The sequence below is a fragment of the Carcharhinus amblyrhynchos genome, chromosome 14, assembly GCF_965287045.1.
Source record: "Carcharhinus amblyrhynchos chromosome 14, sCarAmb.v2.hapA, whole genome shotgun sequence".
Classification (NCBI taxonomy): domain Eukaryota; kingdom Metazoa; phylum Chordata; class Chondrichthyes; order Carcharhiniformes; family Carcharhinidae; genus Carcharhinus; species Carcharhinus amblyrhynchos.
Window position 1 is genome coordinate 38671984 of NC_137337.1, and position 127353 is coordinate 38799336.

Here is a 127353-nt window from a genome sequence, read left to right on the forward strand (position 1 = left end):
CTCACCCATACAGTTATCCAGTCAGGTAGTCACACCCACCTGCCCTTTGCCTTCTCCCTGTTCACTGTCAAAGGTCCTAAACACCAATTTCAGGTGACCTGCACCTCCTTCAATCTTGTCTATTGCATTCGCTGCTCTCAAGGTGGTCTACTCTACATCGAAGAGATTAAACACAGACTGGGTGACCATTTTGCTGAACATCTTCGGTCTTTCCGTAAGCAGGAACCAGACCTTCCTGTCCTTGCCACTTCAACACACCACCCTACACTCCTGTCCACATATCCCTCCTTAGCCTGTTGCAATGTTCTAGTGAACCCTAACACAAATGGGAGGAACAGCACCTCATAAGAAGAACATAAGAAATAGGAGCAGGAGTAGGCCATCTGGCCCTTCGAGCCTGCCCCGCCATTCAATAAGATCATGGCTGATCTGTCGTGGCTCAGTTCCACATTCCCGCCCTCTCCCCATAACCCTTAATCCCCTCTCTTATCAAAAACCCATCAACCCGCTTCTTAAAAATATTTAGTGTGGTAGCCTCCACCACTTCAACGGGCAGAGAATTCCAGAGATTGACCACCCTTTGAGTGACTGAGTGGGAAGAGTCTCTCCACCTCTATCCTATCCATCCCATTCATCATCTTATACGTCTCAATGAGATCTCCCCTCATTCTTCTAAACTCTAACGAGTACAAGCCTAGTTTATTCAGCCTCTCCTCATAGCTCAAGCCCCTCAACTCTGGCATCAGCCTAGTAAACCTCCTCTGCACTCCCTCCAAGGCCAAAATATCCTTGCGTAAGTACGGCGCCCAAAACTGCACACAGTACTCCAGCTGCGGCCTCACCAATGCCCTATACAGCCGCAGCAAGACCTCCCTACTTTTATATTCAATCCCCCTCGCTATGAAGGCCAGCATCCCATTCGCCTTCCTGACCACCTGCTGCATCTGCAAGCTGGGTTTTTGCGACTCATGCACAAGGACCCCGAGGTCCCTCTGCACCGTCATCTGCTGCAGTTTTTCTCCACGTAAGTAATAATCCTTCCTACCATTATTCCTACCAAAGTGGGCCACCTCGCACTTGCCAACATTAAATTCCATTTGCCAGTTCCTGGCCCATTCGCCCAGCCTATCTAGATCCTTCTGCAGACTCTCCACACCCTCCGCACAATTTGCCTTTCCACCAATCTTGGTGTCATCAGCAAATTTCGACACCATACACTCGCTTCCCTCCTCCAGATCATCTATATAAATGGTAAATAGCTGAGGCCCCAGCACCGACCCCTGAGGCACTCCACTAGTCACCAACCGCCAATCCGAATAGCACCCATTGACCCCCACTCTCTGCCTCCTATTTGACAACCAGTCCTCTATCCACGCTAACACCCTACCCCAACTCCATGTCCCCTGACCTTCTGCAATAACCTCTTGTGAGGTACCTTGTCAAACGCCTTCTGAAAATCAAGAAAGACCACATCCACCGGCTCTCCTCTATCCACCGCCCTAGACACATCCTCATAGAGCTCAAGTAAATTTGTCAGACACGACTGCCCCTTAACGAAACCGTGCTGCGTCTGCTCTATCAAGCAATTCCCCTCAAGATGCCTCGCTATTTCCTCCTTGATGACGGATTCTAACATTTTACCTACAACAGACGTTTAACTAACTGGCCTATAATTCCCCGCCTTTTGCCTGGCACCCTTCTTAAACAACGGCATAACATTAGCCGCTTTCCAATCTTCCAGCACTTCCCCGGAATCCAGCGACGTCTGGAAAATAACCAACAAGGCATCCACTATCACCTCCGCCATTTCTTTCAGGACCCTTGGATGCATTCCATCCGGTCCTGGGGACCTGTCCACAATCAGCCCCTCCAGTCTGTCGAGCACCACCTCTCTAGTAACAGTAATGTCATCAAGACCCTCCAGTCCTACCACCTTTCCATCTCTAACACCCGGCAAATTATTCACGTCCTCCTCCGTGAAGACCGAAACAAAAAAGTTATTCAAGACCTCAGCCATTTCCCCATCCCCTACCACTAAGTCCCCCTTCTCATCCTCTAAGGGTCCAACGTTCACCCTAAATTAGGTTCTTTACAGCCTTCTAGACTGAACATTGAGTTTAACAACTTCAGAGCATGAACCCTCCCCTCCATTCCCACCCTATTTCCATTTATTTTATTTTATTTCATTTCATCTCATTCTCCATTTTATCGCTCTTCTTTCCAGCTTCCCCCCGCCCACTTCCACTTCTTCAGGCCAACTGCCACATTCCTCAGGCAATCCTTTACTAAGCTTTACTGTTGCTTTGCCTTTAGAACATTCTGATCACTTAATGGACACTTTGAACACCTTCTCAGCCTTCTGCATGCTCATTTACATTCCCTTTGTCCAATTCCACCACTCCTCCCTACCCTCATGATATAAATCTCTGCTGACTCTCTTTCCTCTTGGCTCTGATGAAGGTTCATCTAGACTCAAAACATTGGCTTTATTCTCTCTCCACAGCTGCTGTCAGACCTGCTGAGATTTTCCAGCATTTTTCCGTTTTTGTTTCAGATTCCAGCATCCACAGTATTTTGTGTTTATCAATTATTAGGAGTCTGTGGAGGTGAAGGTGGAGTTAAGCCCACCCACTGCCTCTTTGGTACAGGGGTGATGGTCATCTTCTTGAAGCAGATAGGGACCATAGATTGGTGCAGGAAAGGTTAAAGATGTTTGCGAATAGCCCCGCCAGCTGGTCTGTGCAGGACCAGTGTTTATCCAGGTACCCTATCCCGGCCAGTTGCTTTCCCTAGGTTGCCTTTCAAGAAGGCTGCTGTCTGTCTGTGGTAGTGATGTTGAATATGGGTTTGGCAGAGGCTTCCGGGTTGGAGGGTGTGCTGTCACTGACGTTTTGCTCAAAACGGGTGTTGAGCTCATCGGGGAGGGGTGCATTGATGCCGGTGATTCTACATGCCTTCATTTTGAAGCCTGTTATGTCTTGTAGACCTTGCCATATTGTGTGGCTAGCCTGGGAACCCAGCTTGGTCCGGTACTGTTTTGGCATCTTTGATGGATCTCCGTACATCATATCTTGTATAGGTCAGGATCGCCCAACTTGAATACATCAGACCTGGACTTCAACAAGCAGTGAATATCCCTGTTCGTCCATGGTTTCTCATCTTCTACACACTTACTAATGAAGTCAGTTACTATAGTGGAGTATTCGTTCAGGTTGGTCACTGAGCTTTTAGATATTGATCAGTCCACTGACTATATGGTCTCGTAGGAGATCATCTGATTCCTCAGGCCAACATTGCATGATTTGTTTTAATAGATTCTCCCATTTCAGATACTTATGGGAGATTTTCCTTCTCTCCCATACTGGGCTGCGAGCAAGCAGCGCTTGTCTAATTGAGATCCATGATGTGGAGGTGCCGGCATTGGACTGGGATGGACACAGTAAGAAGTCTCACAACAACAGGTTAAAGTCCAACAGGTTTATTTGGAATTATGAGCTTTTCGAGCGCTGCTCCTTCCTCAGGTGAGTGGAATAAGGCTCCACTAACTGGTTAAGTATCCCAATGTTTGGCATTTTCACTCTTTCATGTTTGCTGTTAAAGTGAGCTGACCACTTTTTACAAAACAGTAAAAGTCAAAAATTGGCAACAAGGTATGTTTTCCAGCAAGTTCAACGATAAAGACCAGTTTTATACAAAACTGGTGATGAAGACAATTTTGCAGTGAAAATAGTCAGAAGAAACAATTCAGACCTGGACCTCAAATCAAGGATTGATGTTCAGGAGGTCACTCCATCGACTGAAGTGTGGTAAATCTGATCATTGGATATGGGTTTTTAGCTTTTGTTAAGGATGTACATTGATTTTAAAATTGATAAGAAATCCGGACTGTTCCTTAATTTTTTTTACCCAACGGTGACCTTGGGAGCATTCAGAGAGTTGGAGGCAGGAAAAAAATTAATTTATGTTCATGCATCAACGATAACACTAATTGATTAAAAGAATCAACGGGCTCAAAATCTCCCAGAGGACAAGTGTGAAAATAAGGCTGTGTAAAAACAAGTTAGCTTACCGGAGTTGGGGAGTCTTTTTCGGCTGTGTGCCTTTGGACATGGCAAACTGCAGCATCGGGTCTTTGAACTCATTGACAGAGAGAGAAAAAACATACTTTTGGAATGCAACTGTTCAAAAAGAAAAGTGAATAATATTATTGTAACCAAGATTAATCAGAATTAAAGCTGAAATCTCCTGGTTTTTACACAGACTGATATTTGCAAGTGAAGGATAATATCATGGTGCAAGTTGAAACAAATGGTCAACCTGAAAAATTGTCATTCCATGTGTTATAATGTGAGATTGACTCCTTTTTGAGAAATAACACTGAATCCCCCAAAGAGGAATACTTCATCTCGTAAGTGTGTGGGAAGGTGTGAATGGTTCTTCAGTAATGTTTAGTAGTTAACTAACAGAAATACCTGACACTCATTTTCAAATGAATACATAACAATTTATTTAACAAACATGGAAATTTAGCTAAACAAGTAACATACTGAATAAAATAAGATCTAATGGAATGCTGTTCAAATAAATACAATATTCATTCATTAATCAAAAATACTCTCAAAAATACAACCAGATTTGTGGCTTTCAGAATCTTTTGGAGTTCCTCTGTTGATTCCTCTGTAAGTTTTTTCTGATTTGGTACCTTTTGCTACTTAGATGATACATTTGTTCAAGAGAAAGCTGAAACTGGCAGAGTCGATAGCCTGCCCCTGCCTCTGCCCCTGTATGCTTGGGAGGGGGCAGTTCTCCTGTTATTCTCCTGTTTTACCCTCTGCGCTCTCTTTTTATACCTGTAATGACCTATCAATTTTCCTACAATAGAATTGGTCTGATGTTGTCAACACGATCAAATTCAAATTTTCTAGGTTCCTGGTAGCTGAGAGCCTGCTTTAAATTGATTGGGCTAAATTGAAAAAAACAGGTTGCCTTGTTGAGACTACTGCTTGATTTTTTGACACATGTTTCAGCTTGGACTCTGTATGCACTTTGCATTTTAAATCTCCAAGCACTGGAGCAAAACACTAGCTTTTAAAGGGGCACCACAATTTTTTTTTACACCTTTACCAACATCAAATTCCAACTTCAATTTTGCAACACATGTTGTGAAAGGATATTTTCCTGTACCTTTCGAAAGTTTGTGGTTAAACAAAACCAAACAAAATTGGCAAGCAATTAACCAATTGGTTGATGAAAACACAATACTTGAAACACTTAGAAATATACAAGAAGGTATTTGAAAGCATGACGTGTAGCAACCCAAATTGCTTAAAGGCAAGAACTAAGCTTTGCACAGTCAAGGAAATGGAACTTGAACATTTAATCAAAGACGTACTGAAAAAGTCGATAATCACAAGCAACTGGGCAATTCCAATCATTCCTGTCATTAAACTAGATGGTTCTATAAGAATTTGCAGTAACTTCAAAATGATGACCAGTGCTGTGTGTTGACCAGTATCCCTTACCATTAATTAAGACCTATTCATTAGATTGTTGGGGGTTAGTAGCTCAGTAAGGTAGACTTGTCCCAAACATATTTCCTAATGAAGTTGACAACACTGCTAATGATTGTTAGTTACAAACGATTGTTCTGGTATGAATGCCTGCTGTTCGGGATAACATTGACGCCAGCCTTATTCCAAAAATCAATGGATCAAAACCAAAGTGGCCTTAATGGCGTCCAGTAATATTTGGATGACATTTTAATCATGGGAAAAGATGAACAGGAACATTTACAGAATTTAGAAGAAACGTATGTTGGGTCTAGAGAAGCACAATCTTCCTGTGAAGAAAGAAAAATATGAATTTTTCAAGTCAACAATAAGGTTTCTAGGTCATGTAATTGATAAAGATGAGCTCCAGAAGAAACCTAAGAAGATAACTGTGATTTCATATGTGCCTAGACCAGAGAATGTATCACAACTGAAATCTTGTTTAGCACTCATCAAGTACAATGGAAAATTTATTCTGAATCTTGCCAGCGTACTAACACCACTCCATATATTATTATGTATGAACCAACAATGGATTTGGACAAAAAATTGACAAAAGGTATATAACGAAGTCAAAAATATGAGACTAAAATCAGAAGTCTCAGTCCATTTGTGTGGGGATAGGACCTGCGGTTGGATTGTTGTCGCAGACTCGATGGGCCAAATAGCCTCCTTCAGCACTGTAGGGTTTCTATGGTTTATATGATTCTATGATTTCAATCCTAATTTACAAATACAAATTGCATGTGATGCATCGCCTTATGCGGTGAGTGCCTCTCATATGTCAAATGACATCATGGTACAATGTTGATGAAATAGAAGTGGGGACAGCATGCCAAACACATGGAAGTAAAGAGTCAGTTTCTTGTTTTAGTACCCTATGATATAAGAGTTGAAGGCCATTAATGACACAGGATGCATCTAGCTTGTGTACTTTGTTAATACATTATATTTGTGTGTGTGAATATTGTGAATGTGTTTGTATGTGCATGTGGTAGTGTCTGTGTGTGTGTTATGTAGATATATATACGTGTGTGTTTTGTACGTCAATATTGTGAATACGTATGTGTAAATATATATAAAGTTGATCTATATGTATTTGTGTCTCTACATGTGTGCCCACATGCAAATGGAGAAATATGTGGTAAAATAAAATAATGTTTTTTGCATTTTCATAGCAACTTTCAGCACCATATGATATTTGAAAGCATCTCACAGACAATAGTTCTACAGTAGTTGCTGCAGCATAGTAGACACATGTATAAGCTATCACATTGTGGGGTGTTTATCACCAATTGATTCAGCTGAACAAAAATGGGTGTGTCATGGAATTGTTTATCACATTGAAGTGTGCCGTGTTACTGAAAAGGTTGGGAGCCACTGCCCCAGGATCTTAAAAGAAATGGTTGATGTGTTGGATTTAATTTTCCAAACTTTCCTAGATTCAGGGAATGTTCCATTAGATTGCAAAACAGCCATTGTAACTCCTTCATTCAAAAAGAGAGACAGAGAGCAAGAAACTATGAGCCAGTTAGTTTAACATTTAGCATAGGAAAAATGTTAGAAGCTATTATTAAATATGTTATAGCATGGCATTGAATAAATTCAAGGTAAATCAGGGAGAGTCAACATAGCCTTGTGAAAGGGAAATCAGGTTTAACCAATTTATTAGAGTTCTTTGAAGAAATGGCATTGCTGTGGATAAACAGGAACAGGTCGATGTGCTGTACTTAGATTTCCAGAAGGCATTTAGTAAGGTTCAACATCAAAGGTTACTTCAGAAAACAAAAGCTCACGATAGGCATGCATATTGGCATAAATATAAGATTGACTTGCTATCAGACAGCAAAAAGTTGACATTAGTGGGTCTTTTCCAGGCTTGGCAAAATGTGACGAGTGGTGTGCACTAGGAATCAGTGATAAGACCTCAACTATTGGCAATCTGAACAAATGTCTTTACTGAAGTGACTGAAACTTTGGTTGCTAAATTTGCTGATTACAAAGATTGGTAGGAAAATAAATTGTGAAGAGGACATAAGGAGGATACAAAGATGTGGAGATAGGTGAAGTAAGTGAGCAAGGAGCTGGCAAATGAAGTGTTATGGGGAAAGGATGTTTCCTCCTGTGGGAGAATCTAGAATGAGCCGTAACTGTTTAAAAATAAGGTGTCATCCATTTAAGGCAGTGATGAGGAGGAATCTTTTTATCCCAGAGATTGTGAGACTTTAGAACACTCTTCCTAGAAGGGCAATCTCTATTCTGCACCTCTCAGCATTTAGGTAATATACTTCTTTATTTTTCCTGCCAGGATGTCTATTTGTAGCAAGACCTGGATAACATTAAGGCTTGGCTGATAAGTGGTGAGTAACATTCGCATCACTCAAGTGCCAGGCAATGATTATCTATCTCTAACAAGAGAGAATCTAACACCATCCCGTAATATTCAATGGTATCACCATCGCTGAGTCCCCCACTATTAACGTTCTGGGAGTTACCATTGACCTAAGCTGGACCAGGCAAATAAATACTGTGGCCAGTGAGAACGTTGAAATAGTCAAGTCTTGAGACAAAGAAGACACAAAGATTTCAGCAGCACGTGATCTGAGGCAGGATCGGAAATGTGCGATGCCATAAAGATGGAAGTACATACATTTGGTATTGAGGATATGTGGCCGGAAACTCATCTCAGGATCAAATAGGATGACAAGGTGTGGTTAATCTGGTTCAACCTCAGACAATAGCCAGGGAGAGTGATGGAATCGATGGGTAGGGAACAGAGTTTGTGGTGGGGGCTGAAGACAATGACTCTGACCTTATCAGTATTTGGTTGGAGGAAATTTGGTACTGTGTGTCATAAAAACAGCATGACAAATTAGGAGAAGATCAAGGACAGTGGTGATGAGGTACGGGGAGCACCGTGGTACAGTGGTTAGCACTGCTGCCTCACAGCACCAGGGCCTGGATTCAATTCTGGCCTGGGATGACTGTCTGGGTGGAGTTTGCACGTTCTCCCCCATCTGCGTAAGTTTCCTCCTGGTGCTCTGGTTTCCTCCTGCTGTCCAAAGATGTGCAGGTGGATTGGCCATGCTGAATTGCCCTTTAGTGTCAGGGGGATTAGCGGGGTAAATATGTGGGTAACAGGAATAGGGCCTGGGTGGGATTGTTGTCATTACTGACTTGATGGGCCGAATGGCCTCTGTATTCTAGGGATTCTGTTCTACGATTCTATATGTCTTCCGAGCAAGGTCAGGAAAATATACATTACTGTAAAAGTGTCATTCACTGAATGTTAGCCCATCTATAAAAAGAAACCCATGACCAAATCACTGCGGAATTAACAAATGGATGGATAAAATGCCGCTTTATGTTCAGCATCTAGCAACAGCTGAGGAAGTGATCATAATGATACTCAACTATTTTAATCTACAAAAGCATTAATGTTTTCTCAATTACAAACATAGAAGCATTTACATTAATGCACCAAGACAATACAATAACAAAGATGGCCAGATGACTTGTGAAGGGACTGGCAGCGGCGGGGTTAGGGGGGTGGTGTTTGGGGGCGAGGCTGTGAAATGTTTAAGGAAGCTTTGACTTACTTTTGATATTCGGCAACTTCAGTGCTTTATCAAGTATACACCGTTCCAAGAATAAAACTAAAGTACCCCTTTCAAGTCTTAGTTTGGTAAATTTCATTTAGCCATCATTTTTCAGCTTCCTCTTTTCAGCCTGTGAACAAGGTATTATGTCAACAAAGGGAATTTTAAAGTGACACAACCTACCAGAATTGTTCCCTTTATTCAAAGGAAAAATGACTACGCCATTTCTTAATGTGATTTCAGAAAGACTATGTATGAAGTAACCATCCTGCATGTCACAGGAATTTCCACGCATTACCACATCAAACACCAGTAGCATTACAGGGATAACCATGCTGTATTTATTCTTCAGTTTGGAATCTTAACACACAAATGAAACTCAGATACCCAAGCTTTCCACAATGAATTACTCAATTGCAACAGTTGTGCAACTTTATCCTCCTCTGTGGAGGAGTACTTGGCTCTGATTGGCACTGAAATTGGCATGTTAGAGGCAAGAATTCTACAGTTACCACTTGTCAAAACTCCAGCACACACACCAGAGAAAAACAATGTAGATAGCTCCTTCATTTCTCAATTAATTTAAATAATCTGGGTACATACACCTTGAAGATAAAATACTTGAATCCTGAGGATTTAATTAATAGTGTAAAAATGGAATGGAAGCTTCCCTCTTTGCAGTTTTACGCTCCCACCTACTGTTTCCAACATTACCTATTTCATGTCATTGCCAGAAATGGGTATGTGGCTTCATATCCTATCACCCAAGTCATTAATAAATGCAGTGAATAATTCACTTCCATGAGCTTAAACATCAGCAAAATCTTTTGTGAGAGATATAATAAATTGCCTCTGGAAGTCTATATAAGTACCATCCATAAACATGTCCCTCGTAACTACTTCAGCCACTTCTTCAAAAATGTGGAAGCAGACTCCATATACCAAGACCCAGCTTTATTTTGAAATTGTTTCATCAATGCAAGGGCATAGCTTTAAGTCTCGATATCATGTATTTCGTTGTATTTCCTCACTAGTTTTCTTGTTTTTTTGTACCTATTGCGGAAGAAATTATGAAGAAATGTAAAAAGACAATGACATCATTGGGTGCAAAATTTCCCACCCGTTGCGCCATCTGAATTCCCAGATTTCTCCCCCTCATCAGTGAGAGGTCTCACCAACAAGAATCACTCATAGTCCTCACCAATGGGAACCAGACGTGATAGCCATGCTGGGGAAGGTGGGGGGGTGGGGAGAAATAGAGGCCTTTGAAGCCCCTAGGTGGTCAGGGACATGGCTGAGCAGTGCCCATGGGGCTATGCCAGCCTAGCAGTGTCCACTGTGCACTCTGGCACTGACCACCAGGCACCATAACAGTGCCAGGGACAGGTCCAAGGGAATGGGGCCAGGTTGGGCCTGGTGCAATGACTTGGGAGGGGACGTAAGAGCAGAGCTCCACAAGGCGGTTGGGGGGTGGTGGTGGTTGGGGGGGGGGGGGGGGGGGGGGCAGTGGTGGTGTGTGGTGGTGGTGAGAGCTCTGCAAGAGGATGATTATGAGCGGGTGGGGATCTTTACAGATCAAGGACAATCGGCGGGGAGGGGGGAACTGACACAGGGAGAAATTGGAAGGGGGCAGGGTGAGGTTTGGAGGGACTGGCACAAGGAGAGATTGGCAGGAGCAGGGGAGGGAGGGACCAGCACATGGAGTGATCGACAGTAGTGGGGTAGGCAGGGACTGGCACAAGGAGTGATTGGCAGGGGGGAGGGGGCGCAATATGTGTGGGGGTGTGTGGGAGGTGTGGGTGGTAGGAGATCTCTCAGTGTACTGGGAGATCATGGAGTCTGCGCCATGGTGCCCCTAAGCGCTTTGCACCATTGTTTACCAGTGCAAGATGCACTTCAGCAACTTGGCAAGGCTCCATCCAATGGCACCTTCACCATCTAGAAAAAATTCTAGTCCCCTCAATTTGTACATGTTTAATGTGAGAAGAATGATGCTGAAGCACACAATATAAATATCAAAAGCTCTCTGATGTCATGAGCAGCCTAATTAACATAATGTGTTCACATTATTAACATAACTGTAATCCCATAGTATATAAAAACACCATGGTAAGTAGGGAAGTGAGCTGAATAATTCTTTCAATTTAAACACTAGCCCTAAATAAAATTAACTACATGAAAGCTGCCAGTTTCATTCAAAGAGAAACTCACTATTATGGGAAGGCACTTACCAAGCCAAGCCTTGCCTGAGATTCCAGTCACAAACTACATTATTGATTGTTAGGGATACTTTTTCCAGCCCCTTTAGGACAGGTCTTGGGAGGGGTGGAGGGTGTTGGGGTGGCAGGCACGATATTGTGTAGGTTGATCAGTATGTTGTTTAGCAGCTCAGTTAATCTGGTAATTTTACTTATTTAAAATAACTTTAGTGCCAGAAGTCAATGACTGACCATGACATATACAGCAGATAAATACACAGAGTGCCTTTGCAATCTCCATCCAGACTTGCTTAGTCAAGAAAGGCAATGTCCCTCCTCCCATCCTTGGGGAAGAGGACATTCTGCCTTTCCCAAGTAACATGAAGAACATGCAAGGAGTCATCCTTTCCCAGGCCTCCTATATGCCTGGTTTTGTCAGTGGCAGGGCTGAACAGAGCTTAATAGCTACTTAGAGCTCAATGGGTCCATACAGCAGCAGCTATATGCAGGGTGCTGGCAGCCCTTAAATCAAAATCATGACAGGATCACAGAATAGTGGATAGGGAGAAACTGCTCTAATTGGTTGAAGGATCGAGAAATAGTTTAAGTTAAATGGCAAGATAAGCAACGGTAAGATGAGAAAAAAACTTTAGACACCAAGAGGTTAGGATTTGGAATGCACTGCCTGTGAATGCATTGGAGGCAGGTTCAATTGAAGCACTGAAATGAGGTGTGGATCATTACATGAAGCAAAAAGATTTGCAGGGCTACAGGGAGAAGGCAGCATAGCAGTAATGGTGTATTGCTCTTGCAGAGAGCACCTTTTATATTCTTTCATAGGCTGCAGTTGCAAGTGTGGGTGAGCTACCGTTATGAAACACTGCATTCCATGTGGTGCAGATACATCCACAGTGTTGTTAATAAGGGATTTTGATCCAACACCAGTAAAGGAACAGCGATATAGTTCCAAGTCAGTATGGTACGTGGCTTGAAGGGTAACTTGCCAAGTGGTGGTGTTCCTTTATATCTGCTGTCCTTGTCCTTCCAGCTGGTTGAGGCTGTGTGTTTAGGTGCTGTCAATGATACACACAGCTGCTACTGCATGCTGGCTGTGGAGGAAACGTTTAAGGTGGTGAATGGGGCACTAATCAAGCAGGCTGCTTTGTACTGCAAGGCATCAAGCTTTGAGTGTTGTTGGAGCTGCATACATCCAGGTAAGTGACACAAACATGATGGGTGAATGCCTCCTTTGGTGCTGTAGCCATTCCATGATTGTATCCTATAAATATGGAGCCACTTCCAGCAGCATCAGCTGACGTATTCCAGAATGCATCTTTTGTTGGCAATTCAGTAGCACGAGTTGTTATTGAGAGAATAAAGTTATACTGTATCTACCAAAATCTTTCTGTATCATAGGAATGATTTTATTACAGCTCTGGTTGATTTCCTGCTTGGCTGTCCATGAGAATTCTTTCATGTGCTTGGCTGTTTAGACAGCTCGATGCTATCGTGCAGCTCTACACTGGAATACCTATTAAAATGGTGTTATGATCCACTACACAAAGACAGCGATAAAGTCTGTCAGTGAGATTTTCTTCAAGATCAGTGGTGAGCACTATTGCTTAACGGTGGACCACAAAATCCAGGCTACTGGAATTACTGATACCTGAGAAAGACGCACATAGCATGATAAAAATAAAGTGGAGAACAAAATTAGAATGAAAGGGTGAACAAACATGTGCAAACATATACTTCCCAGAACCAACAACAAAGTTCCAGGTTTTAAAGGATTTGCAAGGAATATTCCCAAATAGTAACTCACAATGTCTTTAAATAGGAAGAAATAAGGTCCAGGAAATAGAAGTCATCAAACAACATAGAAATTGGAAGTTACTTTGATTTCACTATATATCAATAAAACAAAATGCATTCTTATATAAAATAGAGCAGTTGAGTGCAAGTTATTTTTAAGCAGATTAAACTTTCCACCAGTAATACAAGATAGAGGCCAAATTGGGCCATCGGCCACAAAAGACAAAAAGAAACTGAGGCCCAAACTACAGGTACACGCTTTCAATGGAAAACACACAGGAAACCATCTTGGTAAAAGGGATGGTGAGTGCCAGCAACATGCAAAGCTGCACATTGATAATGCAAATCAGTGTATAATCCCAATTTGATCCAATTTCCATTTTTGAACTCTATACTCCAGAGTAGAATGTTAGATGGAAATAAGGACTCCCTTAATTCTATTTAAAGGGGTCTTAAACTATATGTAGATCAGTTGCTGGATTTTCTTTTCTGGCTGCTGTTGAAATTGTTTGCATTTTTGCAGTTTTTTTGTACTTGGTTAAAGTTTGAATGGTCCAAAAGCAATGACCCTGAACTACCCTTTTAGCCATTTAAATCATATGCTTCTACAACATAGGTGGGCTGGTCAGAATTCCTCTAGGAACTGAATATGACTAAGAGAATAAAAACAGTTCACGTAGGACAAGCCAAGCTGCTAAAAGAGGGAGGAAGAGAATAAAGGCATTTCCACATTCACCCGAGAATTTTCCAAGGATAAATTTTCTGACCTCAACTTTAGCGAGAAACAATGCAAGAAATGTCTTGGTTTTGCAAAAGAAGTTACGACTTAAATTTATAAACTGCAGCAGCCACAATAGTAGCCTCAAAGTATGGCAGGGACAGCATTGCCCAATGCTGTAATATGTTTTTTTTGTGCAAGCTGGGATTTGTCGGTGCAAGGCTTGCATGGTACTGAATGTGCAATTGCAAGGTAAAATACATGAATTGAGAGGTTGAGTAGTGCTAAGATTTTTGTTAGGTTGGTAATGGCAAGTTTTGTAAGTGGACGAGGAAGTGATTCTCTGGCCTCCTCTCAATGGGATTTCCCACTGACTACACCCCATACCACTGGGAAACCCATGTTAAGGGTGTGCCATTGGCAGGAACAGAAGATCCTGCCAGTGTGAACAGCTGGAGAATTCTGGCCAAGGTGGAATATGACATTTGAAGATAGAATCCATACAAAATTATTTTTCAACCTCCTTCCTAACACTGCTTGCAGCTACAGTCCTGACATTAAGCGCTACCACCAGTTCTGCACAGCCTCCTATATCTGGAGAGCCTCTGGTTGTCAAACAACACTCACTTTAGACACTGGGTGCCACTTCTACTCTCCACATCTTCATCAACATATCTGTTAACTAAAGGGGTGTTTACTTGCAAGTCTAATCAAATAGGAATCTTTTTAGGGGAATGTTCTGGAAGACAGATTTTAAAGTGTACAAATGCACTTTTGTGTATTTAAGTACTCTTTTATTTAAATGTTTTAATTTTATATTTAAAATCTCCAAAAGAATTACTGGAATTTGAGGCTTCTGTCTTTGGGATTTGGTTTGCATGGCACTTACCACCTACCGGATCATAACAAAAGGCTCTAACAATATTCTGGCAATAGTATTGAAGATAAGTGCGCCAGAGTTTGCTACACCCTTAACTACCCTGTTACAACATTGCCATCTACTTGGCAATGGCGAAAATTATACAGGTCTCTCAGTACACAAAATGCAGGACTAACCCATCAGTCTACTCTCATTCAGTAAAGTGATGGAAGGAGTCATCAACAGTGCTATCAAGTAAGTGGCACTTGCTTAGCAATAATCTGCTCACTGACACTCAGTTTGGATTATGTCAGGGTCACTCAGCTCTTGACCTCATTACAGCCTTGGGTCAAACATAGGCAAAAGAGCTCAACTCCAGAGATGATGTGAAAGCAACTGCCTGTGACATCAAGGTAGCACTGGGCCGAATGTGGCAGCACAAGGAGTCCATGGGAATTAGAAGAACTCTCTGCTGGTCTGCTAGTTGGAGTTGTACCTAACGTAAAGGAAGGTGCCTGAGTTGTTGAAGGTCAATCATCTCAGTTTCAGGACATCACTTCAAGAGTTCCTCAGAGTAGTTTCCTACACCCAGCCATCTTCAGCTGTTTCATCAAATGACTTTTCTTCCATCATAAGGTTAGAAGTGGGGATGTTCGCTGATAATTGCACAACGTTCAACACCATTTGCGACTCCTCAGATACAGAAGCAGCCCATGTCCATATGCAGCAAGAGTGGACAATATCCAGGCTCAGGTTGACAAATGATGCAACACTGATGCCACACAAGTGATAGATATTGACCATCTCCAACAAGACAGAATCTATTCAATTACATCATCATCACTAAATCTCTCACTATCAACATCCTGGGCATTAAAATTAACCAGAAACTGAACTGGACTAGCCATATAAATACCGTAGTTACAAGAATAGGTCAGAGACTCAGAATCCTGCGGCACCCATGATTTACAAGGCATAAATCGGGAGTGTGATGGAATACTCTCCACTTGTCTGGATGAGTGCAGCTCCAACAGCATTCAAGAAGTTTTATACCATCCAGGACAAAGCAGCCTGCTTAATTGGCACTACGTCCACAAATACTCACTCCCCTCGCCACCAATGAATAATAGCAACATCTACAAGATGTACTGCAGGAGCTCCTTAGGCAGCACACTCCAAATCCACAAGCACTACTATCTAGGACAATGGCAGCTGACACATGGGAATACTACCACCTAGAAGTTTCAACCCCAGCCACTCACTATCCTGACTTGGAAATATATCACCATTCCTTCACTTTCACTTGAGTCAAAAATCCTGAAACTCCCTTCTTAATAGCACTGTGGGTGTCCTACACAACATGAACTACAGTGCTTCATGAAGGCGGTTAACCACCATCGCTTCAAGGACAATTAGGAATGGGTAAGTAAATGCTGGACTAGCCAGCAACACCCACATGAACAAAAGAAGTAACATTGTGTTTTAGTACTTAATTAATCAGAAATGAACAACAACAATATTTATTCTTGTGACAAAGATCTAAGTTATGTCCATTCTGTTTGAACTGAATGTGGATAATGAACAAATGTCCTATCCTTGCCCAAAGCAAAAGAATACTAATCGATTGATTTGGTATAACAAGTACAGAAAGACTCCCTGGAAAATGTTGTCAAAATTTAGCATTTAAATTCCAATTATTACTCGCACACACATTTTCTTGCAACTGCTCAGTTTTTCTCCTAAAATTTTTTTTTAAGAAACAAAAATAGGATGTTGTTATTAAAAATATTAAGAAATTCATGTTAAGAGGTATTTCATAATGCCAGGAATGTGATGGTCTAGTTTTGCTGCAATACTAAGTGATGACTGGTGTGATTAAGCTATGGAAATATGTGCCCTTTGTGCTCAATGCTATCCAAAAACCCTGTATAAAAGTTGCATTCACTCAACATCTCACTGTAACTGCATTGTCAAAGCTCAGATTTTTATCTCAATTTTTTAACCTGCAAATAGGGCACCAACTATTCTGACTGAAATGTCAAGGAAGCTATGCGTACACAGCTTAAATGTTTCATCGTACCATGTAATTTAGTATGTTGAGACATAATCATGTTTTTGATTCTTCCAGCTCACCCATTTTATCCAGAATATCATATTCACATCAACTACTTTGTCACATTTAATTAAATCTAAATTGCTTTTACCTTTACAGGAAATGAAGTATCAATTTTGCATGCTAGAGAAAACCATGAGGCAAAAGGAAAAAGATCGAGAAACTAAAAGGTAGTTTCATGACAAACTGAAGCTTCGCCATTTTCCCTTTTCAATCTGACGCATGGTGCATTTTAACACATGGCACCACTCCACACAATCCATTTTAAATCCACGAGAAACACAAATACTCAAAATAAATCAAGTTTAATTCCCGTCGCACATAAAAATTCAAGTATAGAAAAAAGATTACTTGCGCTGTACAAAATCCAACTTCTTCGAGTAAGTAATACATTAAAATGCAATTGCAAAAACATGGAGACCTAAGAAGATTTTGAGTTGCATTTCTTTGCATGAAGTTAGTAATATTAATACGTTGAAGTGATATGCAACAACGTCAGTCCTTTTTGAAGGCAAAGGCAGCCAACTTGCAAGTTGTGGATACATGTTCTTGCTTCTGTTTTTTGGCTAGGCTCTCAGGTTCTTCAGAATTTTCCTTTTGGTTTTCTGTACCATTTTCACACAGCTCCTCCACACGCTTGCGTTTTTGAACATCTTCTGCATTGGGGATACTGTTGATGCTTCCACTGCTTTTAGCTCTCTCTGTCCAGGCCTAAAAAATAAAATAGCCAAAAGAATAACGTAAAGCTGCTCTGCTGGGGTGGGTCACACCACTGGACCACCACTCAATTCTATACTGGAACTCACTCAGAAGTCACTGAAAGATGAACAACTTCTTTTGAAATGTAATTTCATGCATGTAACCAATTGGAGCAAACATGCCTTGGGGTTAACACTCTACTTATTCCTTCCTGAGTTATACTAGAAATAGAACACAATATTCACAGATCTCCCCAAAGGGCAGAAAAGAATATGCCGAGAGATGAAATATTGCAAACGCGACTACAAATTGCTTATGACCAGAAAAAGAAATGTACGCAAAACTGAGTATGGTAGCTTAGTGTTCATGGTTCTGAACTAAAATTCGTGGCTTTAAATCTCACTGTGCCAAGTTGCAAAAAAGTTCACAAAAAGAAATCTGCTAATAAATGGTTTAGCACCACAAAATGGTATGTTCTATTTCTGCACACTGGACCAGATAGAAAGATTAGGAATAAATGCATGGCTAAAACACCAGCATAGCATGTAGTGACTTAGATTTCCAGGATACTGGGACCAACTTTCAGTCAGAGAAAGCTCCATAGATAGGACAGGGCATCACCTGAATGGGCAAGGCACTTGTGGCTCATGCGGAATTAGTAAATCAGACGTGGGTGAAAATTTAAATTAGTTGGGAGGTGTGTGGGGGTGGCAAGAACATAAGAAATAGGAGCAGGAGTAGGCCATCTGGCCCCTCGAGCCTGCCCCGCCATTCAATAAGATCATGGCTGATCTGTCGTGACTCAGTTCCACATTCCCGCCCCCTCCCCATAACCCTTAATCCCCTCTCTTATCAAAAACCCATCAACCCTCTTCTTAAAAATATTTAGCGAGGTAGCCTCCACCACTTCAACAGGCAGAGAATTCCAGAGATTCACCACCCTTTGAGTGAAGAAGTTCCTCCTCAACTCCGTTCTAAACCGCCCCCACTTTATCTTGAGGCTGTGCCCCCTAGTCCTACTGTCCTTTCTGAGTGGGAAGAGTCTCTCCACCTCTATCCTATCCATCCCATTCATCATCTTATACGTCTCAATGAGATCTCCCCTCATTCTTCTAAACTCTAACGAGTACAAGCCTAGTTTATTCAGCCTCTCCTCATAGCTCAACCCCGGCACCAGCCTAGTAAACCTCCTCTGCACTCCCTCCAAGGCCAAAATATCCTTGCCTAAGTACGGCGCCCAAAACTGCACACAGTACTCCAGCTGTGGCCTCACCAATGCCCTATACAGCCGCAGCAAGACCTCCCTACTTTTATATTCAATCCCCCTCGGTATGAAGGCCAGCATCCCATTCGCCTTCCTGACCACCTGCTGCACCTGCAAGCTGGGTTTTTGCGACTCATGCACAAGGATCCCGAGGTCCCTCTGCACCGCCGCCTGCTGCAGTTTTTCTCCACATAAGTAATAATCCTTCCTACCATTATTCCTACCAAAGTGGACCACCTCGCACTTGCCAACATTAAATTCCATTTGCCAGTTCCTGGCCCATTCGCCCAGCCTATCTAGATCCTTCTGCAGACTCTCCACACCCTCCGCACAATTTGCCTTTCCCCCAATCTTGGTGTCATCAGCAAATTTCGACACCATACACTCAGTTCCCTCCTCCAGATCATCTATATAAATGGTAAATAGCTGAGGCCCCAGCACCGACCCCTGAGGCACTCCACTAGTCACCAACCGCCAATCCGAATAGCACCCATTGACCCCCACTCTCTGCCTCCTATTTGACAACCAGTCTTCTATCCACGCTAACACCCTACCCCCAACTCCATGTCCCCTGACCTTCTGCAATAACCTCTTGTGAGGTACCTTGTCAAACGCCTTCTGAAAATCATGAAAGACCACATCCACCGGCTCTCCTCTATCCACCGCCCTAGACACACCCTCATAGAACTCAAGTAGAACTCAAGGGGGGCAGCCACACCAAGTTAAAAATATTAAGGACTAGCAGGAAAAAAAAATGCAGAAAATGGAAACTAATATTTAGATAGGTATTCTGTATTCAAATAGCAAAAGAATTAGAACAAGTTGGCCTTGTCAGTGACGCCTACATCCCATGCATGAATAAAAAATTAAAAGTACTTTGTATGATATTAAATCAGCGCGTAATATTCAAAGGCAAAGGCATGATTACTCAGTGTAACTCAGTAACCATGGTTAACAAATGAGGTTCAAAACAAAACAGAATCAAGCTACAAGTATGTTAGTATAAGAAAAAGTTTAAGCTGTAAAAAACAATAGAGATACAAAGAAAGTACTGAAGTGCAAACAAGTGGAGAAGACTTGTAAGAGATGTTAAAGCTAACATATCAAAAGAAAAAGGATGCTGGTCCATTAAAAACAGATAATAAAGAAAATGGTAAAGTTAAATTAATATTTTGTACTTGTTTCACACAAAGGAAGAATAATATATGCTACCAGAACAAGGGGACATATAAATAAGTCAAGGAAGGAATGTTGGATTTAATATAAATTTAACAAATGGTAATGGAAAAAATAATGCAATTTTTTGTTTCATTGACCGGTTGCAAGCACAGCCCATTAGCCATCATTTGTTGCTTATCCCTAATTGCCCAAGAAGGTGGTGGTGAGCCACCTTCTTGAACCACTGCACTGCATGTGGTGCAAGCACATTTACAATGCAGTTCGGAAGGGAGTTCCAGGTTTTTGACCCAGTGACAGTTAAGGGAACTACAGCGAACACATGTCCAAAACCAGGTGGTTTCCATCCAAAGTATTAAAATCTATAGACGAGGTAAATCGCTGAAACACTGGTCATGATTTTCTGAAGATTATGTATTTATTTATTTATTGTGGTTAGCATTGCTGCCTCACAGCACCAGGGAACTGGTTCGATTTCCGGCTTGGGTCACTGTCTGCGTGGAGTCTGCACGTTCTACCCGTGTTTGTGTGGGTTTCCTCTGGGTGCTCCGGTTTCCTCCCACAGTCCGAAAAACGTGCTGGTTAGGTGCATTGGCCATGCTAAATTTCCCCTCAGTGTACCCAAAAAGATGCCAGAGTGTGGTGACTAGGGAATTTTCACAGTAACTTTTTTGAAGTCTTAATGTAAGCCTACTTGTGACACTACTAAATAAATAAATTTAAAGAGAAACTTCTAAAGAGCTGCCCTAGCACCTATAATTTAAAACGTAAAATTTAAAATCAGCAGTTTCTCCACGCTGTTTCTTCACAGAAATATTTTGAGTCAGGCTTAGTGCTGCTCAGAAGGAAATCTCTTTAGGTTTGAGCTTAATTTTAGAATTTTTACCTAGTTTTAAACTCTTAGATTCTTTCACAAATTGCTTTTCCCCCCAACCCAGATAACTGATTTCCAATCATTGAAAATAAAGCAGTTGCACTGAAATTGACATTACTCCATTTTCAGAAGAGAAAAATAAAATCAAAGATGAAACGACCAGTTGGTTGATCAATCCAAATCTTTTACTCATCTTCCAAACGTAACTCCTACTCTGCAGTTTTAAGAGTTTGTCTCAAAATTCAGTTCAAGCTCAAAGCACAAAGCACTGCTGCAAAAAGCCCTTGTGTGACTTTTCACTCTTCAGTGTTTTTTCTCCAATTACACGAGCCCAAACAGATGTGTTTCTGCATCCGCCAATCCTGTTTAAATGACATGTCATCAGCTCACAAAGAAACAAAATCAATACTACTAAATTTACATAGGTATGATTCCTCAGGAACATCCACTTCAAATCCATTCAGTTACATTTTGTCTTGTAGTCTGTGAGCAGTGCAATCAACATCAAGAAATACTGCTACCAACACTGTTTCCAATCTGATTGCTGCTAGATTTCCCAGTGTCGATGAAAACAAACAACAACATGATGCATGCAAACCTTTACAGAACTACAGTATCAATTTAACCTATTCCGATCTATAGGTTTAGCCTTGAATGTGGCTTGTTAGGCATTAATTTTACTACACAGATTTACTGAGACTCAAAGTATCTATTCATGTTTTGAAACAGGCATTTGTAAAATATTCATGAGCTCATTGACACCATGTCCAACCAGTGCAATGCAGCAATCAAGATTAACTGGATAGTGAACTTTATAGCTAAAACAACAGACTATGGTGAAGGAATGACTATGAATTATTTACCCAAGAAAATCCATTTTCTTTGAAATGAAGGGAAATAAATTGTACTAGTAATCTTAATTATTTGGAGTTATCAAACATTTTCAAACCATCAAGACAAGACAAAAACTGGTGGATGGAAAATAATAAATATTAAAAATGCCAAAAACTAAATTTCGGGATGGAATTTGATTTTCATACCTTTCTTTCCTCGGACGACAGAATGCGGAATCTGTTCATGCCTTCCTTAATTATTTCTTCTTCCGTTAAATCTGAATTTTCAGCAACAATAGCTTCTCGGCTTTCTTCTAACCAGAGCTGGAAACCTGTCTTTGGCCTTTTTACAAAGAAAACATGCTGTCACTGTATTTTAAAAAATTCAAGCCACTAAATTATTGAGAATTACAATGCAGCACTGATCTTGGAAACAATAACATAAACGTCAAAGCAGAATCTGTGTGGTAACTATCCGGTAAGAGTGCACCTTGAAAAGACAATTTTCCAACAAACAAATCATTATTTTTTTCATATAGAAAGTTTGCCATGGTTTTTGACACAAGTTGTTAGGATTTCTTGGCAGCATAAACGTTATCTAAAGTGCACATCCTTTGTATTTAACGTTAAAAACACTCACTTGTTGTTGTCTGTATTTTTGCTGTCAGGGATGAGTGATTGTGTAGGCCTAGCCTCAATTGCTTTTTCTCCCACTGTTTTGCTGCTGGATTTAGGGATGGTTGACTGGAACAGTGTAGCCTGAGTCTTTGGAAAAAAGGAAACAAGTTGCCAAACTAGATAGAGAGTCCTTAAGTTGGCAAAAAAATGATGATTAATTTGTCATACATATCATCGGTTTTGAATTAACTGCAGATATGTGCAGGACTGTCTCAATCTGTACACAAATTAATTACAGAAATCATGAAATCTAATGCAATTATCACCACATGGGAGATTTAAAAGTTCAAGTTTTTATTTTTACATCTTGCTATACAGTGCGAGAGCTGCAAACACTTCAAAACACTTTTTAAAAACGAGCTTGCAACTACATTGCTTTGAGAGTAGATAATTACAAAGTCATCCTTCAGTGTTCGGAAAAAATAATTTGGTCATACCTACATCAGAAAGGTCGCACACGGTCACAACTTGTTTTTTTTTAAAAAAGCTTCCTCAATTTTTGCATGTATGTGTTAAGAATTTCCATTTAATATTTGATTGATAGATATTTGCTATAAATAACATGTTTCACATTTGAAGAGAGGTCATGAGTATAAGGACACTATCCAGCTACCTAGACAAGTCTGTCAGATTCAGTAATGCCATCACGCAAAGTTACACACTCATTTTCCAAAGAGATGCTCAACAGTGACGAAGGTTTGATAGGTGCTGGCAACTCCTAAAGCAGAGTCACATGGGACAATAGTAGGAGCATGTCAACCACTATTTTGGCTGACAGCGACCAATATAGCACAGAGCAGAGGTCAACCTGGGACTTTCTGGCTCAGTCCCGCAATGGACGTTGCACTTAACCGAGACAACAATCCTGCATTCTTTAAAAAAAAAACACGCAATTCCCAATTCTATTAAAACAAATTCTGAAACAAGTTAGTACCTGTTTGGCCTTTGGTTTTGTGACCAGAGGTTTGAGGACCAGTGATTTCTCATTACTTGCAGACTGGCTATTGTTATTTGACGATTTCTTACCAGTTTTCGTCATGCTATCGAGAATATTGGTGTTACGAGCTTGACCTCCAGCCAATGCAGGAGATATTCCACCAGATGTTACCTGAGAAGGGGGAAATATCAAAGATTTAGGTTAAGTAAATAAAATTAGAAGGAAAAGAAGTTAAAAATAAATGCTTCGTTAATGTTTGCAAAAGTAGAATACTCTGGATGGTGGAAATTTAAACTAAAAGCAGAAAATACTGATAATGCTTAGCAGATTTGGCAGCTTTTGTGAAGACAGAAACAGAGTAAATGTTTGTGGTCTGTGACCTTTCATTGGAACTGAGGAAAGAACAGAGACCTGAAACATTTAACTGTTTCTCTCTCCATGGGTGGTGCCAGACCTGGTTTTAATGTTTGGCTAATGTAAATGAAAGCATAATGCAAATTTTGCATGATGTAAAACCCAAGATCCCAGTATTAGACCACACAGTTTGACTCCTAGTTTTAAAAAAATGTTCTTGTTGACTGTGCATTACTATTTTAATCACTTTTGCAGAAAACTGTATTAAAAACACTGACTCCCAAAAAAAATTCTAGGTGCCAAGTCTGCGTAAAAACTGGAGTAACTCCAGCTTTTTTTTTAAAGTTGCATTTTCAAAATGAATCTCCCACACTTCGAGCACTACAGAGTGCCTCAGGGTGATTCACGCTGAAAACCTGGTGGCGGGACCTATTCCCACCGGAGAGGCCAGCAGCATAGCACTGAGTGGGCCACTGTACATGCATCGATCTGTCATAGCAGTAGACCCACACTGCCAGTCTCCTGACTGTAACGCTATCCCCCCCAATCCCTCTGAGCCAGCCCCAATATCTGCCCTACCTCCTGGCAATCCCGGACTCAACCGCTCCCCAACCCCAATAGCCAGCTCTGATCAGTCCCTTCCCTCTCTCTGCCACTGATCCCAACTGCAGAGTAGCAGCAGGACACCCTCACCCCCACTGATCTCCCCCGAGTAGGCCCCGTGCCCTCAGCACTGCCAATGCCTGGTGGGCAATGCCAAGGTTTGCTTGGACATTGCCACTTTGCCCTTGGACAGTGCCACAGGACCACGCTGGCAAGGGCCAGGGGACACCCCTCCCTTCATCCCCCACCTTCCGGGGGGCTTCCACGGCCACCCTTCACTCCAGCAGGGTTGGGCCACCAGTTTCCTGTTAGTGGGGGACTGTTGTAAACCCCACTGGAGTGAACCATTCCTGGCAGAGGTTGGGGAGAGGGTGGGGAGAAGAGGCTCGTGGACCTGGAGACTTCAGTAATGATAGAGAAAATCCACACAGACATGGGGTAATGAGATAATGAGAAAACCCACACAGACACAGGGAGAACGTGAAAACTCCAGACAGTGACCCAAGTCGGGATCGAACCGGGTCATTGGCCCTGTGAGGCAGCAGCGCTAACCACTGAGCCATCATGTTTGGTAGCTTACAGTTTAGTCCCCGATTGATGCCTTCTGGCTGTTACTACAATAATACAAATGTCTGAGGCTTTTTATAGTTACTTTAAATTTCAAATGTCAGGGAGAGTGGGTGGCAGTTGCTGATGGGCCTTTTGCTGGCTTCAAGTCGTCTGCATAAATTAGTTGTTTCTAGACATGGGTGCACGAGTAGAATCCCCCTTGGAATACAGCAAAACGTGGAGAATGAGCAGGTGCCACGAAGAGTGGGACAAGTTGCTGGAAGAAGGGAAATGAAGGGGAAAGGTTCTCAGTAGGAAGGCACGTCCAACCAGGGTGGTCATGGAGCAGTCCTTCTATCTGAAATTTGGTGAGAGACAAAATATGAGATGTTTGTGCTTCACTAATGATATTCTGAACTTCAATCTCAGAGCAAGACAAGGACTGCATTACCAGTGGCTGTAAAGGTGGCTGTGGCAACTATCCTTTATGTGCGGGGTTCTTTCCAGGGTGGATTTAGAGATATCCACAATATCTTGCAGTTTGTTGTCCACTATTGCATGAGGGAAATCACTGACCATTTAATGAGAATTAATATTTAATTATTTCTTGCCAGTGAAGCGAGCACACAACTTCTCTAGGACTGCTGGATTCCCCAGTAACTGCATATATACTGATTTGATGCACATCAACTCTGTCCTAATCTAGAACCAAAAGGATTGCACTCTCTCAACATCCGGATGTGTGTAACCATAGGCAGCGGGTTGTTGTGCAAGTGGCATTTGAGATACCATAGCAAGGTGCAAGTTTAGGTCAGGCAGGGGACAAAAGAGTCTTGAAGTACAAATACACCAATCACAAAGTTGTTCCACAAATTAGCAACGCCACAAAAAAACCCCAAGCACTTGGTTTTATTTCTAGAAGGATAGAAATGAAAAGCAGGGGAGTTGGCTGTTCCAGTTAAACTGGTTGGACTTTAACCTGGTGTTATGAGACTTCTTACTGTGTTTACCCCAGTGCAACGCTGGCATCACCACATCATCACTTCCTAACTATGTCATTCATCTTTCCTAAGATCTTAAAACTAAAGAATGCTATTAACATACCAGTAAGCCTCCTCCTTCCCCTCTTATTTACAATTCCCTAAAACCCAAGCAACACTACTCTCTGATTCACCCAGTGTTATATTCCTACTTGTTTCAGCCTTGATCCCTTATGTAGGTTTCTCAATGCAAATAACAGAAAGGAAAACATGCACAATCAGTAAGTAACAGTACCTGAAATCCATCCATTTTCATTTTTGTTTTCATACCTTACATCTTTTAAAAACACAACAACTGTCAATGTTGTTTGCTATTTTTGTTCTAGTTTTCTTTTGGGAAGAACCTACCTGAAAAGCATCTTTATCTTCTGGAAAGGCAGATTGCAGTTATGTGACTACAGCCATAAATTATATCAAAATTCTCACATGGATACCAACTGTTTTCTAATAAAGCCTTTGCTTGTATTCAATTATTGGTATTATTAGAGATTATATTAAATAATTGCAAAATCTTTAAGTATAGCATGCATGACCATTTCTTACCTTAAAGGGATTGGGACGTGCGAGCATGCCATTTGTAAGAGTTACTGTTGACAGGAGAGGTATAAAGTTATAAAACCAGAACTTGCATCATGAATAAAAATACTAGTTTCCAATTTCATTAATAAAAAAATTAAACATTGTTCCATGCACCAACAATTGGATGATGTGACTTAGGCACTGACAGCATTTAAAAGGAAGCAACCCTTGATTAAGCATCAAGTTTCAGTTTGCAATGAATGGTCCATTAATCTAATTTGCACGGTTAGCCAACCAATCAGTTGATCCAACACAAATGCGTACGATACAAAGTACGTGTGAACTCATTATGCTAAACGATAGGATTGAAACCTATGGCTTTTGATTGAAACTTACTGACACTAAAGTCAATATACTTTTTAATCACACTTTTAAACATACAAAGTAACTTGTAAAATGGAAGGAACTTCAATTACACCAATGAAAAACTATTCTCATTCATAATTTACATGAAACATAGTTTTGCATGACATACCTGATTTTGGAATGATTTTTTCTGTGGAAACAGGATCTTTATTAAACGGATTTAACCCTGCCAGTACAGAAGGACAACGAGTTAGTTGTATTCAATAAATACTCAACACTAAGCAACTGTTTTCAGCAGATATTGGGTTTCTTCCAAGCACAAATTGCCAGCACAAATAAACTGAGAGATTACTTTTGGAAATCGCAGGAAATCATGTGTCAGTACCTACTTGTACAAACATTTTCATTTATTTATTTACTTCAAGATTCGGAATCCAAAGACCAAATGGATCAGATTATGCATAAAGGAAGAAAAAGTGATGGAATGGGAGACATGTGGCTGCAAAAATAAGAGCATAATTTATTTTATTTAAAAGCCGTTGTGGGAAGAGCTTCACATGAGAGCAGCTATTCAGAAATTTAATAAAACCTAGGGCAGGATTTTTGGGATGGCAGAGTCTGCCCCACAGCGATCTCATGCTCCAATAAGCATTAACTAGCTGAGAGTGGGACATCTGTCTCTCACTCAGGAAGAAGTGCTTTGCATTCTAGTCCTTGCAGAAGCTACTGTGGACAGGGCTGGGACTTTGTGCAGTTCCCAGAGTCTAAGTCTGGGATTCCACAAATAATTAAGTTTGGGGGTCTCAGAGCGGGGGAGGGGAGTGGGGGGAGCGGGGGAGGGGAGTGGGGGGGAGAAAACAGGGGATGGGGTGGAGGTCCTGGGGGTGGGGGGGATCCAATTTTAAAAAAGAGAGAGGGGTGCTCCTCCTCCCACATTTCTCTTCTTGCCCAAGGTATGAACCTGAGTACTTTAAGGATTCCCCATAGTTCAGTACTCCTTCTGCCAGCTTAAAATTCACGGCTAGGCCGGAATCAGCCCTTAGTCAATAATCAACCACTTAAAAGGACTCACTTTGGGTAAGGGTGATTGAGCCAGCTGGCCGAGTATTTTGCTTTATATTATGGCTGAGGCCCCACCTGTCCTAGCTTAGGATTTCAGAGCGGCTGGGGCAGGCAGAAGCCCACCTGAGGAATGTTGCGTTCAACCCTCAAGTACCAACCGAATGGCGTGGGAGGGTAAAATTCTGCCACTGTAGGCTAAACATGGAACAAAGAAATCTAAGAATCTGAACACCTAATTGGTCTCACTTCTCCTTGCATATGGTGCTTCCTCAGGATCCATATCGTTGTCACCATCTTCCTCTGCACAATTCTGAACACCTTCCTCACTGCATTCTTTCTTTTTAACACAATTTTGGGCTGGGAGTTGCACATGTGGCGAATTCCATTCGGCCACTGATCTTCCGTAGCTGTACAAGATAGATGTATTTTAATAACTAGCAAAACCGCTTTTATATGCGAAACAATTCAGCATGAAATGTAGAATAAAATACACGCAGTGATTGAATTCTCTGGCTAATTGCAACTGTTCCATTTATTTGACTGTAATTCTCTCCCTAACAGCATTGTGGGTTAATATGGACCGCAGTGTTTCAAGAAGGCAGCTCACCACCACTTTCTCAAGGGCAACTAGGTATGGGCAATAAATGCTGATGTGGAGATGCCGGCGTTGGAGTGGGGTAAACATAGTAAGAAGTCTCACAACACCAGGTTAAAGTTCAACAGAATTATTTGATAGTAAACCCACAAGCTTTCAGGGTTTGCCCCTTAGTCAGGTGACTCCACTCAGGTTCGTCAGGTGAGTGGAGTCACCTGACTAAGGGGCAAACCCCGAAAGCTTGTGGGTTTACTATCAAATAAACTTGTTGGACTTTAACCTGGTGTTGTGAGACTTCTTACAATAAATGCTGGCCAGCCAGCGATGCCCATGTCCCACAAATGAATTTAAAAAGTTAGCTGGAATCAATAAATCAAAGAAATTTACTGGATTTATGATTGAACCAAAATTCAAACAGCCTAAAATCCAAATTGCCAATTTCATTCTAGAATTTTCCATTTGACTCCTGCTCATGCTTCACAAGAGATTTAAATCACCACTCATGGGATCCTGAAGTGAGATATCAAAATAAAACAGATTTGGGATTTCAAGTTAAGTACTAAGTATCTAACACAAAAAATAAATGGTGAAACAGCAAAACAACACTAAGACATGTTTTGAATGACAAAAAAAATATGGAAACCAAGAAATATGTAACTCGAGCAGCAATGTACAACATCTGATAACAAATTTTGGTGAGATGTTTCAAAAGTCTCATTGATGGTACGATTAAGCTAGAATAACACTGAAGTGTTCACACTGCGTAAAATCACAACTATGATCTCACGATTTGAAATAATCCGGATTCGACCACAGTCCGCCCTGAAGCACACCAGGAATAATCTCGTGTTTTGTACGTGTGTAGTTTTTACTATCATGCTAAATTTAGCTTTGCAAATAATTTATGTGATCTTACGCAAAATATGGCTTCAACAGATAGAACTAGTGAAATCAGGCCAATATGTTTTCCTGTAGCTCATGATTTGAGGGAATCTGGACAAATTAGCAGTGGTTCTTGAGAATCACAGGCATCACTCTCTGTGGAAACATCTGGTTATATTGTTCGACGAGCACCACTCCATCTCAACGGTGGGGCAAAGCAAAGGGACAGGCTTCCAAAAATTAGTACGGAAAGTTAGTATGGGAATTGAAGTCGTTGTTACAAAACTCAACTAATCAGTGAACGCAGAAGTCAGCTCCAAGGTCTGACAGACTTGGACCTCCCCCACACACACACACACAGGCTGGGAGCAGGCTGCAAACGCGTGGTTCAACATCTTTACATTCTTCTATAGTAAGGCAGGCCCAGCTTACCTGTGCTTATAGGTAAAAGGAGGAGTATATGAAAACCCAGGCCAGCTGATTGGGTACAGAGTATCAGAATCAAGAAGTCTACCAGAGAGAGGGACAAAAAAAAACAGGTCCTGGTTAAGAAAAAGAGAGAGGAGTTGAGAAATAGGCTCCAATTAGAAAAAGGGCAGTTGTGAGCAGATTTTAAATGATATGTGCATGGGAGAAAACGTGAAGACCTAAGAAGACAACATAAGATTGGTGATTCTGTGCTGTGAGACTTCAGGGCACGTTCTGCTTGGTGTGGTGATGTCAAAGAGCTGAAATCGTGCTTGTAAGTTGAGTGTACTCAAGGGAACAGAATTTCAGAAGGCAAGACTGAAATCTCCCATTGTTGATGCTGTCCAAGTTGACTTTTGGAGAGAACTCCAAGGTGAGATCTTCAAAGGTGAAGATTGGAAATCCTTTGATTTTGATTTGATTTATTGTCATACGTATTAGTATACAGTGAAAGTATTGTTTTTTGCGCACTATACAGACAAAGCATGCCGTTCATAGAGAAAGAAAGGAGAGGATGTAGAACGTAGTGTTACAGTCATAGCTAGGAAGTAGAGAAAGATCAACTTAGTGCAAGGTAGGTCCATTCAAGAATCTGATAACAGAAGGGAAGAAGTTGTTCTTAAGTTGGTTGGTACACGTCCTCAGACTTTTGTATCTTTCTCCTGACATAAGGTAGTGGGCAAGGGCCTTAATTATGTTGGCTGCTTTTCCGAGACAACTGGAAGTGTAGACAGCATCAATGGATGGGAGGCTGGTTTGAGTGATGGACTGGACTTTGTTCATAATACTTTGTAGTTTCTTGCAATCTTGGATATAGAAAGTGCCATACCAAAGTGTGATACAACCAGAAAGAATGCTTTCTATGGTGCATCTGTAAAAGTTGGTGAGAGTCATAGTGGACATACCAAATTTCCTTAGTCTTCCGAAAAAGTAGAGGTGTTGGTCGGCTTTCTTAACTATAGCGTTGGCATGGGAGGCCGGGACAGGTCATTGGTGATCTGGACGCCTAAATACCTGAAGCTCTCGGCCATTTCTACTTTGTCCCCATTGATGTAGACAGGGGCATATCCTCCACAATGCCATTTGAAGTCGATGACTATCTCCTTCATTTTGTTGACATACAGGGAAGAGATTATTGTCGTCGCACCAGTTCACCAGATTCCCTATCCCTTACCTGTATTCCGTCTTGTCATTGTTTGAGACCCGACCCACTAAGGTGGTGTCATTAGCAAACTTGAAAGTTGAGTTGGAGTTGAGATTCAAGGTACAGCTTGGTATGGCTCAAGTGCTTGTGAGAGAGAAGGAGTTTCAGTGGTTGACTTAACAGTGTGACTAATGGCAGGGTGGATTATTGAGAAATCCAGAGCTTCTGTTTTGGTCGAACCTGTCACTTATTGTGCCTTGTCCGACGAGTTTGCCTGTTAATTCGCATATCCCTCATACTTGCCCTGAACGTGAGTGTATTAGATATTGTAAATTGTTTTGTCTTTCTGACCTTGCCTAGTAAAGTTTACTTTTGTTTGTTTACAACCTGTGGAATCTTGTGGCTTCTTTACAATGCAAGTGCTTTAAATCTCAAACTTCCTCTAACGTTACAAAACATTACTGGTCGCTCACTAGCTCTCAGCAACAACTTGGGGATCGGGTCAAGGATTAATCATAACACCATGCTGTTGGTGTCACTCTACACCACTCTCATCATCTAGCCGACTAAGCTAATCAATACATTGCAATAACAAATTATTAAAAGCAGCAATACCCAGCCTTTGGTTCAGCTTGAAAGTCATCATCTTCGTCTTGCATGGCCAACAATGCCGTAGCTTTCTCCTGTGCTATGTTGCTAAGGTGCTGGGCAAGAGTTAGACGTTTTGAACGTGAAGCATACTTGATAGCCAGATTTAAGACATTCTGGGTCATAAATTCTGAGAGTTCTTCACAGCGGAATTCACGCTCTACCTTACAAGATAGCTAAACAATAAATAGAGTGTTAGTTTCTTTTCCTTCTTCTTCAAAGAAAGTATAATGCTACTGCTCATTTTATAAATCATTATTTAAAAATCAATTCCAAAATATAGAAAAGGTATATTATAACAGTGCACACTATATGACAAAAACAGGTGCAGGAATACTTTGGAGGGAAAAAGCAAAATGCTGTGGATGGTGGGAATCTGAATTAAAGATGAAAATCCCAAAAGTACTCAGCAGGTCTGGAAATATTTTTGAAAGAAAATTTTGATCATTTCCCGTTTTTATTTCAGGAAGTTTTGGGATTCATCTGTGTGCTGTGGTCAAAACATCAGCGCTGACAAACAGAACTCTTCTTTTTGCATATCTACTTTAAGCACTGCCAAGGCAGTTTTCTGAAAAGAGACATGTTAAAACATAAGAACATATGTTGAGATTTTTCATCTTGGACTTATCAGGAAAAATGCAAGAATGCCAAATTTCGAACAATCATAAAAATATACACTAAAGGACAAAAGGATGATAATTGGCTGAGGTGTTGTAATGGAGTAAGTAGTGGGGATCTATACACTCCCCAAGCTCTTGGCTAATTCAAAATGACACAAGGCTTGAATGTCTTCCTTTTGTTTGCGGAGAATGTGTCCTTGCATATGAAAGTATGTCATTTCTAGCAAGCTTAAATGAGGCACATTATGAGCTCGACTGATTATCTTACATTAGGTGATAGTTTAGCAATTAACACACTCAGGGTTGTTCAGCAAGGGCTGCTCAATTGTAGAATTATATCTTATAACAGATGTTTTACTTTGGGTTTTTCCAAGTGTGAGCTGGTTGAGTATGGTGTGCATTCTGCCTATTACAAACAACTGAAGGAACATGCTGTTCTGTCACCCCACACACACACACACACACACACACACACACACACACACACACAATCAACTAACATCATGTATTAATTTCAGTGCCTGTGCAATGCCAGGCAGATAGGGCAGAAGTCCCAAAGTTTGGCTGATCGAATAAAATAACATGCCCCTTCGGTTGTACATTTAAAATTGCATCTACAATTCATCACACAAAATCTCCTTCTTTGTGTGATGTCAACAAAGCTTCCTCATCACAATCAGGAAAGGGAGGATGCGTATATTTGTAAAAACAGCTGTTGAAGATTACATAGAATTTACTCACAGCAAACATCTTCATTAGCAGTTCCTGCTGTTCCTTTAGTGCTTGGTGTTTTGCAGTTTCATCAAATTCATAGCTATTTTCTGCCAGATAGTCAAAATGATTATGAAATAAAACAGATCGCCAGTACTGTTCCTGGGGAGACGGGAAAGAATTTAAAATCACTCATGATATATTTCCAATTAAGTTCCAATACAGGCTTTCTAAATACTGGAAAACATTTCAGGTTGACCTATTTATAGCAACATTGTGAAACTCACAAACAGGTTTATATATAATGAAATCCATCCATAACAGCTACCCATGAGATTAATCACTGCTTAGAGATCCAAGTCACACATTAAGTGCCTGCAGATTCCCACAGTAACATCACATGCAAGAAACTACAATATCGCACCATCTGGCATCTTTCAAAGATTAGAAACAACAGTGTGAGCATGGAAGAGTATTATTTAACTCTGGAATAAGATAGTCTTTAAGAAGCTCTGTAGCAATAATTTTCATCCTTCATCACTTGGATAGTACGCTGGGAGAGTTGGTCATCCACCACTGTCTGATTTTAATTGCTGATAATTTCTTCACTCTGCCAGTTTTCCACCTCCCTAATGCTGATCCTCCAGATTCTCACAAGTCATCTAAGTGGTTTCAATGTTTTCAACATTACAGTCTTTACGAGCCTCTTATTTTGCAAATAGGACAGTGTTTTGAACATATCCACAAGAACCTCAGTGTCATTGGTCATAATTTTTAAAGATTGGTTAATAAATGAATTGGAAGTTAAATTTTTAAAATATTACATCCATGGTTCTGCATACAATTTTAAGCACATCCAATATTATGAAGGACCTCACTTAGAAAATATAAACTCTGAAAAACAGTTAATATTTAGATACAGTCACCAATTTTCCTTGACATTCTGGTTTTCAAAAGAAACCAAATCAACTGTTAACTGAACTTAAAAATTTGGATCAGTTCAAAAGGGAACAGCCACACACCAATTGGCTCACAAAAATAATTCTTTACCATGATTTCTTACAGTTTGAGTAACTAGTAACTTGTGGAGTGCCACAAGGAGCAGTGCTGGGGCCACATTTATTTACAATATACATTAATAACATGGATGAGGGAAGTAAAGTTTATTTATTAGTGTCACAAGCAGGTTTACATTAACACTGCAATGAAGTTACTGTGAAACTGTACTATTGTCAAGTTTGCAAATGACACAGAAATAGAAGGGAAGGCAAGTGCAGAGGATGACACAAAGACTGCGCAACAGGACAGAAACAGGTTAAATGAGTAGGCAAAAACATTGTAGTTTGAATATAATGTAGGAAAATGTGAAGTGACATACATTGGTAGGAAGAATAGAGGAGCTGCTGAATTTTATTTAAACAAAGAAACACTGCAGGAAGTGCAGCACAGAGGAATTTGGGGGTCCTCATGCATAAATCACAAAAAGCTAACATGCAAAGTTCAGCAGGTAAAAGTGAAGGCAAATGAAATATTAGCCTTTATTTCAAAAGGAAATGGAGCGTAAAAATAGGGAAGCCTTGCTAAAACTATACAAGGCATTGGTTAGACCATGCCTGGCATACAATGAATAGTTTTGGTTCCCTAATCTAAGGAAAGATATACTTGCATTGGAGGCAGTCCAGGGGAGGTTCACTAGGTTGATTCTGGGCATGGAGGGATTTTCTTACAAGGAGAGGTGAAGTAGGTTGGGCCAGTACACACTGCAGTTTAGAAGAATGACAGGCAACCTTATTGAGTCATACAGGATTCTCATCGGGCTTGACAGTGTAGATGCTGTGAGGTTGTTTCCCCCCTCATGGGAGAATCTAAAACCAGAGGGAATAATCTCAGATTTAAGCCAATTTAAGACAGAATTGAGGAGGAATTTCTCCCCTCAGAGAATAGTGAATCTGTGGATTTTTTTTATCCCAGAAGACTGGGTTGTTATTATGTTCAAGGCCAAGACTGACAGATTTTTAATCAGTGAGGAAATCAAGCGTTACGGGATAAAATAGGAAAGTGGAATTAAGGATTATCATATCAGATCAGTCACGATCTCACTGAATGGCCAAGCAGACACGATGAACTGAATGGCCTACTTCTGTTCTTACATTTTATGGTCTTGAGTATTAACTTATTACTTAATTTATCTTTTACTAAATCTGTTTTGAAATTAAGAAATAAGCTACAAAGCTTCAGATTTTGAAAACAAGATTGAAGTACTGTCACATAAAAGATAAACAATATTTAGACACTGTTTTAAGATGCTGTACCACAGTACCAAAAAAGATGCTACTTGTCACATACCTCCATTTGTCCTTTTTCTGAACTAGTCTGGCAATAAGGTAGCTTCAGTGGTAGGATTGTTACAGTCGGGCGTGGAAGTGTAGGCGGAAACCTAGATCCTTTACAGGGAATACATCTGTTAACAATAAAATGTCATTTTAGTTCTCAGTGAGATGCTTTAATCATGTCTGTCAGTCTTACATACCTATCCCATAAGCAGAACAAGATCTTCTTTTATTGCAATGTCCAACCTGCTCTAACTGAAACTATAAAAAATGTTGTCATGGGAGTACATAGGCTCATCTATTAAGTGCACGTTAGCAGGAAAATAATTTGAAAGTATTCCATGCAAATTATACAAAAGCTCACAGGTGTAAATGTTTGGTTTACATCCTTAAAAGGTGCAGGTGTTTTTGAGCCATGAAGCAGGTTCATAGTGGGTTCTTTATTAAGCTGAAAAATCCAGAGACGGCAGGAAGTTGGACAGCAAATACAGAGTAGCCTGAAGGAATTAAAAAGGTCCACTGACTGTATTAATTTATACCAAATCAACTCAGGCAGTACTAAGATTATGGATTGGATCACAAAAAGTATTCATTCAGACAATCATAAGAATGGCTAGTAATGCAATGGAAGCATTTATATTGATTATTCAAAGGTTGTAATAGTTTAAATGATTCCATTTCACACACTAGGTTAGGGTAACATAATGTATGTTGCACAGAAGGAGCTGTACCTTTCATCTAGCCCATGCTGTTCTCCCCAGCTTTCTTTCAGAAATTAGCAGCTTTCATTAGTGGAAGCTCAAATTAGTGGAAGGTACAAAATATGAAGGAAATTCAGTTACGCTTTCAAAAAAAAAGTGAACAGATTTCACTTGTGGAAAAGCACCCAGTTATTTCCTTCAAGGTGAACATTGCCACATATGCCACGCAGCCTATGTGATGATGCAACTTAAGCATTATCATACTAAGTAGAATTCCTAGATTGTCAAGTAAACACATTTGGCTACCATATGTACAAGTATCCCAATACTAACTTTGTCATATTAATAATGCATCCTAGTAGGCAAAGATCCATCTGAAAAGTGAAACAAGCTTAAAGAACATATAAATCATTTTTGCACTTTCAAGTTACCTTTGTGCTAGCTTAAAAGAAATTAAACAATTTCTAAAGTTCATGATGTAAAAATAATACAGACTAAGAGTTTCATTTACAACATGGTTCAAAATAGTGCAGTCTAAGAGAGTAACTTGCTCTGGGCAGCTTTCCATGTCTATTGAACAGTAAAAGTGCACACCATACATCCGCTAATTGGCATACTTCTTTTTACCTGAGCTGCTGAGGGTTTTCATGAATACCAACCACCCAGTAATAATCAGATTTGCCCTTGCAATGGTCCCTGGTGTTGGCAATTGGAATCCATGTGTTTCCTACAGATCTATTCAGCATTTGCACTATCCCCGCTGAATCTGCAAATGCTGGGGTGCCTACCAAAACAAAAGGATTAAACATCAGACCAAGTTCCAATTGATTTGCATATTTAGTGTGAGTAGCATTGTTTTGGGATTGTTACGCATTTAAAGACAATTCACAAATACTATTTCAAAAAGACATTCACTATAATACAAATTCAATCAAGTTGTACTGGTTGAGATGTTTAAGATATTTCAACTTCAGATTCAGATCTTCTGCCAAAACATTTATTATGCTTTGAAGAAAAGAAATAAGCATACTTGCTGCAGCAAAACAAGGGCCCAATACAACAATGGAACAAACTTTTATCCAACAAAAAACAATGGCTAAATGTTTATGTTGTCTTTTAAAGAATCAAACAGAAGTGATTTAACTGCCAAAAGTAACAGGATTTTGTTTGAAATATGAAATTAAAAGCAAAAATATGATAAATGCACCACAGGTTGATATACACCCAAGAAAGATAGGCTTGGACTTGAAGAATAGCCCTTCAGCAGTTTATATGAAAGACTTATTCATTCCATCCATTAACTCTGTCTACACTTCCTGCTGCCTCGGCAAAGCAGCCAGCATAATTAAGGACCCTGTGCACCCAGATATTCTCTCTTCCACCTTCTTCCTTCAGGAAAAAGATACAGAAGTCTGAGGTCACGTACCAACTGACTCAGGAACAGCTTCTTCCCTGCTGCTGTCAGACTTTTGAATGGACCCACCTTGCATTAAGCTGATCTTTCTCTACACCCTAGCTATTACTGTAACACCACATTCTGCACTCTCTTATTTCCTTCTCTATGAACAGTGTGTTTTGTTTGTATAGCGTGCAAGAAACAATACTTTTCACTGTATGCTAATACATATGACAATAATAAATCAAATCAAAAACGTAGGGGTAATTCTCACAGCAGGGAGGCATCAGTGGAGGCCATGTAGTGGGCTTTCTGCTGGGTGCAACAGCCTTCGCATGTCTCCACCCACTGGATTTCTGGCATCATCAGCTCCAGCCCAGAAATCAGTGCAGAGCTGAATAAATTAAGTTATTATTTATGTATAATTAGTGGGCTTGGAACTGAAGTCTCTAGGCCAGCTAGCGTCACCTCCCCCCATCCTTGGCTAGAAATGCTTCACTCCAGTGGGTTTTACAACAGCTCTCCACTAGCAGGGAGCTGGCGGTCTGACGTCACTAGAGTAAAGGGGGTCCATCCAGGAGATCAGGATAAGTGGGGGTGCCCCCTGGGCATTGCCAGCCTGATCCATGGCACATCCCAAGGGACAAAGTGGCATGCCCAAGGCCCCTTTGACACTGCCCACCAGGCATCAGGCAGTGCTAAGGTGCGGGGACTACGGGGAGGGGGGGGTGGGTTTTGTCTGTGATTGATGGGGAATCTTGCTGCCATTCTGCACTTTGGATCAATGACCGGGGTGGGGAACCAGACACACCCGGGAGGCCACTGATTGGTGTGTTTGCACGCGAGATTCATTTTGAAAATCCCACTGAAAAAAGCTGTGGGACTTACTCCAGTTTTTATGCAAATTTGGCACTTAGATTTTTTTTGGGAAAAGTCCACCTACAATCTTTCTTTTTCCATTAAATATTGGTTAACCTGAGGACTTCTGTTCCATTCTCTCTCGATTAGTGAAACATATTACGTTGATCAATGCATTCTGAACATATTTGTGCATATATGGTAAATATGTTCAGGGTATGCCATCACTTTTCCAGGTTAAGAATTGTATTTTCCTTCCTTCATAGTTTCCATGTTAGGTCCTACAGTAATCGGAAATTTAAGGGTAGATATTAAAATCACCTTCAGCAGAGAAGCCCTGCCACATCAGGTAAGATTTCTTGTTAAGAGGAAGGGGCACTCCTTGCAGAGTCTGCCGCTTTCTTTTCCCTAATTCCATTAGTTGTACTCCCAAACATTGATCTCCATCAAACCCTGTGCCTGCAAAGAGAAAGCAAACATTATCTAAGATAGCCAATGACAAAGGGCCATTTTTATTACTCCTTCTGAAAGTAAAACAAATTAATTTATACAGAGTCTCTTAGTTGGGATGTAGCTAGTTTCCATATCAACTTTCCAAGATGGAAAATTGCAGGATAAAAACCAGTGTAAGTCACCAACCTCCAATAATCAACAACGTCTGAGTCATTAACTTATTCCTGACAAAAAAACAGTTTCAAAACGTTAGAATTTTCAAAGAAGGGGTAAAAATGTATTTGGCTAATTGGACAGAAGTAATTAGTTGGTTTGGGAGATCTTAGATGCATTTGTTGGTTATTAAAAATAAATCCAAGGCTTTTGTCCTGGGTCACGGAAAACAATGAATCACTAAAACCGCAAGGATTTTACAAGTCCACTGGGTGGCAGTTCTCACTGACACATGGAAGGAACAGAATTGCAGCATATTTTTGTTAATTCGACAACCTACATTTACTGTATATTGTACTTTTAATGAAGAAAAATGCCCCGGGATGCTTTACAGAAGTGTTCATTTAAAAAAAAACTGATGTCAGGCTAAAGAGGTGAGCACAAACTCAGAACTTAAAGGAGGAGGAATTAAAAAAAAGATGAGTGGATTCTGCCACCAATAGAAGGGCAAAGGGGAGACGGATGTACCAGAGGTTGAAATCAGAGGTTGGGCATGTGTAGGGTTGTGAATCTGCAGGAGATTATAGGTGTTCTGAAAAAAATTATTTCATGGGATGTGGGTGTCACTGGCAAGGCAAGATTTCCCTTTTGTAAAACCATGTTGAGACTCTGACTGCTGAAAGCACGTGCCAAGCAGAATTCCTGCTAACTTTATAAAGGAACGAGTGCACTATAGCTAAATCTGCTACTGTGACATTAGTGTATCTTTAACAAAGGTTTTTTTTAAACCATGTCCACCGCAGTTGAAAAACAAACCTTTTCAGTTTGTTCTTCTCATTGTTGCTGAACTGCCAACAGACGTCCCTTTATTGCTACTTAAATAGGATTTGTTTATTTTTACTTTGTGATTTTATGACTGCATTGTTGGGAGAAAGAATTGATTGGCAGGTCAGGTGATAGGAGCTTTTTCACCTTCTGTTTGGAGCTGCAAGTTTGGGTTTTAGTTTTAGAAGGTGCATCAAGCTGAAGTCTCTCTTTGGTTCTGGAAATTCTACTGGTTAGCTGAAAGCAAGGTCTTGCCTTTCTGAAGAGGGCAAATCGGCTGCTGGTGACATGCCTAGAGTCTCTGGCGTTTTGGCAAGCTGTTCTGACTTCATACTGTTCTGAGTCTATCCAGAGAACTGCAGACTTAATCCAGAGGTCTCAAGCCCAATATCAAGTGAGCATTAGTCTTTGCTGTGTTGAACTTGTGAAAAGGGTCTTTTGTCTATGGAATTGGTTTGATTGGAACACACTCAATAGATTTGTTGAGGGTTACACATTGTAGCCGTTCTGTTTCTTGATTGTAACTAATAAAAGTTCTTGCTAATTTTCTTACTAATCACGTTAACTATACTCTTAAATAAACTTTGTTTGATAAAAGCTCCCTAGTGGGTCATTTGAATCATATCTGAAGAAGTGAAACATTTCATCTTTATCCTAGTCAAATTCAAGATGCAGAATTTATAATTCAGACGGGCTCCATAAGCTACTTTGGAGTTTCTAATCTGAACTATAACTGCTACCATACATATTGTTTTCAAAAATAACATTCCTCAGGGTACAAGAGGGCTTTGGCTCTTTAAATTACTGTAGCGCTGTGGATTACAAGACAACTATGGATGAAAAAGCCTGTTTCCTGAAATGATTCAAGTTTTAATAGGCTCGATTTAAGTTTTTTTTCCAGATTTTTCTCTTCCATGTCATTACTGTGTTATGATGTTAAAATAATATTACATCTCAGCCCTGATAATAAAGGAAACGGAGGTAGGATTTCTGGAACTCCTGGGGAGGTGGTGGGACTCATACAAATCACAAGGTTGATGGAATACTCCTACCCAGCCTGGTGCATTAACAATGCTATAAAGGCACTTATCTTATCAATCCAGGACTTCACCACCCTTCACAGTGACACAGTTGTTAGTACTGCTACCTCACAGCGCCAGGGACACAGGTCAGATTCTGCACTTGGGTGACTGTGTGGAGTTTGCACGTTCTACCCGTGTCTGTGTGGATTTCCTCCGGGTGCTCCAGTTTCCTCCCACAGTCCAAAAAACATGCTGGTTAGGTGCATTGGCCATGCTAAATTCTCCCTCCGTGTTACCCAAACAGGCATCAAAGTTTGGTGACTGGGGGATTTTCACAGTAACTTAATTGAAGCGTTAATGTAATTCTACTTATGACTAATAAATAGACTTTAACTTAAAAAAAAGCTGCCAGGTTTCTCTGAGGCCTAGGAAAACCAGGCTGCAGAATTAAAAATAAATTTTATATTTAAATGGAGGCAGGCAGACGCTTAACAACATTTTTAGCACTAACCCACACCCTGAGGGCAGGTTGGTTGCACCCCCGACACCTTCCCCACCCGCCAACTTTAATACCGATGTTGGTAGGTTTCCCTCCTTTTAACTCCACCCAGCCAGCCTTCAGGATAAATTAGTCCCATTTTTTCTAAGCCTGAATGGCCCAAATTTTCCCTGTCTTCTCTGATAAGCATCAGCATGGAAGGTTCTCTGCACCCCCTCTAGCACTGTAATGTCTCTATTGTATTCCAGTGATCAGAGGTGGATATAGTATTCACCTGTGGAAGGATATGCTGACCTTGGAGGTGGTCCAGAGGACGTTCACAAGAATGATCCCAGGAATTAAGGGTTTGTCATATGAGGAGCGGTTGAGGAGTTTGGGGTGAACACTCGGAGTTTAGAAGGATGAGGAGGGATCTAATTAAAAAACTTACAGAATAGTGAGAGGACTGGATAGAATGGACGTGGAGAGGATGTTTCCATTAGCGAAAGAGACTAGAATTTGAGGGCACAACCTCAGAGTGAAGGTACGGGTGCTTTAAAACTGAGATGAGGAGGAATTTCTTCAGCCAAAAGGTGGTGAATCTATGGCCAATCCACCTAACCTGCACATCTTTGGACTGTGGGAAGAAACCGGAGCACCCGGAGGAAACCCACACAGACACGGGGAGAATGTGCAAACTCCACACAGACAGTGCCGGGTATCGAATCCGGGTCCCTTGCGCTGTGAAGCACAGTGCTAATCATTACACCATTGTGCCACCCAAAGAAGTCAGCAAAAGCTTGAATGAACATGGTGCAGATGTTGCATCTCAGATACTGCAATGATAGAAGAACAGGAAATCTCAGAATAAAAGGTGTATGTCATTGATCAACAGCCTTTCCCCAAAAAGGTTGTGAATATCAACCATCATGATTATATTATGTTATACAAGTGGCTGAATGCCCAAATTCAAATTTATATTATATAAATGAACGAAGGAAAAGAGCTTGAAGGGGCTTGGCAAGAGATGATAACTATGAAAGGAAATAATTGCTCACCCGGAGAATTAATGCTTGCCCAAAATGGTTGAACCAAATGGCCTGGGTACGTTTTATAAATTTATGGAGTGGCTCACTACAATACCTTAAAATGACACCACATTAATGGCAGCCAAGTTGGATGAGAATCTAAATCATAAAACTTCCTATGGCTTGGCACAAAATTGGAATTCAAAGTAAAGATGACTGTGTGGAAAGCTGAAACATGAATACAATTTGAAACTGTAACAAGACAAAGGCATGTTGTTGCTTTATTTTACATTTTGCTGCACAATACCAGACTGAAGACTGCTTTCTGTTGATGAGGTTGGCCAGAACCAGAAGTGATCCACTCCTCAGCAACAATCTCTGTATGGCCAGCAACAAAAAAGTGCAATGATTAATAAAGAATTTTAAATGAATTACCTCGGTGATAAGAAATCAATAGCTGTTCGCCGTGTCCTGACATAGAAACGACAGGCCCCATTAGACTGAAGAGCTCCTTCTGTATACCACCGATGCTAAAGATACGAACAACCTGAGCATTTGTCGAAACAGCAGCCCAGCCCTGACCGAGGCAAATGGCTTCAATGCTTTCATTATTTGGCATATCCACCATCCATTCCTTGTTTGTGTCCCTGGAGTTGAAGTGAATACACTGGAGTGTGCTGATAGACAGATAGAAAAGCAAAAGGTGTCTGAATATGTACAATAACTTTGTGAAAAGTACATTACTGACAATTTCTTGCGTGCTGGGCTTGAAAGGTGATTCCGGGATTTGGCTTGGATGAGTTGAACTAGTCAGAATGAACACATCATTTAGGCTCCCCCAATAGTTCAGCAGGTTAAGATAATGAGTGATTCAAGCCAGGTTCAGTTCCTGGACTCTGCCAAATTTACAGATCTTCCACTGCACAGAAGTAACTTGCCAGTTCAGTTCAGTTAGGAGCATTTTTCCTTTTATACAATGTTCTGTTTTCAAGATCAGCTTTTAAGAAAATAAAATACTGACTGATACTGAAGAAAATTTTCATTGTCACAGGTACAGTTTTTTTTTCAATAAGACAAGTGAACATTAAGGAAACCATAACACTACTTGAACAGCAAATTGCTACATGGTAGCCCTGTCTGCCTAAAGCACAGTAAAAAGTCTGACAACACCAGGTTTTAGTCCAACCTATTTATAAATAGGTTGGACTAAAACCTGGTGTTGTCAGACTTTTTACTGTGTTTACGCCAGTCCAACGCCGGCATACCCACATCATGCCTAAAGCACAGCACATCAAAGAAATAATTTTGCATATCCAGAGAAAAAAGGACAATATGAATGAAAATTGTGAACAAGACATCAGGGCTTAGTTCCCCTCACTATAAGGAAGGGACAACTGTCCAGGGTTTCACCTCCTACTCAACATCCAACAAGCTCTGTTGCCAAAGACCAATAATAGATAGTGTCAGGTCACAATTGAGTTCATCAATGATACCTGCTCCTGTTGAACAGCTTGCTTACACTTCCTGACTTGCTACACACATTAAGTGAAGTACATGGGATAGGGGGTAATGTATTGGCATGGATCGAGAATTGGTTGACAGACAGAAAACAGAGTGGATATAAATGGGTCTTTTTCCAAATGGCAGGCAGCGACTGTGGAGTACCTCAGGGATCAGTGCTCAGGCACCAGTTGCTCACAATATATATGAGAGAACCAAATGTAACATTTCCAAGTTTGCTGGTGATGCAAAACTGGGTGGAATTATGAGTTGTGAGGAGCTTGCAAGGGGGCTGCTCCAAGGTCACTTAGACAAGTTGGGGCAGTGGGCAAACATATGGCAGATGCAGTACAACATGGTTAAATGTTAAGTGTGAAATGTTAAGTGTGTTTTTCACACTTTAGTGTGAAAAACAGACAGAAAATGTATTATTTAAATGGTGCAAATTGGGAAGCGTAGATGTACGAAAGAATCTGGGGATACTTGTACAATAGTCAATGGAAGTAGAAAGGCAGATGCAGCAAGCTATTAGGAAGGCAAATTATATGTTGGCCTTCATTGCAAGAAGATTTGAGTTCAGAAGTGGGCGGCACAGTAGCACAGCGGTTAGCACTGCTGCTTCACAGCTCCAGGGACCTGGGTTCAATTCCTGGCTTGGGTCACTGTCTGTGTGGAGTTTGCACATTCTCCCTGTGTCTGCGTGGGTTTCCTCCAGGTGCTCCGGTTTTCTCCCACAGTCCAAAGATGTGTGGGTTAGGTTAATTGGCCATGCTAAGTTGCCCCTTAGTGTCCCAGGATGCATAGGTTATAGGGGTTAGTGGGTAAAATATGTAGGAATATGGTGATAGGGCCTGGGTGGGATTGTGGTCGGCGTAGACTCAATGGGCCGAATGACTTCTTTCTGCACTGTAGGGTTTCTATGATTTCTAAGTAGGAACGTCTTACTGCAGTTACATGGGGTGTTGGTGAGACCACATCTGGGGTAGTGTGTGCAGTTTTGGTCTCTCTACTTAAGAAAATATATACTTGCTATACAGGTAGTGCAGCAGAGGCTCCATTATATGATACTTGGGTGGCAGGACTGTACTATGAGGATAGACTGGTTCGACTGGGTCTGTATTCACCAGAGCTTAGAAAGATGGGAGGAGATCTGACTGAAACATATAAAATTCTAACAGTGCTGGACAGGCTGGATGCAGGGAGAATGTGTTCCCTGGTTGGGAAATCTTGATGTGGAGATGCCGGCGTTGGAGTGGGGTAAACATAGTAAGAAGTCTAACAACACCAGGTTAAAGTCCAACAGGTTTATTTGGCAGCAAACACCATTAGCTTTCAGAGCACTGCTCCTTCATCAGGTGCCACTCAGTTCAAGGGCAATGAGAGATGGGTAACAAATGCTGGCCTAGCCAGCAACACTCACGTCTCATGAATGAATTTAAAGAAAGGACAGGTTTAATCAAGTCCAGCCAAATATTTTGTGCCAAAAAGGTCTTGCCTGCTCAGCAATTAATGGCCAGTTTGCACCTCACTCAGAAGAATGTCTTTAGGTTTTCCAGAACCCAGTAGCACACTGCAAATTTCAGTAAGAGCCAAGTTTTCAGCAGTATTTTGTTCCTAGTGTCAAACATAAGCACAGGCATTATTCTGCACTGTAAACTTTGTTGACTATGCATGCAAATAAAATAGTCTTGACTTGTCTTTATCTCCCACAGATGCTGACTGACGTGCTGTATATTTCCGGTATTTTCTATTTTTATTCCAGCTATGTGAAAAGGGCGGGTGAGTGGAAACCACTGCTGCACTACTCTTGCAAAGAGCTGGCATAACCTCAAAGGGCTGAATGGCCTCCTTCAGTGCTGTAATCATTTTACAATTCCAACTTCCTCCAGCCGTATATGTCCAAATTGTTCATTCAGCAAAACTGGCATACTTTTACACACAGCCTGATCCTGTTTCCAAATTCCAATATTTTCTCAAATGATCCATGATGCACAAAAGTCATAACCAGGATTGGCAGCTTGTCAGACCTACCCTGAAAGGTGTATGTATTAAGTGAAAGAAGCTCATTGGCCAGAGTCAGCCCACAGACTACATGCTGGATGGTATCAATAAAATGATAAGTTTTTTTCAATGAATATTATTTGGCAAACACATGGGAGTGTAGGAATTAGGAACAGGAATAGGCAATTCAGCCCTTTGAGTCCACTTTGCCATTTAACATGATCATGGCTCATCTTATCTTGGTTTCAACTCCACTTTCCTACCTGTTGCCCAAAGCCCTTCATCCCACTTTTCATGAAAAGCATGTCTATCTCTTTCTTGAATCTGTTAATTGATTCTGCCTCCACTGCATCCTGGGGCAGTGAGTTCCACAGATTCACAACCCTCTGAGAGAAGTAGTTTCTCCTCATCTCAGTTTTGAACCGATCTCCTCTCATTCTACACCTAGTACCACTGACAATAAATACTTCATCCACATGCATAGCGTGTCACAAGCCAAATCGTAAATATTTAAAAAGATCTGCCTCCTTTGTATTTTTACCTGGGCAGCTCATCGGTTTTTGTACATGCTAGTAACACTGCTTCCTGGGATAAGTCGGCCATGGTGTGATTCAGAACATTACTCAAATGTATTGCATGATGTACTGAGGTATCATGGAATTCTACATCAATGGCATTATCTTGTTCATCACTGTAACAGCGAATGATACCTGTGGAATTCCACACCTAAAACATAAACCAGATACAATTGGTCAACAAGGAAAGAATATTATGGCCTAGAAGTAACAACAATGCTTAAAGTAAACAATAAGATGAAAAATACAGTATCCAGAGAAAATTACCGATACACAAGCTGTATAGGCAATGTAGGTTCTAAACTACCACAATATTACATTTTAGTTGTGTCAGAGCTTTAAAGCTGACTGCAACAATTTCTTAACACAAGATATATTAGCTCTAAAATCTCCTTGGGTGTATGAAACACAAGCCAAAAACCTCTAGCCCTCAGCCACAGCTAGTATTCTCCGGTGCTGCTGAGTGCCAAATTCTCCATTCTCGTGGCCAGGGGGGTGGGAAGGAATGAGATCAGAGAAACCTGCCCATAATCTCTTTCACCCAAACCATGGGCCTTTGATCTTATTGAAAGGAATCATCATACATTACAAAATGTGGTATTATATACATGACATTAAAATTGGTGCCTAGAAAGTTAAAGTTATACGGTCATCCCATTAGACACAACTATTGGCCAACATTAAGAAAGTGGGAGAACTTGTGGAGTAATCAGCATTATTCCCTCAATCAAAAACAAGTTAACTATTCCTAAATTTTATTGCTTCTTCTGGGGTCTTGCTATTCAGTAAATAGCTGCCTCCATAATCACCACACTTTAAAGTATTTCAATGAAATATTTGAGCCAAGTGTCAACTTTTTCCTGTTTGAAATCATGACTCTTGAAAAACTTTAAGAAAACGCGATGTTTCATTCTTATGTATTTCATCTCTAAGGCAGGGACATGAAGAGACAAAAAGCAATGCTGGCTGAGCTTACCATGAACCGATGCAGGAGGTGAGAGGGTGTGGAACAAGGCTGAAAAGGCTTTTGCTGTGGTGTTGGCACAGGTCCAGAGTATGCTGCAAAAACTGGTGCAGCTCGTACATTATCAGTTTGGTCATTGTCATCATCATCATCTTCGTTATCTAATTTATCCAAATGGACGGGAGATCCAATATCTGAAACAAATTTACAGAAACTTCAAAATCGTTATTTGAGTATCACGTTTTGCTCTCTGAACCCAGTTATAAAATTAACATAAATACTACCTTTTAATAATACGGCTTCAAATGAATGATCATTTCCATCATCCACCAATGGCTGTCTTATTGGCAATGGAAGTGACAGATTTGTGCCTTTTGTTAACAAGTCACTGTCCTCTTCAAATAAATTGTCAAATGTTTGTGCTTATTCAGGTGAGTGATATTTGTGCTAGGATTGCATTTTCCCTTATGACATTTCATCAAGGCTATAACCAACTGTCAATTCTATTCAACTATAAATGTTGCATTCACTGCCTCAGAATCCCTACAGTGCAGAAGGAGGCCATTCGGCCCAGTGACTAACAAAGGGCATTTTACCCAGGCCCACACATTAAAAAATATAAAATATGCTCCTGCAACAACGTCAGTGTTCATTATGGCATTCAACAGGAATACAGTCTGTATTATGGCAAAAATGGTCTAAACAAGCTGCATTTTTGTTGAAAAGTAACATCTGATTTTTTAACTATAAAACTGACCAAAATTTTTTAAAATAAACAGCATTTCATCTTGACCACTTCTAACTTTCACACTTGACAAAACTGAAAATAAAAATAGGCAGAACTAACAGAGACAGGTGAAAATTTATAGAACAGCAAGATTTACATTTTCACGTAGATTCAAAAATCATGCTTACTCCATACCGTGTGAATTATCATCTTCAATGGCTCGATTATGTCTAGAACGGTTGACTATACCCATTACATTGTCATCTTCTCCATCATCATCATCCACCACTGGCGATGGAGGTGACAGATTTATGCCTTTTGTTAACAAGTCACCATCCTCTTCATCAAACAAATCGTCAAACGTGTTAGCAGCTGAATGGGAAGGCAATTCCTAAAGAAAAACACTTTATGAAGATACAGCAACTAGATTTAACAAAACTAATTTCAAGTCAATGCAAATTTTATGTAACTTTTCTTCAAAAGACAACTGAATTTATAAATATCAGTACAGTGCGTGTAATTTTGCTATAAACTGTGGAACAAACACTTCTGTGATGGGGGAGATTTATTGAATATATCATATAATGATAAATAAATTACACCCAAAAATTTTATTACTAGTGGCCATTTTGCAGTGGCTTCCTGCAAACTGTATTAGAAAAAGTGAACTATGCCAGCTACATTTCAAATGGGGTTACAATCCCTGTCATACCCTATGTTTAGTGCTCACCTTGCTACCAGCATTTGCCAAAACACCTTCAAGGAGCCCCAGATTTCCTTCAGCATCTGTATATACTATATTTCCTTCTGAAGGGTGCCATGCCATTGCACAGATTCGAAAAGCCTTCTCATGCCGGAACCTAAAAAAACACATACCCAAGTATTATAGTGCACATTTAACACTGAACCACCATTTTATAGGTTACACTGCACAAAAGGTAGCTTTGTCTCTGAAATGACTATGAGAAGGGACGCACATAAGGAATTGGGGCCGCCTTTCTTCCCCTCCCACCACACAGAATAGGAACCACCCCCATCCTCCTTTCCTGCCAAAGTCCTCTGTGCACAACCAGGAGGCAATGCACAGTAGCTTTGTCCCTCACCCTCCAGGGCTTTATGTACCTTAGCACCCCTGATGTGGTCATCACAACTGGTTTTCGATTTTGGAAAAGGTAGTGATTCGCGCCAGTGCAATGTCAATGCCACTGGGGGGTAATACATTGTGGGCAGATGCTACAGTGTCAAACCCTTTAATTATATGAAAATTTATTTAAAACAATGGAAATCAGACTCATGCCCTTGCTAGGCGTGAATCTGATTACATCATGAGCAGGGGAGTGCGGAAGATCTGAACTGAGATTTTGCCAGCACAAATCCCATTTTTGGCTGCTCGTAGGGTTTAACAGCCTTTACAGGATTTGCACTTACAGCTAATGGGTGCACTAGATCTCATCTCCTAACTGTACAGCATTAACATTTTAAATACACAAGTATATAGAGAAGTATATTGCTCAGTTCTCAATTGCTGAGCTGTTAAACTAGCAAAGTTTTTCAGCGCCTTGTTGATTTTCAATTAACTCAATTTTGGAAGCTGTGGCACAACTCTTTGCAAAACCAAACAGAATCAAGAAGCAAGTTTACATTTCCACTCCATATATACCCAATGGATAATATGAGGTGTTTTTCCAAAGACGACGAGGGAACAAACCAGCAGTTTTGCATATCCCCTGGATGCAAACTGAAGAAAAAAAGGTTAAAGGCCCACTGTCTCATTGGTGAACAATCTGTACCATGAACTAAGAATTAGAGTCAGATACATCCAAAATGTGAATTTAAATTCTTATAATTCAATTCCAGCCTTTTTAGATACTTATTTTTTAGCCTTCAGTTACAATTATTAACTTCACTCAGCAAAATCCACAGCAGACAAGTACATTGTTGCCCAGCTACAGCATGATGGAATGTATATCCTAAGTATGAGGTAACACTAATAAACTTAAACTTGATTCAATTGATGACCCCCCCTACCATTCTTGAAAGAAACAGTTTGTAGATAATAGGCTTAAACCCACATCTTTTCTCTGTTGTTTAATAGATTTAACCACCAAGAAACTTCGCAAGTTTTGCTGCAACCATTCTTAAGATGCCTCAGCAATTGGATTTGTTGTTATTAAACTCTTAAGACAATCATCCCAAATGCTATTAACAAAATTTGAAGACACTAAAAAGTAGACCTAGAATGTCTATGTCAGAATTACACCATTTTTAAAAAAATTATGAAATATCACACTTCTGCTTTAAGCAAAATATAACAAAATTATTTCCCAAAGTCCAAAGCAACATAGCAATGGTTCATTAGCTTTCATCAATTAATTCCATCAATTAATATATTTCAATCCAAAGTACAAACAAATAACATTTCTAAACAGATCATCCCTTTTCTTAGTATATGTATATTGGACAAATTATTCTTAAAGAAGTTTTAATGTTTACTGGAGAGTTTTTAATTCTTCATGGCAAATAAGGCAGACTCAAGAAGGAAGGTTGAAGTTTTGACCGTAGTGTATCCTGGACACAGTTCAGTGAGACATTGCATCATAAACACTTTCAAACAACAAAGAAATTTCACAAATTAATGCAATATTATACCTTCCAACACATTTTCTGGTCTGTACATTCCATACCACCATCAATCCATCAATGCTTCCAGCAGCCACATAACCACCACAAGGAGACCATGATGCAACATTTAATGACTGAGGAAAAGGAGAATATTCTCTAAGTTTAGTATTTCAAACAATACATGAATATCTTCTTCCCCACCCCACCCCTACATTTGATTAGCAAATGTGTCCCCTTCAAAATGAGCAGGATTTCTAAAAACAGTTGGCAGGGAAATGCACAAAAAAAATTACCTATTTTCTCAAGTAATTTTTTATGGAAATATTTCTATGATCTTCAAAATACTAGTTCTGTTCTACATAGTACGAGTTTATGAGAGAGCTATTCTCAATGATTCCTGCTTCATGAAATGCTATCCCTAATGCATATTCATGCACTTTTTCTTTTTATTAATTTTCAGTTAAGTTGTTCTCAACTGTAATGTAAAACTTACCGTCACAATGCTATCATCTGAAAGATTATCAGTATTTTCCCAAGTGTCTCTTTCAAAGAGTTTCACAACCTTCTCGACTGGAACAGCCAGGAACTATGTGCACATACCAAAACAAAAAGACAATTAGACTTAAGAAAATTGTGATGGACAAACAGCTTGCATATCACATTTTTATAATACATATTTTTTAACATTTATTAGTGTCACAAATAGGCTTACATTAACACTGCAATGAAGTTAGTGAAAATCCCCTAGTTGCCACACTCCAGTGCTTATTTGAGTACGCTGAGACAGAATTTAGCGTGGCCAATGCACCTAACCAGCACGTCTTTCAGGCTGCGGAAGGAAACCAGAGCACCCGGAGGAAATCCACGCAGACGTGGGAAGAACTTGCAGACTCCACACAGTGACCCAGCTGGGAATCGAACCCAGGTCCCTGGCACTGTGGGGCAGCAGGAGCTAACCACTGCTCACTGGAGTTTATCTGTATCACTGTATTTCCTGAGAATCACTCAGTTCCATCTTTCATCATCAGGTATGATAGCTAGAAGCTGATGTGACTCCACGCTGGCAGGCAACATACTCCATATCTCTCATGTCCAGAACAAGCCAAGTGAATACAGTGGCTGCAGGAATAGGTCAGAGGCTGAGAAGTCTGTACCAAGTAGCTCACTTCCTGACTCTCTGAAACCTAGCCATCTTGTCCAAGGCACAGGTCAGAAGGGAGTGTAATGGGATACTCTCCATCTGCCTGAGCCAGTGCAGCTCCAACAACATTCAAGGAATTTGACACCATTGAAAACAAAGCAGCATGTTTGATTAATACCCTATTCACCACTGTAAGGATTCATTCCCACCTTCACCAGTGCACCGTGACTCCAAAAACCTCTATTGCCTAGAAGAACAAGAGGGGCAGGTGCATGAGAACACCAACACCTACAAGAACCCCTTCAATTCACACACCTTTCCTTAGAAACAAATCACCACTCTATCATCACTGCGGTAGTCCTAGAACTGCCCATTAGCACTGTAACACCTGTACCATAATAGGAGAGCACTAAATAAAACTGACGTACCATCCTCTTTCAAGTGATATCAGGGATGGGCAATAAATGCCGGCCTTGCCAGCAAAACCCAAATCTAATGAAAGAATAAATTAAACATTGGTTATGAAACGACTAACGTGAAGACCTAAGGATCAGCAGGCACGAGGAGCTGCACCAGAAGAGTGAGGTAGCAAAATCCATCACAAGTTAACCATGCTATGGTATCATCATTCTGATCACATAATGGATGTAATCAATATCCAGTTGAACAGAAGCTCTACGAGCAGGTGGTGTGAAGCAGAAAAAGTTATTTGATGGACAATTGCCTACTGCATGGTGCGATAACCTACACAAAACAATGGCGTACGTTGTTTCTCGAAATGTCCAACTTCGGTGTATTGTGCTAAACTTGCCTGTAATGACTATTAAATCTAGGGGTGGCACAGTGGTTAGCACTGCTGCCTCTCAGCACCAGGGATCTGAGTTTGATTCCCGGCTTGGGTTATTGTCTGTGCAGAGTCTGCACGTTTCCCATGGGTTTGCGTGGGTTTCTTCGGGTGCTCCAGTTTTCTCCCACAGTCCAAAACATGTGCTGGCTGGATACATTAGCGGTGTTGAATTATTTTTCAGTGTACCAAACAGGCGGCAGTGTGTGGTGACTAAGGGACTTTCACAGTAGCTGTGCAGTGTAATGTGAGCCTGCTTGTGATACTAATAAAAAAAGATTGACAGACTTTGATAGAGATATGTTTTTATGAGATTGCTTCACCTCCAGGATGCAACTTGATAGGTTTGTGTTGATTCCCTCGATCAAAAGCAAATTGATGCTTCTCAGAACTTAAGACTTTTACTATTCCTACCCTATTGCTTACAGCGTTGGTTAGGAATTTGAAATGAATCCCACCCATACTTGCCACTCAATTAGCTAGCCAATGCAGGAACAGTCTACTTTCCAACAATTAAAGAGCAAATCTTTCACTTTCCTTGAAGTACAAACACTTTACAACTATAACTGTTTTTCATTATTGACACTTTGCAGATTTGCACAAACTAGAATCATGTCTCGTTCATCTCTTACCAGCTGACTCACTGCAACTGCAATAGCAACAGTGGCCTATGAGCAGGTGACTGCACACGTAACTGTGCAACTTTGCTGATCAAAAGAAACAAAGGACTCCAAAACTCCGTTTAATTAAAACAAACTTGTTTTATAAACCAGGCATTTTCTATCAACAAACCAGATGGCAACAAAAATAATTCTGTTGCTGTTATATTTCATTTCATGTTTGACATTTAACCTTTGATCTATTTAACAGGCGATACTAGGAGTAAATCTCTAACCAATATATCCAATCCTTTATTTAGTCCCTGTGGTAAAATCTATCTTATGGCTTTTCTGAAAACAAAACCCTTTTTGTAAGGTGCTGGTTTCACATTTACCTTTCCAATCCTTGGTTGCCACTCGAGTCTACAGATCGATGTTGCTCGGCTCACCTCATTGAATTTAGTTAGCAATGGCCAACTTACTACCAGTGTCTACAAAATAGAAAAATAGCTCTTCAAATACAATAATTATCACACTTATTGATGCACTTTGAATATATATCTTGTTTTAAAGCAGATTTAAGCAATTCTGTAATACTGAAGATTCTTTTCATAAATGGGACCAGAATGGAGGCTTTAATGCCTATTCAGCTTCTCCACTTCAATTTAAGATTAAAATCTTATGAATTTTGCACAAACCACTTTCTAGTACAATCTTATAAAGGCTGCGCTTTGCAAAGTTGTATGCTGATGGAAGATCAAGTTTTGCAGCTGCCATCTTTACAGGCAGCAATGTGCAACAGGGTGCATGCATGGCTGCCTTTTTACAGGGTGCAATGTGCACCAGGGTGTATGCACAACTGCCATCTTTACAAGGAGCAATGTGCACAGGGCTTATTTGCATTCATAACTGTCCCTGGCAACAAGAGAAGAGAATGTTGTGAACTTTTGTTCTGGACAGTGATGGATTTTAGAAACCCATTTTATGAGAAATTAGAAGGGTAGGATTTTGATTTATTATTGTCACATGTATTAGTATACAGTGAAAAGTATAGTTTCTTGTGCGCTATACATAGCATACCGTACATGGGGAAGGAAAGGAGAGTGCAGAATGTACTGTTACAGTCATAGCTAGGGTTAGTGCGAGGTAGGTCCATTCTAAAATCTGTTGGCAGCAGGGAAGAAGCTGTTTTTGAGTTGGGTGGTACGTTATCTCCGACTTTTGTCTTTTTCCTGATGGAAGATGGTGAAAGAGAGTACGTCCGGGGTGTGTGGGGTCCTTGATTATGCTGGCTGCTTTCCCGAGGCAGCGGAAAGTGTAGACAGTGTCAATGGATGGGATATTGATTTTAGTGATGGACTGGACTTCGTCACAACCCTTTGTGGTTTACTGCAGTCTTGGGCAGAGTAGGAGCCAAAACCAGCTGTGATACAACTAGAAAGAATGCTTTCTACGGTACATCTGCAAACATTGGTGAGAGTTGTAGCAGACATGCCAAATTTCCTTAGTCTCTTGAGAAAGTAGAGGCATTGGTCAACTTTCTTAACGGAAGCATCCACACGAAGGGGCCAGGACAGGTTGTTGGTGATCTGGACATCTAAAATCGTGAAGCTCTCAACCTCTTCTACTTTGGCGCCATTGATATAGACAGTGGCATGCCGTCCACTACGCTTCCTGAAGTTGATGACTATCTGCTTCATTTTGTTGACAATGAGGATGAGATTATTGTTGTCGCACCAGCTAACCAGATTCTCTATCTCTTTGCTGTACTGTGTTGCGTCATTGTTTGAGATCAGACCCTCAACAGTGGTGTCATCAGCAAACTTGAAAATCGAGTTGGAAGGGAACTTGGCCAGTCAAAAGTGTACAAGGAGTATAGTAAGGGGCTGAGGACACAACCTCGCAGAGCATCAGTATTGAGAATGATGGTAGAGGTGGTGTTGTGAGTTAGCAATTCTAGGATCCAGTTGCAAAAGGAAGGAGCAAAGCCCCAGGCCACAAAGTTTGGAGATAAGTCTTGGAGGAATAACGGTGTTAAAGGCTGAGTTGTGGTTTATGAATAGCAGTCTGACATAGGTGTCTCTAAATGTTCCAGAGTTGACTGTAGGGCCAGGGAGATGTTGTCTGCTATGGACCTCTTGTAGCAATAGGCAAACTGTAGATGATTCAGGCAGTCTGGGAGGCAGGAATTGATTTGTGTCATGACTAACCTTTCAAAGCACTTCAGAATGATGGATGTCAGAGCCAGCGGATGAAAGTCATTAAGGCACGCTGCCTGGCTTTTCTTTGGTATTGGGTTAATGGATGATGCAGATGGGAAAATAAAATTTGCAGTGTTGGTCAGTGTTTTTGAACTGTCTCACTATCCCAGTAACGTAAGTGGTTTGTAGAATGTTGCAAGTGCTAGACTATATTGCCTCTCCTCATTCTTACCCCTTCTGCCATTCCGAGTTCCAGGCTGCAGCCTCAAGCAGTGTCATCACTGGAGTTCTGCACATGCATGCATCAGGGTACATGAGCAAACAGACATCAGCGGCCATCTTTCCACAGCGTTGGCAGGAGAAACATTGTCTGACAAATGCTTATTTTAATGTAACCAAACTGATACTGCAGCACACAACTACATGACTTCAAGCATAAAAAACTTGCCCAACCTACCTGATCAGCAATTTTCCAGACACATACTGACCCGTCACAACTGGAGGAAGCCTATAAAATCCAATGCAATTGTTATGTACTGAACAACTTAAATACTAAACTATAAAAGAAACTTGCACATATTAAGACAAAAACCCTGCTGCAGTCATTTAGAAGATCAAAACACTGTTGTGAACTTTTAATAGGAAGGTTCCAGGCAAAATGGAAAACCACAATGGTAATGTGAAAAGGCACTCAGGAAAGGAGAGACGCAGCAGTAAACTATAGGCCAGTTCTAACATTGGAAAAAATGCTAGAATCCATTATTAAGGAAGTAGAAGTAGGGCATTTAGAAAATCCTAATACAATCAAGCAGTGTTGACATTGTTTGATGAAAGGGAAATAGTATTTTGACAAAATTATCAGACTTTTTTAAAGGATGTAACAACAAAGGCAGCTATCCATCTTGTAAGACAATGATTTGTGGAGTAGTGGTCAACTCTGTGTTAAGTACTGCCTCAGGAGCCACACGCTGACATGGCAGTCTCTGCCACTTTTGCTGCACAGGAAGACAGTGGGCTGATTTAACAGTTTCTGTTTTCCTCGGCCCTCATCTCAGCCAGCTGAGCTTTTTGTTCCTGATTGCCTCTTCCAATGCCCTTCCAAACAGTCACCCTCAAGACGTCAGCAACCGTCCTTTCAGTATCAGTGTCAACATCATGACATTTCATACCCCACACGTGAATGGCTTTGTCGTGGAGAAAAAGACACCCTGATGATTGAGAAAGTGGCCTGTTCAAGTACTGAAGGTCTTTGGGTATATAGATGTCATCCATCTGCTCTGCGAGATCAAGTCAGCTCAGCTCAGTATACAGTCATTGACTTTGCAATGACTGTATACTGATGGAATTAGAATATTCCAGACCTCCAAGTTGGTGACATTATCCTGTCTAGAGATGCCCAGGAAATGTTTGAGACAGCAAAGATGGAAACTACTCGCCCTTTTCTCCTGTCGAGCAAATGCCATCCATATCTAACCAATGCAGAGGGATACAGTGAAGATGTTGATTTGGTAGAATCAGACTTTGGTTTTCAGACAAGTTGCTATTTCACTCTTACTCAAGTATGTGCAGATTACGTGGATTGGCCATGCTAAATTGCTCCTTGGTGTCAGAGCAACAGCTGGGGTAAACATATGGGGTTATGGGGATTGTGGCAGGCGCGGACTTGATGGGCCGAATGGTCTCCTTCTGCACTGTAGGATTCTATGTTACTCAGCTTAGACTTACAGCTACAGTTTGAGGATTATGTTGGTTTCAATATCAAGTCACAGATTGCAGGTAATTGTGGAGCCTAGATGTGTGAAACTATCAACAATCTCCAGTATCACATCTGTCATTAATCTTTGGAATTATCTTTTCCATAGACTAGTGGTGACTGGGTCATTGAATATATGCATGGTGGAGTTAGATGGGGTGGCATGTAGGAAAGTGAAAAGTCAAGATCAGATCAGCCATTTTCTAGTTAATGGCACAGCAGGTTCGAAGGGCCAAATGGCCTACTCATGCTACTATTTTTGATGCTCTTAATATGAAACCAAAACTCTAGATCTATTTTAGCAGCACTCAATTAGTCATACTTTAAAATTCATACCACTAAATATATTTTATAGTCTACTAACTGCAGATCCCTATACAGATTTAGCAGGGATTAAGTTGTATTAATAGTTTATTACCAGAAATAAATCCTTTGGATCAAAAGCCACACTGAGGACAGGTCCTTCATGACCCCGAATTGTTTTCTGTTGACTATTGTCCTTTGTATCAATGATCTTCACCATAAAGTCACTGCAAGGGACACTTACACAGTTATTCCACTTTATACAAAACCTGACACAGTATTTAATCCCAGATTAAGAAAAATAGTTAATCATCTTCATTATTAGATCACAATGAATATTATAACTTTAAGACAGTGGGTTCAAAATCAATAGTAATCATTGATCTCGCACCTACATTTTTCTCCTTTCCCCTCTTCCAAAAGATGCAGTCATCTTAAAAATGATGAAGAATTATTTACAAAAACTACCTTAAGCTTGCCATATGTAACATTATGACCACAGATGTTTTTTTGCTGAGCAAGCCAGATCTTGAAGGCAAATTTGTCTCACCAATCATAAACCTCATTTTGAAAATGAGAAAGACCGAACCAAAAAGCTCTTTGAAATTCAACTGCCGAAAAGCCAAATCCATACTTATTTTCTATTGCAAATTTTAGATGCAATTTATTTGCTTGCAAATCCAACCTCACCATAACCTCATTACAAATGCATGAACCAAAGGTCTTTAACCTTATATCTTCCAACCATCTGTAGTGACCTTCCTCTTAAGCGGACATGGAAACACATACACAACACAACTTTCTTTCCAAAATACGATCAGAACAGCAAAATATTTTTAAAAACCCATCATTACAGTAATCATTTTGAATATTGTGCTATTCTCCAGTCTTCTATTACCTGGAACCAGCAGCAACACTAGTTGCAGTACTGTTGAAGACAACATGGTTTGCTTCAGCAGTGAAGCGGGTTAAAATTCCATCTGGTGTACCCTCAGGGAAGGAATGGACTTGAACAGTATTGTTGGAAACTGCAGTAACAAGCATTCCATTCTAAAGTCAGAAACAAAAATATTCTTCAATTATTAATCATCTTAAATCATAAATGATAGTTCATTCTTTAAATAAGGATTCCTTCCTCTGAAGGTGCAGTTGGAATGTTAAAGTCCACATTGGTTAAAGCATTCATGTTAAAAGAGATTCATGTTGGAGATGGAATCTTTTTCTTCCCTAAGCCTATTAGGCTAAAAGCACTTGATACGTTTGAGGTTTCTACTTTTGCAGTTTGTTGTGTCAATGGAATGTAACTAATGCAATAATTTAACCACAATAGAAGCGATTGGCTGCTAGTTGTTTTAAAGATGAAATGAGGCACAAATCATAAATATTTTAAGCAAAAACAAACTGGAATTAGGTAAAGAATCTACATTGAATTGTACAAGATGTACAAATGCAAAATTCCAGAATAAATATAAATCTAAAATTGTAATGTGAAAAATGTTCAAAGTACTTAACACTCATACAAAGGGGAAAAATTCCAACTATTTTTATGACTGCTTTAGTCTAATCACTTGAACTTTAAACTTTCAAATGCTATTATCCTACAAATCTTTCTGCAATGCTTGCTGTTATTCAGCTGTAAGTTAGCAGGTGGCTATTTTTGATGAATTAAAATTTCACGTTCTCTAATTTCAAAATATTGACTTGACCAACTTATGTATTTATGTACTGTTATATTCAGTAGTTAAATTCAGATTTAATAATGCTGATAATTGTCACTCACCGCCAATGTAAGTGGCTGCCCATTATAATGAATAGTAAGTAATTACCATGACCTGCAATGCTACATACCTATCAACTCAACTCAGGTCATGTACAGTTTATAATTGCTGGAATTATTTGAAAAGGCTCTTGTAAAGGGCAAACCCATTACGTACCCGGAGAGCCAGCGCATGAATTTTTTCACCCACGTTGATCGATTTGGGATCATCATCATCTAGATTTTCCCATATTCTAATATCTCCATCACTGCCACCAGTTACGATAAATCTGGAATTTCAAGAAGATGAATGTAATAAGTCCTTGAAAATATTTGTTAGTCTGGAAGCACCTTTGCCTTTAAGTCAGAAGGTCATGGGTTCAAGCTCCATACAAAGGTGAACAAATAATTCAACACTGAGGTGAGTGAGAAGTGCTGTCTTAAAAGATGAGATTTCAAGCCCAGGACACTAAGGTGGATGCCCATGGCACTATTGAAAGAACATAAGAAATAGGAGCAGGAGTAGGCCATCTAGCCCCTCGAGCCTGCCCCGCCATTCAATAAGATCATGGCTGATCTGTCATGTCTCAGTTCCACATTCCCGCCCTCTCCCCATAACCCTTAATCCCCTCGCCTATCAAAAACCTATCAACCCACGTCTTAAAAATATTTAGCGAGGCAGCCTCCACCACTTCAACAGGCAGAGAATTCCAGAGATTCACCACCCTTTGAGTGAAGAAGTTCCTCCTCAACTCTGTTCTAAACCACCCCCCCTTTATCTTGAGGCTGTGCCCTCTAGTCCTACTGTCCTTTCTGAGCAGGAAGAGGCTCTCCACCTCTATCCTATCCATCCCATTCATCATCTTATATGTCTCAATGAGATCTCCCCTCATTCTTCTAAACTCCAACGAGTGCAAGCCTAGTTTATTCAGCCTCTCCTCATAGTTCAACCCCCTCAACTCCGCTATCAGCCTAGTAAACCTCCTCTACACTCCCTCCAAGGCCAAAATATCCTTGCGTAAGTGCGGCGACCAAAACTGCACGCAGTACTCCAGCTGTGACCTCACCAGTGCCCTGTACAGCTGCAGCAAGACCTCCCTACTTTTATATTCAATCCCCCTCTTTATGAAGGCCAGCATCCCATTTGCCTTCCTGACCACCTGCTGCACCTGCAAGCTGGGTTTTTGCGACTCATGCAAAAGGACCCTGAGGTCCCTCTGCACCGTCGTCTGCTGCAGTTTTTCGCCATGTAAGTAATAGTCCTTCCCACCATTATTCCTACCAAAGTGGGCAACCTCACATTTGCCAACATTAAATTCCATTTGCCAGTTCCTGGCCCATTCGCCCAGCCTATCTAGATCCTTCTGCAGACTCTCCACACCCTCCGCACAATTTGCCGTTCCCCCAATCTTGGTGTCATCAGCAAATTTTGACACCATACACTCGGTTCGCTCCTCCAGATCATCTATATAAATGGTAAATAGCCGAGGTCCCAGCACCGACCCCGGGGCACTCCACTAGTCACCAACCGCCAATCCGAATAGCACCCATTGACTCCCACTCTCTGCCTCCTATTTGACAGCCAATCCTCTATCCACGCTAACACCCTACCCCCAACTCCATGCCCCCTGACCTTCTGTAATAACCTCTTGTGAGGCACCTTGTCAAACGCCTTCTGAAAATCAAGAAACACCACATCCACCAGCTCTCCTCTATCCACCGCCCTCGACACATCCTCATAGAACTCCAATAAATTCGTCAGACACGACTTCCCCTTAACGTCTGCTCTATCAAACAATTCTCCTCAAGATGCCTTGCTATTTTCTCCTTGATCACGGATTCTAACATTTTACCGACAACAGACGTTAAACTAACCGGCCTATAATTCCCTGCCTTTTGCCTGCCACCCTTCTTAAACAACGGCGTAACATTAGCCGTTTGCCAATCTTCCGGCACTTCCCCGGAATCCAGCGACGTTTGGAAAATAACCACCAAGGCATCCACTATCACCTCTGCCATTTCTTTCAGAACCCTTGGATGCATTCCATCCGGTCCTGGGGACTTGTCCACAATCAGTCCCTCCAGTCTGTCAAGCACCGCCTCTCTAGTAACAATAATGTCATTCAGGCCCTCCACTCCTACCATCTTTCAATCGCTAACGCCCGGCAAATTATTCACGTCCTCCTCCGTGAAGACAGAAACAAAAAAGTTATTCAAGGCCTCAGCCATTTCCCCATCCCCTACCACTAAGTCCCCCCTCTCATCCTCTAAGGGTCCAATGTTCACCCTAGCCAGCCTCTTCCTTTTTATATATTTATAAAAACTCTTGCTATCCTTTTTTATATTAAGCACTAGCCCAGCTTCATAGTTTATCCTACCCTTCTTTATCAACTTCTTTGTCATACTTTGTTGACATTTAAACCTCTCCCAATCCTCTTCTCGCCCACTACTCTTAGCTACTCTAAGCGCATCCGCTTTTAACACTTTCCTTTACCTCCTTCGTTATCCACAGCTGATTATCTCTCCTCCTACGATTCTTTTTAACCATCGGAATAAATTTCTGCTGAGCACCAAGAAAGATCTCCTTAAAGATCCTCCACTGTTCCTCAGCAGACCTACCTTCCAACGTGCTCCCCCAATCAACATTCGCCAATTCCTCTCTCATCCTACCGTACTCCCCTCTGTTCAAACAAAGGACACAGAAAGAATATCTGTAGAGTTTCCCAGTTATCCTTAGGGTTGACATCATCAACAGGATAAATTGACAGGCATTCATCTCACTGCTGAATGTAGACAGTTTTCTGTTCTGAATCTCAATAACTAGATTTAAAGCAAATACATTTATTGTAGGGCATTTTGTTATAATCCCTGTGATGAAACCATAAGCTTAAATAACGAACTTTTGCTGAATGACCCTCAAGGAAGGAATTACCGCAAGAGTTCACTTTTTAGCAACTTTCATTTTAACAAATCAGAACCAATATAAATTAAATGCAAATTTACAGGCAAATGATGCTAAAAATAATAGATCATTTTCACACTAAACTAAACAAATATATGGTTTACACAAGCAATGGCACATACACACTCCTCAGGGACACATGGCACCACGTGCAGTTCCAAAGTTTTCCAAAGCTGCCTCTCTCACATGACCAAGCAATCGATTCAGCCCCCCAGTCGTGTTCATCGCCAGCCTTATTCCATCGGACATCCCTGTAGAAGGTCATCCCCCAAATGGCACACTCCTGCAGAACCTTAGTTAGGTTCACAGCAATCTTGATGGCACCAATTCCCCAGAGACTCCTTTACCCAATTAGTTTAATAAACCCGGTCGAACTGTCTTGTTGGCTCTGGCAAACTTGAAGAAACCACGGTAAATGTGTCTTCTCTGTTGTTCGCTCTGCTGCAGCTCTCCTGTGTGTCTGATCATAAGGCTTTCGTGTTGGTAATGCTTTCAGGTCATGGATTACAGGACCATTTGGACCAGTGTTTCTTATTATTCATGAAAATTAAAATTTATACAGATTTTTAACATCAATTACAGGTTCCACAGACATTTTAAAGAAATTACAAATTCTTACTCTGCTGCTTCTGGTTCAAAAGTCATCATATCTTACAGTCAGAAGAGCAGACTTTCAACCAATCTTTCTGGGTTGGTTTCAAAGTTCAGACCAAATGCTGAAGAAAGTGTTTGAACTTAATGTGACACTTGGGTCTTTACTTTCGATTGACACCTACTTTAGGTTGTTACAACTGAACAAAATCTTAAGATAAAACAAATTAAGACCATTATATCAATGTCACATGTTATCTTGATTAACTGTAATGCAATCAGATTGTTATTGTCTGTCATCCCATTAGTCTATTTTTGCATTAATTCCAACCATTGTGCCGCAATTGATTACTCTACAGTTTTTATGCACTTAGAAGGTCCAAAGATATCCAAAATTCCCTCCCACACTGCCAGATTTCTCTCCCTTGAATAATGCAATCCTTGAATAATGTTATTGTAAAGAAGTGCACCTATCAACTTAAAACAAGAAATGGGACCACACCTACCTTAAGAATTTCAAAAGTCAATATTAGGACTTAAATTCAATCAAGAAGCGTGCATTACCATTTTCACTAAAAAGGCTGGTTACAATAAATAGATGAATGAATGGCACAAGTAGACATAAGTGCATTTAATCTGCTAGCCATTACTGATACATGATTCCAGGATGACTAAAGTTGGGAAGAAAATATCCCAAGGCTCTTGATTTTTTGAAAAGATAGGCAAATGGAAACAGAAGTCGGATGACCCTAATATAAAGGATGACTTAATGACAATAGAGACAAAGGATCTTAGCTCAGAAAAGTAGGATATATAATCAGTTAGGGTAGAATATCATATTGTCAATCCAAAACCAAGTCTTGAGTTTAAACAAAGCCAATTACAGAGATATAAAGGATAATTTGGCTCTCAATTGAGAAATGAGATCAGAAGATATGATGATAATAACCTTTTAAAGAAATAATTCAGAATTCCCTTGAGGAATAAAATCTCTCCTAAAAAAGTGGTACATCAGGGCTAACCAGAGAAATTCTAGAAAGTATTTGATTAAAAGACAAAGCTTACAATGTTTCCAAAACAAGTAGTAAGCTAGAATATTGGGAGGGCTTTAAAGATGGGCAAAGTCAACAGGGTTTTATGAAACACAAATCATACTTGATAAATCTATTAACTTTATGACAATGTAAATAGCAGGATAAATAAAGTGGATTTGGTATATTTGGATTTTCATAAGGTGTTTGCTAAGGACTACATCAGGTTGTTAAATAACATTAGGACTCAGGGATTGGGCTTAAAAATTAGCATAGATTGAACATTGGTTAATGGACAGAAAATGAATTATTTCCCAAAGGGCAGGGTGTAACTAGTGGAATATCACAAGAATCAATGCTTTGACTTCAGCCGTTTACAATTCAAGTTAATGACTTGTAATGTTTCCAAGTTTTCTGACAATTCAAAACCAGGTAGGCAAGTAAGCTATGAGGAGGACAAGAAGAGGCAAGAGGTGGATATAAACTGGTTAAGTGATTGAGCTAGAATGTGGCAGATAAGTGTCCACTTTCATAGGAAAAATGGAAAAGCAGATTTTTATTTTCAAAAGATAAAACTAATAAACGTTAGCATGCAGAGGGACTTGGAAGCAAGGAGCTCTTGCTTCAATGAGACAATGTTTTGGTGAGACCACAGTTGGAACACTGTGCACATTTTTGGTCTCTTCACCTTAATAAAAGATACACTTCCTTTCGAAGGACGCAACAAAGGTTCACCAGACTTATTCTTAAAATGAGAGCACCCATCCTATGAGAGTTTAAGTAGATTGAGAATGAAAGGTGATCTCATTGAAGCATATAAAATACTTCAGAGGACATGATAGGAGAAGTGTTAAGAGACTGTTTCCCAGGTTACAGAATCCAAAACTAAGTCATATTCTCAATAACGGCCAGTCTTTCAGAACTGAAATGAAGGAAAATTTCTTCACTCAAAGGATTGTGAACCTTTGGAATTCTCCACCGGAGAGATCAGTGGGTGCTCCGTCAAAAATCAACATATCTCATAGAATCAAGGGATTTGGGGATTGGATGCAAAGATGGAACGGCAGAAGCTTAGCCAGGATCATGGTAAATGGTGCGGCATGTTCCAGGGACTATATGGTCTACTCATGCTTCTATGTCTAAGGCTTTTGTATTCAATTGAGATACTTGGGAGAAGATAGAAAGCAAAGATATTCCAAGTTATTGTTTCAAACAGCGTGGTTGAGAAATAGCCTCAAATGAGGTCAATTGCTCACCCTGAGTCACAAATAATGTACAATACACATAAAGCATTCATAATTGGTGTTTGCTGATTTTTTTTAAAAAAATGAACAAAAGGCTGAGCACAATTAAGCCAGCCTACAACAAGGTACATTACCTTCCATTTTCATCAAAACAAACGCCTGTGTATCCATCCGGGTGAGCATAGCGCATTGGCTTTCGCTCAGCAGGCATCTTGGTTGCTTTATCCTGATAAAAGAAAAACAATATTCAAAAGAAAGTAAAAGAAAGGGAAAGCTTGTAAATTCTGCCACTTTCCATACCAGCATTTCTGTTCTTTCCCCATCAGCTGAGGACTCCCTCACCACTGTGGTCAACCGAGCCCTCAACCACTCTCCTTTTAATCATTTCTTCTAATCTCACACCTCCTTCCCCTCTCGGAACAATAGAGTTTCCTTGTCCCCAGCTACCACCCTACAAGATTCCAAATGCAACAGGTTACAGTGTACAGAAATGAGATAGAGAATCTGATGTGGCAACAATAATCTCTCCCTCAATGTCGACAAAACGAAGAAGATTGTCATCAACTTCCGGAAGCATAAAGGAGAACGTGCCCCTGTCTACATCGTGGAGGCAAAGTAGAAAGGGTCAAGAGCTTCAAGTTTTTAGGTATCCAGATCACCAACAACCTGTCCTGGTCCCCTCATGCCAACACTATAGATAAGAAAGCCCATCAATGCCTCTACTTTCTCAGAAATTTGGCATGTCAGCTATGACTTTCACCAACCTTTACAGATGCACCATAGAAAGCATTCTTTCTAGTTGTATCACAGTTTGGTATCGTTCCTGCTCTGCCCAAGACCGCAAGGAACTATAAAATATCATGAATGTAGCCCAAACCATCATGCAAACTAGCCTCCCATCCATTGACTCTGTCTACACTTCCCACTGCCTCAGCAAAGCAGCCAGCGTAATTAAGGACCTCAACCACCCCAGACATTCTCTTTTTCACCTTCTTCCTTCAGGGAAAAGATACAAAAGTCTGAGGTCACATACCAAACGACTCAAGAACAGCTTCTTCCTCGCTACTGTCAGACTTTTGAATGGACTTACCTTGCATTAAATTGATCTTTCTCTACACCCTAGCTATGACTGTAACACTATATTCTGCACTCTCTCGTTTCCTTCTCAATGGACGATATGTTTTGTCCGTATAGCATGCAAGAAACAATACTTTTCACTGTATACCAATACATGTGACAATAATAAGTCAAATCAAATCCAGCAATATGATGCCACCAGATATGTATTCCCGTTTCCCTTCAGCATGTGAGAGACTGTTCCCTGCATGACCACCTGGCCCTCAGCTTAAGCACCCCTAACAACTCTTCCTCTTTTCAGTGTACCTTCCCAAGCAAGTGCAGGAATCACAACACATCTCCAATTACCTTCTTCCTTCCCCCTGTCTGAGGCTCCAAACAGCAATTAATTTGTATTTCTTTCAATTTGGTACACTGCATTCACTGCTCAGAATGCAGTCTCCTATTGACTGGGAAAATCAAACACAGACTAGGTGACCACTTTGCAGAACACTACTGTTCAGTCAGCGTGACCCCAAGAAAGACCACCAATGCCTCTAACTTATCACGACTCAGAGGTTTACAGCATGGAAACAGCCCCTTCGGCCCACCTTGTCTATACCGCCCAGTTTTTACCACTAAGCTAGTCCCAATTGCCCATGTTTGGCCCATATCCCTCTATACCAATCTTACCCATGTAACTGTCTAAATGCTTTTTAAAAGACAAAATTGTACCCACCTCTACCACTGCCAGCTCGTTCCAGACACTCACCATCCTTGGAGTGAAAAAATTGTCCCTTTTGTATCTCTCCTCTCTCACCATAAACCTATGTCCTCTGGTTTCAGACTCTCCTACTTTTGGGAAAAGACGTTGACTATCTACCTTATCTATGCCCCTCCTTATTTTACAGACCTCTATAAGATCACTCCTAAGCCTCCAACGCTCCACGGAAAAAAGTCCCAGCCTATCCAACCTCTCCTTATAACTCTCATCATCAAGTCCCAGTAAATCTTTTCTGCACTCTTTCTAATTTAATAATATCTGTTCCAGGGTACGGTGACCAGAACTGTAGACAGTATTCCAAGTGCGGCCTTACCAATGTCTTGTACAACTTCAACAAGACTGTATTCAATGTTCTGAGCAATAAAACCAAGAATGCCAAATGCCTTCTTTACCATCCTGTCCACCTGTGACTCCACTTTCAAACAGCGATGAACCTGTACTCCTAGATCTCTTTGTTCTCTAACTCTCACCAACGCCCCACCATTAACTGAGTAAGTCCTGCTCCAATTCGATCTACCAAAATGCATCATCTCATATTCTTCTAAATTAAACTCAATCTGCCATTCAACAGTCCACTGGCCCAACTGATCAAGATCCAGTTGCAATCCTAGGTAACCTTCTTCACTGTCCACTATGCCACCAATCTGGATATCATTTACAAACTTACTAACCATGCCCCATAAATTCTCATCCAACTCATTAATATAAATGACAAATAACAGTGGACCCAGCGCCAATCCCTGAGGCACACCGCTGGTTACAGGCCTCCAATTTGAAAAACAATGCTCTACAACCACCCTCTGTTTTTTGCCGTCAAGCCAATCTTATATCCAAGTGACTCCCTCACCCCAGGTCCCATGAGATTTAACCTTATGCAGCAGCCTACCATGCAGTACCTTATCAAAGGCCTTGCTAAAGTCCACTAGACAAAATTGACTGCAATGCCCTCATCTATCTTCTTGGTTACTCCTTCAAGAAAACTCAATCAAATTCGTGAGATGTGATTTTCTACTCTCAAAGCAATGCTGACTGTCCCTAATCAGTTCTTGCCTCTCAGGATATCTTCTAACAACTTATCCACTACAGAAGTTAGGCTCATCAGTCTGTAGTTCCCAGGCTTTACCCTGCAGTCCTACTTAATCAAAGGCACAACGGTCGTTACCCTCCAATCTTCAGCCACCTCACTTGAGGCTGTGGATGATTCAAATACCTGCTAGGGGACCAGCAATTTCCTCCCTAGCCTCCCACAATGTCCTGGGATACATTTCATCAGGTCTCAGGGATTTATTTGATGCACTTTAAGATTTCCAGCACCTCCTTCTCAATAATATTTATTTTTCAAGACATCACTATTTATTTTCCCAAATTCCTTAACATCCACGCCTTTCTCAAAGTAAATACCAATGAGAACTATTCATTTAGGATCTCACCCATCTCTTGTGGATCTGCACATAGATGACCCTGTTGATCCTTAAGAGGCCCTACTCTCTCCCTAGTTACTCTTTTGCCCTTTATGTATTTGTAGAAACTCTTTGAATTCTCCTTTGCCTTATCTGTCCAAAGCAATCTCATGTCCCCTTTTCGCCCTCCTAATTTCTCTTAATTCCACTCCAACATCCTCTACACCCTTCAAGAGATCCACTTGATCCCATCTGCCTATGCATGTCATATGCCTCCTTCCTCTTGATACCTTGAGTCATCCAGGGTTTGCTACTTCTACCAGCCTTGCCCTTCACTCTAAGAGGAATGTGCTTACCCCGAACTCTGGTTAACACTTACTAGACATCCCTTTGCCTGTCAACAGACTCCCACAATCAACTTTTGAAATTTCCTGTCTAATCCCAAAGTTGGCCTTGCCCCAATTTAGAATTTTAACTTTTGCACTAGACCTATCATTCTCCATTGCTATCTTAAAACTAATGGAATTATGGTCACTGGTCCCAAAGCACTAATGTTTCTATCACTTGTCTTTCCTTATTTCCCAAGAGGAGGTCAAGTTTTGCCATCTCCCTAGTCAGGCCATTCACCTACTGAATGACAAATTCCTTCTGAATGCACTCAACAAATTTCTCTCCATCCAAGCCCCTAATACTATGGCTGTCCCAGTCAATGTTAGGAAAGTTAAAGCCCCCTATTATTTTTCACGGCGCTATCGGCAATCTCCTTATATATTTGCTCCTCAATTTCCCACTGACTATTTGGGGTGTAATACAATCCTATTAAAGTGGTCTCTTCATGCTTATTTATGAATTCTACCCATCTAGCCTCAGTGGGCAAACTCTTGGATATATCCCCTCTCAGTACTGCTCTGATGTTCTCCTTCATCAAAAACGCAACTTTCCCTCCTATCTTATCTCCTGTTCTATCTTTCCTATAGCATTTGTACCTTGGAACATTGAGCTGTCTGTGCTGCCTCTCCCTTAGCCATGTTTCAGTAATAGCTTTAATATCCCAGTCCTATGTACTCATCCATGCCAAGTTCATCTGCCTTGTCCATTAGGCCTCTTGCACTGAAGTAAGTGCAGTTTAATCTAGACTTCCCTCACTCTCTGCCCTTTCTCAGACCATCTCTCCTGTCATTTTTTGTACAGTCTCCGTGTGATATATTTCTCATAGCCTTACTGGACCTATTCATTGAGTTCTCCTTTCATTGAGTTCTGTACTCTGTGCTGTGGTGTGGCCCTTTTTGATTTTTGTGTTTGTTTTTTCCGCCTTCCACTTTTCCTCTTACTATCTTTTGTTTCTGTCCCCACTTACCTCTGATTGCCCGCATCGGTTCCCATACCCCTGTCACGTTATTTTAAACCCTCCTCAACAGCACTAGCAAACACTCCTCCCAGAACATTGGTTCCAGTCCTGCCCAGGTGCAGACCGTCCAATTTGTGCTGGTCCCAACTCCCCCAGAAGTGGTTCTAATGTCCCAGGAATTTGAATCCCTCCCTCACGCGCCATCTCTCAAACCACGTATTCCGCCATCTCTCAAGCCACATTATATTCATCTTAGCTATCCTGACATTTCTAGCATGTGGCACTGGTAGCAATCCTGAGATTACGACCTTTGAGGCTGAGGAGGTGAAGGAAAGGAGGCTATGGGCAGCAGGTGGCACAGTGGTTAGCACTACTGCCTCAGTGCCAACTACCTAGGTTCAATTCCTACCTTGGGTCACTGTGCAGAGTCTGCACGTTGTCCCCATGTCTGCGAGAGTTTCCTCCGTGTGCTCCAGTTTTCTCCCATGGTCGTGCTGATTAGGTGCATTGGCCTTCTTAAATTTTCCCTCAGTGTACCCAAATAGATACACTGTGGGAATGTGGTGACTAGAGGATTTTCACAGTAACTTCATTGCAGCATTAATGTGAGCCTATTTGTGACATTAATAAATAAACTTATATGATAAATAAATTTAGAATTTGGCACTCTCACCAATTTTTAGAAATGCATCACAGAGAGCGTTCTTTTCGGATGTATGACAGCTTGGTATGGCTCAGGGACCAAGGCCATAAGAAACTATAAAGGATAGTGAACATTACCCAGTCCATCATGCAAATGAGCCTCCCATCCACTGAATCCATCTGAACTTTCTGCTGCCTCGGAAAAGCAGCCAACTTAAATCAAGGACCCTATGCATTCCAGACATACTCGCTTCCATCGGGAAAAGAGATACAAAAGTCTGAGAACATGCACCAATCGACTCAAGAACAACTTCTTCCACATTGATGATGCTGCTATTTCCATTTATTTCTCCTCTAGACCCAAGCCTATTCTTTACTTGTTCCGTTACCATCTGCTTTTGCCTCCCTACCGTCTTTTAATTCCTCCTGCCCACTATTCAATTGGGCCTTTCCTTCTGGTCCCTCCCCCCCTTGCCCAATTACGTACTTGCTTAATATGTTACATTCTGCAATATCCACTTCAATGCACTGGACATACTGTCCGTGTGGCCAAAAGGTATCACCCTCAGTTCTCTCAATTGGTCAACATTCCAGGAGAGGACAAAGAGACTTCAAAGATAACTCTGAAGTTCTTCTTGAAGCATAGCAGCATTGAGATTCATGATTGGAGGAGCTGGCTGCCAATCATCCCTACAGCGCAGAAGAGGCCATTTGGCCCATCGAGCCTGCACCGACAGCAATGCCACCAGGCCGTATCCCTGTAACCCCAAATATTTACATACTTTCCTGCCAACCCCCTTCCTCTTTGCTGGTGATGTAATCAGGTTCATGCCCAGCAAAAGCATGAGCCTGATTTCCATAGTCTTAAATAAATTTTAATATAATTAAAGAGTCGGACACCGTAGAATCTGCCCACAATGTATCCTCCCGGTTTTGGCCAATGCTGGTAGCAAGGTGAGCATTAAACATAGGGTATGACAGGGATTGTAACCCTTTTTGAAATGTTGCAGTTGGCATAGTTCACTCTTTCTTGTACAGTTTGCAGCAAGCCACGGCAAAGTGGTCGCTAATAACGTTAATGAGTCTAAAATACTTAACATTATATGATGTTATCCCCCATCCCAGAAGTGTTTGTTCCACAGTTTATAGCAAAATTACACTCACTGTACTGATGTTTATAAATTCAGTTGTCCTTTGAAGAAAAGTTACACAAAATTTGCATTTGGCACAAAATTCGTTCTGTTGCATCTGGTTATTGCATCTTCATAAAGTGTTTGTCTTTAGGAATTGGCTTCCCATTCAGCTACTAGCAAGTTTGACAATTTATTTGACAAATTGGATGGTGAATTGTTGACCAAAGGCATAAATCTGTCACCTTCATCACCAGTGGTGGATGATGATGATGGAGAAGATGACAGTCTAATGGGTAGAACATAGAACATAGAACACTACAGCACAAACAGGCCCTTCGGCCCACGAGTTGCGCCGATCACATCAACACCTACCAACCTACAGACCTATCTATAACCCTCAATCTCATTAAACCCCATATACTCATCCAGAAGTCTTTTAAAAGACCCCAGCGAGTTCGCCTCCACCACCACTGACGGCAGCCGATTCCATTCACTCACCACCCTCTGAGTGAAAAACTTACCCCTAACATCACTTCTGAACTTCCCTCCCTGCACCTTAAATCTGTGTCCTCTCGTAGCAACCATTTCAACCCGGGGAAATAGCCTCTGAGAGTCCACCCTATCTATTCCTCTCAACATTTTGTAAACTTCTATCAGGTCGCCTCTCAACCTTCGTCTCTCCAGGGAAAAGAGTCCCAGCTCCCTCAACCTAACTTCATAAGGCATGCCTCCCAGTCCAGGCAACATCCTTGTAAATCTCCTCTGTACCCTCTCAATAGCTTCTACATCTTTCCTATAGTGAGGCGACCAGAACTGCGCACAATACTCTAAATGAGGCCTGACAAGGGTCTTATAAAGTTGCAGCATTACCTCCCGACTCCTAAACTCAATCCCTCGATTAATGAAGGCCAGTACACCATACGCCTTCTTGACCACCTCCTCCACCTGCGAGGCCGACTTAAGAGTCCTGTGGACCCGGACCCCAAGATCCTTCTGCTCATTAACACTACTCAGACTTCTGCCAAAATGGACAACTACACATTTATCCGCGTTGAAGTCCATCTGCCACTTCTCCGCCCAGTCCTGCATCCTATCTATGTCCTGCTGCAACTTTTGCCATCCTTCCAGACCATCCACAACACCACCGACCTTAGTGTCATCAGCGAACTTACTTACCCATCCCTCCACTTCCTCATCCAGGTCATTTATGAAAATGACAAACAACAAGGGTCCCAGAACAGATCCTTGAGGCACTCCGCTGGTGACTGACCTCCATTCAGAAAAAGCCCCATCCACAACCACTCTCTGCCTTCTGCAGGCAAGCCAGTTCTGAATCCACAAGGCCAAAGGCCCTTGGATCCCATGCCCTCTCACCTTCTCAAGAAGTCTTGCATGGGGGACCTTAGCAAACGCCTTGCTGAAGTCCATGTACACTACGTCCACGGCACTTCCTTCGTCAATGTGTTCAGTCACATTATCGAAGAACTCAACTAGGCTTGTAAGGCACGACCTGCCCTTGACAAATCCATGCTGACTATTCCTGATCATGTCAAACCTCTCCAAATGTTTGTAAATCTTGTCCCTCAGAAGCCTCTCCATCAGCTTACCAACCACTGAGGTCAGACTCACCGGTCAGTAATTTCCCGGGCTATCTCTGTTCCCTTTCTTGAAAATAGGAACTACATCCGCAATCCTCCAATCCTCCGGAACCTCTCCCGTCTCCATTGACAACGCAAAGATCATCGCCAGGGGCTCTGCAATCTCTTCCCTCGCCTCCCACAGTATCCTGGGGTACATCCCATCTGGTCCAGGCGACTTATCTACCTTGATAGAATTCAAAAGTTCCAACACATCCTCCTCCTTAATATTCACATACTCAATCTTTTCCATCTGCTGCAAATCCATAACAAAATCTCCCAGATCAGCTTCCACTGTGAACACTGAGGCGAAGTACTCGTTAAGCACCTCTGCCATTTCTTCTGGTTCCACACAAACCTTTCCCCCCTCACCTTTTATAGGTCCTATCCCTTCTCTTCTTATCCTTTTACCTTTCACATATTTATAGAAGGCCTTGGGATTCTCCTTAATCTTACCCGCCAAGGTCTTCTCATGACCCCTTCTGGCTCTCCTAATTTCCCTTTTAAGTTCCTTCCTACAGTCCTTATACTCCTCAAGATCTTTAACCTCTCCTAATTCCCTGAACCTCTTGTACACCTTCCTTTTCCTCCTGACTAGGTTCAACACAGCCTTTGTGCACCACGGTTCCCGCGACCTACCAAAACCCCCTTGTCTCATCGGAACGTTGTCATTCAGAGCTCCAGACACACATTCCTTGAATATCTGCCACCTTCCTTCGGTACTTTTCCCTAAGAATGCCTCCTTCCAGTTTATTTGTCCAACTATTCTAGACATAATTGAGCCATTGAAGATGATATTTCACATGATATGGAGTAAGCATGATTTTTGAATCGACATGAAAATCTAAATGTTGAAAAATCTAAATTTTCATCTGCCAGCACTAATTTTGCCTATTTTTATTTTCACTTTTGTCACTTGTGTGAAAGTAAGCAAGAGGTCAAGTTGATATGCTACTTGTTCTATTTAAAGAAATTTTGCTCAATTTTATTTTATTTTTTAAATCAGATGTTATTTTTCAGCAAAAGTCCAGCTTGATTAGACCAATTTTGTCATATAATAGACTATATTCCTCGAACTCCAGTGAACATTGACGTTGTTGAAGGAGAACATTTTATATGTGTTTTATATTTGGACCTGTGTAAATGCTCTTTAAGACAGAATAACAGTAGAAGTAAAAGTAAATCCTGCTTCTGGACCCCACTGTATGGAATCCCTACAGTGCAAAAGAGGCTATTCGGTTCATCAAGTATGCACGGACTCTGCAGCAGAGTATTTTACCCCTTGTTCCCATCATATCCATGTAACTGTACACATTTGCCATAGCTAAGCCATCTAATCTAAACATCCAAGGTGCAATTTAGCACAGCTAATATACCTAAGCTGCTCATCTTTGGACTGTGGGAGGAAACCGGAACACCTAGAGAAAACCCACGCAGACATGGGGATAATGTGCAAACTCCACACAGACCCAAGGCTAGAATTGAAATCGGGTCCATAGAGCTGTGAAGCAGCAATGCTAACCACTGTGCCACATCATGGAACACCTTGCCACATTTGCCCAAATATCTGCAGGTCAAAAATCAGCATGTTCTGTCACATGAAGACCCATGGCAGAAACTCATGACCCTGAGTAGATGTTATCTTCAAATTATGGGCAGCCGATAGGAATATTACTAACTTTTTCCAGTTCAAAGAAAAGATCACTGATGTGAAATGTTAACTCAGTTTCTCTGGTATTTCACCTGATGACGTTATTGATCTGCAAGCTAGCTGGCAATTGTATAGTTTCTTCAGTGACTGCTGTAACTCAGTGGGTACCAGTGCTTCTAAACCAGGTCAAAGAATCAAACGCATTTATGCTGACAGTCCAGTGCTGTACTGAAGGAGTGGTGCACTGTCAGTGGTGTGTCGTTCTGATGGGGTATTAAACCAAAGCCAATCTGTTCTCTCAGGTAGATTTGATGGCACTATTGCAAGAAGAACAGGGAAATTCTCCTCTCCTGACTTGGCTAATTCTTTTCCCTCAAATCAACAGCACAAAAACAGATTACCCGATCAGTATCACATTGATGTTATGCAACGCTTCTGACCTAAACGTGATGCTTTTGCTGAGAAGTGTTTTGGGACATCCTGGGGTAACAAAATGCACTGTGCAAAAACAAGTCTGCTTGCTTTCTTTTCTGAAGTATCTTCCCACAATAGCTCTGTCAAACACTATCATTCCACATCCAACTTTCCTGAATTGTTTTTGCCTCAGACTTATATCCAGCTCTCTTTCAACTTTACGCAAATCCTTTAAGGTCAGGTTTCCATGTTCCAACAGGCCTTAACCAAAGTCACAAATGACACAGAGCTTACTGCTACCTCCTTTTCACAATCCATAAACAGCCCCATCATTGCAACGTGTTCTTTCCCCTGCATCCCTGAACTGATATCTTCCAACCTTGACCTAATCTTTTCTTCTCCTTTCCAGAATCTTCTCGCCCACATCCATGACAGTTCAGAACCTCTGCCTGTCAATTCAAAAGTTTCCAACGTCTTGGCCTCAACTATTTCTGCACCATAGATGTCTCATCACAGGATGGTATGTGGAATCTCCATTTCTCCCTTGAATGGAAGTCCAACCAGTTTCCATCAACTACCACTCTCCTCCATCTGACGGAATGTGTTTGCTGATTGAAAAGTTTCTCCTTTAACTCATCTCATTTCTTTAAACAAGAACATCCTTGCTCCCCAGCAACAAATTTCCCAGACAAGGGTTTTTGTGGTAATTGTCCAGGCAATTTCAGGGGGCAATTAAGAGTCCACCAAATTGCAATATGTCTGAAGTCACCTAGAGGTCAGGTTAAGAAAGAAAAGCAGATTTCCTTCACCAAAGGTCATCAGTGAACTAAGTGGGTTTTTACAGCAATAGTAGGTATAATTGGTTATTAAATGGATCAGTGGTTCAATGACAATATCACAAAGGCACCATCTGCACTTTACATTTTACACAATAAGACATATTGGCTGTATGGCTGTACCCACTGAAAAAATATTTTACATTAAAATGTTACTACCAGATCTGAACACATATATACTGTCCTCACCTGGTAGAGAGATGTAAGTAAAGATGGTTCAATACTGCGTGCAATTAACTGAGCATGTGTCAGTCTTACTCAGTGCCATACACAACAACGAATCCCCACTGCAAATCCCTTCAACCAAAGTGGAACTGCATTTTTGAACAGAACAAAACAAGTCAATACACTGCCACAGAATGATGTTTGAGAGGCCGCCTCATCATCATCATCGGTCCATCATTCAAACAGCCTATCATTTTAAAATCTACCAGCTTTCAACCTATACCTGTGACCTCTTGTTCGAGATTGCCCCATAAGATGAAACACTTGGTCTACATTTACTTTATCAATCCCTTTCAAGATAGTTATATATTTTAATCAGATCCCCTCTCATCCTTCTAAGCTCCAGCTATTATAAGCTTAAACTGTTTAATCTCTCCTCATACGTCAACTCTTTCATCCCTGAAATCAATGTGGTGAACCTCCTCTGTAGTCTACCCCCAATCTCCTGTGATGTCACTTTCTGGATCAGCCTTTTGTAGCACTCATCAAATGTCTTCTGGAAGTCCAGATATACCACATCCACAGGTTCCTCACTATCCACCTTGTTGGTTATGTCCTCAAAGGATTCGAGCAAGTTTGTCAAGCATGACTTACCCTTGATAAAACCATGCTGACAATGGTGGATTGAGCTTTGTCTTTCCAAATGCTCAGTCATCTCCTCAAATGATTGATTCCTGCAACTTCCCAACTAGAGATCAAGCTAACCGGCCTATAGTTTCCGACTTTTTGCTTCCTTCCCTTTTTGAATAGGGGCATCACATTAGCATGTTTCCATTTCACTGACACCTTACCAGAATCCAAGGAATTTTGAAATATCACAACCAATGCATCCATTTTCTCTGCTGCCACCTCCTTTAATACCCTCGGGTGCAGGCCATCAGGTCCCAGAGATTTATCTGCCTTTAATCCTCTTAGTTTATTCAATATCTTCTCCCTGGTGATAGTTATTGCACTAAGCTCCTCTGCATTAACAGTTTTTGGAAACTCTTAATTATTCTCAACCATGAAGACAGAGGCAAAATATTGATTTAGTGCCTCCGCCAGCTGCGTTACCCATTAATACCTCACCAATATCATCCCCTAAAGGATCAACATTTACTTTAACTTCTGTCCTTCTTTATATACTTATAGAAGTTTTTAGCATCTGTATTTATGTTTTCTACTAGTTTCCTTTCATAGTTCATCTTAGATTTTTTGATTCTATTTAATAGCCTTTTGTTGAACCTTAAAGTTCTCCCAATCCTCCAACTTACCAGTAGCTTTTGCAGTTTGATATGCGCTAGTTTTTGTCTTTATGTCCTCTTTGACTGCCTTGTCTAGCCATGGAAGGATTTTTATTCCTTTTATAATTTCTTTTCCTCTGAGGAATATAGTTCAATTGAAAGGTATTCAATAACTCCCTGAACATCTGCCATTGTTCCTCAACTGTCCTGCCCTTAATTATTTCTGCTGAGTTTGCTTCGGTCAACTCTTTCCCAACACTAAAACTCTAGAATGGCCCTCGGGTCTTCTCTCACATAATCTGAATCTGAAATTCTAGCATGCTGTGATCACTCTTTTCAAGAGGATCTTTAATAACAAGACTATTTATTAACCCTTCCTTGTTACCGAATACTAAATCTGTTTCCTGGTTGGTTCCATAACATATTGCTCTAAGAAACAATCCCTCATACACTATGAAATCTTCCTTGAAGCTACCTTTGCCAATTTGACTGATCCAGTCAATATGCATGTTAAAAGAACCCATGATTACTGCTCATTACCTCTTCTCACAAGCCCTCATAATTTATACTACGCCCCACTTTGGAAGAATTGTTGGGGGGCCTGTAAGTTACTCCTACCAAGAGGTCTTTTTCCTTTGTTTTTTTATTTCCACCCAGATTGATTCAATGTGTTGGCAGCACCATGATTAGCACTACTGCCTCACAGCGCCAGGCAGTCAGGTTCAATTCCAGCCTTGGGTCACTATGCGGAGTTTGCACATTCTCCCCATGTCTACCTGGATTTCCTCCAGGTGCTCCAGTTTCCTCCCACGGTCCAAAGATGTGCAGGTTGGGTTGACTGGCTATGCTAAATTGCCTTAGTGTCAGGGGGATTGACAAGGTAAATGCGCAAGGGTTACGGCAGGGATGGGGGTGGATTGGGTGCAATTGTTGTTGATGCAGACTCAATGGCCAAATGCCCCTTTATACATTGTAGAGAATCTATGATAGTCATAGAAACCCTACAATGCAGAATGAGGTCTATCAAGTCTGCACAATACCCCCCCATACCCGATCCCCACAACCCCACACATTTACCCCACTAATCTAACCTTGCACATCACAGTTCACTACGAGCATATCTTTGGACTGTGGGAGGAAACCGGAGCACCCAGAGGAAACCCACACAGACACTGGAATAATGTGCAGATTCTAAACAACAGTGACCCAAGACAGGAATCGAACTTCGGTGGCTAGAGCTGTGAGGCAGTAGCGCTAACCACTGTGCCACCATTAGTGCTATTATCATTTCTTAATGCAACCTTGATGTTATCTTTAACCAATAAAGCAACTCCACTTCCTCTTCCATCCTGTTTATCCTTTCAGAACACTGAGTACCCTTGCATATTCAGTTCCCAGTCCTCCTGTCACTATGTTTCAGTAATCTCCACCAAATCATATACATTTGTGCCGTCAACTCAGTGACCGTATTCCGAGGGCGGTCATAATGTTGAGATGCCGACATTGGACTGGGGTAAACACAATAAGAACTCTCGCAACATCAGATTAAAATCCAATAGGTTTGTTTGGTAGCAAAAACCACGAGGTTTCGGAGTGCTTGCTGTTCCTTCATCAGGTGAGTGGGAGTTCTGTTCACAAACAGGGCATATAAAGACATAAACTCAATTTACAAAATAACGGTCGGAACGTGAATCTTCACAAGTAGTCAAGTCTCAAAGGTACAGACAATGTGAGTGGAGAGCGTGTTAAGCACAAGTTAGAGAGATGGGTATCGTCCCCAGACAGGACAGTTAGAGAAATTTTGCAAGTCCAGGCAAGTTGTGGGGGTTACAGATAGTGTGATACGAACCCAAGATCCCAGTTGAGGCCATCCTCATGTGTGCGGAACTTGGCTATCAGTCTCTGTTCAGCGACTCTGTGGTGTCATGTGTTACGAAGGCCGCCTTGGAGAACGCTTACCTGAAGATCAAAGGCTGAATGCCCGTGACCACTGAAGCATTCGCCAACAGGAAGAGAACACCTGGTGATTGTCGAGCGATGTTCATTCATCTGATGTCGTAATGTAGCATATCAGGTACGCTGCAGGCAAGGATGTCCCAAGGCATGGTACATTGGGGAGACCATGCAGGAGCTACGACAACGGATGAACGAACACCGCTCGGCAATCACCAGGCAAGAGTGCTCTCTTCCTGTAGCGAACACTTCAGCGGTCACAGGCATTCAGCCTCTGATCTTCCGGTAAGCATTCTCCGAGGTGGCCTTCATGATAATACTACAGCGCAGAGTCGCTGAGCGGACAGATACCGAAGTTCCACACGTGAGGACAGCCTCAACTGGGATCTTGGATTCATGTCACACTATCTGTAACCCCCACAACTTGCCTGGGCTTGCAATCGCTCACTGTCCTGTCTGGAAACAATACACATCTCTTTAACCTGTGCTTAAGCCTCTCTCCATTCACACTGTCTGCACCATTAAGATTTAATTACCTGTAAAGACTCACATTCCAATCATTATTTTGTAAACTGACTTTGGGTCTTTATATGCCCTGTTTGTGATCAGAACTCCCATCCACCTGATGAAAGGGCAGCGCTCCGAAAACTTGGTGACTTTCGCTACCAAATAAACCTGTTGGACTTTAACCTGGTGTTGTGTATCTTCTTACTGTGCTCATTCTGAGTATTAGCTCGTAAATATGTCCCTGGTTCATCTTTCCCTTGCAGGATTTTCTTGTGCATTATTCTATCACACATTTTGACTCACTCAGGCTGCCTGATCCCGGACTCTCTCCGATTTCAGCCGCTGACAAATTCCTCACAAACTTTCCCGCCAACCGCCTCCTCCTACACGTCACTGAGGGAGTCAGATTTTAAAAAACCGCAGGAAATATAAACTATAAACAATATGGGTTATTAAACTGGATTTTAGTTTAACTTAATCAGATTTGCCACTAATTTAGAAACTTTTCCTTTTCTTTAATATTAATCCGGGACATGGACGGGGGTGACTTGCTCTGACGTCACATCCCAGTCACTGAGGTCGTGCGGTCACGTGGATCCTGCTGACGTCACTGAGGGGTGTGGTTACTGGTCACGCGGAACCAGCTGATGTCACTGAGGGAGTTGTGGTTACTGATCACGTGGGTTGGCCCGGACCCCGCCCCTTCCCTTGAAGCAGCTCCGGGAGCCGGGGAGCATCGTGATGGCGGCTTGTGACAGGTAACAATAAAACCGTTGGCAATGGATACAGAATGGCAGCAGGGAGAACGGAACGGTGTTAGCCCCACCTATATCTCCTCCTCTTCCCCTCCCCATTACACCCCTGTTCCCTCCCTCCGCCATCACGTCCCCTATTCCCCCATCAACTCCCCTCTTCCCCCTATTACCCCCCAGTTCCCCCTCCGCCATCAGCACCCTTCTTCACCCCTCTTCTTACCCCCATCACCTCCTCTGCTCTTCTTCTCCCCCATCTTCTCCTTCTTCCCCCCATCTTCTCCTTCTTCCCCCCATCTTCTCCTTTTTCCCCCCCCATCTTCTCCTTTTTCCCCCCCATCTTCTCCTTCTTCCCCCCCCATCTTCTCCTTCTTTCCCCCCCATCTTCTCCTTCTTCCCCCCCCACTTCTCTCTTCCCCCCCCCATCTTCTCCTTCTTTCCCCCCCCATCTTCTCCTTCTTCCCCCCCCATCTTCTCCTTCTTTCCCCCCCCATCTTCTCCTTCTTTCCCCCCCATCTTCTCCTTCTTCCCCCCCCATCTTCTCCTTCCCCCTTCTCCCATCTTTCCCCCCCCCATCTTCTCCTTTCCCCCCCCATCTTCTCCTTTCCCCCCCCATCTTCTCCTTCTTTCCCCCCCATCTTCTCCTTCTTTCCCCCCCATCTTCTCCTTCTTTCCCCCCCATCTTCTCCTTCTTCCCCCCCCCATCTTCTCCTTTCCCCCCCCATCTTCTCCTTTCCCCCCCCATCTTCTCCTTCTTTCCCCCCCCATCTTCTCCTTCTTTCCCCCCCCCATCTTCTCCTTCTTTCCCCCCCCCATCTTCTCCTTCTTTCCCCCCCCCATCTTCTCCTTCTTTCCCCCCCCCATCTTCTCCTTCTTTCCCCCCCCCATCTTCTCCTTCTTTCCCCCCCCCATCTTCTCCTTCTTTCCCCCCCCCATCTTCTCCTTCTTTCCCCCCCCCATCTTCTCCTTCTTTCCCCCCCCATCTTCTCCTTCTTTCCCCCCCCATCTTCTCCTTCTTCCCCCCCCCATCTTCTCCTTCTTCCCCCCCCCCATCTTCTCCTTCTTCCCCCCCCCATCTTCTCCTTCTTCCCCCCCCCATCTTCTCCTTCTTCCCCCCCCCATCTTCTCCTTCTTCCCCCCCCCCATCTTCTCCTTCTTCCCCCCCCATCTTCTCCTTCTTCCCCCCCCATCTTCTCCTTTCCCCCCCCATCTTCTCCTTCTTCCCCCCCCATCTTCTCCTTCTTTCCCCCCCCATCTTCTCCTTCTTTCCCCCCCCATCTTCTCCTTCTTTCCCCCCCCCATCTTCTCCTTCTTTCCCCCCCCATCTTCTCCTTCTTCCCCCCCCCATCATCTCCTTCTTCCCCCCCCCATCATCTCCTTCTTCCCCCCCCCCATCATCTCCTTCTTCCCCCCCCCCATCATCTCCTTCTTCCCCCCCCCCATCATCTCCTTCTTCCCCCCCCCCATCATCTCCTTCTTCCCCCCCCCCATCATCTCCTTCTTCCCCCCCCCCATCATCTCCTTCTTCCCCCCCCCCATCATCTCCTTCTTCCCCCCCCCCATCATCTCCTTCTTCCCCCCCCCCATCATCTCCTTCTTCCCCCCCCCCCATCTTCTCCTTCTTTCCCCCCCCATCTTCTCCTTCTTTCCCCCCCCATCTTCTCCTTCTTTCCCCCCCCATCTTCTCCTTCTTTCCCCCCCCATCATCTCCTTCTTTCCCCCCCCCCATCATCTCCTTCTTCCCCCCCCCATCATCTCCTTCTTCCCCCCCCCCATCATCTCCTTCTTCCCCCCCCCCATCTTCTCCTTCTTCCCCCCCCATCTTCTCCTTCTTCCCCCCCATCTTCTCCTTCTTCCCCCCCCATCTTCTCCTTCTTCCCCCCCCCCCAAAATTGTCGCTCCATTCACTTCAAATGTTAACCCCAATACTAATTCCTTACACCCTACTTGCCTCCTTTCTTAGCAAACTGCACTTCTGCCTCAACATTATTCCCAGGGCCCTTGCACTTCCAATTCCAGTCCCTTAGACCAAAGCTAAGTTCCCACCCTCATCCCCGTAGCACTTGTTCCCTCTTGACTAACTGTCAATTGCAATATTTAAATCTTAATGCCGTCTGGCACTGTAGCAATAGTTTCTTCTCTTTAGATTTTGTGACTGAAAAATAATAAGCAGATACTGATGCAACTTAGCACGTTGTCCCTGACTGAGTGCTGTAAAGTATGTTACAAATGTATCAATAGTGAACAGAATCTTCAAGTTCCTCCTGCACACTCAGCCTTTTGGCTAAGATCAAGTGTAATATCAACATGGTGTACTTTGTTGAAGTCATTAGGTTACATTTCAGCTTCATTTGAAGCAATTTTTAAAAAGCAGCATCTCGGCCTTTTGGCTAAGATGCAAATGAGAGGAGGAAGAGCCTTTTAGGAGGAACTATACCTACTCCAATCAGCTTGGATCATGTAGATTAAGCCCAAGATGTGGAAATGCCGGTGTTGGATGGGGGTAAAGCAGAAAGTAATCCCACGACACCAGTTTAAAGTCCAAACAGGTTTATTTGTAGCAAAAGCCCCAAGCTCAAGCTTTCTGATCAAGCCCAAGACAGGAGGTGAGAGCCCTGTCTTGTCAGCTTGGATTGGGAATGTCTCAACTTGTTGAGACTCTGAATTGGAGTAAAAAAAACTAAACACGTTAGAAAATTGTAAGTTTCTTCAGGGTAAAGTGACTAAATAACATCCAATTCATCCATGAACGAAGAATAGAACTCAATAATTCTTTCACGGTTCTGGATGTTGGGTCAGATGTGTAGAGAAAATATGGAACTGTTGACTCCTAAAGACATTGCTGTAAGTGGATGCTGCTCCTTTGACACCTCCCCTGCTGCTAAATATGAAGTAGAGATGCCAGCGTTGGACTGGGGTAAACACTAAGATGTTTAAACATCTTGTTAAATATGAAAGCATGTATGAGGAATGGTTGAGGACCCTGGGTTAATACTTATTAGAGTTTAGAAGGTTGAGATGGGATCTTATTGAAACTTACAGGATACTGCGAAGCCTGGGTAGGGTGGATGTGGAGAGGATGTTTCCACTAGTAGGAAAATCTAAAACCAGAGGGCACAACCTCAGGCTACAGGATGATCATTTAAAACAGCGATGAGGAGGAATTTCTTCAGCCAGAGAGTGGTGAATCTGTGGAACTTTTTTCCGCAGAAGGCTGCAGAGCCAGGTCATTGAGTGCCTTTAAGACAGATATGGATAGGTTCTTGATTAATCAAGAGGGTCAGGTGTAATGGGGAAAAGGCAGGAGAATGGGGATGAGAAAAATATCAACCATGATTGAGTGGCAGAACAGACTCGAAGGGTCGAGTGATCAAATTCTGCTCCTATATCTTATGGTCTTATTATGTTGAATGCCCTTTTGGCAGACTTCACCACTCTATCTGAGATTATTTAGTGTAATTTCACCCACTTGAATTTCAGGAAACTGGGATTTAAACAATTTACCAAATACGCCTTTCTCAGTTTCCAAGATAAATATTATTGTCTATATTAGATATCAATTCCAAAAACTACTGCTCTTCTATCTCAGTATTCCTCAGAAATTTTTGGCTGTTCTTTTATACCATCATGTCCCTATTGACTACTTTAGCATGATTTTCTATTTTATTAGATCTAAATCCAAGCCAAAAGTCACACAAGTTTATGCCAATTATATAAAAGCAAAATACCACAACTGCTGGAAATCTGAAATAAAAATAGAAAGTGCTGAAAAAACCCAGCAGGTCTGGCAGCATCTGTGAAGAGGGAAAAGCAGAGTCATGCTTTTGAGTCCAATATGGAATTGATAAGCGGTAGAGATGTGATGTGTTTCATGCTGTCAGGTAAGAAAGATCAGGAATAGATTCGGAGAGAATAAATGACAGAATCATAGAACGAAAGGCAAAGGGAGGGGTAAAGGTTGTAGTAAAGTAACAAAGTATTGATCCAGAGTTAATAGCAGAATAAAAGGAAAGCAAAGACATGATTGGCACTTGGCAAAAAAATATTAAAATGAGGATAGATTTCACGATCTGAAGTCGTTTATGAATTTATGCCTGTTTTGATGCACGCAAAGTGTCATTCTATTTGATTTTGATTTGATTTATTATTGTCACATGTATTAACATACAGTGAAAAGCATTGCTTCTTGCATGCTATACAGACAAAACATACTGTTCGTAGAGAAGGAAACGAGAGAGTGCAGAATGTAGTGTTACAGTCATAGCTAGGATACAGAGAAAAATCAACTTAATGCAAGGTAAGCCCATTCAAAGGTCTGACAGCAGCAGGGAAGAAGCTGTTCTTGAGTCAGTTGGTATGTGATCTCAGACCTTTGTATCTTTTTCCCGAAGGAAGAAGGTGGAAGAGGGAATGTCCGGGGTGCGTGGGTCCCTTAGTTATGCAGTCCGCTTTGCTGAGGCAGCAGGAAGTGTAGACAGAGTCAGTGGATGGGAGGCTGGATTGTGTGATGGATTGGGTTACATTCACAATCTTTTGTAGTTCCTTGCAGTCTTGGGCAGAGCAGAAGCCATATCAAGTAGTGATGCAACCAGAAAGAATGCTTTCTATGGTGCATATGTAAAAGTTGGTGAGAGTCATAGCTGACATGCCAAATTTCCTTAGTCCTCTGAGAAAATAGAGGCATTGGTGGGCTTTCTTAACAATAGTGTTAGCATGGGGGACCAGGACAGATTGTTGGTGATCTGGACGCCTAAAAATTTGAAGCTCCCGACCCTTCCTACTTCATCCGCATTGAGCTAGATGGGGGCATGTTCTCCTTTATGCTTCCTGAAGTCGATGACAATCTTTGTTTTGATGACATTGAGGTAGAGGTTATTGTTGCCTCTCCAGTTCACCACATTCTCAACTTATTCCTGTACTCTGTCTCATCATTGTTTGACATCCGACCCTCTATGGTGGTGTCGTCAGCAAACTTGAAGATCGAATTGGAGGGGAGTTTTATTTTGCTTTCCAGCAACTTGTCAATTTTGAGCTGATTCTTCCAGTGCTGAGTTATGTATTTGGGCATCCTTTGGCTGAGGCTGTGTAAATTTGAGTATCGCTTAGTTTCTCATTGAGGATTTTCATATCACATTTATGCCATTCATAAATTCAGCGTTATCATATGACACTTACAGAATCAACAATGAATGTTGATTATATTCTGTTAGGTTTGCTGATAACAGTCTTCCTTATTTGAATAATAACCTAACTGATTTTTGAAGTAGAAGGCAAATTGTATCATCATCCATTCTGAAGACATGCTTTATTTTAAACTGAAGTCCTATCCCCTTAATCAGTCAACTGGGTGGACATGCTCATCAGCTTATTGTGTCTGAGCATGAGATACCCGAGCACCTGTAGCATAAGATGAAAGTGCAGATAGATGGGAATGTTACAGTTGCCCATATTTTAGCTGGTCAGAACAGCAGGTCCTGGACCTTCTAGTTAGAATTTGTTAATTTTTTAAATTGGCATCTCATTGGCGACATAGTTTGTACTATTAGACCAATGATACCACCTACAAAGTGACCATTCCAATGACAGCATTGTATAGTCAATAATCAAATTGTTTCAACTATTATGTATTGTGTAGAAGAAGAGGTTTGTGTGAGGTCTGCAATACGTTGTATGGGGACGTTGTATGGGGACATCTGAGTGGGGTAGATCATTAAATCCCTTAGGCCTGTTTCACTATCTTGTGAGACCGTAACTGCCCTGCAAATAAACTCCATGTACTTGCCTTTTTATCCCATATCCTTCAAGTGGATTCTATCCCTATCTTGTAGTAACATAAGTCTATCAATGTCAATTTTAAATTTAACAATTAATCCAGCATCAATTACCATTTTCAGAAAGGAGTTCTAAACTTCTACCTTGAAGAAATATTTCCTAATTTCATTCCCATTTTTTTGACTATGGCTCCAGTCCTTTACTCCTCAACTGACACACAGTTTTCCTGTCTACCGTATTAATTTCCCTTAATATTTTGAAAACTTTGATCAATTCACCATACAAACCCTACAGTGCAGAAGTAGGCCATTCAGCCCATTGAGTCTGCGCCAAAAACAATTCTACTTAGGCCTTATCCCTCTAATCCCATATATTTATCCCGCTAATCCCTCTAACCTGTGCATCCCAGAACGTTAACGGGCAATTTAGCATGGCCAACGCACCTAACATGCATATCTTTGGAATGTGGGAGGAAACCCACCTTTTAACCTTGTAATCATTTCTCATCATTTAACTCAAAGCGAGTTAACTGGCAGGTGACACAGCTAAGCTTGAGTAGAAACATCCATGAAATATATTTTGGCGTTTCACGTCTTCAAGTTGAGAAATGGGATATTAATCATGTGGTGATGTCACAAATGATTAGTCAGGCCAGCCTTTCAGGGTTGCTGGTTCAGGCCCTGAATACATAAATGCTGTAAATCTCAATCACTATCCACTATTCCCTGAATAGTATGAATTATTGGCTTAAATTTTCATTTTCACATAGTCTGGCAGAGTAAATTGTGTCGTATTACCGAATCCATCCAGTTTTTATTCCAGTGTTTCACAATTGTAAAATCTACCTACTTTGTCCTTGTCTTCTTGTTACTGATAGTGACATAGGAGATCAAATGCTTGGCCTCATCTCAAAGGCGTGGCTATAATCAGTGTTCGCCTTGCATGAGGCGTGAATATGCTTCAATCTGTGATACTTCATTATTTTTGTTATCCAGTTTTGTTTTCTTGGAATAATATTTATTAAAGTGGCTCTCTACTTTCAAATTTATTTAGTATCAGCCTTGGTTCAGTGATAGCACTATTGCGTCTTAGTCAGAGATCATAGCTTCAGCCCTCCTGCAGAATCTTAAGTACAGTATCTAGACTGATGCTTCAGTTCAGTAGGGGGCATCATTTAAGCATTTAATCAGATGATTCATGATTCCTCTGACAGATGTAAAAGATAGATGGCAACATCAGCTTAGATAAGAATGCAGCAACAACAGCAACTTGCGTATAAATAGCATCTTAACATCAAAAAATGGTTCATGGCACATCACAGATTTATAATCAGACAAAAATTGATGCCAACGGTTGACTAGCAACTTGTTTATTAAGCAGAGTTTTGGAGGTAGAGAGGTTTAGGGAGTCAATTGCAGTTTGGAGCTTAAACAGCTGAGAAGTGCAGCTGCCAGTTTTGCAAGATTGATTGGGAGTGAAGAATGCATAGAATGCCAGAATTGGAGGAACGTATGGGCAGGAGTAGGCCATTCAGTCCATTGCGCTTACTCCACCATTGGATAGCAGCATCATGGCGGGTCTGGTTGTGCTCTCAGCCCTACTTTCCTGTCTGCCCAACCTTTTAGATGGTTCCAGGGTTTAAGATTATAGCGGCAGGGAGGAGTGAGTTTGTGAAGGGACTTGAACATTCAGTGTTTGAATTTGTAAGCTTCTGACCAAAGAGGTAGCTTCTACCACTGAACCAGGCTGACATGAGAACTATTCAGTCTATCATATCACTATTTTATTAATTAAGAGTGAATCACTAATTGTTTTCTTTTTATGCAGATGTTCTCATTTGAGAAAGCATGGTGGAATTGTCTGTGTGGCAGTCAGATGAGATAGCTCTAGTGAAAATTGGCAAAACCATAAATGTGAATTTGGCATTGTTATCCATTCAAACTGCAACAGAGATCCTGAATTAATTGACTACACGTGAATTTCTCACTGTTTCAAAGTTAGTTAAAAGAATGTCACAACAAAACGGAGCAGCATCTCAAAACCTGGATGTAAAACCCAAGGTCAACCAAGGGAAAAGTGTTGATCGAAGGGACGGTTATACATGGAGTGGTAAGAAACGTTCACGCTCTTCCAAAATGGAAACCCCATCAGATGGAGGGTCTGGGGCTGCTGCTGGGATTTCTTCAACTGCTTCCAGAAGGGAGAGAAAACTGAGCTCTCCTGGACCTGAGCTGGATCTTGAAGATTCATGTTCACGCAGGCTTTCCAGTCGATCACTGAGACAAAAGATTCAAGATGCAGTAGCTCAGTGTTTCCCTCTTAAGGTGCATAACCATAAAAACTCTGCTTTAGTTTCCAAAAGTAAAATACACATTAGTGATCTGTTGGTGGATAATTGTCCATTTCCAATAGGATCTGAGCTGGCTCAAAAATGGCACTTGATTAATTGGCACACAGTGCCATTGACTCAAAGTTGCGGAGTCTGGGAAGGCTCAGCAGTGGGATTTGATGAGCATGAGCTAGAAGAAGGATGTCGAATGAGCTTTGAACTAGAGGTGGACCCTCCAGTTGCACAAATTCACACATTTGAAGTGATTTCTCAGATCAATGCTTTGCACAATCAGAACTCTGAAGTGGAGCACGGAATGAATAAATTAGCATGCAATAATAACACTACATTTTCTTCGAATGATTCTGACTCTGATGAGGAACTGATGGCCCTATTCACAGATTCTGAAAATCACAATAATACCAAACTGGACTTTGAGAATAATTGCAGTTGGCTAGCACCCTTTCACAAATACCACACAGAGTTTGGCTACATCTACCGCTTAGTCCCAGATCTATTTTGGATCAGTAATAATCCATGTTATTGGGGTGTAATGGATAGATACGGAGCTGAGGCTCTGTTAGAAGGTAAACCAGAAGGTACATATTTGCTCAGAGACTCTGCCCAAGAGGACTACCTCTTCTCTGTCAGTTTTAGACGGTACAGCCGCTCTCTCCATGCTAGAATTGAACAGTGGAACCATAACTTCAGCTTTGATGCCCGTGATCCCTGTGTTTTTCATGCACCCAGCGTAACTGGCCTTTTGGAACATTACAGGGATCCAAACTCGTGTATGTTTTTTGAACCACTGTTGTCACTTCCCCTAAACAGGACTTTTCCATTTTCACTTCAGCGCCTTTGCAGAGCTGTAATTTGCAGATCCACAACCTATGAAGGAATTGATGCTCTTCCTATACCACCATCATTGAAAGCTTACTTGAAGGAATACCATTACAAACAAAAAATAAGGGTGCTCAAGATCAGTGCGCAACAATGGTACGGAGGATTGAAAGGTAATCGGTAAATTTAAGAGCTACAAGAAAGATTTTTAAAGACCAACCAGGAACATTTCTACGCCACAAAGCAACTTAAGTGTTTGTCTTAAAGAGAACTTTACTGGTACTCTATTTTGTTACACTACAGTTTTTGCTTGAAGACTGTTAACTTTCAAACATTATCTTCTACTTTATCTGAGTGTTCCAATTAGTTTTCTCTCCTGATTCATCAGTGCAATTAAACTAATGTACTTTGTCTGATGAGATGAATCATTAGTGCATGTCTTCTGTAGGTTACGACACTTTTGATTTTTTTGCCTACAAAGCACTCCTATCGTGTTGAGGTGGAAATTAAAGACTTAAAGTGTTCAGTTCTGAAGCCAAGATTTTCATGGTAAAGTGTACTTTTTAAAAGTCATGAAAACATTTGACATGTCTATCTTAATTTTATTTGCACTTTTTTGTACTCTTTCAAAGATGTTCATTAACCTATAATTTTCTAAGTTATCTGAAGCTTTAATTATGTAACATGGATTGTTGCAATGTAATTTTTAAAATTAATTTTACATGAGTAAAATCTCTAACAAATAATGCACTTTGAAGTTTTGTTTTGCATAATGTTGCAAATTAGATATTGGCAAAAATTCAAATATCCCACTAAATATATTTCACAATGCATGATCTGAAACTCTGAAGCAAAAGCAGAAAATGCTGCAGACAAGACAACAGGTCGTTCAACATCTGTGGAAGGAACAATCAGATTGACTTTTTGGGTGCAGACACATTTGCAGAACACTCTGAAAGTACACTGATCTATCCCTTTTAGGTCCAAATGGATCATACTTACCTATATTGAAATCCATTAGCCACACTTTTGCTCTTTTACTTAATCTATTAATATCTTTGCAATTTTAAGTGTGGTCTACACTACTTACAATGTCACCTATTTTGTATCCTCAGAAAATTGGATATGCGGCTCTAACCCATCATTAATAAATATGATGAACAGTTAAAAAGAAATACTATAGAAAACAGTCACTTTGGACCTTTTGTTTGCATGTAGGTTCGCAAGTTATTACATGATATGTGGTTGTGACTGCAAAGGATGAAGTATAAAGTTGGTGAGAAGCAGAGCTATTGTAGAGTATATGCCATATTCATAAAGTACAAGATCTACCATGTTCAAATGAGCCAAAAACAAAATTACATTTCCACAATCTTTTGAGTAAGAGTAAAGGAGGTGTTGATCATCCACACTGAAGTAAAACAGCAAACAGTTGGTTCTTCAGGATATTTTAACAATAACAACTGTCCTGTGCTTTATCAACCTATTACTGAAGTGTTACAAGTGAAACTGGCAGCATTAAATGGATATACTGACATTACTGTGTCAACAAAGTTAAAATGAAACAACATTAAGTGAGTTGACATTTAGCAAGGGCTTGCTGTGTTCATGTGCTTGGTGTAAAGCTAACCATCTGACTTGGTTTAGTTTCCCACGTTGGCATTTTCTGATGGCTATCTTGTGACTCCATTTAATACTGAAGTATAGAACCACTGAAGTAATTTAGGAAAGGACTGAGCCATGAAGATGTAGTTTGTTTGGTCACCACTAATGGTTGGATTATTGAATAAGTAATCAGTGCACCTTCATTTCCTATATCCTGAAAAACCCCATTAACTTAAATATTGTCATTATTGAGGTTTAGAATGTAGAAACATTCCATTTAAATATAAATTTAAATTATAGTACAGACAGTGTGAATGAAGAGAGGGGTAATCACAGGTTAAAGAGGTGTGAATTGTCTAAAGCTAGGACAGTTAGTAGGATTTGGGAAGCTGAGGCCAAATGGTGGGGGTTACATGTCGTGTGACATGAACCCAAGGTCCCGGTTGAGGTTGTCTTCATTCTCGAGGGCATTCAGCCTCCGATCTTTGAGTAATCATTCTCTAAGGTGGCTTTCAAGACAGACAACAACGCAGAATTGACAAGCAGAAACTGACAGTCAAGTTTTTGTCGTTATCTCCATATCATGGAATCCATGTGTATGGTATGGCTCATCCAGAATGGTACGAGACGTGAAAACATTGCTTCAATACCCCAATCACCTGTTCTATGATGTTTTCTGTTGAAATTATTTTGTACGTATGCTGGCTGCGTGTGGCTGGCGGGGGTGGGGGGTTGTGAAGCAGAGGCTGGAACCAGGTCCTAGTCACCCAGCAGCCACACTCTGTTTTGATGGTGGTGGCTCAAATTCTGAGGACACAGCAGACAGAGGCAGAATGAAAATGCAATGATTGCTGCCAGGATAGGGGGTATTTGCCAGCATGATGTATTGAGCAGCATCGTACGTTAACTGCACATTCTGGGAGTGGCAACCTTTGCAGTTGTGATACCTGCGTGCATTTAGATGCAGTATCTACAAAGCTACGTGTGCAGTTGATGGTTCCTTGCACGATGGTCCACTATCCCGGCAAAAGCAAATGCCTGTTCTCCTTGCTTTTCTGTGGTCACAATGAACTCCCCTCTCATAAGAACATAAGAACATAAGAAATAGGAGCAGGAGTAGGCCATCTAGCCCTTCGAGCCTGCCCCGCCATTCAATAAGATCATGGCTGATCTGTTGTGGCTCAGTTCCACTTTCCCGCCCTCTCCCCATAACCCTTAATCCCCTCGCTTATCAAAAACCCATCAACCCGCGTCTTAAAAATATTTAGCGAGGCAGCCTCCACCACTTCAACGGGCAGAGAATTCCAGAGATTCACCACCCTTTGAGTGAAGAAGTTCCTCCTCAACTCCGTTCTAAACTGCCCCCCTTTTATCTTGAGGCTGTGCCCTCTAGTCCTACTGTCCTTTCTGAGCGGGAAGAGTCTCTCCACCTCTATCCTATCCATCCCATTCATCATCTTATACGTCTCAATGAGATCTCCCCTCATTCTTCTAAACTCTAACGAGTACAAGCCTAGTTTATTCAGCCTCTCCTCATAGCTCAATCCCCTCAACTCCGGTATCAGCCTAGTAAACCTCCTCTGCACTCCCTCCAGGGCCAAAATATCCTTGCGCAGGTGCGGCGCCCAAAACTGCACACAGTACTCCAGCTGCGGCCTCACCAATGCCCTATACAGCTGCAGCAAGACCTCCCTACTTTTATATTCAATCCCCCTCGCTATGAAGGCCAGCATCCCATTCGCCTTCCTGACCACCTGCTGCACCTGCAAGCTGGGTTTTTGCGACTCATGCACAAGGACCCCGAGGTCCCTCTGCACCGTCGCCTGCTGCAGTTTTTCGCCACGTAAGTAATAGTCCTTCCTACCATTCTTCCTACCAAAGTGGACCACCTCACACTTGCCAACATTAAATTCCATTTGCCATTTCCTGGCCCATTCGCCCAGCCTATCTAGATCCTTCTGCAGACTCTCCACACCCTCCGCACAATTTGCCTTTCCCCCAATCTTGGTGTCATCAGCAAATTTCGACACCCTGCACTCGGTTCCCTCCTCCAGATCATCTATATAAATGGTAAATAGCTGAGGCCCCAGCACCGACCCCTGGGGCACCCCACTAGTCACCAACCGCCAATCCGAATAGCACCCATTGACCCCCACTCTCTGCCTCCTATTTGTCAACCAATCCTCTATCCACGCTAACACCCTACCCCCAACTCCATGTCCCCTGACCTTCTGGCATTAAGAATGTTAACTCATTTATGCAGCTGTGGACAGTGAACTGAAAGATGTTACAGATGTCGCCTGCTCCAGTCTGGAAAGAGACTGAAACGAACAAACTCAGGTCTGCAAGCCTAGCTGTAAGCAACGGCTGAGTTCTGTCACGGTCCTCAGTAAAGTACAGAAAACGCACATACTACACCTGGCTTAGGCTGAGCTAAGAGAAATTTTTGAAACCCTGGGTGGATAAGGCATTATGCTAAGAAACCTCCTCGTCCTTTGTGAGCAGCTTATTTTCTTTACTGCCTCTGCTGCATCTTCCAGACCAAGGGGTTGGTAACTACAGCACACATGACTGGAAACAATGGGTCTGCACAGAACACTTGCAGTCAGAATCGAGGCTGTTTCCATGTGCAGCACCAACCTGTATCAATTTCATCAACTTTAGGCAACTCTGCATTAAAAATTAATCAGCATCCAACCTGATGGTAGGTGATGATTCCTTTATGTAAGACAAGCAGGGTCAGGGTGAACGGTGACAGTGTTGTCCCTATTGCCAAATGCGTGTACTTAGTTAGTAAGTGGTTGAAAATGGCATCGCTGACGTCAAATCAGCATTACGTGCCGACTGATGTCATGATGTGTCTAATTTATACACTTATGCTCCTACTGTCCTTACTAAAATGGCATTCTGTATGGAAGGATGTTTGCATTTTGCAGACCCCATTTTGGTACCAAAATGGCACCCATAGCACCAAAAGTATGGGCACCAAGGAGTCCAATATTGTCGTCATTATCACTGTGCCAATAATCTTGGTTCTAAATGCAGAGATTTTGGCTGGGATTTTCTGGAACTGTTGTGGAGGATCTCGTCGCCAAAGATTTGGCAACCCAGTGAAATTTCCATTGACTTTTGGTGGGAACCAGACGATCTAGGTAGCAAGTTGTTTTAAACATTTCTCTAGAGGAAGTGACACAGATAGCCAACGTAAACAATGCAACAACTGGGGGTAAACTTTGCCCCGTTTCCTGCCCTGGCCTGTCAATATGTTCATCTAGCATTTCAAAAAATGACGATCTAGGCTTCTCTGCAGCATTGGTTAATATTTCAGAGTTCTATGATGTGAAAGCAAGGATAAGGAAAGAATTGCTATATTCAAGGTTTCTACTGTTTAGTGACTTGAAAATAACTGTTTCTGACAATACAAAGAAAATGCAGTTTGTGGGCCATAGTGAAATATCAAAAGTCAATCCCACAATTTAAACAGTTACATTTCATAGGATATAATGTCGTATACACCACTGTAAAATTCAGCTTTCAAGCAGATAACTCGCGAGGAGGCACGGAACATAATTTGATCTATCAGCAAGACCATTAAATCAAGCGATAGTGTAAAGTGGATTTTCAAAACGCAATGGAGCAAATTCTGGCATTCGTTTCTGATAATACTTTCTGGAGACGAGCATAAATATAAACATTTCCAGGATCTTTACATCATGGTCTATTTCTGTAAAAGAAATGAGAGACTTTTTTTCAGTGTATGTGTGAGCTAGGGAATGGAATGAAAATCAGAGAAAGTTGGTACAATAATTAATTAACAAGATAAATAAAATTACAGGAACAAAAATGAATTAAGAGTGAAGCAAATCCAGGAGAAGTTAAAGGGTAAAATAGCTAAAAAATATAAACGTTAAAGAATCTGGAACGGAGAAAAACAAAGAGCAATAATGAAATACGGAATTGTTTCTGCACAGTATAGAATGAAACTAGTGTGTGTACACCAACTCTCTGAGCAATTTCTCCAGTACTATTCCATCTCCTTCTCCCCGCAACCCTGCACATTCTTCCTTTTCAGGCAACAATCCAATTCGCTTTCGAATATCTCGATAGAACCAGCCTCCACCACATACAGGTAATGGATTCCAGATCTTAACTACTCGATGTGTGAAAAAAATTTTCCTTTTTGTTGCCAATTATTTAAAGCTGTGTCTTCTCGTTCTTCATCCTTTCTCAAGTGGGTTTCTCCCTATCTACTCTGTCCAGTCCCGTCACAATGTTGAACGACGTTAGCAAATCTCCGCTCAGCCATCTTTTCACCAAGGAAAATAGTCCCAATTTCTCTGAAGGAGAGTCACATGGACTCTCAAAAAAGGACAAAGAAAATTACAGCACAGGAACAGGCCCTTTGATCCTCAAAGCCTGCACCAACCATGCTGCCTGTCTGAACTAACACCCCCTACTCTTCCGGGGACTATATCCCTCCATTCCCATCCTATTCATGTACTTGTCCAGACACTACTTAAGTCACTATCATATCTCGTTCCACTACTTCTCCCAGCTGCCAGTTACAGACACCCACCACCCTCTGTGTAAACAAAAAAGCTTGCCTTGTACATCTTCTTTAAACTTTGCCCCTCATACCTTAAACTTACACCCCCTCGTAATTGACTCTTCCACCCTGGGAGAAAGCTTCTGACTATCCATTCTGTCCATGCCCCTCATAATCTTGTCGACTTCTGTGAGAACAAAACATTAACTTTCTCCCTCCACCAATACCTACTGAGGTTTTTCTGCATTTTCTGTTTTTATTTCCTACTTTTCCAGTTTGTCCTCATAACTGAAGTTCTGATATTTGATCTACTTAGCCCACTTCATCCCCAAGAACCAAGTCCAGTGGTGCCTCTTGTTGGTCTGGAAACACATTACTAGGGAAGATTTTCATGAACATGTTCTCAACTCTTGTCCTGGCTCCATTTATGTGCAATCCATTGGCCCTGTAACAGGTTCCATCTTCCCTAGTGCTGCTCCCAATTTTCTAAGAATCTAATGCCCACCCTCTTGCACCATTGATCCAGCCATACATTCATCTAATTTATCCTCCTGTTTTTATACTTATCTATGTGTGGTATTGAGTAAACCGTAATTTACTACTTTTGAGGTCCTGCTTGCTAATTTCCTGTCTAGCTCCATAAATTCTGACTGCAGGACCACATCCCTCTTTCTGCTGATGCCATTTGTACCAATGTGGGCCACGAGTGCAGCCCGCTTACCGTCCCCCCCCCAAATGGCAGTTGTCCGTTCCTGCTCTTCCTGCATACCGAGCTATGGAATAGCGACTTCTGTAAACATACTATCCAGGAAGCTCCTAACCTCGCAGGTGCTCTGCAGTGATGCCAGGAAGTGTCATCATTTAGAATATAAGCAAGCTGCTTTTATTCTAAAACTCAGCTCAAACTGCTGTCATTGATGACACTTCCTGCACAAGTGGCTACCCAGGACATGGAAAGCATCTTAGCACAGACATTGTGTATTCTAGAGGTTGGGGCACTTCTGACATTCCTCCATTTATTAATTAACAAGATTGCTATTACTAATAAACTTTCATTCCGATTAATATACCTTAAGAATATTAATAAACCTTATAAACGCTGATAAACCCTAATAATAATCAATACACCTTACTAATAGCAGTAAAACTTACTTTAAAACAAGGAAGAAGACTCATCAGCTTATTCCCCAGTTTAGGTAAGGTAAGTATGAAATAATCATCAACGAATCTATTCCCTGCTTCCCTGCAATGTCACACCTTGATTTATATTTGAAACGTGGACTGTGAGCCCACAGCCTGGTGTCAGTGTTTAGCCCCTCCCCCTCACTACTCTCCTGGTGTCAGTGTTTAGCCCCTCTTCCTCAACTTCCCTGGTGATAGTGTTTAGCCCCTCTCCCTCAGTGCTCTCCTGGTGTCAGTGTTTAGCCCTTCTCCCTCTATTCCCCTGCTAACAGTGGATACCCCTCCCTCCATACTCCACTGGTGATGGTAAATAGCCCCTCCCCCTTTACTTCCCTGGTGATGGTGGATACCCCGCCCCCTTTGCTCCCCTGGTGACAGTAGATAGCCCCTCCCCCTCCCATCCGATCTGTCCTGCAAAGGATTTGGATGTTGACCTTGAGGATCCAAACTACTGAAATTAGCATATTGTATTTCAAGAAATGCCAAGTGCACTGGACTGCCTGCCAGGGAGCTTGTGTGCAATACATGAGAGAATTAGGGAGTCCAGCTCTGACTGTCAGTGCTTGGCACAAAGCATGGAGACCATGGAGTGACTGGTTAACTCCAGGCACAGTGCAATGGGGGTCTACCATGATGGAGTGTCTTGATGGCAACTCTTGACAGCTTCCACACCAGCTCACAAAACCACTATGGGACCTCAGACAACTGGAGCTAGGTCTGGAGTTTAACATTAACAGGAGCTCCCACAATGTCGCATTGCTCCAGCACATTTTTCCCATGCAGCACAGTAAGAATGTTAAAGCTTATTCCCCTGATAATGACTAGGTTCCATGGGAGAGGCACCCTGCCATCATCTCCCAGGAAAACAGCGTTCCTATTCTCTCCATCTCCCAGTCTGTTAGGACACTTAGCAACACCACACAACCAGCTGCGTTACACTGCCCCAGTCTGCACAACTCAGAGCTACTTTAAGGCACTCACCTCAATGGAAACTCATCAACTTTTCCCCTTTCTCACTATAAAACACAAGACTGGCACAGGGTTTTCCATGGGGTGATTCTTAATTTTAAAAACGCACAATTCTCAACAGGACAATTTTTTCCTGATTTGATGATGGTGTTAATATTTTGAATAAAGTTAATGCAGCACCAATGTGCTTGGAGTGCAGACGATCGAATGGTTGTGAGAACGGCAGTTATAAGGATGGTGGATTATTGTTGTTAATAGAATGAAGAGTTTCTGTGGGAGTTTTCTCACTTTGCGGGACTGCCAGGCAATTTACTTCTGTTCTTCTTCCTCCGCCTTCTCCTGCTCTTCACTTCTTCCACTCAAGTGATGGCCAAGGGTAGTTCCTCCAAAATTATGCAGCGTGCATCACTAATTTGGACTCACAACTAGCATGAACATCACAGCTCTTCCAGAAAAGTCCAGAAAGCAGCAGCATTGCTTGAGCGTGCTGATAATTTAACTACTCAATGAGACCTCTGACAGCCACATGGTTCCTGTTGTAGGGCAGCTCTGGATCTGTATCAGGCTGGAATTATGAACTTTGTCTGGGGAAGAATAGTACTGTTCACCATGTTGCCAATCTGTAACCCCAAAGCCTGATTGGAATAGAAATGAGACAGAGGACTGACAAGTTGAATATATCACAGCTGCTGCTAAGAAGCTTGTACTATCTCCTGCCTGTGTTCACAAACAAAACACACATTGAGGGAGAGATACCTTTTTCTTTTTAGGAAGTTGTGTGTCTGCTAGTGGGTAGCAAGTAAATGTGAGAGAGGTCTATGATTCCTTGAATAAATTGCAATGTGTGCAAAGCCAGTGGTTTCTTGCTTGGATTCACTTGGTCCTTTGTGAAGGAGGCACAGCGGTTAGTACTGCTGCCTCTTAGCTCCAAGGACCTAGGTTCAATTCTGGCCTGGGTGACTTTCTGTGTGGAGTTTGCATATTCTCCCGTGTCTGTGTGGGTTTCCTCCGGGTGCTCCGGTTTCCTCTCTCAGCCCAAAGACGTGCAGGTTAGGTTGATTGGTCATGCTGAATTGCCCTTTAGTATCCCAAGATGTGTAGAGAGATTAGTGGGGTAAATATGTGGAGTCACATGGAAAGGATCTGGGTGGGCTGCTCTGTCGAAGAGTCGGTGCAGACTCAATGGGCCAAATGGCCTGCTTCTGCGCTGTAGGGATTCTATGATGCTCTGATTCTATGAGATGTTACAGCTGGTCCACTTCAAATAGACTGTTTCAGGTTGTATTACCCCTGCCCTTTTTTGGGGAATCCAGTCCTGGCTGCAGCAAGTGATATAGTTTTGTTTGTAGTCTCCCTGGTGAAGCAGAGCCACCTCATGTGAATTTTTTGCCAACATTCCCTTTCATTCTTGCTGTGTGCATGGTTTATCCATCCAAGAACTTAAGCCTTTTAATTATTTTGAATGACTGCAAAATTTAAAAGAGCCAATTGTGCTTGGCCTGTATGCCACAGGGGAAACAACGTCTGCCACATTTATCTTTTACTTAGTTTGATTCAGGTGCTTAAAATGCACATTTTTTTCATGACCATTTGGAAATGTCTGTGTAACGTTTCTTTGACTGTATTGAAGCACATTAAGAGAACTTGAAGATCGTTGCACTTTTTATAATGGCCATTTCAAATGCCTGTAATGATCTTTCTTACGAATAAAGTATATTTTTGCAAAAAGTAAACAAACTTAAGTCTAACTTGGACATTAACCTATGGGAAGAAAATAATGCCAAACAGAAAGATATAAAAATATTGTAGGAATAGATAGTCATCAGTATTACTTACGTGAAGATCTGAACCTAGTTATAATTTTTGAAGTAAAATTAAAATCCTGTTAACATTTGCAGCGGAATCATTCGTATCCAGAATTATAAAACTATTATTCCATGCCATGCTAAAATCTGTCAGTTTCATTTTATTTTATTTGTTCATAGGATGATGAATATTTGTTATCTATGCATTAAGAAATGCATTATCTATCATCTATTATCAAGTGCAAGTTAACAAAAGCATTGTCTTTGTTAATATATTTTAAAAAGATGTTCCTTCCTATTCCTTTTCACATCCATTATTGACAAGTGGTATTTCACATTAATAGAGATTCTACTTACGTAGTGCTCTGCCTTTTGAAGGATATAGACTGCCACAGGGAATAACATTATAGGTTGCAAGGCATTCTAGAATCAGTGGCTGCAGACTGCTGAGGATGGTGTAGACAATTATAATTGCATACTTGGCCATGAGATGATAACCTGTTTCTGCAATTCCAAAGGCAGCCTTCAGCAACAGGTTAAACACATATAAGGATGACAGAGCACATATGGTCAGCATAATCTTGATGTAAAATAGAGGATTGGTTGGATGCATCTATAACAGAAAGTTTCACTGATAAGTGTCGTTCAGAAGTTCCAGCCTTTAGGTAGTCATGTTAACATTATTTTCAACAGCCATCACAACACAAACATTTTCAAAATCAACAGAGCAAATCACAGATTTGTTACGCTGACAGGGGGCCAGTGAAAACTTCAGCAAATCCTTAGTTAAGTTAAGAAGGGATAAACAGAATATCTTGAGCAGAAGACATAAAACTGAACATCATCAGGAAGACTGAGTAACGTCAAGACAGGTGAACATTTCTTCATTTTCTTTTCTTGTCAGTTGAGAGAAACATTTTGCGCATTTACAATGAAACACGCCAGGGGTGGGGGTGCTGTGGGGGGGGGGGGGGGGGGGGGAATGGCTGCAGCCGTGGTTGGGGCGGGGGGGAACCAGGTCTGGATGTAGGCCTAAATTGAGGAGAGTAGAGAAATGGTATATTCAGAAAAAAACTGTTGTAGTCTGGTCTGTATCATGATATGAGATTGTCTCCATCAGTCTCAAAAGTTGCTGATTTTACCTGAGCAGTTTAAGGATGGTGTCAAATGGAGAATGCTCAATAACAGCGGAAAGTGCGCCTTGTGCCAAAAGGCAATGTATTTCTCAGAGACCTGGGAAAAGTCATCTCCCGAGGATGAACATCAAATCAACATTAACCTCCATGTCTCCAAAATAATTGCTGCCCGTGTAATAAAAAACATTTGGAGACACATTGTGCTGATAGTGATTTATATTTTCTTGCCAACAACATCACTCTTAAGATGTGCAGCTGACTTTTGTAGTTGGACCAGTGGAAACAAACGTTTTCAACAATTGGGATGGTAGAATGAGAGTACAGAGTACACTGTTCACGATTTAGGAGACAAAGCGGGAGTAGATTCTTTTCACACCAACACCAAGATTTTTTGAATGGTGGCATTCATTTCCCGCCATCTGAGATTCAGCAGTGAATACATTTCCATTAACACTGGTTTCATTTAATGATGAAAGAAGGAAGGCAGCCCCACCTCCGACAGCTGATGGGTCAGCAGCTCTCTTGTGCCAGCAGCAACAGAAGCTGCAGTGGACAGAATTGGGACTGTAAGCAATCCCCACAGTCTAAGTCCCGTGATACCGGGACCTGGTATGTTTTGGGCATCACGAGATGGGAAGGAGAGGCAAGAAATTCATGGGAGGGGGTGGTGGGTAGAGGGGCTGGGGATGTTAGTAGAGAGGCAGGGGCTGGAAGAAGAGCCCACAGGGGCTGCAGAAAGAGATCACACAGGGCAAATCTTTTGGGGCCATCCAATGTTATAGTAAAGTAAAGAGGCCGTAGTCCCAGATGACCATAGGCTGTGAGTGGTGGCGATCACCACACCTCAGGTGAAGGGCAAGGTTGAGAAGGTGGGGGCTTCCATGAATAACCTCAGCCAGTTCGGGAATTGAACCCACACTGTTAGCATCACTCTGCATCACTAATTAGCCATCCAGCCAACTGAGCTGAACCACCCCAATGTTATAAGGAGGTCATTGATGAAGGCACCCCCCACCCCGTACCCCTGCTTGAGGCCTGAGGAGGATCACTGTGTGGGCATTCCCCTATTCCTCAACCCTCACACTAGCCTGAAAATTGAGGCAGGGCAGAAACTGGCCCTTAGGTGATTACTAAATTGCCCCTTAAGGGCCTCGATTGGGGCAAGGGTAGAGGTGAGGCAGTGGCCTCACCTGTGCCACAGTAAAACTGTGAAGAGGTTAGTAGCAGGCAGCCAGGAAGGCCTTTCAAAGAATTTTCTGGCCAACACCCCCTCCCCTGCTGAAACATGTGCTGGTTGGGGGGGCATGAAGTAAAATTCTACCTCAAAGGTTCTGGTGCTGTGGAACACACCACTGGAGATAATGATTAAAGTAGAGACTGTGGGATTTTCTGCACAACCTGCTGCATGTTTTGCCACTGAGGAGATGGTCTATCATTGGCTAGCGATGGGGATCTTCTGATCCCATCATAGTCAATGAGGATTCCTGTTGAAGCACCTGCAGTGGGGTGACACCAGCGGGGCAGGGATAGATCTCTTCAGCGTGAATAGCCCATGTCAATATTTAAGAACTGGCTAGATAAATCATTGAAGGAAAAGGAATCAAAGAGAAATGGGAACAGAGAACAGACATGTGAATAGGGCTGCTTTTGAAGGATAAACACCAAGTTGTTGGGTTGAACAGGTTGCTTTGTCTTAATATATTTATGTAATTGTCCATTTGGTCATTAAACATTTGGCAAGTGTTTATATGAGCCGTTGTTAGGCAGATACATCCTCAGAAGTGGCTTGATGTAAACTGACAATAAAATGTGTGAGGGAATTTCTCCCATCTTTATAACATTATAGAAACAACAAGAATCCATCAAATGTTGCTTCTTCCATTTGGATTGTGCAGAGTTCTGGTAACATCAGTTTCATTCTCTGCAACTCAATCATAACAGGCAGTAACTACAAAATAGATAAAGTCATTTTCAAACTTAAGTGTTCAGTAAGGCCTATTAACAGTTGTTGTCCAAGTCTTAACAAGTTATGAAGACCAAGATTAACTTGGACGATGTCAACCATGTTCCTAATTTGCATTGGTTTGAACACAAACACCCTTCAAATCAACAAAATCCCCGAATATACAAAATAATACAAACCTTTCCTGTATTTATCATAAGAGATAGAAGTTTCCAGAGTTTCTAATAATACGTTAGGAAATTTTGGGATTATAAAATGGATTGAAAACTTACAAACACCATTTGGGAAAATGTATTTAAACAAAGAACAAAACTTCCTATCCAATGTCATTAAATATTATACGAATAGAGCTGAAGAACCCATGCAAAGTAACTTATTCATGAAAAAAGCTTTGAATAAACCTTGAGTGAATTTCCATATGAAGGATGTTGGTGGCAATTCTTCCAGTCCCAGCTGGGAAACATCAGCGGCAGCCATTTTGCAGGCTTCCTGCTGGGTGCCATGGCCTTTGTGTGACCCTAGGACCAAGCTTTTCAGCGTAATTAGCTGCTTGCCGGAAATCAGTGCAGAGCTGATTACAATATAGAAATCACAATTTCCATCTGATAATGGGCCTGGGACTTAAGTCTCTGGGCCTGCTAGTGCCCCCCTCCCCCACCCACGATGTGGTTCACTCCGAATGCGTTTACTCCTGTTCTCCACTAACTGGGAATAGGCAGCCCAACCCAGCTGGAGAGAGAGAGGCCAGTGAGGCCTCCCCAAGGAGGTTGGGGGTGAGGGGATGGTATCCCTTGGGCAATGTCAGCCTGCCACTGTAGCACTGCCCAAGGGGCACGTTGACACTGCCCACCAGGCATCGGGTAGTGTTAAGGGGGCAGAGCCCAAGGGCCTAAGATCTTTAGGGCAGGCTGAAGGGGTACCCGCTGCCACTCTGCATTGGGATCGCTGGCAGATGGAGGGAAGAGGGTGATCAGGACTGGCCATCTGCGTGGGGAAGGGTCGGGGTTGCTGAGGGCATGAGGATTGGTCATGGGGAGGAGAGGGAATTGGGGAGATCGGAGCTGGCCAGGTGGGGGAAGGGTTGAGGAGAGTGGGGCTGGTCCGGGAGGCCAGCGATCTGGGGTGAGGGGGCCAGAAGACCAGCAATGGAGCATTGCAGGGCAGGATCGGGAGCGATCGGGAGGCTGACAATGCTGGGTTACTGTGCCTGCAGCGATCTTGGTGCTGACAGATCGGCACATGCACAGTGGCTATGCTGCCAGCCTCTCGGATGGGAATAGGCGCCACCCACAGAAATTCATTCTGGCAATCACGCAGAAAAAAGCAACAGGATTTACTCCCATTTTCCTGCACGTTGGGAACATGGAACCTTTTTGGGAGAATCCTGGCCATGGTATTTATTTGAGACTGCTTGCTACATCTGCCAATTAGAATGGAAACAAGCAAATCTCAGAAATTACCTCTGTGTTGTATTTTCCATCAGCCCACAAAACTGCTGAAATGAACTGAAGCAAAGCTTGTAGAATCAGCGTCTGCAAAATGCCAATTTGAAGGATTCTATAAGCTTTTCTGTCAAACAAATAGGCCAGCGTTAATAATGAATATTTTAAATATTGAAGTAACAATATAGGTTTACTAATCAAAAGTAAGATGGCATCTCACTTTTCAAAATTATTCTCTGTTGTTGATATTAACTGATAAAAAATGGATATAATAGCAAGAGTTTGCACCTTATAATATTGGTTCAGTTGTTATCATTCATATCTGTGTCAGAATAATGTTAATATAATTGATTGACGTTAATATAGAAGTAATGAGAGAGGTGTTGCCCTTGAAAGGATACTGAACTGAGACCTTGTCTACCAGGTTCAATGAAGAGTGCAGGAGGGCATGCCAGGAGCAACACCAGGCATACCTAAAACTCAAATGTCAACTTGGTGAAGCTGCAACACAGGCATGGGGAAAATGTACAAATTCCATACAGTCAATCGAACCAAGATCCCTGGGACTGTGAGACAGTAGTGCTAACTACAATGCCACCATATAGGCTCCCCCCCTTACTGCACCAGAACATCGAAGTAGGCTCATGACATGACTTTTCAATGCTGGGCCAATAAGAAGTCTCCCAATACCAGGTTTAACTCCAACCAGTTTATTTGATAGTAATCCCACAAGCTTTCGGAAATGATGTTCCTTCGTCAGGTGCGTGGAAGGTTCCAATAAAAGTCAGAGGGCCACTTGTTGTCCAATTAAGGATAAAAGGTGCCCCTGCCCTCCTGCCTCAGGCTAGAGAAACAAGAGGAGATCCTTCAGCAAAGACACATTGGGCAACCTCACAATCCAGGATTAGAGCTGACAAGGCAAAGTGGGGAAACTGATATACAGAGAGAGGAGCTCTATCTTGAGGTGCCTTTTGAACACTTTTTTAAACAAATAGAAAGAGGTCGCAGCTGCAGGGAGGGTTCAATAATCCATTGAGTACTGGCCCTCAGTCTGCCAGCAGGTGGCAGCCTCTTCATATAGGCCTTGCTGCAGCCAATGTAAGGGACCTGCTTGCTGACTGGGAAGTTCCAGTTGCTTTAGGCGCGTGGCCTTAATGACTTTTATTGGCTTTGCCCTTGTGGGCAGGTTGCTGTCCCACCCCAGCCTGTCATTTTCAAAACTGTCTTGGGGCAGAACTGTGCACACTGACTAATGATGTGGAGATGCCGGTGTTGGACTGGGGTAAACACAGTAATAAGTCTCATAACACTAGGTTAAAGCCCAACCAGTTTATTTGATAGTAAACCCACAAGCTTTCGAGGTTTGCCCCTTTGTCAGGTGGGTGGAGAGTTCTGATCTCAGACAGAGCATATAACAGCACACACAGTTTACAGAATGTTGATTAGAATGCGAGTCTTTACAACTAACCTGCTATTCAAGTCTTATAGATGCAGGCAATGTGAGTGGAGATAGCATTAGGCATAGGTTAAAGTGATGAGTATTGTCTCCAGACAGGACAGTAAGTGAGATGCTGCAAGTTCAGGCAAATTATGGGGGTTACAGATAGTGCAACATGAACCCATGATCCCAGTTGAGGCTGTCCTCATGTGTGCAGAACTTGGCTATCAGTCTCTGCTCAGCGACTCTGCATCGTGAAGGCAGCCTTCACAACACACGACAGCACAGAGTCGCTGTTGTGACCACAACACCACACAACCCTGCCACAGCAACCTCTGCAAGACATGCCAAATCATCAACATCGATGACATCATCTCACGTGAGAACACCATCCACCAGGTACACAGCACATACTCTTGCAACTCAGCCAACATTGTCTATCTAATACACTGCAGGAAAGGATGTCTCAGAGCATGGCACATTGGGAGACCATGCAGACGCTACGACAACGGATGAATGAACATCGCTTGACAATCACCAGGCAGGACTGTTCCCTTCCTGTTGGCGAACACTTCAGCTGTCACGGGCATTCGGCCTCTGATCTTCGGGTAAGCGTTCTCCAAGGCGGCCTTCATGACACATGACAGCGCAGAGTTGCTGAGCAGAAACTGATAGCCAAGTTCCACACACATGAGGATGGCCTTAACCAGGATCTTGGGTTCATGTCACACTATCTGTAACCCCCGTGACTTGCCCGGGTTTGCAAAATCTCACTAACTGTCCTGTCAGAGACAATACACATCTCTTTAAACTATGCTAATGCTATCTCCACTCACATTGTCTGCATCTTTAAAACTTGAATAGCAGGTTAGCTGTAAAGACTTGCATTTTAATCAGTACTCTGTAAACTGTGGGTGAATTTATATGCCTTTCTCTGATCAGAACCTTCCACGCACCTAACAAAGGAACAGCATTTCCGAAAGCTTGTGGGATTACCATCAAATAAACTGGTTGGACTTTAGCCTGGTGTGAGACTTCTTACCGTGTTTACCCCGTCCAACACCGGCATCTCTACATCATGACTCTCAGACAGATGTAAATGACCCTGTGACATTACTGTGAAGAAGAGCACCTTACGTATCCTTCAATCCACAGCAGTGAAACAGTTGGAGCACTAGTCATATCTCATTGCCTTTTTGTGGGAACTTGCTAGTGTTGGTCTACAGCATAGTAGTAATCCGTCTTCTATTTTAAAGATGGCACTATTTTTTAAAATAAATTAAGTAATGCACAAAAGCAATGTAATGCATGTTATAATTAATGTCACAAAACACAATTTCAACCCAAAGAAGGCTGCTGCAGTGAGCTATGTCGAAACATGAGAACATTTTTTCAAGAGTGCAATAATGTGAGAAATTGAGGAAAACATGAAAAAGTGAATAAAAATGCTTGGCAATGAATACTTACTGCAATAGAAAAGTTCAGATAATTTATGACTAAACCTTATGATAGTACCTTGAAATCTTTACAACTGTTACAATGTCATTTTGAATATGTGTTCTTATATAATTGTTTTACTGGCTTTTGTTGAGGGTTCTGAGCACGTGCGGGTTTTAGAGGGCTCTTCAGTCTGCAAGAGAGTGTTCTACAGCAAGACCTATTTTATTTGTGCTCCTGTTTTCATAGTTATTACTGTAATTACTGTTCTGCTGAATTATTGTTATTGCTAAACTTTATTTTTTATTCGCGTGAAGGAGTTCCTTCTTTTGCACAATGCATTTGACTTCTTTATTTATGGTCTCAAGCCACCACAATAACCCATTCTTCTTGATAATAAATACACTGCAAAATGGATGGGAAAGATGTTATTATATTCCTATCCCATTTTATTTGCTGGTGACTGGTTTCAATGTGAGCATTGACACATTGCTCCATAAGCTGATTAAATGGTGGATTTTATGGAGTCGTACTCCCAGAGTGGAGCTTTGTTACGGGGCGTTCAGCCAAATTGCTTACAAATACTACCACCAGAAAACATGAGGTATGAAAATTCATCAAATCTACACTCTGCTGTGTATATTTAATTCTTATTAGAGAATGTTGAAGGCATTTATGACATGAAAAATAAAACAATCGTGAATAAATGTGTTTATGTGTTTACCTGTTTATCCTGATTTTTGGAAGACAGGTGCAGCAACAGCAACAAGGTCCCACATTTAGTATAGCATCCACATGCTGCAGTTTATCAATGGCTTCAGTTACTCCGCCAAGGTAACGTACAGTAAGGTGGAAGAAAGCAAACAAAGCGATACATGCGTAACTATAAAGCAGGGAAAAACAATCAGATTAGGGACTAAAACTGAGTTCACAAATGTACTATTTCAATTATACTTACACAGCTGCCACAAAGTCAACCAAGACCCCAGCTCGTGGGACAAACATCCCCAATTGATAGGCAACGGTGGTTACCTAAATAAAAGAGAACATGAGCTTATGCTGAAAGTTCACTATTTACAGTACCAAAGCCAGTTACTACACGTGAAATTCATTTTGATGAAACTACGCTTAAATTGCACCTAACTGTAATGAAAATCTCAATCCATACTCAACACCATTTTCCACAATATGAGTCACTTTTACATTGGTAGATGCTCAAAGGACAAAAATGAACAAGTGCTTTAAACAATGAAATAGATAACAACAGTGATGGAATTTTATTTTTTGTAATGCATTTGATCCACATTTAGTTAGTTAATTTCAGCCAGGGAGACAATTGTTCTTCATTGCTGCTAGTCTCCCAACACGGTTAGCATTGTTGCCTCACAGTGCCAGGGACGCAGGTTCAATTCTGACTGTCTGTGTGGAGTTTGCATGTTCTCCCTGCATGTACATGGGTTTCCTCTGTGTGCTCTGGTTTCCTCCCACACTCCGAAGATGTACAGATTAGGTGGTTCAGCCATGCTAAATTGCTCCTCAGTGTCAGGGGGACTTGCAGGGCGCAGGGTAAATATGTGGGATTACAGGGGTAGGGTCTGGGAAGGATTGATGTTGGTGCAGGTTTGATGGGCTGAATCGCCTCCTTCTGCACTGTAGGGGTTCTATGAATTATAGTGAATTCTGTTGGAAAGCGCATTTGTGTGAATTTTATTTGATTGCATACTGGCATTGAAACTTGCTGGAAAAATAACAGCATGTTGAAATACACACCATTATTAATGAACAAATTGGCCAGCAAGTTCAGGGGATTAAGCGATTACTTCCTGAGCTGCGAATCTACAGAATTTGCCAGTAGAATTTTGCCACTCCGCCCTTTATGTTGCATTAGTATCATCTTGTCTGTTGTTCTTAAGAAATTACTGGATTTGCACATTGCTCATTAAATCACAGACAATTAGGGCTGGAAATAAGCAGCATATGTAGCTTTTTAACAATTTAAACTATTCTCATACATTCCTATATGTATGAAATTGGGTTTTTCAGGCGGTGGGCCTTGGTGCCTTGTTTTGCACTCTACATCCCTCCCAAAGGATGTAATGCACAGAAACATCCAGTTCCTACTGGCTAAGCTCACATATAAAGAGCAGTCCCTTGGGCAAGGTGTTAACACCATGGGAACTGCACCCAACCAAAGGATCAATTTTAACCCAATGGGTTTGAGGTGGGAAGGGGAGTTGAACAAATCTGAATGCACTTGTTCTAAGTCTCAGACCATCAATCCTAGGCTCCAACTGGCCAATTTATTTCCAAAAACAGAGACACTGCCAGCAGACAAGGCTTGGGAAGCTATTTTCTTTCACTTGCATGGCGTACCTCTTCATCCTTCCTACATATCTGCTGAGCTGCTACACTCTAATGGAAAAGACACGGTAGCATCCTCACTCAGGCTGCAGGCAAAATGCCATAGGGTCCCATTGGCCGCAAAGGACCAAATTAACACACCCATGAAGTGCTTGTCTGCCAGGCACCCCATCTGCCATATAAACCAATGGTGTTAAGATCGTATACTATTGGGAACAAAGTGGGAAATGGGGTGGCTCCATTTTAACAGCTGCTGCCCCCTCCTTGCCAAGAGTAAAACTTCAAATTTGGCTCCCAAATTTCAGAAATGGCACCAAGAATATTCAATACAATTGTGGAAGAATTTCCACCTTATTTTACAAGTTGAATGGTTTGAATTTTAGTGTGGACTATGTTGAGCCTCTCAGTTGCAGTCCAGTAAGACAAGATGACACAAATCTCGCTTCTTCCCAAACTTATTTTATTCTCTTTTACAATTCCACATACACCCCTGCCCCCTCCCAGTATCATCTGTAACCCCTTTACATATTCCAGTGAGTACAATTAACATACAAATTAGGTCTAAAGTGGAAGGTTGCAGTTAACCCATTCCTAACAGAATATTCAGGAACCAAAGGTGATGGAAATATCACCCTCTATTTACAGTAACTATTGCCAGTGGTTTGAAATTTGATCACCATTAATACCTAAAAGCAGCTGAATCATAATGTACAAATATCACTGCAATCACAAGTATCTATATAATGCATTTGTATAACACTTAATCAGAGCGTGCTACTTACAGGAAATAAGCCAAGCACCAATACAGTCTTCTCCCTGATTGGGTCATTTTCTATGTTATGGTGTAAATAGACCCATAGTTCAAAGAAAATTGCGTAAGTGGCAACTGCTACAGTATTGAGTATGGCCATAAAGGCAATTTCAGCATTAGTGAGACCTATTGAGAGAAGAAAATTAAATGCACCACAATTGAAAATGTAATCAAAGCTTGTGGTTAATAGTGTATTCAATATTGATTTATACTAAATGTCGATCCATGTATCAGTTAAATAAATTACTCTGACATAAGTTCCTTCCATTGTGTGTGTCTAGTAGAAGGAATGCTGTTGCCACCATGGGCTAAATTCTCTCTAGGCTCAATGGCAAGCAGGCCATATGACTCCACCATTGGCATTTTCACCTTGGGGTCCTCATTTTTTTATTGAGGGCAATTTTGGATCACTAATTTTCTTTATTTGATCTTGTGACGTGAGCATGGCAGGCAAGGCAAGCAGTGATGACCCATCCCTAAGTGAAAAGATGGTGGTGAATCACCTTCTTGAATTGGCACAGTCCACGTGGTGTAGCAGTTTGATGTAATCAAGTGGCTTGTTGGACTATTTCAGAGCGCAGGGAAGAGTCAGCTACATTGCTGTGGAGCTGGAACCAACGATGTTTGGATGATTTCCTCACTAAAAGAGTATTAGTAAAGTAAATGGATTTTTTTTAATGACGATTGAGCAGTTTTATCATCATTATTATTAAGATTAGCATTTTATTCCAGATTTCTTAATTAAATTTAAATTCCCTCTGCTGCCATGATGGATTTGAACTCATGTCTCTGGAGAATTAGCCCAGTGGCATTCCCACTAAGCTACCAACATCAAAACTCCTCTTCTTAGATTTACTGCTGCTGGGAGGAACATAAGAGCAGGAGTAGGCCATTCAGCCCTTTGAGCCTGCCCCACCATTTAACTGAATGGTTGATCTTCTACCTTTTTTAGAAGCGCAGGTAGATCACATCAACTTCATCACCCTCATAAATTCTTTCTATTACCTCATCAATAAAACTCAAGCACATTAGTTAATATTCCATTAATAAATCTGTGCTAGATTTCATTTATTAATCCACATTTGTCCAAGCGAAGGTTAGTTTGGTCCTGAATATTTGTTCTGAAATGTACCCGCCATCCAGGTTAAACTGAACAGTTTGCAGTTGCTGAGCTTATCCTTACAATTTTTTCTGAACAAGGATGTAACTTCAGTAATTCTCCAGTTCTCTGGCACCATTTGTAAGTGTGAGAAAGATTGGACAATTATAGTCAGCGCCTCTGAGATTTCCAGTCTCTGTATGTTCAATGATCTTCGATACATCTTATCCGATGCTTGTAAATGATCAATTTCAAACACAGCCAGCCTCTCCAATATCTCCTCATTTACACTCATTATCTCAACCACCTCTTCTTTCACTATGACTTAGGTAGCACTTTCTTCCTTGGTAAAGGCAGGTTCAAGATTTAGCCATGTCCCCTGCCTCCACTCATAAATCCCCTTCACTGTAGTCCTGAGCGACTCCTCACAGTGCTTGAGTACAAGTAGGATATCCAAATTCCAGTAAATTGGGACCAAAGCCTCTGCCGGATTTTGGATTTTCCTGGAGTTTGGATGTCCAAACTGTACGGTTCCCTCATCTAATAAAGATTCTGAGTAAAATAACAAACCCTGAAACTGATGCAGACCCAAAACCTGAAACAGACCCCAGAACTAATACAACTTACCATTGCAAAAATGTCCAAAAGGCAGCTAGGATTGGGATGTCCCACCTGTTTTATGTTTTGAATGAGCCTTAAACTTAGGCTCTTTCTGCCTGTTCATTTTAAGCTAAAAAATCTCATGGCAGAAGGATATGGACAGAGTAAGTGAAAGAGCAAGAATGTGGCACAAGGAATACAATATGATATAGTCAACAGGAGAAACAATTTGTCAATGTTGACCTTGTCAAGCCCATTCTGAACCTTGTTTGTTTCAGTGAGATCAATTTGTAAATTCCAGAGAGCACGGGCTTAATCTACTCAGCCTTGCATCATAGGACAACCTCTCATCTTTGTACCCAATCTATCGAATCTTTACTGTACTGCCTTGAGGAAAGTATATCCCTCCCTAGATATGAAGACAAGGTATGGTCTCATAGGAATATGGGAACAAGAGTAGACCTTTCGGCCCCTTGAAGCTTCCTCCACCATTTAACAAGATCAAGGCAGATCTTCTACCTCAACGCCATCCTCCTGTATTGTACCTGTATCCCTTTATGCCATTGGTGTGTCAAAATCTATCGATCTCTGCTTTAAATATACTCAATGAGCCCTCTTGCATCGTCTTTACCAAGGAAGAAGATACAACCCAAATTATCGTGAAAGTTTTACCATCCTCTGACTGAAGAAATTCCACCTCATCTCGGTCCTAAATGACTTATCTCTCATTTTGAGATTGTGTCCCCTGGTTCTGGGCTGTGCCCCCACCCAAAGAGGGGAGACATCCTTCCTGCATCAATCCTGTCTTGCATTCTTGTATTCCTATCCCTTTGAAAGGCCTGTATGGCATTTGCTTTCTAGATTATATTCTGTATCTGCACGCAGACTTTCTATATTTGCATGCAGACTTTCTGATCTCTTGTATAACTCTTGTTTCTCTTTTTTATGTTCTTATAGTATTTAAAGGTGGCCCAGGCATTCCCCTGACCACTATTAACTCTTCAGTAGACACAGCATTGTTTGTGGGATTGTGCTCTGTGCAATTTAGCAGCTGCATTTGCCTGCACAATAACTGTGATCATGCCTCAAAAATGTTTTAGTTGTGACATGTTTAGATCACCCCAAGGATGAGAAGGTCACCCTTAAAATTGTTCCATTCATTGTGATTCTTTTCAGAAAGGGAACACTGGGAGACTGGATGACTTTTAAGATTTAAAACCATAATCCTTGGTCCTACCTTTAATCTGATCTTCAGAACTCGGCATATCGTTGCTGCAGTTTGACATAATGGTTGTCGGTGAAACAAAAGGCTGTTCAAGGAACTTCAGACGACGAAATATTTTAGAACAGTTAAGGACTGTACGAATTTCCTCCCATTTAATGGATATATTGTTGCACCAAAGTTGAAATAATTGCTTATAAACAGAATATTTTCAAAGAGACTTCCCTATGATTCATCGTGTGAAGTAAAATAAACACTGCAGTCGGGAGCAGCATACTTTGCCTCTAATAAAACGGCACCAGAAGTAATATGAGGAAACGTGAACTTTGTAACTTAACCCTTTGAATAAATACTAAGGGCCTTTTTGGGTGCTTTCAAAGCACTGCACACCTACATTTCTCTTGCACACAACATCTGGAACTGCAAATATTTCTTTGCAGTATTCCCTGAACGAACTAAAAAAAATCATAAATGTGAGTTACTTTGTTCCAATAATTACTGTCCGCAGTGGGTTAAAATATTATTAGTTCAAGACTGGTACCGGCCAGCAGAAGCAAACAAACATCATGCTGGAGGAATGTCATGTCGCAGTGAAACTCAGAATGAGAACAAATGGAATGTTACAAAATGCTGAAATGTTAATGTGCAATCAGTCTAAAGATAGAACCCTGGGGGATCTACACAGGCAGTGGGGAAGTAACAAACAGGATCTCCTTGTACTTCGTAGCAGAAAAAATGGGTCTGATTCGCCCAAAAAAATTTAAGTGCTGAATTGGTGGGGAAAAAAAGGTGTAATTCATGATTATTTTTTCTGTGGGAATTCAGACTTGAATCTCTCACATTCTGTGCAATGCAGAGGTCGCAGTCGTGAATCTCATTAAAAGCTCAGGGGGTCAGAACCCATTCGCCACAGTCTGATAGTTCTGGGCCTTTGCACACGCACAGTGGCCCCAACCTGTTAGCCTGCAGTTTGCTAGCCACCACCTCAGTGCTGACCCTCTGACAGTGTGGCTCTCCTTCAGTACTGACCCTGTGACAGTGCAGCACTCCCTCTGTAATGACCCTCTGATTGCATTAAGTACTGCCCCTTGCAACAGCCTCATGGCCTGATCGCAGCCCAGTCGTGGCCTGGGGCACTGCAACCTCCAGTCCCACACCCCTGAGCAGTGACAATCCTCCCCCATGGCCCCTCAGTAGACCCTCCCTCCACCAGTGTCACATCCCCTGGGAGGTAGACACACCTGGCAGACAATTTCCTCCCCCACACCAACCTGCCCTGATCACTGGCCTCCCTTCAGCCCAGGCCGATCCTATCTGCAGAATGGCAGTGGAACTCCCGCCCCCAGCAATCGCCCCCAACGCCTAATCCACAACAGGCTTCACCTCTTGGCCCTGCACCATGGCCCTGCCCATAGTTGGCCCCATTCCATTGACCCCATCAATTGGTTCCCACCCACAATGGGCCCCACCCCAGGCCACACCCCCTTGGCACACTCCACAAGGCCCCGCCCCCAGCTGGCCCCAATGTCAGGTGGGCAATGTCACGGTGCGCCGTCGGCATGGGCACTTTGCCCCCTGGGCACTGCCAGGGTGCCCATGCCCAGGGGGCACCACTTCCTCACTGCCCAATCCATTGGGGGGCCCAGATTGCCTCCCCATAACTCCAGCGGGATTTCCCACTGTTCCCCGCAAGTGGGTAACTACTCTAAACCCCACCGGACTGAAATACTCCTGGCGGGGTGGGAGATGCTGGTAGGCTTGGAGAATTCCGTGCCGGGCCTGATAATCACCTTTGAATAACATTAAAAACAGATTTAAATCACTGACCTTGTCTTCTCGCCAGTTTTCAGCACGGTCTCCACTCCGCCTGGTCTCCAGCTGTGGGAGGCCCACATGCATCTGGACCACATGTGCGAATCTCGCCAAGTGGCCAACATGCAATTCTCCCAACCCAAGGCACCAAAAAATATGTGCTTCGGGATGGAAGGATTGGGCGCAATATTATTATCTGAGACCCAAAATGTCACTTTAAATTTGACTCCTGCTCGCAGTTTTCTCCAGGCTCATCACTGGCTGGTATATAAAGTATGTGGTTTCATTACAAAACAGGTAAAAGTTATTTAAAGCTTGTTGTGGGAAATTACCACTGGCGTCAGACTGGAGATTCAATAATACAGCTTTATTTCAGACACAAAGCTTCGGGGAGAAAGCACTGGTACTCCACTGTACTTGGCAGCTACCTTCTCAATAATACAATAGCAGTTGATCATTTTTATACCTTTCATACAATAGATCGTCTGGACATTAGCCATTTAACACACTGCTATAGTTGAGTAGACAGATCATGGTGATCGACGAGTTAACACATCGTTACAGTCAGACAGATACAGACATGGGCATTTAACATAGCATTGTTTCATAGAATGGATACATTTCCTATATCAATGATTATCAATGACTAGTTTCGGTCTATACATACAGTGATTGGTTTTGCTGCATTTATGCATTTCTGTTCCCGTCTATGGCTGATCTTGTTATCAGACCTCATTGTCCTGGGTCTGTCCTTATCACTAAAGTGCCCCAAGTTCTTACTAGCTTCCTGCGGTATTTGTTTCCTGCATGTTTAACTTTAAATAACTGTCTGTGCTGCATGTTTTAATTTTAAGTAGCTGTCAATGCTAAAAGTCAGTGCCTGCTTCATGTCTCTTTCCCAGGTAACCATTTTGTGTGTCAGGTATCTATTTAATAATTTGCCCCACTTCAAGCTGACTGAAATATATCGGTGGATTTGTGGATAGCGATGAGGACCATCAGGGGATATAGCAGGATATAGACCGGTTGGAGACTTGGGCGAAGAGATGGCAGATGGAGTTTAATCTGGACAAATGTGAGGTAATGCATTTTGGAAGGTCTAATAAAAATAGGACATATACAGTCAATAGCAGAATCCCTAAGAATATTGATAGGAAAAGGGATCTGGGTGTACAGGTACACAGGACACTGAAAGTGGCAACGCAGATGGAGAAGGTAGTCAAGAAGGCATATAGCATGCTTACCTTCATTGGCCAGGGCATTGAGTTTAAAATTGGCAAGTCATGTTGCAGCTTTATAGAACCTTAGTTAGGCCACACTTGGAATATAGTGTTCAATTCTGGTCGCCACAATATCAGAAGAATGTGGAGGCTTTGGAGAGAATACAGAAAAGATTTACCAGGATGTTGCCTGGTATGGAGGGCATTAGCTATGAGGAGAGGTTGGAGAAACTTGGTTTGCTTTCACTGGAATGACAAAGGTTGAGGAATGATCTGATAGAAGTCTACAAGGTTATGAGAGGCATGGAAAGAGTGGATAGTCAGAAGCTTTTTCCCAGGATGGAAGAGTCAACTACTAGGGGGCACAGGTTTGAGGTATGAGAGGCAAGGTTTAAAAAAGATGTACAAGGCAGATTTTTTACACAGAGCCTGGAACTTGCTGCCGGGGGGAGGTAGTTGAAATGGATACGGTAGTGATTTTTAAGGAGCTTCTTGACAAATACATGAATAGGATGGGAATAGAGAGGTATGGTCCCCGGAAGGGTAGGACGTTCTGGTTAAGTTGGGCAGCATGGTCGGTGCAGGCTCGGAGAGCCAAAGAGCCTGTCCCTGTGCTGTAATTTTCTTTGTTCTTTGAAGGTAAAGTGCTAGATAACATGTGTAGGTGGGAAAGGATTTTACACTTGGATGAGTTTACACAACTATTATATTAATTAAAATAGTCATATTAATTTAAACTTGGTTGAACAATAGGTGATTCAGGACATATTTCCCTCTTATGTGCACAGGATAATGAGCATGGGACAAGCCTGCATGATTTCCCATGAATTACTTTCATGGAAAGAAAATCAAATGGGTTTCATTTTGGACATGTAAATAAGAACATAAGAACATAAGAAATAGGAGCAGGAGTAGGCCATCTAGCCCTTCGAGCCTGCCCCGCCATTCAATAAGATCATGGCTGATCTGTCGTGGCTCAGTTCCACATTCCCGCCCTCTCCCCATAACCCTTAATCCCCTCTCTTATCAAAAACCCATCAACCCATGTCTTAAAAATATTTAGCGAGGTAGCCTCCACCACTTCAACGGGCAGAGAATTCCAGAGATTCACCACCCTTTGAGTGAAGAAGTTCCTCCTCAACTCCGTTCTAAACCGCGCCCCCCTTTATCTTGAGGCTGTGCCCCCTAGTCCTATTATCCTTTCTGAGCGGGAAGAGTCTCTCCACCTCTATCCTATCCATCCCATTCATCATCTTATACGTCTCAATGAGATCTCCCCTCATTCTTCTAAACTCTAACGAGTACAAGCCTAGTTTATTCAGCCTCTCCTCATAGCTCAACCCCCTCAACTCTGGCATCAGCCTAGTAAACCTCCTCTGCACTCCCTCCAAGGCCAAAATATCCTTGCATAAGTACGGCGCCCAAAACTATACACAGTACTCCAGCTGCGGCCTCACCAATGCCCTATACAGCCGCAGCAAGACCTCCCTACTTTTATATTCAATCCCCCTCACTATGAAGGCCAGCATCCCATTCGCCTTCCTGATCACCTGCTGCACCTGCAAGCTGGGTTTTTGCGAGTCATGCACAAGGACCCCAAGGTCCCTCTGCACCGTTGCCTGCTGCAGTTTTTTGCCACGTAAGTGATAATCCTTCCTACCATTATTCCTACCAAAGTGGACCACCTCACACTTGCCAACATTAAATTCCATTTGCCATTTCCTGGCCCATTCGCCCAGCCTATCTAGATCCTTCTGTAGACTCTCCACACCCTCCGCACAATTTGCCTTTCCTCCAATCTTGGTGTCATCAGCAAATTTTGACACCCTACACTCGGTTCCCTCCTCCAGATCATCTATATAAATGGTAAATAGCTGAGGCCCCAGCACCGACCCCTGAGGCACTCCACTAGTCACCATCCGCCAATCCGAATAGCACCCATTGACCCCCACTCTCTGCCTCCTATTTGACAACCAATCCTCTATCCACGCTAACACCCTACCCCCAACTCCCTGTCCCCTGACCTTCTGCAATAACCTCCTGTGAGGTACCTTGTCAAACGCCTTCTGAAAATCCAGAAAGACCACATCCACCGGCTCTCCTCTATCCACCGCCCTAGACACATCCTCATAGAACTCCAGTAAATTTGTCAGACACGACTTCCCTTTAACGAAACCGTGCTACGTCTGCTCTATCAAGCAATTCCCCTCAAGATGCCTCGCTATTTCCTCCTTGATGACGGATTCTAACATTTTACGTACAACAGACGTTATCTCAGATGATTTTCCTCTATCCACTGCAGCTGGATTGATACTTGATGCCCAATCAAAATAAGAGAATAATCTATGTCCTTTTCTTCCTCTGTGACCCACTTTATACTTTTAAGGTTATGTGAATTCTGCCTCAGATCCTTGGTAATACAGAACTTGCGTTCGGCTGAGAACCAAATTCTCAGTTCTCACTGGTGTTGGGCGTGAACAGCCAGAGAGTTCTTCTCACAGTTATAGTGCTGAATTAACCTTGCTAAGTTAGATCATAGAATCCTACAATGCAGAAGAAGGCCATTCGGCCCATTGGTTGTGCACCAATTACAACCCCATCCAGTCCCTATCCCCATACATTTACCCTCGCTAGTCCCCCTAACATGAAGGGGCAATTTAGCATGGCCAATCCACCTAACCTGCACATCTTTGGAGTACCTTTTGAATAGAGAGAAAACACTGCAAGGTTCCAGGGCCAGGAAATCTTGTTCAACTCTTGATATTATTCACAAGCAAGTCCGTAAACGGATTACTACCTTTATCCAAAGAATTAAATGAACATTGTATTCAACAGCAAATATGCTGCAAATTATCCTGTTTCAGTCATCATCGAAGTTGCAACAGTTATCATTAAAAAATCATTGGCCAAAATATTCTTTTCTAACCTTTTTACAATGTGACAACTTCAACTTGCACCAAAGCAGTCTAGTACTAAAATGCCTGTTCATTATTCTAATTTGTTAATGCTTCCTTCTCTAGTGGCTAATTAATGAAAATTTCCAAAGCAATAGAATGAAATGTAATGGGTAGGATAATATTGAAATTGACCCAAAACCAAAAGGAAATATTTTACCACTTCCATCTAGAAGGACAAGGGCAGCAGATGCATGGGTACACCATAACATGTGAGTTCACCTCCAAGCCATTCGCCATCCTGACTTGGCAACATATCATCATTCCTTCGCAGTCACTGGGTCAAAATTCTGGAATTCCCTCCCTAACAGCATTGTGGGTCAATCCACAGCACATGGACTGCAATGATTCAAGAAGGCAGCTCACTACCACCTTCTCAAGGCCAACTAGGAATGGGCAATAAATGCTGGCCAGCCAGCGATGCCCGCATCCCACAAACGAATTAAAAAAATTAAAAATCAAACATTTTCTTTACATCAACTTTCAGGAGAAATGGAAAGCAAGTTCACAAAAAATTTAGTAAATCTCATACGGTTTTGCTCTCATGTTCCATCCTTGTGATATATCGATGTATGCATATCTCTCAGTTACCTTATACATCCCTGCTGATCTTTTTCTTTGTATCTGGTCCGTATGCCTTTCATCGTTTTCCCACCCTTCCGACAACATTTGTTTCTTTCTTTCTGCAATCTACCCTTGCTTACTTTTTCATGTCCCTATATATCTATGGTGTTTTCCATTTTTGTTACCCTCCTTGATTTTTGCAGCACCTGTCACCTTTCAATAGCATGTTTCTCTATTGATCTTCTTTTCTATGTCTGTCACTCCATAATATGTTTTGTCCATGTGCTGATACTACTGCCAGATGTTGTTTTCTGTCTCACCCAGTCCTTCCTGTGTCTATCTTGCTGTCCATCATTCCATCATTCTCCTGTGTCCCTCTCTACTCATCCCTCAGCTTGCAGTTCCCTCTCTTGAGGCCTACACTTCTCTCTATCGGCATAATTCCTTTATTCCTGGCTTGCCTCCATATACACCTCTGTTTTTGCCACCTGCCAGTATCTGTGCCCTTGTCTGAATATCTGTCTTTTGAGATGGTGAGGTACAGTGGAAATTGCACTCATAGAGATTCATGAGTTCAAAGTTATACCCAGTGATTAAGTGAATCTGGAATAAAAAGTCAGTATTAGTAATGGTGACGGTTTGGTCATAAAAATCCATATGGATTTATATTTCCTCTAGGAAGGGCACTCTGCCTCTTACACAGTCTGGCTCATGTCAGACTCCAAATCCACAGTAATAAAGTTGACTCTTAATTGCCCTAGCAAATCACTCAACTGGATTAAAGGCAGCAGCTCACCACTGCCTTCTGAACGGCAATGAGGGATTGACAATATTCGGCATGCTTGGTTTCATCAGTCAGAATATTGAATACTGGGGGTGGAATATCTTGTTGAAGTTGTACAAGACATTGGTAGGCCACATTTGGAATACTGTGTGCAATTTTGGTTACCCTATTATAGAAAGGATATTATTAAACTAGAAAGAGTGCAGAAAAGATTTACTAGGATGCTACCAGGACTTGATGGATTGAGTTAAAAGGAGAGGTTTGATAGGCTGGGCTTTTTTCTCTGGAGTGTAGGAGCTGAGGGGTGATCTTATAGAAGTCTACAAAATAATGAGGGGCACAGATCAGTTAGATAGTCAATATCTTTTCCCAAAGGTAGGGGAGTCTAAAACTACAGGACATAGATTTAAGATGAGAGGGAAGAGATACAAAAGTGTCCAGAGGGGCATTTTTTTCAAACAGAGGGTGGTGAGTGTCTGGAACAAGCCAGAGGTAGTAATAAAGGCAGGTACAATTTTGTGTTTTAAAAAGCATTTAGATAGTTACATGGGTATAGAAGGATATGGGCCAAATGTGGGCAATTGGGATTAGCTTGGGGATTTAAAAATAAAGGGCAGCTTGGACAAGTTGGGTCGAAGGGCCTGTTTCCATGCTGTAAACATGTGTGCTCTATGACTCTAATAAATGCCAGCCTTGCCAGCGATGCCACATTGTGAAATCAAATAAAAGAAAAGGTTAGGCTAAAATGGATGGAAAGTGAGTGAGAGAGAGAGAGAGACCAGGTTTCATACAGGAGACCAGAAATGACCTTAGCGAGTAGCCATTAAAAATATTAAATGACCATCACTATTGAAGAAAAGGGAGAGCTGAGCAAAGATATGGGGGATGAGGAGAGGGAAGGAAAGGTGCATCAAAACACTGGGGAAAGGGTATGACATGAACAGCCAAAACAATTAACAATAAAATTAATGAGGAAAAGCAGATTATCGGTGAAGTGAGGACTCTGATGGACTGGGTTTGAGATGGAATTTATTCATTTTTACAGGAGACAGCACATACATATTGAAATTTAGGAAATTCAGCGCTCCTGGTAATTTTGAAACGGTTATGGGAATACAGTGGCAATTAGAGCAAAATGGTGAAGCCAAATGAAAACGATAGGTAGTCTGAGTGATGGAAAGACTGAAAAACAATGGCAACTATATATAAAGCTCACACAAAAGCAAAATCTGGAATAAAATTTCTGCTCTGTACAAATTGGATTTCTATTTATCTTACATTTGTAATTTTCCCCAGTTTTGATGAAAGATAACAGGGACACGAATCATAACTCTGTTTCTTCCTTCCAAAGCCGCTGCTGAACCTGCTGAGCATTTTCTGTTTTATTATGCATATAGCTCATTTTAATTGGTGTTATAGCATGCCTATAAACGGTAATGTAATCAGTTGCCAAACATCACAAATCATGACAATGATGTTAAAAAGAATATTACGTTAATTCAAGAGAGAAAACATTGAATTTTACAGAAATTCACAGGGGAATTTCACAGTAACTTCATTGCAGTGGTAATGTAAGGCTTATTTGTGACTAATAAATAAACTTTACTTGAAGATTTTATTAAATATAAAGGATTGTTTTTCAGTGTTACAATGTCTGAGTTAAAACCTGAGATAACTTCTTGATTCAGCATTCAGAAATTTTCCAGTGTCATGGAACCTTGGGGTGAATAAGTGTTAGTAATTCCAATATTCCTCTATGACTCAAATCAACAGATAATCCAAGGAAACAATTGTAAATAGTTTTCAATGTTCCAACTTGTTCATCATAATTAGTGATAACTACTTCAGTCACAGGAATTTAAGTTGTCTGAACACTCCCTTATTAAACTTACAAGTTATAATTCACCAGATACATTTCCAGTAGCAAGTTGTCTGTTCTGCTCATATGTTGATTGCACCAGATTCAACAGCTTATTATTTCTCCATTGGTAGTGTTACTACACATGAACTGCAAACATTATACAGTTGTAAGGTGATCCCGTCAGTCTCTCAAAATGTGCACGAACTAAAGCAAAGTGCTCATTTGAGAAAAAGTACTTCATATCTTTGCAGATTTGGCAACTTTTCACCAAAGTATCAGAAACCAACACTTGGTCAATTTGCTTTGAGATAGTACATTTGTTTAATCAGCAGCATCTCACACCTTTTCAGGGGTATTTGTTCAGGTAAGGACTCCAGCTATTCGGGGAGGCAATGGCAGCTGGTGAAACTGTTCCAGAGTCTGTAGGTCTTGGAAGATGACCATCAATGCATCTATTATTTCTCAGGCCACTTCCTTAAGTACTTTGGGATGTAAATTATCAGGCCCTGGGGATTTATCAGCCTTCAAACCCATCAGCTTCCAGAACACCGTTTCTCTACTAATATTGATTTCCTTCAGTTAACTCCAGCTCACTAAACTTTGCGTTCCCCAACATTTCTGGAATCTTATTTGTGTTCTCCTTTGTGAAAACAGAACCAAAGTATGTACTTAGCTAGTCAGCCATTTCTTTGTTCTTCATTATAAATTCCCGTTTCCGACATTTGTGTTGAACAATCTTTTTCTCTTCACATATCTATAGAAAGTTTTGCAGTCGGTTTTTATGTTCCCTGCAAGCTTACTCTCGCACTTTATTTTCCCCTCTTAACAATTCTTTGGACCTCCTTTCTGAATTCTAAATCCTCAGGCTTGATTTTCCTGGCCAATTTGAATGCCTCTTCTTTGGGTCTAATACTATGTCTAATCTCCCAGGAAAGTCATGGCTTGCCACCTTTCCCATTTTACTTCTGTTCCAGACAGGAATAAACAATTGTTGCAGTTGACCCATGCATTCTTTGAAAGTTTGCCATTGCTAGCCCGCCGTCATCCCTTTAAGCGATGTTTCCCAATCCATCATAACTAACTCGGACCTCATGCCATCATGGTTTCCTTTATCTAGATTCAGGATCCTAGTCTCATAATCGACTATGTCACTCTCCAGCTTGTTGAAAAAATCCATCAAGGAGTCTCACACAACCAGATTGCCAATTATTCCTTTCTCGCTGGACAATACCTAGTCTAGCATGACCTGTTCTCTAGTTGTTTCCTCAATGTATTGGTCCAGAAAACCATCCCACATACATTCCAGGAATTGATCCTCTCCAGGATAGTGACTAGTTTGATTTGCCCAGTCTATATGCGGATTAAAGTCACCCACCAAATTGGTACAGTAAGTCAGCACACACTGCATTCAGTGAAGAATGCATGGTTCCTCACACCATTAAAACATTGTTGAACGCTCAGCAGCCGCATGCTGCCTCCTGTACACTGCCTTTCTCCTCAACCCTAGCTGACATTCAATCATCACTATTCTTACAGCTTCACTTGATCCTCATCTCATCACCCCATTTGCCACTTTGCTTATCGCCCACCTCCCACACTTTGGGCGTCTCGCTCACCAACTCTTTTCGTGAGCCCTTGCCACCCCACTCAAGGCCAGCAGTAGGCAGCGAACAGGAGGCAGTGAGAGGTGGGGAACGGGGTGGGCAGTGAGCGAAACAGCCAGTGGGATAGCTAGTAAGGCAGGGAGGTCAAATTACAATGTTATTGCATCCAATCCCACGATTTTAAATTTTTTTGGGGATCAATATTCTGTGAAAACTGCAATTCTGTGGTAACTGTGGTATTATGCTGTCAGAATGAGATCATGATGTAGAGACGCTGGCTTTGGACTGGGGTAAACACAGTAAGAAGTGTCACAACATCAAGTTAAAGTCCAACAGGTTTATCTGATAGCACAAGCCACAAGGTTTCAGAGCACTGCCACTTCATCAGGTGTGTTGGAATTGTGTTCACAAACAGGGTATATATAGACTCAATTTACAAGATAATGGTTGGAATGTGAGTCTTTACAGGTAATCAAGTCTTAAAGGTACAGACAATATGAGTGGAGTGAGGGTTAAGCACAGGTTAAAGAGATGTATATTGTTTCCAGCCAGGACAGTTCGTGAGATTTTGCAAGCCCAGGCAAGTTGTGGGGGTTACAGATAGTGTGACATGAACCCAAGATCCCGGTTGAGGCCACCCTCATGTGTGCAGAACTTGGCTATCAGTTTCTGCTCAGAGAGTCTGCATTGCTGAAGGCCACCTGAGAGAACCCTTACTCAAAGATCAGAGGCTGAATGCCCGTGACTGCTGAAGTGTTCCCCAACAGGAAGAGAACACTCCTGCCTGGTGATTGTCAAGCAGTGTTCATTCATCCATTGTTGTAGCATCTGCACAGTCTCCCCAATGTACCATGCCTCAGGACATTCTTTCCTGCAGCGTATCAGATAGACAACGTTGGCCGAGTTGCAAGAGTGTATACCTGGTGGATGATGTTCTCACGTGAGATGATGGCATCCTTGTCAATGGTCTGGCATGTCTTGCAGAGGTTGCTGTGGCAGGGTTGTGTGGTGTCGTGGTCGCTGTTCTCCTGAAGGCTGGCTAGTTTGCTGCGGACAATTGTCTGTTTGAGGTTGTGCGATTGTTTAAAGTGGGGCTGTGGGGATGGCCTTGGTGAGATGTTAGTCTTCATCGATGATATGTTGAAGGCTCTGGAGAAGATGTCGTAGCTTCTCTGCTCCAGGGAAGTACTGGATGAGAAGGGTATTCTGTCCACTGTGTCCCGTGCTTGTCTTCTGAAGAGGTCAGTGTGATTTTTTTGCTGTGGCACGTCGGAACTGTCAATCAATCAGTCAAGTGCCATATCTTGTTCTTATGAGAGCATCTTTCAGCATCTGGAGGTATCTATTGCAATCCTCCTCATCTGAGTCGACCCTATGTATAAAGAGGGCTTGTGCGTAAGGAATGGCTTCTTTAACATGTTTAGGGTGGAAGCTGGAGAAGTGGAGCATCATGAGGTTATCCGTGGGCTTGTGGTACAGTGAAGTGCTTAGGTGACCGTCCTTAATGGAGATGCGTGTGTCCAAGAATGTAACCGATTCCGGAGAGTAATCCATGGTGAGTCTGATGGTGGGATGGAACTTGTTGATGTCATCATATAGTTGTTTCAGTGATTGTTCACCATGAATCCAAAGGAAGGAAATATCATTGATGTATCTAGTGTATAGCATCGGTTGAAGGTCCTGTGTGGTGAAGAAGTCTTGTTCAAACCTGTGCACAAAGATGTTGGCATATTGAGGTGCAAATTTGGTCGCCATGGCTGTTCCGTGTGTCTGGGATGAAGAACTGGTTGTTGAAGGTGAAGACGTTGTGGTCCAGGATGAAGCGGATGAGTTGTAAAATTGCATCTGGAGATTGGCAGTTGTTGGCATTGAGTACTGAGGCAGTTGCAGCAATGCCATGTGGGGGATGCTGGTGTAGAGTGCTGAGACATCCACTGTGACGAGGAGTGCTCCTGGTTCAACTCCTCCTGAGTGAGATCACACATCATTTAAATCTCTGCACATTGGATAATCATTCAAAATAAAAACATATTTTATTGATGCTGCACTTGTTAAAATCTTTACCATGTTGAATATTGCAGATGGTCTTGTTCTTTGATGTTGGCAGCTACCTGTGGCATTGCTGGCATAGACAACACAGGTGATGAGTCCACATTTTGAAGCTGCAGTGTCAGTAAATGCAGCCTCTGTTATACATTACAAGCGTACACTTCCCAACCCAAACAGTTTCAACCCAACTACTAAACAATCTGTGTCTGTTTATAGAAGCTCAAGTGAATCCTTGTCAATGCCCACTACCTGCATACAACTAACTTACAATTTACACCAATTTGATATGACTGCATAAAGACAAAATTAAATGAAAATATGTTGTACCACTTGAAGTTGAGACTTAAGGGTTTTTGCTCTCAAGCTTTGAAGTTTAAGGAGCAACCTGATAATCTTCAAATTTAAGAAGGTTTACAATGCTAAATATTCCAGATAATGCAACCTGTCCTGGTCCCTCCCTGTGGACGCTGTAATTAAGAAAGCCTACAAAGGCCTCTACGTTTCTCAGGAAGCTAAGGAAATTTGGCACATCTGCTACAACTCTTACCAACTTCTAAAGATGTACCATAGAAAGCATTCTTTCTGGTTGTATCACAACTTGGTATGGCTCCTGCTCTATCCAAGACTGCAAGAAACTACAAAGGATCATGAATGAAGCTCAGTCCATCACTCAAACCAGCCTCCCATCCATTGACACTGTCTACACTTCCTGCTGCCTCGGAAAAGCAGCCAGCATAATCAAGGACCCCATGCGCCCTGGACATACTCTCTTCCACCTTCTTCCATCAGAAAAAAGCTACAAAAGTCTGAGGTCACATACGAACTCACTCAAAAAGAGCCTCTTTCCTGCTACCATCAGACTTTTGAATGGTCCTATCTTGCATGAAATTGATCTTTCTCTACATCGTAGCAATGACTGTCACACTACATTCTGCACTCTCTCATTTCCTTCTCAATGAACAGTATGCTTTGTACTGTGTGCAAGAAACAATATTTTTCACTGTATACTAACACATGGCAATAATAAATCAAATCAGATAAGAAATGATGGGTTGTTTTCATTCCAACTGTTGGGTGGCACAAATTTAAAGATGGCCACAAAAAGAATGAATGGGTAAATTAGAAAATAATTATTCACACAGAGTGGGAACTCCTGCTACAAACCTAAATGATGCAAGAAGTCATAAATACTTTTCAAAAGGGATGAGAATGAGCAAGTAAATGTAATGAGACTAAGTGAGGAGCAGTAGCACAAATGGTTTTTCTGTTATTACAACATGAGTCAATGCAGACTCTAGGAGAAATTTTTGTTAGTGTTGGCTTGAAAAAGATTGCAATCAAATATTGATGGACAAAAGCTGGAATGGGAGGGTGGGGGGGATTGGAAATAAGGGGATAGGGGATGTGGAAGATGAGGTAGAGGGTGGCATTGGGAATAAGGGGGTAGGGGATGTGGGTG

General features: G+C 41.8%; 3 protein-coding genes across 5 annotated transcripts; 1 reads left to right on the forward strand and 2 right to left on the reverse strand.

The window, feature by feature from the left end:
* Nucleotides 1–17164: 17164 nt before the first annotated feature.
* On the reverse strand, nt 17165–80258 carry wdhd1 (WD repeat and HMG-box DNA binding protein 1). Of its 3 annotated transcripts, XM_080202740.1 has the most exons (27): nt 80041–80258; nt 76019–76143; nt 65063–65154; nt 59279–59390; nt 58243–58394; nt 57460–57571; nt 55746–55796; nt 53483–53578; nt 50997–51089; nt 50531–50637; nt 48612–48741; nt 48077–48272; nt 47167–47348; nt 46157–46341; nt 42550–42791; nt 38477–38614; nt 36529–36685; nt 35217–35331; nt 32901–33032; nt 31507–31715; nt 28049–28209; nt 26910–26966; nt 26399–26442; nt 23307–23480; nt 22335–22459; nt 21902–22037; nt 17165–17559 (listed from the first exon to the last, which is right to left on the reverse strand). In XM_080202740.1, exons 3-27 carry the CDS (start codon nt 65137–65139, stop codon nt 17344–17346), a joined length of 3399 nt encoding a protein of 1132 aa, XP_080058866.1. In that variant the 5' UTR covers nt 65140–65154; nt 76019–76143; nt 80041–80258; the 3' UTR covers nt 17165–17343. The 3 variants fall into 3 exon arrangements, 2 of the variants coding, with proteins under 2 accessions (XP_080058866.1, XP_080058865.1); XM_080202739.1 differs by lacking the exon at nt 76019–76143; XR_013888555.1 differs by lacking the exons at nt 17165–17559; nt 76019–76143 and having other exon boundaries at nt 21922–22037; nt 23399–23480.
* Nucleotides 80259–80327: 69 nt separating this feature from the next.
* On the forward strand, nt 80328–90363 carry LOC145352619 (suppressor of cytokine signaling 4-like). The gene is made up of 2 exons (XM_080202741.1): nt 80328–80495; nt 88089–90363. The coding sequence occupies exon 2, from the start codon at nt 88271–88273 to the stop codon at nt 89612–89614; it is 1344 nt and encodes a 447-aa protein (XP_080058867.1). The 5' UTR covers nt 80328–80495; nt 88089–88270; the 3' UTR covers nt 89615–90363.
* A 977-nt stretch (nt 90364–91340) lies between these two features.
* On the reverse strand, nt 91341–114945 carry LOC145352363 (organic solute transporter subunit alpha-like). Its single transcript, XM_080202115.1, has 9 exons — nt 114874–114945; nt 113062–113146; nt 110097–110251; nt 107912–107985; nt 107678–107836; nt 104097–104205; nt 99895–100150; nt 93264–94759; nt 91341–92113 (listed from the first exon to the last, which is right to left on the reverse strand). The coding sequence occupies exons 1-8, from the start codon at nt 114943–114945 to the stop codon at nt 94632–94634; spliced, it is 1038 nt and encodes a 345-aa protein (XP_080058241.1). The 3' UTR covers nt 91341–92113; nt 93264–94631.
* Nucleotides 114946–127353: the final 12408 nt, after the last annotated feature.

Bases quoted from the DNA above. Each gene is read 5' to 3' on its own strand.
- LOC145352363 (XM_080202115.1), bottom strand. From the start codon at position 114,945: ATGCATGTGGGCCTCCCACAGCTGGAGACCAGGCGGAGTGGAGACCGT. The intron at 110,252-113,061 runs GTAGGACCAAGG...TTCTCTCAATAG, and splicing joins TTCTGAAGATCAGATTAAAG to GTCTCACTAATGCTGAAATT. The intron at 107,986-110,096 runs GTAAGTAGCACG...TCTTTTATTTAG, and splicing joins TGGTGCTTGGCTTATTTCCT to GTAACCACCGTTGCCTATCA.
- LOC145352619 (XM_080202741.1), top strand. From the start codon at position 88,271: ATGTCACAACAAAACGGAGCAGCATCTCAAAACCTGGATGTAAAACCC.
- wdhd1 (XM_080202739.1), bottom strand. From the start codon at position 65,139: ATGCCTGCTGAGCGAAAGCCAATGCGCTATGCTCACCCGGATGGATAC. The intron at 53,579-55,745 runs GTAGGTTGGGCA...TCTATTTTGTAG, and splicing joins TCTGGAAAATTGCTGATCAG to ACACTGGTAGTAAGTTGGCC. The intron at 22,038-22,334 runs GTGAGTGTTTTT...CTTTGTAAAAAG, and splicing joins AAAAATACAGACAACAACAA to GCCAAAGACAGGTTTCCAGC.